This window comes from Dama dama, chromosome 5 (genome assembly GCF_033118175.1).
Source record: "Dama dama isolate Ldn47 chromosome 5, ASM3311817v1, whole genome shotgun sequence".
Classification (NCBI taxonomy): Eukaryota; Metazoa; Chordata; class Mammalia; order Artiodactyla; family Cervidae; genus Dama; species Dama dama.
Genome location: NC_083685.1, coordinates 70,898,599 through 71,025,277, shown reverse-complemented (window position 1 = coordinate 71,025,277; position 126,679 = coordinate 70,898,599). Strand labels below are relative to the sequence as shown.

At 37.3% G+C, this 126,679-nt stretch overlaps 4 protein-coding genes, 1 non-coding gene and 5 pseudogenes across 5 annotated transcripts; 2 read left to right on the top strand and 8 right to left on the bottom strand.

Annotated features, from left to right (window-relative positions):
* The first annotated feature begins 8,683 nt into the window (after positions 1-8,683).
* Positions 8,684-9,661, top strand: LOC133055558 (olfactory receptor-like protein OLF2). The gene has a single exon (XM_061140721.1). It carries the CDS (start codon positions 8,684-8,686, stop codon positions 9,659-9,661), a length of 978 nt encoding a protein of 325 aa, XP_060996704.1.
* A 26,399-nt stretch (positions 9,662-36,060) lies between these two features.
* On the top strand, positions 36,061-36,993 carry LOC133055835 (olfactory receptor 5I1-like). Its single transcript, XM_061140928.1, has one exon. The coding sequence runs from the start codon at positions 36,061-36,063 to the stop codon at positions 36,991-36,993; it is 933 nt and encodes a 310-aa protein (XP_060996911.1).
* A 7,292-nt stretch (positions 36,994-44,285) lies between these two features.
* On the bottom strand, positions 44,286-45,220 carry LOC133055834 (olfactory receptor 5I1-like; annotated as a pseudogene).
* An 11,206-nt stretch (positions 45,221-56,426) lies between these two features.
* On the bottom strand, positions 56,427-57,356 carry LOC133055832 (olfactory receptor 5D16-like). The gene has a single exon (XM_061140927.1). It carries the CDS (start codon positions 57,354-57,356, stop codon positions 56,427-56,429), a length of 930 nt encoding a protein of 309 aa, XP_060996910.1.
* Positions 57,357-59,803: 2,447 nt separating this feature from the next.
* Positions 59,804-59,875, bottom strand: TRNAC-ACA (transfer RNA cysteine (anticodon ACA)). Its single transcript has one exon. It is a non-coding gene; the product is annotated as a tRNA-Cys (tRNA).
* A 7,695-nt stretch (positions 59,876-67,570) lies between these two features.
* On the bottom strand, positions 67,571-68,505 carry LOC133055831 (olfactory receptor 5L1-like). Its single transcript, XM_061140926.1, is given in 3 exon segments — positions 67,571-67,682; positions 67,684-68,249; positions 68,251-68,505. Coding segments are annotated over 3 exon segments (933 nt in total).
* Positions 68,506-76,047: 7,542 nt separating this feature from the next.
* Positions 76,048-77,005, bottom strand: LOC133055557 (olfactory receptor 5D18-like; annotated as a pseudogene).
* A 15,085-nt stretch (positions 77,006-92,090) lies between these two features.
* LOC133055830 (olfactory receptor 5L2-like) lies at positions 92,091-93,039 on the bottom strand (annotated as a pseudogene).
* An 11,652-nt stretch (positions 93,040-104,691) lies between these two features.
* LOC133055556 (olfactory receptor 5D18-like) lies at positions 104,692-105,623 on the bottom strand (annotated as a pseudogene).
* Positions 105,624-113,596: 7,973 nt separating this feature from the next.
* LOC133055555 (olfactory receptor 5D14-like) lies at positions 113,597-116,240 on the bottom strand (annotated as a pseudogene).
* Between the last annotated feature and the right edge of the window lie 10,439 nt (positions 116,241-126,679).

The window sequence follows — 126,679 nt, the reverse complement described above, 5'->3', positions numbered from 1 at the left end:
ATTGTTGATTTATACTAAATTAAATAAATTTACAGGAAGTCAGTTTGTGTCACATAGTCCTAGCATTATCTCTTTTCTTAATCACTGAAATACAGAAAAGATCAGCAACTAAAATACTAAGGTTGTAAGATGATACTATCTTCCTCTTTCATCTCCTCTTTCTTAACCAGGGATTCCCAGATGTGAGTGATGACTGCTGAGAACTGCACTGTTTCCTGAGTTCGTACTGCCAGGGCTTTCTGGCAGATGGGATGTGCAGCACATGCTCTTCATTCTTCTCCTGGTAGTTCACAGCATAACTGTGATTGTCAATGTAGGGATGGTCCTGCTGCTCAAGGTGGACCCCAGACCCCACACACCCGTGTGTTAGTTCCTGAGCAATGTGTCCTGTGATGCTCGCTACTCCTCCCCTGTCTCTCCCAGTATGCTGGCTGATTTCTCATCTGAGCTAGAGAAGATTTCATTTAATTTGTGTGCCGTTCAGATGTATTGTTTTGGGACCTTTGAAGATGTGGAATGTCTCTTGTTGACTATCGTGGCTTATGAGATTTATGTAGCCATTTGTAATCCACTTCTTTATACAGTTGTCATGTCCAGGAGATTCTGTACTCAGCTTGTAGTTTTTGTGTACTTAGAAGCTTTGATCTATCCCATTGTTTTTACCTATTGCACAATTCAGCTGTCATTCTGCAATTCCAGTGTCATCAATCACTTTTTCTGTAACTTCCTACCCATATTAGCCTTCTTTCCCTCAGATACAACCATCAATGAGGTTGTGATGTTCCCTTATAGCAGCTGTGTTCCGGGTTGCAGTATCATCATTGTCTTCCTCTCCTACAGCCACATCATAACAACCATCCTTAGAATGAACTCAGCCAAGGGGAGACGCAAAGCCTTCTCTACATGTGCCTCCCAGTTAGCCACTGTGGCTACATTGTTTGGCACACTCCTGCTCATATATCTCAGATCCAGCTTGTTACTTTATGGACACAGACAAAGTGGCCCATGTCTTCCACACAGTTTTAATCCCAGTGTTAAATTCACTGATCTACAGTTTAAGAAACAGGATGTGCAAACTGCACTGAAAAGAGCAATTGGCACTAAATTACGTTTTTACCCAAAATGATTTATTTAAAGATTCTGATAGCTTATGTTCAGGTACTTTGACTAAGTCTGGTAATCTCACCAATACAATTTCTAGATATTTTCCATTGCTTATCTTTATGCCTAAATTGAATGTAGGGGTCAGAAATTATTTATCTTCATTGTATCTCTAAACTAAGGAAGAATAGTAATGGGTTCACTTTGCTATTTTTTAGAAAATATATATTATATCTCTTCTCTGTTCATGTGTATGCTTCAGAGAGATATCATGGGCAGAACAATCCTTCCCACACCAATTCAACTTATGGTTCAAATATTCCAACTTTTTTTTAAACAATGGGATTAATAAACTTTCTCCCTCAAAAGTGAGAGTTAGTGGGTTAAAAGGTTTGTTTTTGCCTTTCCTGTGTAATAGTAACACCCTACACATATTCCATCACGACACTTAGTAGGACTTAGGTAATAAAAATAAATAAATAAATAAAAGAAAAACCTCCTACCTTAACTCAAAGTTTCATAAGTACAAGACCCTAGCCTGTCTTGTTCACAAAGCTTCTACTTTGCTACTTAAAATGCTTGGTTTCATGATGCCATTCAGAAACATTTAGTGAATAAGTAAACAAGTGTCCCTTGAAAAACTGATGCAAAAATGAGCTTTGTCAATTTTTGACATTTAAAAAAATTCTATTTTTAATAGTTTATTCCAGAATATCTATTTTAGGCAAAATTCACTTGTGTTTCTATCTTTTGGCATAGGTTAAATATGTATCAGAAGCAGGGATCATCAGATGTAGAGAATTTCTCAATCTTCTATTCTTCATAATTCTGCCCTGATTTACATCAGTGGGAACAACTCTATAGTAATTACATGAATGGGAGTTGGGGGTAATGTACCAGGACCTTCTCTAAAACTCACTAGAAAAGAAGACTCCAGCTCTTTTCATGTGCTCATAGCATTATTCTTCTTAAAATTAGGGAATTAAAACCTGGCTAATACAGTTGCAGTTGTAAAGGAATGGTTATTAACAAATTTGTGTTCAATGGAGAAAAAGTAGTATTTGTATTAGTATCCCATTTGTAAGTACTTATATTCTTTCTCTGTGTATTTGTGAAATAAACAGGAACTGTATTCTTAACAATTTAAATAGTGGTGATTGCCAAGTAGAGGGATATTAAGTAATCCTCACTTCGTAACACTAAATTAAGTACTTATGTTGTTCTCATAGCAATAAATTATCAGTTAATCCATATGAAAAACATAACATTATATCAGGCTGTCATGACCACTCATTTTACTTTACATCATCAAAAATGAACATGGAGTCACTCTTCTCTGATTCCAGGAGGGTGGGATAATGAGTTATACAAGGTTTTCAATTTAACTTCTTTTCTAATTCTATATATCTCATTAGGCATAAAAAGTGCTGAACATCATGTACTTTAAAATATCATAAGAATATAGGGTTATCATTTATAATAGCCAGGACATGGAAGTAACCTAGATGCCCATCAGCAGATGATAAGGAAGCTGTGATAAGGAAGACAATAAGGATAAGGAAGCTGTGATACATGTACACTATGGAATATTACTCAGTCATTAAAAAGTATTCATTTGAATCAGTTCTAGTGAGATGGATGAAACTGGAGCCCTATATACAGAGTGAAGTAAGCCAGAAAGATAAAGACAATACAGTATACTAATGCATACATATGGAATTTAAAAAGATGGTAACAATAACTCTATATGCAAAACAGAAAAGGAGACACAGATGTACAGAACAGACTTTGGGACTCTGTGGGAGAAGGCGAGGGTGGGATGTTCTCAGAGAATAGCATTGAAACAAGTATGCTATCAAGGGTGAAAGAGATCACCAGCCCAGGTTGGATGCATGAGACAAGTGCTCAGGGCTGGTGCACTGGGAAGACCCAGAGGGATGGGATGGAGAGGGAGGCGGGAGGGGGGATCGAGATGGGAAACACATGTAAATCCATGGCTGATTCATGTCAATGTATGGCAAAAACCACGACAATATTGTAAATAATTAGCCTCCAAATAATAAAAATAAATGGAAAAAAATAAAAATAAATTCCATATATATGTGTTAGTATACTGTATTGGTGTTTCTCTTTCTGGCTTATTTCATAAAGCAACACATTAAAACATAATTATCAGCAGGTTATTTGCTTTCAATTACTGATTGAATTGAGTTTTAACACAAACATATACATTACTCTAAAATATTTTATTTTATATTACAGATAATATATTTGCTGTTCATAGAATATTTCACATATCAGGAAACTAATTACAGTCCAACTCCTTCCACACTCAATTTACTAATAAAAACATACTAAACATATTCATGTCTATAAAAATTAAATCTTTTGTGTTGCATAAAATTAGATTCAATGACTATCTTTCACATAAGTGTTTAAGATAAAGAGACATCCCTTAATCTCTTTATCCTTTTTTTTTAAACTCTTTTCTTTAAAGACTGTTTTAATAGGATTTGCTGGTTCTGTTTGTGTTTAATTTTAAGAAAATTATCAAGCAGTAAACACTCAATGTAAACAGACATTTCTCCAAAGAAGACATACAGATGGCTAACAAACACATGAAAAGATGCTCAACATCACTCATTATTAGAGAAATGCAAATCAAAACCACAATGAGGTACCATTACACGCCAGTCAGGATGGCTGCTATCCAAAAGTCTACAAGCAATAAATGCTGGAGAGGGTGTGGAGAAAAGGGAACCCTCTTACACTGTTGGTGGGAATGCAACAGCGGCTAGTACAGCCGCTATGGAAAACAGTGTGGAGATTTCTTAAAAAACTGGAAATAGAACTGCCATATGACCCAGCAATCCCACTTCTGGGCATACACACTGAGGAAACCAGATCTGAAAGAGACACGTGCACCCCAATGTTCATCGCAGCACTGTTTATAATAGCCAAGACATGGAAGCAAGCTAGATGCCCACCAGCAGATGAATGGATAAGGAAGCTGTGGTACATATACACCATGGAATATTACTCAGCCATTAAAAAGAATTCATTTGAACCAGTCCTAATGAGATGGATGAAGCTGGAGCCCCTTATACAGAGTGAAGTAAGCCAGAAAGATAAAGAACATTACAGCATACTGACACATGTATATGGAATTTAGAAAAGTGATAACGATAACCCTATATGCAGAACAGATCAAATATAATGTAATTTTCTAAAGAATATTTGGATGACATCTTTAAAGTATGAAAATACAGTGTGTATGAAAGTATAAAGTATGAAAATATATCTGTGCCTGTGTATATATGATGATTCTGTTGTGTGTATTAATACTCACTACATCAATAAGTGTGTGGCTTGTCTTAAGTGGCAGCAAATTTAACCTAGTTTGAAGTCATTTTCTTCATCATTCTATGAACTGAAGAATCAGTAATGGAATTGGGTCTGAATTTGTATTTCAGCTCACCAGCAATGTGACCTCCAGCAAATCACTTTTTCTCTTTGGGACATAGTGTCTACTCTGCTAAAAGATGGGCTTAGTCTGAATAATCTTTCTTGTCTATTCCTGCTACCACATTCTGTAACTACATTGGCATGAACCCCTCAATGCAATAGCCAATTCTATTGGTGTGCATGCTTTTTTCTTTTTAAGCATATTCATAACAATAGAATATGTGATATCCCTAGGCCAGTTAGACCTTGGATAAAGTGGCAATCATAAGATAGTTAGCATGTATTTCAGGAGTCCTAATGCCATCAAGCTGGACCCATTAAACCATTATTTCATCCTGCATTTTTTAAAATGGGTAATCAAGTGTATTAGCCATGAGGAAAAAAAAAATACATAGTAGCTAAAATTAAAATGAAAGACATCACTGGTATTGATGTTTAATAACCAGAGGATTAAAAAAATAAAAAAATAAAAAAAAATAACCAGAGGATTCACAATGATAGAATGTTAGAGGAGGTGTGGATTGACATATGTCATAGAAAATTATATGATGATATAAATATCAAGCACTGTTGATAGTTATTTACAGAAAAACTATTTATGATAACACCTGAAGACTAGAAGAAAAGATTTCCACACCTAAGGATACAAAGAAGGACTACTGTGAAATGGGTAGGAGGGATAGAGATATGGTATGGTCAAAACCCACACCCCTAGGTGGGCAACTCACAAATGGAAGGATAAAGACAATTGCAGAGTTTCTCCCCAGGGGAGTGAAGGGTCTGAGCTCCCACTGGACTCCCTAGCCCAGGACTCCTCCTTTGGAAAATAAGCCCGGAAGGTCTGGCTTTGAAAGCTGGAAAGGTTTGCCTATGAGAGAGCTGGATGGCTGCAGGAAACAGACTCAGCTCTTAAAGGGTACATGCATAATCTCATGCACTCTGAGTCTGACCTTAATTTTAAGGGAGCCCAGATCAAATCCATTTGCTGGTCTTGGAGAGCCTCTTGTAGAAGCAGGAACCAAGTGGAACTCCTTTGGTAACACAGATGCTGGCAGCAGCCACTTCTGAGACTCATTTGGGCACTAGGACACTCATGGCAACCAGCATTGCCCAGTCCTCACGCTGGTCTGTTAGTGCGAAGGGCTTACTCATCCGCTAGATAGTTGCCATCAGACCCAGGAGCCCCAGGTGTTGCAGCTGGATGCCCAGGGACCAGAGCTCTCCCAGCAATGGGCTGAAATGAGCTCCAGCCTCTCCAAGCCCCTGACCAGACACAGGGACCCCAGTCCTGTCCACTAGCAGGCCTGGAACAGTCCTAGCCCCTCCACGCCTGTAGCCAGTCACCTCAGGACCTAAGCCTGCCCAACAGTGGGCCAGCAGCCACTGTATCAGGCAGAACTTTTTAGCCAAGCTGGCCAGAGGGCAATTCACCTAGGACTGCTCCTGTAGTAGCTGGCCTCATCACAACAGAAAGGCTCACACTGCTCATATACAGGGAACCCTACGTGGTAGAGAGATAGGAAACATAACTGACTTACCTAATACATATAAATAGCTCAGCAGGTAAAGAAGCTGCCTGCAATTTAGGAGTCCCCTGTTCAATTCCTGGGTCGGAAAGATAGCCTGGATAAGGGATAGGCTATCCACTCCAGTATTCTTGGGCTTCCCTGGTAGCTCAGCTGGTAAAGAATCCACCTGCAGTGTGGGATACCTGGGTTCAATCCCTGGGTTGGGAAGATCCTCTGGAGAACGGAATGGCTATCCACTCCAGTATTCTGGCCTGGAGAATCCCATGACTGTATATCCATCAGGTCGCAAAGAGTCAGACATGATTGAGTGACTTTCACTTCACTTCACTCCATATAAAGTGAGGAAGCAGAGAAATAAATTCCAAACAAATGGACAAAATAAAACCTCAGAAGAATAACTAACCTAAGTGGTGATAAGCAAGTATCTGACAAAATTTCAAAGCAACCATCATAAGGATGCAAATTAGTGTGATACATCACATTAACAAGTTAAAAAATGAAAACCATCTCATATGATCAATTTGCTTCAAGTGTGAATAATTAAAGTTCGGCCTTTTCTAAAGTTGTTACAGCATTCATGGGGGAAAATACAAAACTAGAAATCTAATTAATCACAGGATTGCATAACACAGAAGAGTGAGGGCAAATGCCTCAGAGATTTAATTCCCAACTGTCACTAAGTAAAACTTAAGTGTGATCTGTCTATATTGTTCACCTTCCAGAGGCAAACACAGGAGAACTTGCTCATCACAGGTAAGTTTCTGAGTTGCCAAATTTGAAGAATGAAGAATAAGAACCTTAAATTTCAAAAACTAAGGAAGCAAATATTTAGAGACTTGTAAATGAACACTTTATTTACTTATTTCCTTTGGTTAATAATCTGTAATCTAATGGAAAAAACATTGCATTTCTATTTTTTTTAATTACTTTACAATATTGTGGTGGTTTTGCCATATGCTGACATGAATCAACCATGGATGTATATCTGTCCCCCATTGTATTTCTTATTAAAGCAGGACAAGTCAGATTTACTTTGATTAGCAAACAATTTTACATATGTATATTTTAAACAAAATTAAGGGTGAAATTTGGATTTTTTTTTAAAGCACTGTGAAAAGCTATAACCGAGATTTAAGATTTTTTTGGAATACTTTAACAGTAAAAGTGTCATGTTGTTTGTGCTGTGTGGGCTCAATTACTCAGTCATGTCTGACTCTTTGCGACTGCAAGGACTGTAGCCCAACAGGCTCCTCTGTCCATGGGATTTTTCCCAGCAAGAATACTAGAGTGAGTTGCTATTTCCTTCTCCAAGGGATCTTTCTGAGCCCCAAATTGAACCCGTGTCTCCTGCATTGCAGGCAAATTCTTTGCTGCAGTGCATAATGACTTATTACAATACTAATGCTATTAATAATTTGTGCAAATTCAATCCATAAAAACACATACCATATTTACTCATCTAAAGCGAAATCAGTTGATCATTCATACTCCAATTCTCATATATCAACAGAGTGCATGCACACACAAGCACACACATGCACATACATATAAACATACACAAAAATAGAAGCTTATATCAAATACATGTTTGTTACTTTTGTCCCATCTATTTTTAATGAACAAACCAGGTTAAAATCTAAAGGGATGAAAATGCATTAGCTAAAGTTTCTTGTTTCTGCTTGTTTCTAAAATTTTTCTTTATCTCATCAAGAGACATGTCCTTTGGCACCAGACTTCTCCTGCACGTAAGTAATAATAATGTGGCAAAGCAGTAAAATATTTCTAGAGAAAATTTTGCTAAAATATATCTAATGCTCAACATCTACATTAAAAAGTAGAGCATAATTTCATTCTGTCATTATTTAATAAACAACAAATAATTTGTTAATAAATAACAAATAAACAATTATTATTATTTAATAATAAGCAAACTGGGCTCCCCAGGTGGGTCAGTGGTAAGGAATTCACCTGTAGTTCAGGAGATGGGGATTCTATCCCTGATTTGGGAAGATGCCCTGGAGAAGGGAATGGCAACCCACTCCAGTGTCCTTGCCTGGTAAATCCCACAGACAGAGGAGCCTGGTAAGCTTCAACATTGAGTTGAAAGAGCCACACATGTCTTAGTGATTGAACAAGATAATGGACAAATAAACACATCATGATTCTTAAGTACTCAAGAAGTGTAATCACTTGTATTCTTAGTCGGATAAGTATCTTTAAAATATAAGGTTGAATACTCCAAACTTGTCTTTAATTAAAGTGTTACTTTCATATTATGTTTGACATGCAATGAGCTTTCAGTAAAGAACTGATTGCTGAGATAAAGCAGTGAAGGTTCCAACTAGTCACATACATCATAGATGACATCCAAATTTAGAGTCAGACTTTCTCAAAACTTCTATCCCACACTTAACCTTTTAAAATCAAATAGTGAGGAAATGTGTATGGGTTATTTTCTCAGAATAAAATGTACTGGAATGAATTATATCTGATTTACAGATAATATTTTGTCTCAAAAAGAGTGAAAACATTGATCTGTCATTGTCTCAGTCATTTCTGGAGCATTTTTACAAGGAGAATAAAGAAGAATGGATGGGGAAAATTGCACTTCCTTGAAAGAATTCCTTCTCTTGGGAATTAGTAGTAGCCCGGTAATCAAAGTGCCTCTATTTACCATGGTTTTGGTTGTTTATATCATTGTTCTCGTTGCAAATCTTGGGATGATCGTTTTAGTTAGAACAGACTCCCAGCTGCACATACCCATGTACTTTTTCCTCAGCCACCTCTCCTTCAGTGACCTCTGCTGTTCCACAGCCATTGGACCCAGGATGCTGGTAGGCTTCCTCATCAAGAACAAATCAATCTCCTTCTATGGCTGTGCTCTGCAATTCCTGATCTTCTGTACCTTTGCAGATTCTGAGTGTCTACTGTTGGCAGTCATGGCCTATGATCGGTACATGGCTATTAGCAACCCCTTGTTTTATACAGTCAAGATGTCTGGCAAGTTGTGCTCGCTGCTGATGGCTGGGGTTTATATGGTGGGAATTACGGATGCTTTGACAATTACAATATTAACTTTCCACTTATGTTTCTGTGGGTCAAATGAAATTAACCATTTCTTCTGTGATGTTCCTCCTCTCCTCTTGCTATCTTGCTCAGATACACAGGTCAATGAGTTAGTGATATTTATCATTTTTGGCTTCACTGAACTGATTACACTTTCAGGTCTTTTTGTGTCTTACTGTTACATCATCCTAGCAGTGATAAAGATTCACTCTGCTGAAGGGAGGTTCAAGGCTTTCTCCATCTGCACCTCCCACCTAACTGCTGTGGCAATTTTCCAGGGAACTCTTCTCTTCATGTATTTCAGGCCAAGTACTTCCTACTCTCTAGAAGAAGATAAAATGAACTCCTTGTTTTATACCCTTGTGATTCCCATGTTAAATCCTCTGATTTACAGCCTATGGAACAAAGACATGAAAGAGGCTCTGATGAAATGTAAAAATAAAAAATGGTTCCATTGCAAATTTGTTCGTATACATTTTCCTCCCAATATTACACAATAATTTATGAAAATCAAAATTGGTGTGATTAATGTTGTATGATTCTGTTTGTATTTATACTATCTTCCATTCCTAGCAATATGTATGATTTCCTAAATGCCACAGGTTTCATTTTATATCTTAAACTTCTGTTTAATACTCCTTATTTGTGGAAAGTTTTCGGACTCTTCATTTGTCAAATTTGTGTTTCTTCAGTATTTATATGTGTTAATTTTGTTTTTTAAATTTTCTGAAAGTTAGTGTTTTCTAAGTTGCTGTTGCCCTCTATGTGGGCTTTATTTCATGGTGAACCCATCTGCTTATTTACTAATGAATCTTGCCATATAATGGAAGTGACCAATGTCAATTAAATAATTATTTAAATTATTTCTAAGAGACTATAATTATGACATAATATAAAAAGCCTTGCTGTTGTTTAGTCAAGGTGTCCAACTCTTTGCGACCCCATGAATTTAAGCAAGTCAGGCTTCCCTGTACACACACACAATCCTAATATCATTTTTATTTAAAAACTAAAAGTCATATTGTATAGAAAACATCTAGCTATCCCTATGGAATATAAATATGTTGAGGTTTTTGCTGTTTTTTACAAAATCTTTGTTTCATGAGTATGTTTAATGGAGAGTGTGTTTGTGTGTCTGTGTAAGTGTGTGAGGGTGAATAGGTATGCATTTGTTTTCTAATGTATTGAATGAAAACAAAGTGGCCACATAAGGATTGGTGAACTGGGAATTAGGAATGCTTGCAGATGAGAGGCATTCACTGTTCTGAATAAGTGTAACATTGGGCATTAAGGTAGAGGGGGATCAATGGCAAACTATTCTAAAGGTCTATATTCATTTGCAATCAGCTTACTTGTATGAATATCAGATGATAAATTACATCATATCTGTTACTTATTCCTGAGAGACCAAGTGTCCATCACCCAGGGACCAGACTCAGAGATAATTATATAATCTGGGTCAGGCAAGGGGCAATGCTGAATGTTCCTGCAGACAGAACTGCATGCAACAAACAAGTCAGGAGTTCTGGGACAGTATTGATATCTTTGTTGTTTCTTTGATTTATATTTGAGATTTCCTTATTTTTTAATGCTTTTTTGAAAGAAGGTATTATATATAAACAAAGGAACATATGAAGTAATACACACATTTTTATTTTAGTTATTTATACAACTTGTTTATTTTAAATATATACAAATAGGGAACATAAAAGGAGCAAACATGCATTATGGAAATGGTCAGATGTTTTTACTATTTTAAAAATGTATCTGTTATATTATGCATTATGTATAACATACATATTATATTTCTATAAATGCTTTAAGTTTTAAAGGAAATTAATTTTGCTTAATTATGTCTAAGTAGATATACAAGTTAAGTCCTAGGGTTGAAAACCTGCACAGTGATCACTAGACCACTGTTCCACTGCTCTTCTCTATCCCTCATCTACATTCAACTCCTGTTTTTTAAATTCCCCTAGAACATAAGAGGATAAGTGGAGGAGAAGGGAATGACAGAGGATGAGATGGTTAGATGACATCTTCGACTCAATGGACATGAGTTTGAGCAAACTCTGGGAGTTGGTGATGGACAGGGAAGCCTGGAATGCTGCAGTCCATGAGGTCACAAAGAGTCAGACCCAACTGAGTGACTGAATTGACTAACTGATGACGTTATATATCACATAATTGGTTTGGGTAAAACATAACAGTGGGACATAGAATTCCATTGTCCTTCCAAAGACAAGTAATTCTTAAACCAAAGAAAGGCAGAACTCACAGATACTGAAGAGAAATCTGGCTCAAATAAAATAATCAAACAATATTAAAATTTTTAGGAAATTGGAGTGGGGCCTCAGCTCAGATGTGAATGTCTCTGAGGTTACAGAAGTGTGATCATGAGAATATTTATGTTATGTGTCTTACGAAACCATTATGGCAGAATACAAAGTGTGGAAGGAGTAGGTTAGGGCAGAAAAGACTCACGCAGCAAACCAAGCCTTCTTTCTTGCCTCTATGACCCTTGCTACCAGCATCTCTGCAACTGGATCTCAAACGCTCATCATCTTCCCAGTGTAACTGCAACTTCCAAACAGGAGAATGGTCTGCACTGGCATGTTACTCTATGTGCATTTCATCATTTAGTTCATAGAGACCCTTCCACCCTCTTATCCAAAAATCACCACCCTCTCTATCCCAGCAGGTCCTGAGTCATGAATCATCTATCCCTCCTATGCTGAGGTTTGACGGACTTGAGAGGTTAATGGGGAAGTGAGGACTTTTTATATTCAAAAACTGGCTATAGTTCTGCCCTCTCCAGAGGGGGAATAAGAAAGCAATATATTCATCACCTGTGCTTCTTACTTACCATTCTTCTCTAACATAAGGTATAACAACATTTCTACATCATTGAGAAACAAAACAAACCAAAAAACCCAGCAATCTTGTCAAAAGACAAGTTATGTGAACCACCCAATTGTCAGACCCTTGCTTTACTCAGAGCACATCCTTTCATTAGTATTAGACAGAATAGCAAAGTGTTAGTCACTCAGTCGTGTCTGACTCTGCGACCCCATGGACTGTAGAGCCCACCAGAACAGGATTCCTCTGCTCATGGAATTCTCCAGGCAAGAATACTGGAGTGGATAGTCATTCCCTTCTCCAGGGTATCTTCCCGACCCAGGGATCAAACCCAGGTCTCCTGCATTGCAGGCAAATTCCTTACCATCTCAGACATCAGGAAAGCCACAAACATGGCCATAAATACTACACAAGTTGGATTGGAAACAGTCTGATTTAGTTCAAATGAAACGGTGCTGCAAAAATATACTGCTGCTGCTAAGTCACTTCAGTCGTGTCTGACTCTGTGCGACCCCAAAGATGGCAGCCCACCAGGCTCCCCCGACCCTGGGATTCTCCAAGCAAGAACACTTGAGTGGGTTGCCATTTACTTCTCCAGCGCATGAAAGTGGAAAGTGAAAGTGAAGTCGCTCAGTCATGTCCTACTCTTAGCGACCTCATGGACTGAAGCCTACCAGGCTCCTCTGTCCATGGGATTTTCCAGGTAAGAGTATTGAAGTGGGTTGCTATTGCCTTCTCCGGCAAAACTATACAGTGCTTTGCAAATGTATTGTTGTCAACATTTTTTTTTTCTTTTATATAAAATTGGAGAATATTTCTGAGTCTGTTGGCCTCATGTAGTCCTAGGAAGGTCTCTTTCTTTTCCTGATTACTGAAATCTTAAAAAGGACCAGGGGTTTAACTATAAAGATAGTAAATTGATATATTTACCCTCCATTTCCAATTCCTCTTTCACAACGAGGAATATCCCAACAGATCTGAAAGATGACTGCTGATAACTGCAGTGTGGCTACTGACTTCACATTCCTAGGACGTTCAGGCAGAAGGCACGTGCAACAGAGGCTTTTCCTGCTCTTCCTGCTGGTCTATGGCATAACTGTGGTTGCCAATGTAAGGATAAGCCTGCTGATCAAGGTGGACCCAAGACTGAATACACCCATGTATCATTTCCTGAGCAGTCTTTCCTTCTGTGATGTTTGTTACTCCTCTGCTGTCTCTCCCAAGATTCTGGCTGATTTCCTACCTGAGCATAAAATGATTCCATTTGACTTGTGTGCTATACAAATGTATTTCTGGGGGACCTTTGCAGATGTGGAATGTCTCATGTTGGCTGTCATGGCTTATGATCATTATGTAGCCATTTGCAATCGACTTCTTTTTTTTTTTTCCTTTATTTTTATTAGTTGGAGGCTAATTACTTTACAATATTGTAGTGGTTTTTGCCATACATTGACATGAATCAACCATGGAGTTACATGTATTCCCCATCCTGATCTCCCATCCCACCTCCCTCTTCACCTGATTCCTCTGGGTCTTCCCAGTGCACCAGGCCCGAGCACTTGTCTCATGCATCCAGCCTGGGCTGGTGATCTGTTTCACCCTGGATAATATACATGTTTCGATGCTGTTCTCTCGAAACATCCCACCCTCGCCTTCTCCCACAGAGTCCAAAAGTCTGTTCTGTACATCTGTGTCTCTTTTTCTGTTTTGCATATAGGGTTATCGTTACCATCTTTCTAAATTCCATACATATGTGTTAGTATACTGTATTGGTCTTTATCTTTCTGGCTTACTTCACTCTGTATAATGGGCTCCAGTTTCATCCATCTCATTAGAACTGGTTCAAATTTATTCTTTTTAATGGTTGAGTAATATTCCATGGTGTATATGTACCACAGCTTCCTTATCCATTCATCTGCTGATGGGCATCTAGGTTGCTTCCATGTCCTGGCTATTATAAACAGTGCTGTGATGAACATTGGGGTGCACGTGTCTCTTTCAGATCTGGTTTCCTCAGTGTGTATGCCCAGAAGTGGGATTGCTGGGTCATATGGCAGTTCTATTTCCAGTTTTTTAAGAAATCTCCACACTGTTCTCCATAGCAGCTGTACTAGTTTGCATTCCCACCAACAGTGTAAGAGGGTTCCCTTTTCTCCACACCCTCTCCAGCATTTATTGCTTGTAGACTTTTGGATAGCAGCCATTCTGACTGGCGTGTAATGGTACCTCATTGTGGTTTTGATTTGCATTTCTCTGATAATGAGTGATGTTGAGCATCTTTTCATGTGTTTGTTAGCCATCTGTATGTCTTCTTTGGAGAAATGTCTGTTTAGTTCTTTGGCCCATTTTTTTTGATTGGGTCATTTATTTTTCTGGAATTGAGCTGCAGGAGTTGCTTGTATATTTTTGAGATTAATCCTTTGTCTGTTTCTTCATTTGCTATTATTTTCTCCCATTCTGAGGGCTGTCTTTTCACCTTGCTTATAGTTTCCTTTATTGTGCAAAAGCTTTTAAGTTTCATTAGGTCCTATTTGTTTATTTGTGCTTTTATTTCCAATATTCTGGGAGGTGGGTCATAGAGGATCCTGCTGTGATTCATGTCGGAGAGTGTTTTGCCTATGCTCTCCTCTAAGAGTTTTATAGTTTCTGGTCTTACATTTAGATCTTTAATCCATTTTGAGTTTATTTTTGTGTATGGTGTTAGAAAGTGTTCTAGTTTCATTCTTTTACAAGTGGTTGACCAGTTTTCCCAGCACCGCTTGTTAAAGAGGTTGTCTTTTTTCCATTTTATATTCTTGCAATCCACTTTATACAGTCTCCATTTCCAGAAGACTCTACCCAGCTAATATCTGTTATCTACGTGGAAGGTTTGGTAAATTCAGCAATCCACACCTGTTGTACATTTTGATTATCATTTTGCAGTTCTAATGTCATCAATCACTTTATCTGTGACATCCCAGCCTTGCTAGCCCATCTCGTCCTCAGATACATCCATCCATGAGATAATGCTGTTCATATCCAGTAGCTGTGTTGTGGGGACCAGCATTATCACTGTCCTCTTCTCCTAGAGCTACATCATAGCAACCATCCTTAGGATGAACTCAGCTGAGGGGAGACACAAAGCTTTCTCTATGTGTGTCTCCCATTTAACCACTGTGGCTATAATTCACGGCACACTCTTGTTCATGTATTTCAGACCCAGCTCAAGTTACTCCATGGACACAGACAAAATAGCCTCTGTCTTCTACATAGTTGTCATCCCCATGTTAAACCCACTCATCTACAGCTTAAGGAATAAGGATGTAAAAGTTACCATAAAAAAAGCAGTCAGTACTAAATTGTGTTCTGTGTGATACAGTGTTTTCAACCAAAACTACATATGTAAAGATTCTGAGAGCTGAAGTTCAGGTACTGATAGATTCCTGTAGTCTCTTCATTACAGTCTTCTGGATATGACCCATTACTTACCTTTGTGCCTAAATTGAGTGCTGAAAGTAGTCATTGGTGACCTTAATTTGTCTCCAGACTAAGAAAAGGGGAGCAATATGCTGTTTTGCAGAGAGGGTCTTTTTTATACTTCCTTCCTTGGGTAAGCCTCCTGTGAGATAATATTCACCAAGCTATCCCTCCACCTATGTCAATTCAACTTACCATCCTATGATTCCAGTACATTATTTAAACAATAGGTTTAGTAAAATTGCTCAGCAATAAGGGAATATTAGTGAGTCAAATAGTTTTTTTTTTGTACACTTTTTATGCACTTGTATGATCCTATGACTGTGTCATCATAGCATGTAAAATTGTAGAGGCAGTGAATAAATACTTTAATATACAAATAAATTCATAAATAAATAAGAATAAACATAAAACCATTTGTTGTAATTCAAACCTCGATATATGCAAGTTCCTCTCTTTTCTTTTTCATCTGTTATCTACTTTGATATTTGTATTGCTGGGCTTCAGAATGCCATTAAAAAACACTTATTGAATAAATGAATGAGGACTCCTTGCATTGTTAAGCAAAGAAGTCCTTGTAAATTTACCAAATACACTAGCAAGAACCCCTCCCTTTATTTCACTTTATTCTAGTATATTTACTGTGCCTTCTAGATGGTAAAGAACCTACCTGCCAGTGCAGGAGAAATAAGAGATGTGGGCTTGATCCCTTAGTGGAGAAGATTCCCTGGAGGAGGACATGGCAACCCACTCTAGTATTCTTGCCTGGAGAATCTGATAGACAGTCAAGTCCGGTGGGCTTTAGTCCATGGGGTCATTAAGAGTCAGACACAACTAAAGAGACTTAGCACACACGTGTATTCACTGTAAAAGAAATATGTCTCTGTTTCATGCCTCCAGACACAGTTGAATGAGTAACAGATACAGGGATCACAGGGATTGACAGAACTTCTTGAATAGCCTATTCCTTGTCATTCTGCCCCAATTATATCACTAAGTAACCCTAGAATCATATGTACTAGATCACTATTGCACTCCAGAGACTGGTTATCATCCTCTGCCTGTTCTCTCTTGCCAATATTGCAGAGAACAGATACTGTATTCTTCACAGAGGTACAGAAACTCATGATTGGAAGTTGGGGGATGAAGAACCTGGGTCTTCTTTAAATGTCACTGGAAAAGACAACTCCACTTCTTAAGGTATTCCTAGCATTAGCCTTTTGCTGTCATTGCTTTTAGTCACAAAGTCATGTCTGACTCTATTATAGACTACCAGGCTCCTCTGTCCATGGGATTTCCCAAGCAAGAGTATCAGAGTGGGTTGCCATTTCCTAATCCAGGGGATCTTCCTGACCGAGGGATTAAACCCTCATCATTTGCATTATTAGGCTGATTCTTTACCAGTGAGCCATTATCTCAGTTAATATTTTTTAAAAAATGCTATCTTTTAAATGAAAGAGAAAGTTATCATCTTAAGTATTGGTATATGGGAAAATAAGAAACAAACACAAGGTAATGTTTAGAATTGTATTACATTTGCAATGATTGATATTGGCTCTCTGTGTATCTGTGACATGTACTGGAACACTGAGTGACATGTTGTTCAGTGGCTAAGTTGTGTCTGACTCCTTGGAACCCCAAGAACTACAGCACGCCAGGCTCCTCTGTTCTCTACTATCTCTCAGAGTTTGCTGAAATCCATGTCCGTTTAGTGAATGACACTGTCTAACCACCTCATCCTCTGTCGTCCTCTTCTCCCCCTGCTTACAGTCTTTCCCAGCACCAACGTTTTTGTTTTGTTTTGTTTTTTTTACAATGAGTCAGTTCTTTGTGTCAAGTTGGCAAAGTTTTGGAGCTTCAGCATCAGTCCTTCCAATGAATATTCAGAGTTGATTTCCTTTAGTATTGACTGTTTTGATCCCCTTGCTATCCAAGGAACTCTCAAGAGTCTTCTCCAGCACCACAGTTGAAAAGCATCAATTCTTCATCACTCAGCCTCCTTTATGGTCCAACTCTTACATCCATACATGACAACTGGAAAATCCAGAGCTTTGGCTACACAGGTCTCTGTCAACAAAGTGATGTATCTGCTTTTTAATACTCTGTCCAGGTTTGTCATCACTTGCCTTCCAAAGAAAAAGCATCTCTTGATTTCATGGCTTCAGTCACTGTCCCCAGTGATTTTGGAGCCCTGAAAAATAAAATCTGCCATTGCTTCCACTTTATCCTCTACTATTTGTCATGAAAGTCAGTTTATATTTCAATCCCAAGGAAGGGCAATCCAAATAATGTTCAAATTGCCACACAACTGCACTCATTTCACATGCTAGCAAGGTGATGTTAAAAATGTTTCACCTAGGTCTCAACAGTACATGAACAGAGTGTCCAGATGTACAAGCTGCATTTAGAAAATGCAAAGGAACCAGAAATTAAATTCCCAACATCTGTTTCATCACAGGAAAAACAAGAGAATTTCAAAAAACAAACAAACAAACAAACAAAAAACATCTGCTTAAATGACTACACTAAAGCCTTTGACTGTGTGGATCACAACAAACTGTGGAAAATTCTTAAAGAGATGGAAATAGCAGATCACCTTACTTGCCTCCTAAGAAGTTTGTATGCAGGTCAAGCAGCAACAGTTAGAGCCAGACATAGAAAAATGGATTGGTTCAAAATTGGGCAAGGAGTATGTCAAGGCTGTATATTGTCACCCCGCTTATTTAACTTATATGCAGAGTACATCATGTTAAATGATGGGCTGGATAAATCATAAGCTGAAATCAAGATTGCTGGCAGAAATATCAACAACCTGGAAGATGCAGATAATATCCCCCTAATGGCAGAAAGTGACAAGGAGCTAAATAGCCTTTTGATGAAGGTGAAAGAAGAGAGTGAAACAAATAGCTGAAAACTCAACATTCAAAAAACTAAGATCATGGCATCTGGTCCCATTACTTCATGGCAAATAGGTGGGGAAACAGTGGAAACAGTAGCTGGCTTTATTTTTCTAGGCTCCAAAATTACTGCAGATAGTGATTGCAGCCATGAAATTAAAAGACATTTATTCCTTGGAAGGAAAGTTATGACCAACCTAGACAGCTTATTAAAAAGCAGAAACATTACTTTGCCAACAAAGGTCTGTCTAGTCAAAGCTATGGTTTTTCCAGCGGTAATGTATGGATGTGATAGTTGGACTATAAAGAAAGCTGAGTGCTGAAAAATTGATGTTTTTGAACTGTGGGGTTGGAAAAGACTCTTGAGAGTCCCTTGGACTGCAAGGAGATCCAACCAGTCTATCCTAAAGGAGATCAGTCCTGGGTGTTCATTGGAAGGAATGATGTTGAAGCTGAAACTCCAATACTTTGGCCACATCATGCGAAGAACTGACTCATTGGAAAAGACGCTTAGGTCTTTTTGATTGAGGGCAGGAGGAGAAGGGGACGACAGAGGATGAGATGGTTGGATGGCATCACTGACTCAATGGACAGAGGTTTGGGTGGACTCTGGGAGTTGGTGATGGACAGGGAGGCCTGGTGTGCTGCGGTTCATGGGGTCGCAGAGCCAGACACGACTGAGCGACTGAACTGAACTGAACTGAGGATTCAGAATAAATATGAAACTTACTGAATTACTGGAATGCATAAACTGGTACATGCCTTGCACATCTTTTCTTGTTTGTTCACATTTTGCATTTACACATCTGTGGCAATTAAATTAACTGCATTAAGACTGAAATTGTAGAGGGAATGCACATGATTATAGTACATTTGGGGAGAATATTTATCAACTATAGGTGTCTAAAGAACAAATAGCAACCTGTGCTCAAAAGTATACAGCAATGACTCACACGTGTGATAGAATATTGTAATAGATGGATAAGCAGAGATCACCTCCTCAAAACTGTCAGGTTGTACAAGTCAAGGGACACCACTTTCTTTACTTCCCATTCCTTCCTGAAACTGCAACGAAGTGGCCCCCCACATCACTTTCTCTTTACCCCAACATTGATTATGTTCGAGTCCATGTGATATAACTAAAACAGATGCCCTCGCAGTGTGACAGCGCTTCCTAGTTGCCCTCCTCTGCTCTCGGTCATGGCTAGATCTCTCCTTGGTTTAGAAATGGGACTTGTATGATCCATCTGTCCTCTCAGAAATCTAGGAGCCATATGTCATTGTTTTTTGAGTTTTCAAGTGCCACTTTAACATAAAAAAGCCATAATATCTGTGAGACTACTTGGAGTTACGTGTGTGTGTGTGTGTGTGTGTGTGTGTATAATTTTCAGCATAAAACAATACCCAGTGTGTGTGTGTGTGTGTGTGTGTGTGTGTGTGTAATTTTCAGCATAAAACAATACCCAGTTATTATCTAACAGTTTCTATGGTTGAGAGTTCAGGCACAGCTTAACTGGGTTTTCTGCTCAGGATTTCACAACTCTGTGGTCAGGGCTATGTTTTTGTTTTTGTTTTCTGTCGTGTCTAAATTTTTTTTTTTTTTTTTTTTAGTTTTATTTATTTATTTTCTTTACAATATTGTATTGGTTTTGCCATACATTGACATGAATCAGCCATGGGTGTACATGTGTTCCCCATCCTGAACCCTCCTCCCACCTCCCTCCCCATCCCATCCCTCTGGGTCATCCCAGTGCACCAGCCCCGAGCACCCTGTCTCATGCATTGAAGACAAATTTGTTTCATTATGCTGTATTCAGGAATCTATTTTTGAGGTATTTCTATGGAATTAAAGAAACAATGTCTACAGAATTTCAGAATATTATTCCCTCTGAGCTTCAATTTCTGTTTCATATTATGAGACTATTAGGTCATGACATATGTAGTAATATGTCAAATCTATAATAGCATGCAGTGAAAATTAGATAATATAAAATGAGTATGGGTTAAAAAGCAAAAATTGCAAGTTTTAAGTAATTTTAATATTCTTTGCACTAAACATCATTTATAGAATTTATTTATTCATTTATTTTTAGAATTTTAATTTAATTTATTTATTTATTAGCCTGTCATGTGGTATGTGGGATCTTAACCCACACTCAGGGTGCCAATTGGAACCCTCACCCTCTGTGTTGGAACTGCAGAGTCTTAACTACTGGACCCCCAGGGAAGTTCCCACATAGAATTTGTTTTAAAAAATATCTGACTTTGAATGGCTGCTATCCAAAAGTCTACAAGCAATAAATGCTGGAGAGGGTGTGGAGAAAAGGGAACCCTCTTACACTGTTGGTGGGAATGCAAACTAGTACAGCCACTATGGAGAACAGTGTGGAGATTCCTTACAAAAACTGGAAATAGAACTGCCATTTGACCCAGCAATTCCACTCCTGGGCATACACACTGAGGAAACCAGATCTGAAAGAAACACATGCACCCCAGTGTTCATCGCAGCACTGTTTATAATAGCCAGGACATGGAAGCAACCTAGATGCCCATCAGCAGATGAATGGATAAGGAAGCTGTGGTACATATACACAATGGAATATTACTCAACCATTAAAAAGAATAAATTTGAATCAGTTCTGATGAGATGGATGAAACTGGAGCCCATTATACAGAGTGAAGTAAGCCAGAAAGACAAACACCAATACAGTATATTAATGCACATATATGGAATTTAGAAAGATGGTAACAATAACCCTATATGCAAAACAGAAAAAGAGACACAGATGTATAGAACAGACTTTTGGACTCTATGGGAGAAGGCGAGGGTGGGATGATCTGAGAGAACAGCATCAAAACATGTATATTATCAAGTGTGAAACAGATTGCCAGTACAGGTTGGATGCATGAGACAAGTTCTCGGGGCTGGTGCACTGGGATGACCCAGAGCGATGGGATGGGGAGGGAGGAGGGAGGGGGATTCAAGATGGGGAACACATGTAAGCCCATGGCTGATTCATGTCAATGTATGGCAAAAACCACTACAATATTGTAAAGTAATTAGCCTCCAACTAATAAAAATAATTGGGAAAAATAAATAAATAAAAAATAAAATAAAAAATATCTGACTTTGATAAACCTTGTTGTTGTTGTTCAGTTGCTAAGTCATGTCCAACTTTTTGCAACCCCACGGACTGCAGCATGCCAGGTTTCCCTGTCCTTCACCATCTCCTGGGGTTTACTCAAACTCATGTCCATCGAATCAGTGATGCCGTCAAATCATCTCATCCTCTGTCATCCCCTTCTCCTCCTGCTTTCAATCTTTCTCAGCATCAGGGTCATTTCTAGCGAGTCATCTCTTCCCATCAGGTGGCCAAAATATTGGAGCTTCAGGCTCAGCATCAATCCTTTCAATGAATATTCAGGACTGATTTCCTTTAGGATGGACTGGTTGATTTCCTTGCTGTCCAAAGGACTCTCAAGAGTCTTCAACATCACAGTTCAAAAGCATCAATTCTTTGATGCTCAGCTTTCTTTATGGTCCAACTTTCACATCCATATGTAGCTATTGGAAAAACTATAGCTTTGTCTATACTGACCGTTGCCAGCAAAGTGACATCTCTGCTTTTTAATATTTTGCCTAGGTTGGTCATATTTTTTCCCCCAAGGAGAAAGCATCTTTTGATTTCATGGTTGCAGTCACCACCTGCAGTGATTTTGGAGCCCAAGAAAATAAAGTCTGTCACTTTTTCCATTGTTTCCCCATCTATTTGCCATGAAATTATGGGATTGTATGCCATGATCTTAGTGTTTTGAATGTTAAGTTGAAAACCAGCTTTTTACCTTTGCTCTTTCACCTTCATGAAAAGGCCCTTTAGTTCCTCTTCACTTTCTGCCATAAGGATGGGGTCATCTGCATATCTAAGGTTGTTTACATTTCTACCAGAAATCTTGATTCCAGCTTGTGCTTCATCCAGCCTAGCATTTCACATGAGGTACTCTGTATATAAGTTTAACAAGCAGAGTGATAATATATAGCCTTGACATAACTCCTTTCCCAATTTTGAACTAGTCTGTTGTTCCATGTTTGGTTCTAGCTGTTGCTTCTTGACATGCACACAGTTTCCTTTGAGGCAGGTAATGCGGTCTGGTATTCCCGTTTCTTTAAGAATTTTCCACAGTTTGCTGTGATCCACACAGTATGAAAATGTAGAAAGATGATAAACTATATATATTTAATTGTCTCACATCACAGGTTTTATGGTATTAATGATTGAATATACACTAAGTGATGCTATATATATATATATATATGTATATGTATAATTCATTATATAATTCATTGTAACATCATTTTTATTTAAAAATTAAAAGCCAAGTAGTGTAGAAAACAAAATCTAGTTATCTATAGGTAGTGTAAATATGTTCCGATTTTTGCTGTTTTTACAAAATCTTTACTTTGTGGATGTATTTAATGGGATGCTTGTGTGTCTGTGTAATTATGTAAGGGTGAGTGGTTGTGCATTTGTTTTGTAATTTATCAAATGAAAATAAAGTGCTTGAATAGGGATTTGTGAACTGGAAATAAGGAATGCTTGTTGATTGTTATCATTTAACTTTAATCGTTATTCCATTCACAATCAACTTACTTGTATGAACTGCCAGATGATAAACTACATCTTGATGTCTGTTAATTATTCCTGAGAGGCCAAGGGTTCATCACCCAGGGACAAGATATAGAGATGGTTATATGATCTAGGTCAGGCAGGAGACAATCCTGAATCCTCCAGCAGATAGAACTGCATGCAACAAGCAAGTCAGGAGTTCTGGGACAGGTACTGACATCTTTCTTGTTTCTCTGATATGTGTTTGAGATTTCTTTAGGTTTTTAAGCCTTTTTTGAAAGAAAGCATGTCATATAAACAAAGGGAAATATGAAATATACACAAAATTTTATTTTACTTACTTTTCCCAGTCTGTTTATTTCAAATCAATGTATTTATTATTGCTGTTTAGTTGATAAGTCATATCTGACTCTGCAAACCCATGGATTGCACCACACCAGCCTTCCCAGCCCTTCATTCTCTCCTTGAGTTTGCTCAAATTTATTTGCACCAACTTGTGTTGGTGATGCTAACCACTTCATCCTCTGCTGAACCTTTCTCCTTTTTCCTAACTTATTTTTCCCAGTATCAGGGTCTTTTCCAATGAGTCGGGTTTTTTCCCAATGAGTTGGTTCTTTGCACCAAGTGGCCAAAGTATTGTAGCTTCAGCTTCGGTCCTTCCAGCAAATATTGAGGGTTGATTTCCTTTAGGATTAACTGGTTTGATCTCATTTCAGTCCAAGGGACTTTCAAGAGTCTTCTCCAGCACCACAATTTGGAAGTATCAATTTTTCAGATATACACAGATAAATATACATAGTCCAACTCTTTTGCTATACCGTGGACTCTAGACTGCCAGGTTCCTCTGTTCATCGGATTTCCCAGGCAAGAATACTGGAGTGAGTTGCCATTTCCTACTCCAGGGGATCTGCCTGACCCAGGGATCAAACTCATGTCTTCTGCATCTCCTGCACTGGCAGGCAGATTCTATGTCACTGAGCCACCTGGGAAGTGCTACGTTCAACTCCACTTTTCTTACATTCTCACGGGATGTAAGAGGATGGGTATGACATGGTGTATCACACAGTTGGTTTGGGTAAAGTATTACAAGAGGATATAAAATTCAATTGCCCTCCCCCCAAGACAAGTGACTTCTAAATCGAGGATGACTGGCCTCAGAGATATTCAAGAGAAACATGGATCAATTAAAAGAATGAAACTATCAAAGTTTTTAGAGACTGGGTTGGGGACACAGTTCATGCATGGTTGTCTCTGGGACTCTGGGACTGTGAACATATGAGTATTCATATCATTTGTCTTACATAACTGATCTTGTGTTGAATATATCATGTTAAGTAGAATAGACTAGGGCAGAAGGATCCACACAGTAAACCACACTGCCTTTCTGTCACCTGTGCTATCAGCATCTCTACAAGTGGGTCCCAGACGTTCTTCATCATCCCCTCTATGTAACAGCAGCTCTCAGAGGTGAGAATATCAGTCCTGGAATATGACTGCCTCTCCACTCTAACATTTAATACATAGGCACCCTTCCACCCTCTTATCCAAAAGTTATCACCTTTCTGCTCCAGTGGGTCTTCACAAACTATCTATCTCTCATATACTAAAGTTGAACAGACCTGAGAGTTTAATGGGGAAATTAGTTCTTGTTATGTTCAGAAACTTGCCACAGCTCTTCCTGCTCCACACTCATGGCAGATGAGGAAATTGCAACGCAATATATTCATTAGCTACATCACTCATTAACTATATTTTTCTATTACAGGATATGAAAACATTCATACATCATTGAAACAAAGTAAAGCAGAGATCTTGTCAGAAGACTTGGGTTACCTGGACCAACTAATTGTGAGAATCTTGCCTTCAATCTGAGGACATAAAGTTCTTAACATTAGATTGAAGTAGCAAAAATGGTCATAAATGCTATACAAATTGATGTGGAAATAGCCTGATTTAGCTTAGATGAATTTGTGCTGCAAACACTACAAATGTATCGTTATTATTATCATTTTATCAGTTATATCAAATTGGAAATATTTCCCAAAGGGTCAATTTAACTTCAAGGCATCTTAGCATTATTTATCTCTTCTTCAAATTACTGAAATATATAAACAAATAGCAATTTAGCAATTAAGACAGTAAGATGATATTAACCCTCCACTTCCATTTCCTTTTTCATAACCAGGAATTTTCATGTGTGAGGGATGACTGGTGAGAACTGCACTGTGTTTACTGACTTCATATTCTTAGGACTTTCCAGTAGACAAGATGTGCACCAGGGGCTCTTCCTGCTGGCTTATGGTGTGACTGCGGTTGCCAATGTTGGGATGATCCTGCTGATCAAGGTGGACCCCAGACTGCACACATCCATGTATTATTTCCTGAGCAATCTGTCCTTCTGTGACATCTGCTATTCTTCTACTATCTCTCCCAAGATTCTGGCTGATTTCTTATCTGAGCAAAAAAGGATTCCATATGATATATGTGCCATCCAAATGTACTTTTTTGGAGCCTTTGCAGATGTGGAATGTCTCATGTTGGCTGTCATGGCTTATGACTGTTATATAGCCATTTGCAATCCACTTCTTTATACAATTGCCATGTCCAGGGGAATCTGTACCCAGCTTGCGATTACTGCCTACATCATAGGCTTGGTTGATTTGGCAGTCCACACCTGTTGTACATTTCGGTCATCATTCTGCAATTCCAATATCATCAATCACTTTTTCTGTGTCATCCCACCATTACTAGCCCTCTCCTCCTCAGATACATCCATCAATGAGATTGTGATGTTCACTTTTATTGGCTGTATTGTGGGGACCAGCATTATCACTTTCCTCCTCTTCTACAGTTACATAGCAACCATCTTTAGGATGAACTCAACAGAGGCGAGACACAAAGCCTTCTCTACATGTGCCTCCCACTTAACCGTTGTGGCTATATTTCATGGCATACTCCTGTTCATGTATTTCAGACCCAGCTCCAGTTACTCCATGGACACAGACAAAATGGCCTCTGTCTTTTACACAGTTGTCATCCCCATGTTGAACCCACTGATCTACAGCTTAAGGAATAAGGACGTAAAAGGTGCCCTAAAAAAAGCAATAAGCACTAAATTATGTTCTGGGTGATACAGTACTTTCATCTGAAAGTATTTAAAGATTCTAAGAGAAGAAGCACAGGAACTTAGACATAGATTCTTATAGTCTTTCTAGTACAGCTTCTGAATATTTTCCACTACTTACATTGTCACCTAAATCAGTTTAGGGAACAGTCATTACACTAAACTCTCCAAACTAAGGAAGAGTAGTAATAGGATCACTTTTCTGTTTTGCAGAGAGGATTTTTTTACACCTCCTTTTTCTTTTCTTGGAGAAGTCTCAGTGAGATGTCATGCACAGAGTAACCCCTCACCCATGTTAATTTGACTTACCTTCCTAAAGGCTCCTATTTATTTATTTACTTTTAAAAATAGGCTTAATAATCTTGCTGAGCTGAATAGGAGTGTTAGTGGGTCAAATTAGGTTTACTTTTATCCTTTTCATGTATTTGTATCACCCTAACAAAGCTCCATCATAACACTTAAAAGCAAACGATTTGTAAGTAAGATGGAATGAGAAATCTCTCTTCCTTGACTAAATATTCCATAAAAATTTGGCCCTTCCTGTCTAATTCACTGTTGTCTACTCATTTACAATGCTCAGCCTCAGGATGCAATTCACAAATATTCATTGAATAGATGAATGAATTAGCCTGAAAAACTAATAGAAAATTGAACCTTTGTAAATTTATTAAAAAAATAATCCTTTCCTTAATTTCATTCTAGTGTGTTCACTTTAGGTGAAATCCATCTGCATTTGTTTTCTTTTGCCTTAAGCAAAAATGAGAATTTGGGATAGGAATTATTTGATGTAGAAATCTACTCAGTTTCTCTTCATTCTGTTTCAGTTATTATCATCAAACATACCCTGATTTTCTAGAAGTCACTGGAGAGGACTTTGTTAATGAAAACTATTGCCTGCCACATCAGTAAACAAAGGAGGTTGCAATCATGAAGCTGCCATAACACAGCTGCCTGGTCAGTGAGCCCTGAGGACACTCAGGATGAGAAAGCACAGAATAGGCTTTCTCAAGATAGGCTGGCCCCAGATAGCTAAGATCAGTTCAGTTCAGTTCAGTTCAGTTCAGTTCAGTCGCTCAGTCGTGTCCAACTCTTTTCAATCGACTGCAGCATGCCAGGCCTCCCTGTCCATCACCAACTCCTGTAGCTTACTGAAACTCATGTCCATTTGAGTCGGTGATGCCATCTAACCATCTCATCTTCTGTTGTCCCATTCTCCTCCCGCCTTCAATCTTTCCCAGCATCAGGGTCTTTTCCAATGAGTCCTTCGCATCCGGTGGCCAAAGTATGGGAGTTTCAGCTTCAACATCAGTCCTTCCAATGAATATTCAGGACTGATTTCCTTTGGAATGGACTGGTTGGATCTCCTTGCAGTCCAAGGGACTCTCAAGATATCTAATGTGCATGTCAAATGAATAATGTCAGTGAGTCCAAACTGTTGCACCTTCCCATAAACAGAAAAAGTGCTAAATTCTTTAGTTTATCTGGTTTTCTTTTATTAACACTAATATTTTGGTGTTCTGATTATCTGATCTTTTGTTGCAAAATCTTCTATCTCTCCTGGCTCCCCCTTGCCTCTTCAGAACTTGCCTCTGCAGAACAGTTTCTTAGCAGTATCTGAGATGCTGTGTCCCAGACTTGAAGCCCTCAGAATGTCTGCCAAATACAATTTAACTCTCAACTTTTAGTTTGTGCCTTTTTTCAGTGGACAACTTTATCTCCCCAGTGGGTTCATAGCATTACACTAGTTAAATAAAATAAAAATAATAAATAATAAATATATAAAAATATGTATGAATATACATTTATATATATAAATATATAAAAATAAAAAAATAATAAAAGAAAGAAACTGAATGTTCTGTTGATGTAATTTAAATTGTAAAGGAAGAGTTGTTAAAATGTATGTCCCTTGTGGTGTGGGGGAGATGCAGGCAGGGGAGAACAAAGTCGTAGGTATATTAACATCCATGTGTCATGATTTATACAGTCTCTCTATATCACCATGAAATAAATAAATTGGAATAATATTCTGAATAAAATTGTAATGTTCTGTTTTCCTGGTATCCAATTAGCAATTAATCCAGCTGTAAAAATAAACCATTTTTTTTTTTTTTTGTAATTAGCCTCCAACTAATAAAGATAAATGAAAAAAAAAAACACAATTTTAGGTTCTTGGAAATCTTTTTATTTTTTATTGAAATATAGCTATAATGCTTTATTAGTTTCAGGTGTACAGAAAAGTGATTCATATCACTTTTCTTGTATATGTTTGCTGTTATTTAATCATTAAATCATGTGTGACTCTTTTGTGACCTTATGGACTATAGCCATGTGTCTCTGTCCATGGGATTTCCCAGGCAAGGATACTGGAATGGGCTGCCATTTCCTTCTTCTGGAGATCTTTCTGACCCAGGGATTAAACCAGTGTTTCCTGCTAAGCCATGTATATATATATATACATATACTGGTGTGACTAAAGAGGTAAAGAATCTCTACCTGCCAGTGCAGGAAAAAACAATTAATTAAGCACACACTTGCATTCCTAACACCATTGTCCGCTGTTTAAGACAAAGCGTTTGGTTCTCATCACCCTCAGGCTGTCGTTTCCTTCTTTCCCACTGGAAGCCTGCACTTGCCAAGCCTATGTCACCACTGATCTGTGTGGACAGAACCCTCTCTGTAAGTGTAGTTCCCACTGCCATGGGTGAGCTGAGGTTTGGTTTTATAGACAGGGCACTGTCCACTGTACAAGGCTCCCCTCTACCCCACCTGGAGTAATGGGGGCACACTGACTGCTCCTCCAACTCGTCTGAAAAGCAAACACAAAAAGGTTCTTCTGCATTTCTTTAAGTGGCTTTACATAGATAATCTGGCCACTCTCTTACCTGCAAATTGTAGGAATTCATGTGAATTTCTCATTCCCTTATAATTTTATTGTGCTTCATTTTACTGTATGTGTGTGCCCACTCAGTTGTGTCTGATTCTTTGTGATCCTATGGGCTGCAGCCCACCAGGCTCCTCTGTCCATTGGATTCCCCAAGCAAGAATACTGGAGTGGTTTGCCATTTCCTCCTCCAGAGGATCTTCCCAACCCAAGGATTGAACCCCTGTCTCCTGTGGCTCCTGTATTGGCAAGCAGATTCTTTACCATTAAACCATCAAGGAGCCACCACCCCCCAGCCCCCCAATACACACACAGGCATTATTGCTCTAAATCACATTTAAATCCTTCGATATCAATCCATGAACTTTTCAATCTCCACACAATTTCTTATTTATTTATTTATTTTCCTGTGTTGTCTCTCATTCACTATTTTCTGCTTACCAAATTCTTCATATGGATTCAATTAATCCTTTCTTTCTCTGTTTTGTACCCAGAGTACCAGCTAGCACGCCTACATAGAGTAAGTGTTTTTACTGAGTTAAAATTTTCGGTCCTTCCTGGCCTTGGACTGCCAAAATTCCACTTGAACGTGATCCACAGATAACACATGTTGGAGTCAATGTCATTCATCATTGACTTTCTACCTACATACAGTGAAATGAAATGCCTGCTGTCATATTGATAAACAAGAAATGTCACAGCCATCTGTGATTTCTGGCCTTCAAATGTGACTGAGGGCTCCCAAACAAAGAGCCAGCTGATGCTGCCACCCCCACAGGTGTTCACTAAGGAGCTCAGGGAATGCAAGCAGCAGCCATCTGCCACATCGGCCATTTCTTAAGGTGAATGGGGAATTAAGGATGCAGATAATCAGGAGAGAGAATTTGGCCCCAGATAGCAAGCTCTGGGAGTTGGTGATGGGCAAGGAAGCCTGGCATGCTGCAATCCATGGGGTCTGGACAGGACTGAGCTACTGAACTGAACTGAGCTGAAGTGTATATAGAAGGAATGAATTCAGTGAACCCAGAGGCTTGCATCTTTCTGTATGCAGAAGAATGATAAATTCCTTAACTTGATATCTGATTTTCTCTACCTCACAATAATCCCTGATGTTCAGATTCCCTGTCCCCTTTGTTGCAAACTTATATAAAGCCTGACTCCCCCTCCTGCCACCTTGAAGTGGTTTTCTCCTGACTACTGAGATGCTGCCTCCTGGTCTTAGAGTCCTTAACATTCCCATCAATTTTATGTATATTAATCTACCATTTTGAAAGTCATAATATATTTTTGCTTGAGATGTTCTTAAGAAATAGAAAAACACATTACATCATTTCCTTTGTGTTTACCTGACTCCTCGGTACAACTCTAATTGCTCAGGTAAGTGTTCCCATTTGGATTTGGATATCAGAGTGTGTGATCCTGATATCTGAGATTAGAAAGCTAATCTCAAAAACTCTACCTTCAGGTTGTGACTATGTTATTTTCTAGTTGACAATGTTTGCTTAAAAATCTTCTAATTCTCAATGCCTGTATAGGTACATTTGGCTTCATTTCAGTTTGTCCCACTGTTCTGTCACATAGAACTTCTATTAACTGATAAATTGCTTTGAACAGGTTAAATGAAATAGTAAGTATCTTCCTCCAGTTTTATGTATAATAATCTACCATTTTGAAAGTCATAATATATTTTTGTGTGAGATATTCTTAAGATATAGAAAAACACACTACATCATTTCCTTTGTGTTTACTCAACTCCTCAGTAGAAATCTAATTGCTCAGGTAAGTTTTCTCATTGGGATTTGTATATCAGAGTGTGTGATCCTGAGATTTGAGATTACAAAGCTAATGTCAAAAGCTTCAAAGAAACATATAAAAGGTCTTGCATCACCCTAAGGAACTTCAGCCTTCCCAAGGAAGGCACAGATTTCTTCTATGAATACAGAAGACCTGCCCAAATGTGTTGTAAAAATTAGACAATGGATCAATTTTCTTTTTAAATATTTAAGTGCTAAAATTGATTTTTCCAGTGAAAAATGAACTAATACTGACAACAGTGTAGAAAGAAGGTGAATGAAATAGATAATAATCTGCTAGGCTATTAGAACTTTATGGGAGTTTAAGTGCTTATCTTACTTTTTTTTTTTTTTTTGCTAACAGCTCAGTTATGTCTGACTCTTTGAGGTCCCATGGACTATAATCTGCCAGACTCCTTGGTCCATGGGTTTGGCCAGGCAAGAATACTGCTATTTCCTTCTCCAGGGAATCTTCCCAACCTAGAGATCGAACCTAGGTCTCCTGTATTGCAGGCAGACTTTTCTTCTCTGAGCCACTAGGGAAGCTCACTTATTTTACACATAGAAACTGATGTTTTGAGGATAAACATAATTAGGGTAATACAGGTTTTAAATTCTGAAAATATATCTAACAGAAACAACAGCAGAAACAAAAACCTACTGTTTGACACATGATAGTGTTAAAGAATCTGCCTGACAATGCAGATTTGATTGCATTTGATCTCTGGGTCAGGAAGATCCCCTGGAGAAGGAAATGGCAACCCAATGCAGCATTCTTGCCTGGGAAACTGCAAAGACAGAGAAGCCTGGTGGACTACAATCCCCTGGGTCACAAAAGAGTAGGACAAAACTTGGCAACTAAACAACAACAGCAATCCTTAAAACAAAGCTCACCATTACTGGACTATGATTAGGAATCAGAATTAAATATTGTGCAATTATATATTATTTATTTTTTAAGAATGGATGAATTAAATTAAATCAATTAAACCTGAACTGATTTTTATATTATAGTGTTTGTCCTATCTTATGGTAATGCATTGATATCAACAACTATCAATACACAGTGAAAAGACTCAGGCAGATAAGAGGGCTGACTTTAAGGGAGAAGAAAAAATAATGTTTAAAATATAATGACCTGATCCATGCCAGCCCCTTGCTCTTGGACCAGAGTCCCAAGCTCTGGTTATGCTATAATCTTTTTTTTTTTTTTTATTAGTTGGAGGCTAATTACTTCACAACATTTCAGTGGGTTTTGTCATACATTGATATGAATCAGCCATGGATTTACACATATTCCCCATCCCGATCCCTGCTCCCACCTCCCTCTCCACCCGATTCCTCTGGGTCTTCCCATTTTTGTATTTCCTAACAATTTTGGGGATTTGATCCACAGTCCTTCCTACTGCTTAGAGTTCTAAGCATTTGTCTGGCTTCATACTGGGCTCTTCTTACAGTCTCTGAAGGATCTCAAAGGGTGTCCTGGGCCACCTGCATCAGAATCATTTAGATTACTTGTGAAAAAAAAAAAAAAAAAAGATTTTCAGGCTCTTACCTAGATATCCTGATGTCTAGAAAAATTATTAAAATTAAAAGATGCTTGCTCCTTGCAAGGAAAGCTATGACAAACCTAGACAGCATATTAAAAAGTAAAATGATTACTTTGCTGACAAAAATCCATAGTCAAAGTTATAGTTTTTCCAGTACTCATGTAAAGATGTGAGAGTTGCACCATAAAGCATGCTGAGTGCTAAAGAATTGATGCTTTCAAATTGTGGTGCTAAAGAAAACTCTTGAGGGCCCCTTGGACAGCAAAGAGACCAAACCAGTCAATCTTAAAGGAAATCAATCCTGAATATTCATTGAAGGACTGATGCTGAAGCTGAAGCTCCAGTACTCTGGCCACCTGATGAGAAGAGCTGACTCATTGGAAAAGACTAAGACACTGGAAAAGACTGAAGGCAAAAGGAGAAGAGGGCGGCAGAGGATTAGATGACTCACCGACTCAATGGACATGAATCAGAGCAAGCTCAGGGAGATAGTGAGGGACAGGGAAACCTGGCTGCCACAGTCCATGGGCTTGCAGAGACATGACTCAGTGACAAAAAAACAGCAAAAAAGAAATATTATAGAAATGGGAAAGGATGCTGGAACTGAATTTCTGAAGATATCTACCAATAATTCTCATGTGTTCTAAAGTTTGAAGACCACAGCTATATATTATTTCCATCAAAATATTCATATGTTTGATGACTTCAAGACTTACTTTGCTATAGTATCTCCCCATGTCCTCTCACCTGAATTAAGTTCTATACCTCCTTCTACGTGGTACTTCCTCTGCGGTATTTGTCAATTTGACATCAGTTGAAACATGTATCATTCAGTTAAAACTAAAGAATTGTACATGAGTTATCCTGTTTCATTAATAGATCAAATTAATCACCATCTCTAAAAAAATAAATAAAAGGTAATGATATTACTCAACCATTAAAAGTAATGAAATAATGACATTTGCAGAAGCATGGACCTAGACAGTGTCATGCTGAGTGAAGTAATTCAGACAGAGAAGGAGAAATATCATATGGCATCCTTTTTATGCAGAACTGAAAAAGAATTAATACAAATGAACTTATAAAAAACAGAAAGAGATGCACAGACTTAGAGAATGAACTTATGGTTACCAGTTGAAAAGAGTAGGGGGAAGGAGAATGGGATTTGGGGATGAACATGTACACACTGCTGTATTTAAAATGGATTATCAGCAAGGACCTACTGTATAGCACTGGGAACTCTGTGTAATGTTATGTGGTTGCCTGGATGAGAGGAGAGTTTGAGGGGGAATGGATACTTGCATGTATATGGCTGAGTCCTTCTCTGTTCACCTAAAACTACCACTACATTGTTTGTCAATCAGATATACCTCAATAAAAAACAAAAAGTTTAAAGAAATTAAAATAAAAGGAAAAAAGAAAAAGTGACTAAGGACTTCCCTGGCAGGTGAGCACATTGAGTTTTGGGGAAATAACTATATTATTTACAGTAACCTTCCAAGCTCCACCTTTTCTAACATTTCAGTTTCTGGAAAGGTAGTGTTTATTGAAGAATGTCCAGTGTACAGAATGTCCAAACTCAGGACCTGTTCTTTGATTGCAAAGCTATGCCGTCCTGGACTGTTCATTGGGCTGAAATCATCAGTTCCTTCTCAATAAAACTGAGAGATGATCAGCCCTGTTTAAAGAACTGTGAGACTTAAATTAGATGAGAAAGTTTACTTTGAAAATTATAAGATGTAGATGTATTAATGTCAGATACACACATTTACCCAGAATTTACCTAATCCACCTAGAAAAGAACAGATGCAGAAAAATAGGTGCTGAGCAATGCAGAATCTACAATTATTATTGTGTCTGTAGTTCATTTTCTGTACCCAAAAAGATAGCTTCACAGATAGTTGTATTGTGCTTATTAACTCTAAATGTATACACGGTTTTAATATGACATTTACTTTTGTTAAGAACTTGGAACAAATTAAGGATAGGATGGGAGGTTACGATTTTGGTAATGTGCTTAGATTATGTTCTGAGACAGAACATATGAGATGAAAATGAAACTGTATTCAAATCTGAAGTTATTTAAATACTGAGTTTGTAGGAACCATGAATAATGTGAATTGTTAAAGAAAAAATATATTTGTGTATATAACATATATGCACGCACATTTAACTTATCTTTAACTTTTGTAGGCAGGAGACAGTGAGGTACAGGGAAGCCTGGCATGCTACAGTCCATGGAGTCCTAAAGAATCAGACACTACTTAGTGACTAAACAACAATAACAGTGCATATAGCATGCATAGGCATCAAAGATTTTACTTACTTTACTCAATATGTAACATCTTATAAAATGCACACAACATAATTCAAAGAACCACAATATTATAAATCAGGAATTCACAAATAAACTGACAAATAGATGTAAAGCTGGATTTTTGCCATCAGCAGAGAGAGAAATCAATTATCTCTATCCTAGGCAAAATGTGCCTGTCTATAGACAAGTGTCACTTGAACTGCTATGGGTTATCTACAATTTACAGAACTGTGGACTAAAGCAATGGAAAGGAAATGCAGAGATAATATAGAGAGGTGGGTAGGTGAGCATTTGTAACATCTTTTATAATTTTAATCAAAGGGGCCATCCAATATTCCTGAATATTATTATTGTATTGCCTAGATGAATTTAATAAATATGCAAGCATTTGGATTTCTCTAGTTGTATTTCATAGCTTGGATTTCAGATAACATAAAGTAGATATATGGAATTCCTCTGAATTACTATATTGCCCACTTTAGAACTGTGAATGAACAAGATGGTGAAGATATTGAGCCTAAAAGGAAATTTAACACAATTTGATGAGGAAGGCACTGTCCTTTTCATTTTATAGGTGATGAAGCTGAAATATTGTGATTACTTGGCCTGCAGAAGACTTTATAACTGCTAAGTGACAGAGTTAGGATTTAGTTATTTACAGAACTAATTCTGAATCTTACCTCTTTCTGTTTCGTCAGTGGATTTCAAGAAACTTTAACTAGTTTCTTTAGTCCTCAGAGGTAAATTCTCAGCTCAAGGTTAGAAATAAAGAACTTCTACTCCTCTACATGTATAAGGCTTCAGCTGAAACAGAAATGCTATCTATTTGCTGTGTAAATAAAAACACCACAAAGAGAAAGAGAGACTAGTTACTCAGTTTGCTATGTAGCAATGAAACTAACCTCAATCACTTGACCTTGGTGACAGATGAGAGAGTTGATGACATTAAAGAATTCAGAGTTCACCCACTGGTTTGATGGTGTCTCATTTAATACACTTTTATGAAATAAAAGTGTAAATGACCAATTCAATTAAATAAACTATCTCAGGGAATTCCCTGGTCATCCAGTGGTTAGGACTCTGTGCTTTCAGTATAAAGTAGATGGGTTTCATTGCTCATAGGGAACTAAGGTCTTGCAAGCTACATATCTCTGCCAAACATTAAAAACTAAAGTAATTAACTAATTAAAAAAAAAAAGGTATTTCAGTTGAAAAACTATGCTTATACTAAACTTACTTTACTTATGTCTAAGTGTTATGAGGGTGCCCAGGTGTATTTAGAATTACTATTCTAACTACTTTAATTATTTTCATTTGTAGCTACTCTTCAGGTTATTATCAACATCCCCATCTGTACCCTCCTGAAATTCCAACTTCCAGGAACCCTGTCAAGAATGGAGTTGGAGAACAGCACTGTGAAGACACACTTCTTTCTCTTGGGATTCAGTGACCACCCAGAACTGCAGAGCTTTCTTTTTGCTGTGTTTTTGTCTATCTACTCTGTTACTCTGATGGGCAACCTTGGGATGATTTTATTAATCACAGCCAGTCCCCCTTTGCACACCCCTATGTACTTTTTTCTCTGCATCTTGTCTTTCATAGACACCTGCTACTCTTCAGTCATTGCCCCCAAGTTACTTGTGGACTTAATTTCTGATAAGAAGACCATTTCTTACAATGGCTGTGCTGCACAGTTATATTTCTTCTGCTGGTTGGTGGACACAGAATCTTTTATCTTGACTGTTATGGCTTATGACCGGTACATAGCCATCTGTAACCCCCTGCTTTACACCGTTATTATGTCCAAGAGGATTTGCTGCCAGCTTGCAGTTGGAGCATTTTTAGGGGGCACCATGAGCTCAGTGATTCACACCACTAATACCTTTCACCTGTCTTTCTGCTCCAGTGAAATTAACCATTTCTTTTGTGACATCTCCCCTCTCTTCTCTCTGTCCTGCACTGACACCTACATCCATGACGTTGTACTGGTGGTCTTCGCTAGTTTAGTGGAAGCCCTCTGCCTTCTAACAGTTCTCCTCTCTTATATCCTCATCATAGCAGCCATTCTTAAAACAGGGTCTGCTGACGGAAGACAAAAAGGATTCTCCACTTGTGCTTCCCATCTGACCGTGGTCTCTATTTACCATGGTACCCTGATCTTCATTTATTTGCGTCCCAGTGCTGGCCATTCACAGGATATTGATAAAATGACCTCTGTGTTCTATACATTGATTATACCTATGCTGAACCCCCTGATTTACAGTCTAAGGAACAAAGATGTGAAAAATGCTTTTAGAAAAATGATTAGCAGGAAATTTCTTTCTTAAGAAAGGATGAAACTGAGACTGACAACTTTTCTACCTTGTTTATTGATCTTTAATTTTAACTAATGGACAAGTCAGTTTAATATGGGTGTTCCCTAATTCTACAGGCAATGAAGCCTCAACCACAAAATTGGGCCAGAGGCTAATGTTAGAGCTAGGTCCTGTTACATATGTCTAATTCTTTGTCATTTCAAGGTTGACTTTTTTTTTCCACACTCATTCATTGTTGGTATAAAGTTAAATTAGTATCCTTTATGGAAGATAATTTGCTAATATTTGAATGAAATATAATATTCATCTGGGATTTGAAAATTAAATATGCAAGTATCATTTAAACCAGTAATTCTACATCTAGCAATTGAACCTGAAAATGTTTACCACTTTCAAAGTATTCATTGCATCAGAGCTTATAATCAGTCCAGTTCAGTTGTGTATAATCATTTGTTCAGCTGTGTACTACTCTTTGGAACCCCATGCACTGCAGCACGTCAGGCTTCCCTGTCCATCACCAACTCCCGGAGCTTACTCAGACTCGTGTCCATTGAGCCAGTGATGCCATCCAACCATCTCATCCTCTGACATCCCCTTCTTCTTCCACCTACAATCTTTCCCAGCATGAGGGGCAAGCTATTGAAAATAATCTAAATATCTACGAATAGGAAATAGGCTAAATGAAATAAATTTGAACTTTTATATTTTTTCCTCAGGAGTAGGTTTACCCTTCATATAATATTCTATATTTCATATTCTTACACTTTGTCTCTCATTTTGTTATTACAATTATACTCAGTATTGGATAAGCTTTTGATTATATATTGCAGCACTCTTTTGTGAAAATTTATAAATGAAATTCACTGAGCATCTTTGTTAATTAATTTGATTTCCATGGCAGTATGTGTAGATGGTAGAGACTTCTCTGAGGCTCAATGATAAAGAACCCACTTGCCAAGTGCAAGAGACACAGGTTTGATCTCTGGGTCAGAAAGAGACCTTCGAGGAGGAAATGGCCACCTATTCTTGTATTCTTACCTGTGAAATTGCATGGACAGAGGAGCATGGCTACAGCCTATGAGGTCAAAGAGTCATAGAAGACTTAGTGACTAAACAACAGCAACCATATGCAGATTCAAGCTTAACTGTCAAAATCGTTCTCATGGTAAAAAGGCTTTCTCAAAAAAAAAAAAAAAAAAAAAATAGAAAAAAAAGAAAGAAAAGAAAAGAAAGAAAAAGCCTCCCTCAAATATTAAGTCCTACATGATTTTTTTTTTCCTGCCATCCCCTTCAATTATGATGGTAACTCATATTCTAAACCTCACTAAATTTTATAATAATGTCATTTGTGTCTGTAGTTATACCCCTGTATTGAATTTCACTTCAGTTCAGTCGCTCAGTCCTGTCCAACTCTTTGTGACCCCATGAACTGCAACACACCAGTCCTCCCTGTCCATCACCAACTTGTGGAGTTTACTCAACCTCATGCCCATTCAGTCGGTGATGCCATCCAACCATCTCATCCTCTGTCTCCTCCTGCCATCAATCTTTTTCAGCCTCAGGGTCTTCTCCAATGAGTCACTTCTTCACATCAGGTGTCCAAAGTATTGGAGTTTCAGCTTTAACATCAGTCCTTTCAAAGAATATTAAGGAGTGATTTCCTTTAGTATTGACTGGTTGGGTCTCCTTGTAGTCCAAGGGACTCTCAAGAGTGTTCTCCAACACCACAGCTCAAAAGCATCAACTCTTCAGCGCTCAGCTTTCTTTACAGTCCAACTTTCACACCCATACCTGACTACTTTAAAAATCATAGCTTTGACTAGATGGATCTTTGTTGGCAAAGTAATGTCCCTGCTCTTTAATATGCCATCTAGTTTGGTCATAGCTTTTCTTCCAAGTAGCAAGCATCTTTTAGTTTCATGGCTGCAGTCATCATCTGCAGTGATTTTGGAGCCCACAAAAATAAAGTCAGCCACTGTTTCCCCATCTATTTCCCATGAAGTGATGAGACCTGATGTCATGATCTTAGTTTTCTGAATGTTGAGTTTTACGCCAACTTTTTCACTCTCCTCTTTCACTTTCATCAAGAGGCTCTGTAGTTCTTCTTAATTTTCTGCCATAAGGATTGTATCATCTGAGTATCTGAGGTTATTAATATCTCTCCTGGCAATCTTGATTCTGGCTTGTGCTTCATTCAGCTCAACATTTCTCATGATGTACTCTGCATATAAGTTAAATAAGCAGGGTGTCAATATACAGCTTTGATGTACTCCTTTCCTTATTTGGAACCAGTCTGTTGTTCCATGTCTGGTTGTAACTGTTGTTTCTTGACCTGTATACAGGTTTCTCAGGAGGCAGGTAAGGTGGTCTGCTATTGAATTTATTCATTATTTTTTTTATTATTATTTGGACTCTTGCCTCTTTATCATATTATATTCTCTAGTGCATATAATGAGCAAAATTTTATGAAATAAAATTAATTTTACTAGTAAGACTTTCCCAGCTGTCCAGTGGTTAAGACTCTGCATTTTCACTGCAGGAGGTTAAGGTTCAATCCCTGGTTGGGAATTAAGATCCCAAAAGCCATGAGACACAGTAATAAAAAAAAAATTATTTTTAATAGTGACCATTTTTAATTCAGATTATATGCACATAGTAGGCAGCAACTCTTTCTTTCTCTTGCACTTTTTGGCTCATTCTTCAGAAGGGCACCATACTACCCACATGCCTATTTAAAGATATTGTCAAATATGGTGAATTAAAAAAAAAAAGAATAATGCAGGCTGCAAATATCAACTTCATCAAAGTCTGGCTTGTGAAATATTTTCTCAAAAATATATACAGTCTGAAATCCCTTGACTGATAAGCAGTTAACATTTCTAAGGAAGGACATCTTCTGAGGGCCAGAGATGAGAACTAAAGCAGATGGATGGTGAGATGATAGTCTGAGTGACTGCTGAGGCATGGCCAATAAAGAGATTGTGGATGGAGAGTCTAAAATCAGTGATAAACCCTAAGACAGTTGAGCAGTGTGAGAGAGGATGAATTAGAGAGGAACATCTTCTGACAATAAAAACGTGTACTGGGTTATAAATCCAATTCCACTCATGACAGTGGAGAAACTAACTTTACAAGAAGAGTTTTGTCTGCAGAAATCAGCAGTGAGGTAGGACTTGTGACATCTGAAAATTAGACCATTAAGGTATTTTTCAGACATTTGGCCAAGATTAAAAATGGTGTGGCCAGTATGGGTCACTGTGAAGAAATCTCTGCTCAGCTCTAGCAGGAAGGAAGGCAGGGTCAGGAGAAGCTGGTCCTTAGGGTTCTGGGCAGAGAACTCCAGACATGAGCTGTGGCTGAGATGTGCAACTAGAATCGCTAAGACTGGCATGCATGCATGCTATATCACTTAAGTCGTGTCTGGCTCTTTGCGACCCCCATGGGCTGTAGCTGCCAGGGTCCTCTGTCCATGAGATTTTCCAGGCAAGAATACTGGTGAGGGTTGACATTCACTTCTCCAGTGTATCATCCGAGCCCAGTGAGCTGGCTCTAACGTGAAAGATGAATCCTGCAGACTCCATCTTGTGACCTTATGTGATAAACTACATCATCTTTTCTTTCAGTACCAGAATTTAGCCCCTGATGAGGAGTTAGTTGGCTAACGTCACAGAGCTAGCAAGTAAAAGGTAGTATACAGATTTGAACTCAGGGCTACTCACTTAAAATCTTGTTATTACCTTAAACTCTATTCCATCTTCATCATTTTCTTGAAATGAACATAAATCAAAAACAAACAAACAAAAACAACCCAGGTTTCCTGATCATCTATAAACACTATTAAATCAAAACTTTGAAAAGATAAAGATACAAAAGGGATTTTTATTTTTAAATTACATATATATTTGAAAAATGGTCAGTGAAGCTAATTTTACATGATATGAATGGACTTCGTTTTTATAATGATCAGACATGTCCAACTGGTTGCAACTCCATAGGCTCTTCTGTCCATGGAATTTTCCAGGCAAGACTACTAGGGTGGGGTGCCATTCCACATTCCAGGGAACCTTCCCAACCCAGGGATTGAACTCACACTTCTTTCGTCTCCTGCACTGGCAGGCTGATTCTTTACCACTGGCACTGAAACAGGAAACCAGGTTCTGTTCGTGGAGCCGAGGAAGGGACTCCACAAACTGGCAAACACTCACACAGGCAAAGTTTATTTCAAAAGCTAGAGATCCAAAGCCCTTAGCATAGACACCGACGGGGGGTGGGGGGGTGGGGTGAAGAGCCCCAAAAATGTGGGGATTACAACAGTTTTATATATTTACTAGTATTGATCTATATATTTTTGGTTGACTTGTAACTTTAATATGTATCATTTTTGACCAGTTAAACTTCACAACATCCACTTTGTCATTGTTAAGGCTTTCCCAGATCCCCAAGTTTCTCAGTTTTCCCAGACATTGTGACACTGTTCCTTGACACTTTCTTAAGACCCCAGGCCGTTATTTAGGGGCTAGACATATATGTTTAGGAGCTAATTGTTTACCTGGAGCTTTTCTCCTTGATAGACTAGTTAGCAGTTCATGATTGTATTGTCTTGGATCTGAATGTTTTATGACTTACCAGACCAGGGAGGCATTCCTCTGAATGCCTGGAAACTGGAAAAAGGACTTAGATGCTTACTTGAGAAGAAAAAAAAAAAAAGTTGAAATCCTATAAACCCTATATGCAAAACAGAAAAAGAGGCACAGAAATACAGAACAGACTTTTGAACTCTGTGGGAGAATGTGAGGGTGGGATATTTCCAAAGAACAGCATGTATACTATCTATGGTGAAACAGATCACCAGCCCAGGTGGGATGCATGAGACAAGTGCTCCAGCCTGGTGCACTGGGAGGACCCGGGGGAATCGGGTGCAGAGGGAGGTGGGAGCGGGGATCGGGATGGGGCATATGTGTAAATCCATGGCTGATTCATATCAATGTATGACAAAACCCACTGAAATGTTGTGAAGTGATTGGCCTCCAACTAATAAAAAAATAAAAAAAAAAAAAGGAATTGAGGTTTCAAAGTCTTACACCATCTAGAAATTTCTGCCTCAGCACCACCTGAGAAGCCTAATTTTTGCAGATATAAGTATTTTCACATGTTCTTAATAAATTTCATTGGGTTGTGAAGAGGTTTAGACAGTGATTGAGAGTTCCTGATATGTGCTATATTCTATGAACTATAAATAATTTGAAATCATGAGAGAATATATTGAAGAAACAATAAAATATTTTTGTCTAACATTCCTATTCATATTAGAATTCTAATTCAAATAATCTACTGAAAATCCCAAGTTTTTAAATATGTTGTTTCCTTCAAATGATGTCTTGATTATAAAATCATCAGGACCACAGGGATATTGGACATACGTGAGCAGGACCTGTGACCTGAATACGAATCTGCATGAGCAATTGCTCTCTCCTCCTAGAATTATAAAAAGCGGCTTCATGTTCCTTTCATGGCCACAACCTAAGATAAAATGAATGCTTCTGAGAACTTTAAATTGTGTTATGTTTTCACAACTGGATTAATTGCTAATTGAATACAGGCAGAATAGAATACACAATTAATTAAGCTTTTGGAAAATATTTCAGGGATTAACTAGCATAAAATAATTTAGCACTACACAATTGTGATAACCACTCTTAAAATTTTGTTTAGAATATTATTCCAATTTATTTCATACTTTCATAGATAACATAATCACTATATATAGCATGCTAATATAACTAATACTTTGTTCCTCCCCTGCAAAGGTAACTATATTTGTGTTAATATGATTTAACATGTATGATTTATGATTTAAACTATATTATGGGGCCTTTCAGTTTATTTATTTATTTTCATTTTTAACTAGTGTAATGCTATGAACCCAGTGGGGAGATGGAGTCCTCTTTGGTAATCTTTGGAGGATCAGGTGATGTTTGCTGACATAATTAAGGCAGAATGAAGAGTAATTAAGGCAGAATGAAGAGTTTTACAACAAATAATTCCTGTCTCTGACTCTCATTTCTGTATAGGGCAAAAGAAAACATATTCAAATAGATTTCACCTAAAGTGAACATGGTAGGGTAAAATCAAAGAAAAGAGCAATTTGTTTGATCAAATTGCAAAGGTTCAATTTTATATTGATTGTCCTGGCTACACTCATTCATTTGTTGTTCAAGAAGTATTTTTGAATTGAATTTTCAGGTCAAACACTGTAAGTGGCATAGTAGAAAAAATGGTGAACACGATAGTAAGTGCCATGCTTTTATGGAATATTTAGACCTGGAGGGAGGTTTCTCATATATTCTTATTGATTTATTTACTACTTACTTCTATGTGTTATGATAGAATATTTACAGGGTGATGCAAGTACATAAAAAGGGTACAAACAAAACTAATCTGACACAGTAAAAGTCTCTCCTGACTGAGCAAGTCTATTAAGCTTATTGTTGTTGTTGTTGTTGTTTTGTTTGTTTGTTTGTTTGTTTGTTTTAATGGAGCCTTTAGGGAGGTAAGTTTAACTGATGTGGATAGAGCAGTTGCTCTTCTCATGATACCTCAGTAGGGCCTCCCAGGAACAAAGAAAAGAGATGTAAAAAAAAAAAAAAAAAGATCTTTTGTGCAAAACAGCAGAGACCCTATTGCTACTCTTTCTTAGTTTGGAGAGAAGATTGAGATCATTAAGGCCTGCTCCCTATACTCAATTTAGGCACAATTGAAAATAATGGGAAGCATTCAGAAGGTTGTACTGGTGAGTTATAGGAACTTATCTCAAAGTACTAGAGCTTCAACTCTCAGAATCTTTAAAGATTAAAGAACAAAGGTTAAGAAACAGGGTAGAAAACTTGTCAGCATCAGTTTCATCCTTTCTTAAGAAAGAAATTCTTTGGCCCATTTTTTGATTGGGTCATTTATTTTTCTGGAATTGAGCTGCAGGAGTTGCTTGTATATTTTTGAGATTAATCCTTTGTCTGTTGCTTCCTTTGCTATTATTTTCTCCCATTCTGAAGGCTGTATTTTCACCTTGCTTATAGTTTCCTTTGTTGTGCAAAAGCTTTTAAGTTTAATTATGTCCCATTTGTTTATCTTTGCTTTTATTTCCAATATTCTGGGAGATGGGTCATGGAGGATCCTGCTTTGATTTATGTCAGAGAGTGTTTTGCCTATGTTCTCCTCTAGGAGTTTTATAGTTCAAAAACCACTACAATATTGTAAAGTAATTAGCCTCCAACTAATAAAAATAAATGGAAAAAAATAAAAGAAAGAAATTTTCTGCTAATCATTTTCCTGAAGGCATTTTTTACATCTTTGTTCCTAAGGTTGTAAATTAAGGGATTTAACATAGGTACAATCAATGTATAGAACACAGAGGTCACTTTATCAATAGCCATTGAATAGCCAGTGCCAGTGCACAAATAAGTGAAGAACAGCGTACCATGGTAGATAGAGACAATGGTCAGATGGGATGCACAAGTGTAGAATTCTTTTCTTCTTCCCTCCGCAGGACCTGTTTTAAGAATGGCTACTATGATGAGGACATAAGTGAGAAGAACTGTCAGAAGGCAGAGAGCTTCCACTAAACTAGTGAAGACCACCAGTACAACGTCATGGATGTATGTGTCAGTGCAGGACAGAGAGAAGAGAGGGGAGTATCACAAAAGAAATGGTTAATTTCATTGGAGCAGAAAGACAGGTGAAATATATTTGTGGTGTGGACGATTGAACTCATGGTGCCTCCCAGAAATGCTCCAATTGCAAGCTGGCAGCAAATCCTCTTGGACATAATAGCAGTGTAAAGCAGGGTGTTGCAGATGGCTATGTACCAGTCATAAGCCATAACAGTCAGGAGAAAAACTTCTGTGTCCACCAAACAGCAGAAAAGATATAACTGTGCAGCACAGCCATTGTAAGAAAAGGTCTTCTTATCAGAAACTAAGTCCACAAGTAATTTGGGGGCAATGACTGAAGAGCAGCAGACATCTACGAAAGAAAAGATGTGGAGTAAAAAGTACATAGGGGTGTGCAAAGGGGGACTGGCTGTGATTAATAAAATCACCCCAAGGTTCCCCATGAGGGTAACAGAGTAGATGGACAGAAAAACAGCACAAAGAACACTCTGCAGTTCTGGGTGGTCACTGAATCCCAAGAGAAAGAAATGTGTCTTCACAGCACTGTTGTCCACCTCCATTCTCTGCAGTGTTTCTGGAGGTCGGAATTTTGACAGGGTACTGATGGGGATGTTGATAATAACCTGAAGAGTCACAAAGAAATAAATATGAAAATTGCTAAAGTAATTAGAACATTAGTTCTAAATTCACTTGGGCATCCTGGTAACCCCTAGGCATATGAACAGTAAGCACAGAAAATGTACATATTTCCAGTTGAACTGATAAGTTACCACTTCTATTCCTTAAAGCTATCATTTTCCACGTTAAATGACACAGCATCAAACCAGTGGGTGAGCTCTAACCTCTGAAACTCTTTCATTTACTCGCTCATCTTTCACCAATGTGAATGATCATGGTTAACCACATTGCATATAGCAAACTCTGAGTAACTCACATCTGTTCCACTTTGCAGTGTTATTTCACTTGCACAACAAATTAAAGTATTTCTGTTTCAGTTGAAACCTTGACTAGGTAGAGGAGTCAAAGTGCTTAATCTCTCATACATTGAGATGTGACTTTGCTTCTGAGGAACAAAGGGACTTCTAAGAGTTGTTTGTAAAACAGAAAGAGAAAATATTCAGAATTAATTATATAAGTAACTGAATCCTAACTCTACCACTCAGCAGTTGCAATTCTTTAGGCCAGCCAGGTAATCACTAAGTTTAAGTTTCATCATCATTAGTGAAATATTAGTGTGCCTGTCTCACCAAATTTTATGTTACATGAGTTTTCTTCTACAGTTAAATATCTTTAGCATCTCATTGATTCACTGTTCTAAAGTTGGCAACATATTAATAGTAATTAGTACACTCATTTTTTTATTTTTTTAAATTATAAGCCAAGCTATGGAATCCAGTTAGAGAAATCTTCATACTTGGACAATTATTGAATTCATCCATGCAATATAATGATAGTATTCAGGAATGTTTCCATGCGTAATGAAAAATTGTAACAGATGTTTAAAAAGGGTCACCTTCCCATTTCTCTTAATGATGCATTCTCTTGTTGTTGCACTAGTCTATAGGTCTGTAAACTGTAAATAACCCAGAGAAATGCACATGATATTTGTCTATAGACAGGTACATATTTATTTTTTTTCCAGCATACAGAAACTGATTTGCTCTGCAATGGAAAAGGCAGTTTTGCATCATTTATCGGTTTATGTGTGAATTCCTGATTTATAATATTGTGATTCTTTGAATTATCTTTTGTAGCATTTATAGCATTTTGATGAATAAAATAAGCAAAATCGTTTACATGTGCCCATTTTATTTAAGTATAAAGTTTGTATGTATGTCATATATATATATATATATATATATATATATATATATATATATAGTGAAAGTGAAAGTCACTCAGTCATGTCCAACTCTTTGCAACCCCATGGACTGTACAGTTCATGAAATTCTCCAGGTCAGAATACTGGAATGGGTAGCCATTCCCTTCTCCAGGAGATCTTTCCAATCCAGGGATTGAGCCCAGATCTCCTGCATTACAGGTGGATTCTTTATTAGCTGAGCCACCACATAAGCCCATATATATATATGTATGTATGTCATAGATAATTTATATATATATATATATATATATATATGATACTTATATAATTCTTTGTTAACAAACTATGTAACACACAGCTGCTACAAGTTCAACATTTGCATAACTTCAGATTTGAAAATATTTTCATTTTATATACTCTATCTCAGATTATGATCTAACCACACTACCAAAATCTTATCTTCCAATTTTGTCTCAATTTGTTCCAAAGTTTTTGATAAAACTGAGTGTTTTTAAAATTTTGCATACATTTAGAATTAATAGGCATAATGCAACTATTTGCCAAGCTATTCTTTGGGTATAGAACATGAACTATGGATACAATAATGACTGGATTCTGGATTACTTAACGTATATTTTTCTACATTTGTTCTGTTCGTAGCTAAATTAGCGACTTCCGAGGTCCAGTGAGTGGTAAAGAATCTGCCTGCCGATGCAAGAGATAAAGGAGATAAATTAGAGTAAGTGTGAAAGTCTGGCATAGATACATTGCCATCTTATAATTTTCAAAGTACTTTCTCATCAACTTAATTCTCACAGTTCTTTAAATTATGCTGATCACCTCTATTGAAAAGGAACTGATGATTTCAACCCAGTTAAGGATCCAGGATTGCATAACTTTGCAATCAAAGAGCCAGGGCCAGAGTTTGTACCTTCTGGATCACTAGGCACTCTTCAATAAATACTACCTACAGAAATGGAAATGTTAGAGACAGCGGTGTTTAAAAGATTAGCATAACCAAGATAGTCATTGCCCAGAACTCAATGAGCTGAATTGGATAGAGGGATATTTAGAGTTTGTGCTCAAATAGGAAGATTTACATCCTTTGACGCAGTAGCACAGAAGATATTTTGTGGTGGTTGAAACATGGATTCCTTTTTCTACTATGCAAAAGTTTAAGCAAAGAAGGAAAGCATCACTGATCTACTAGTTAATTCATTACAATTCTCCTTTCCTGAAATATAGAAAAGGCTTCCTTCTTAGAAAATACTAACTATCCTTGAATGATACCCCATCTGTTTTGTTCTGCAAACATAGAGAAGAGACTGTTTATTAACTAAGGAGTAGAGCAATTGCCACTCTCTGAAGGCAAGTAAAAGATACAATTATATCTTTTCTGAGCCATTCTTTCTTTTACAATAATGGAAAATGACTATTCACAAAAGTAGACATCAAATAAAGAGACTCATCTTTAGGGACAATGCTTAAATAAGCTTGAGGCCTTGGCCATGAGAAACAAACACTTCTTTGCTGAAGTTGTTTTTCTACCAAATCTTGTATTTCTATTCACAAATGTACAGGACCTGAAGAAAAAATTTATACAAAGAATATTAATTGTAATAATATGTCAAGTTTATTGCACATTTCAAGACTGAAAGAAAATTTCAGTTCAGTTCAGTTCAGTTGCTCAGTCATGTCCAACTCTTTGTGACCCCATGAATCGCAGCACACCAGGCCTCCCTGGCCATTACCAACTCTCGGAGTTTACTCAAACTCATGTCCATTGAATACATGATGTAATCCAGCCATCTCATCCTCTGCCGTCCCCTTCTCCTCCTGCCCTCAATCTTTTCCAGCATCATGGTCTTTTCCAATGAGTCAACTCTTCGCATGAGGTGGCCAAAGTATTGGAATTTCAGCTTCAGCATCAGTCCTTCCAATGAACACCCAGGATTGATCTCCTTTAGGATGGACTGGTTGGATGTCCTTGCAGTCCAAGGGACTTTCAGGAGTCTTCTCCAACACCACATCTCAAAAGCCTCAACTCTTCGATGCTTAGCTGTCTTCACACTCCAACTCTTACATCCATACATGACCTCTGGAAAAACCACAGCCTTGAGTAGATGGACATTTGTTGGCAAAGTAATGTCTCTGTTTTTTAATATGCTATCTAGGTTGGTCATAACTTTCCTTCCAAGGAGTAAGTGTCTTTTAATTTCATGGCTGCAATCACCACCTGCAGTGATTTTGGATCCCAGTAAAATAAAGTCAGCCACTGTTTCCACTGTTTCCCCATCTATTTCCCATAAAGTGATGGGACCAGATGCCATGATCTTAGTTTTCTGAATGTTGAGTTTTAAGCCAACTTTTTCACTCTCCTCTTTCACTTTCATCAAGAAGCTTTTCAGTTCCTCTTCACTTTCTGCTATAAGGGTGGTGTCATCTGCATATCTGATATTATTGGTATTTCTCCCAGCAATCTTGATTCCAGCTTGTGTTTCTTCCAGCCTAGCGTTTCTCATGATGTACTCTGCATATAAGTTAAATAAGCAGGGTGACAATATACAGCCTTGATATACTCCTTTTCCTATTTGGAACCAGTCTGTTGTTCCATGTCCAGTTCTAATTCTTGCTTCCTGACCTACATACAGGTTTCTCAAGAGGCAGGTCAGGTGGTCTGGTATTCCCATCTCTTTCAGAATTTTCCGCAGTTTATTGTGATCCACACAGTCAAAGGCGTTGGCATAGTCTTAATAAAGCAGAAATAGATGTTTTTCTGGAACTCTCTTGCTTTTTCAATGATCCAGAGGAAGTTGGCAATTTGATCTCTGGTTCCTCCGCCTTTTCTAAAACCAGCTTGAACATCTGGAAGTTCACTGAAAAGAAAACGCCAAGATTCCAAAAAGAAATATTAAAGCTAAATAGAACAAATGGAAAAGGAAAACTATACAGGAAACAAAAGACAGACTCCATTGAGGTGCCAACTACTATCTTTCTATGTATTTGGCAGGTGAGCATGAAAAGAGAGGATTTTGGAAGAGTTTAGCAAAATCATCTATTCCTGCAGGAATTTCTCTTTATTGATACTAGTCACTACTTATTTTTATTTTTCTGTTCCCTTAAAGCCATTATTCTAATCCCTCCCCAGTACTGTCACTTGTGTGTTGGTATTAATGCAATACTGTAAGAGAAGATTAGTAATATAATAAACAGATTGAGTCAGCCTTAATTGATATGTAAATCTATACACGATTTAAAAAGAAATAATAGGTGATTAGAATAGTGTTATCATTTAGATTCTTAATCAGAGTCCAATATAGTGAGAATTGTCTTAATATCATGTGTCAAATGTTTGGGTTTTCTTGCTGCTATTGTTTTTGTTAGACATATCTTGAGAATTTAAAACTTGTGTTACTCTGGGAATGTTTATTCTCAAAAATTTATTTTTCAGTTTCTACATGTAGAATAAGTGACTATGGAAAGATAAGAATTTAAAATCCCATCAAGTTCTAACATCCTGGGATTAAGATAAGAATACTTACCAGATCACTATCTTTTTCAATCACCTTCTTTATATACTCAGTCAGCAGTGATTCATTTTTCACTGGAAAAGGCAATTTTGATACTTAAAGATAGAAAAAATGGACCTATTGCAATATTTTTTTATAATTCATTTTGCCTGGCCTTCTGTGTTCATAGAAGAAATTTGTGTCTCCCTTCTTTGTTCATAGAAGAAATGTGTGCTTCCCTCAGGAAGACTATTGTTCCTTAGGATAATTCAAGACCTTTTATATTTCTCTGAGGCTTTTGAGACTAATTTTCTGATCTCACATCTGATTCCAGGAACACACACTGATACCCCAATCCCAGTGGGAATATTTACCAGCATAATTACAGTTCTACTGAGGAATTGTTTAAACACGAAATGAGATTTTGTAATATGTTTTTCTACAGGTTAAGAATGTCTCAGGGAAACATATTATTATATTGTGGCTTGCGAAATGGTATGCTACTATATGCAAAATTGTATTATGTATGTCCTATCTAATTTTATTTAACCTGCTCAAAGCAATGTATCAAACAATTAACAGCCTATACTAGGAAGGTGGAATAAACTGGCATAGTCTGGAATTGGTGCAGTGATGTGCCTTCTGGCCAAAGCTGTGACCTCATCTATGAGGAGGAAGAACAGGGAGAGAAAGACTCTCAGTTCAGGAGCTTCTGATAATTCAGTGATAATGAACTTTCCCACAGGAGCACTTTATACCACATGTCAGATTTTGGAAACTAAATGATAAATTTTGTGTTTCTCCTGAAAAAAAAAATAAGGGAGAAAGCACATTTATATTAAATTCAGAAAACTATAATATTGGCATCAAACACTGTCTTTATTTATTTGGCTTTCTTTATTTTTTTATTTTTAACAAACAGTCTAAAATACAATCATCAAATAATTCATAATGTTCAGTGTCTCAGATGATCTGATTAAAACTCAAGTATCAGCAGAAATTGATATAATTCCAAACTTTAATCTTTCAAAATAAATTTGAGTTGATTAATTCAATTAGGTATTTTGCTGGATCTTGAAACAGAGTCAGTGATATATTTTAGAGCCTGATGAAGACCAACTCTTTCCTTGAAAAATGTAGTCAGTCCACCAAAGTAGGATGGCAGCTCTTATGATACTATATCAGCTCATTTCTGTTCAGTCACTCAGTCGTGATTCTATATAATACAAGCTATTTGTTTTAATTCAGTTATCAGTCACACAGATTTGTAGTAGGTGAGGCTTTGTACAACAATTCCCTTGTGGGGAGCATGACCCTTCTCTTTGAAATTAGTGGCTCATAAGGACGTTTACATTTGGATTTGTGTAGAATAAAAAAGAGAATTTCAATATATGCTGATGGCTATCATAATTTTTACCTATCAAATTAACAAAGGGATTTAATTAATTACAATAGTAGTGGTAAGTGTCAATAAGGACACAGAAAGATGTAACTCTGGTATACATTTTTCTGGAAAGCCATTGATAACATATTTCCCAAGTCTTAGCATTGAAAGCCATAAAATTATATGATTTTTTAATGAGATGTTTTATTCTTGAAAGTGAAAGTGAGTCACTCCACCTCGTCCAACTCTTTGTTACCCCATGGACTGTAGCCCACCAGGCTTCTCTATCCATGGGATTCTCCAGGCAAGAATACTGGAGTGGGTAGCCATTCCCTTTTCCAGGGAATCTTCCCAACCCAGTGATTGAACTCAGGTCTCCCACATTGCAGGTGGACTTATTCTTAGCTATTAAAAGAAATAATTTAAGTACATATTGATAAAATTGAGGGGAAAAAAGCTATCTTCAAAGCTACATTGTACCATTGTTTAGAATTCTAACAATATGGAAAGTTAACAGTGAAAAATAGAGGGTTTTTTTTTTTTTGTTTTTTTAACTCTGGTGCATCATATCTTGGGTAGAAAATTATCACTTTATTTAAAATTATGGTTTTGCATTTTAAAAGATTATGGTTAATTTAAAAACTAAAGATACCTAAGTATACACTTAGGGTATATATGCAGATGTAAATGAAGGTGTATATGTAGAGATATGAGTGCACAGAGATATTATATGTTATCACTCTTATTTGCCTACAGTCCTAAAAAGATAGCTCCTTTATCCATATTAAGAAAGAGGCAAGTAAAAATTTCTCCAAGGTCTCTCAAGTTCTACATTATGGATTCTATGTGAGTAGGATCTACCGTTCAGACATTTTCCTGAGGAAAAAAAAAACAAGTGGAAATTGACCAGTTTTACATTCTGCTCTCCTTCCTAACAGCAGGATTATACATGCTTTCTTATACATAGTAACAAGATAGAGTCAAGTACATGCATGGCAAGTCGCTTCAGTCATGTCTGACTCTGTGTGACCCCATGGACTGTAGCCCCCCAGTTTCCTCTGTCCGTGGGATTCTCCAGGCAAGAATACCGGAGTGGGTTGCCATGCCCTCCTCCAGGGGATCTTCCAGACCAAGGGATCGAACACAAGTCTCTTACTTCTACTCTGGCAGGTGGGTTCTTTACCAGTAGTGCCACCAGAAGTGCATCTTCTCCATAACTTGATTGTTTGTTTGTTTGTTTTTAATTTATTTTTATTAGTGGAGGCTAATTACTTTAATAATTTCCTTAAAATAAAAAATTCTCCAATTCTTTAAATGGAAAATATATCACTTTCCTAAAATCATATTTTCATTGCCTGACCAACCAACAAATCACATCAAAACAAAAGAAAAACAAATTATAGCAACAACAACAACAAAAATTGAGTGATTTGCTTACTTCAGAGTTAAAATAGAAACATCAACTTGGAAAATTGCCTTCCTTAAGTTCTAGACTAATAATAATAAGCTAATTTATGATAAACTCATAGCTTCATCATTTTATGCCCTATTTATTCTTAGTAATATTTCTCTGGTAAAGTCTACTTTGTTTTATATTAATGCATGAGATACTTTCTGCCCTTTTATATTTAACTCTTCATAATTTATATTTAACTCTTTATAATTGAGATTCCTTTAGAAAGCACTTTAATTCATTCATTTTAGAGGCATATGAGCTAAAAAATGAGTAACACAGTGTAACTTATACTCTGCAGCAGCTATAGGAGTTACCAAAGACTAATTGAAATCTAAAGGTAAATAATAGAAGAGTATGGAATTTTGCATCAGTATTTATTGAAAAGTGTCAGTGCCTGTAGTGTTGCCATATTAAATCATCCTCTTGATTATGCCACGCACTAATTTTTAAACCACAGAGGACTTAAGTAATATGTATTTCCATTTGTTCAGAATGAGAGTAAAGGAATCGTGTTTATGACTACACCAAAAAAAAAAAAAAAAAATTAGTCATCCTTTGTCAAGATAGAGAGGAAGCTTGACAATTTATGCTCTGAAAATAGATTATTGTTTACTGATTCCAGTCAACATTAATATAACATTTCTGCTACTTTCCACTTTTGTTCTATTTAATGTAAAAATCAAGTGAGCAAGGATGTGTTGAAGAAGATAGTTTATTTGTGAATATATATAAAATAATGCTGGTTTTCACTACACATAAAAATTTTAGCCATGAAAAAAGTGATATTACATAATTCATCATTGTAAGTTTGAAATCATATAAGCATTTCAAGTTACCTCATTAAACTAACATAAAATTGTTTTTCAGTTTTTACTTCATCCTCACAAAAATGGAATTATTATAATATTTAATATTTATTTAATATTTTTTCTCAAAAGATTAGGAATTTTGTTCAGACATGAAGATTATAGAACACAAAACAGATGTGTAAATGATTCTGGCAAAACTGATGAGACTGCAGATGAAATAAAACATAAATATGATTTTTATTTTCAAATTAAATATATGTGTCTATGACAGTGAAAGTGAAAGTTGTTCAGTCACTTCTGATTCTTTGTGACCCCATGGACTGTAGTCCATGGAATTCTCCAGACCACAATACTGGAGTGGCTAGCCTTTCCCTTCTCCAGGGGATCTTCCCAATCCAGGGATGGAACCTAGGTCTCCCGCATTGCAGGCAGATTCTTTACCAGCTGAGCCACAAGGGAAGCCCAGGAGTACTGGAGTGGGTAGCCTATCCCTTCTCCAGTGGATTTACTGACATGGGAAATGAACTGGGGTCTCCTGCATTGCAGTAGATTCTTCACCAACTGAGCTATCAGGAAGCCCCTAAATATTACATTGCTTAGAGGAGAATGTAATCCTCCCTGATATACACAACCATGTTGATAAGATTATTTCTATGTTTCAGTTCAGTTCAGTTCAGTCGCTCAGTCGTGTCCAACTCTTTGCAACCCCATGAATCTCAGCACGCCAGGCCTCCCTGTCCATCATCAACTCCCGGAGTTTACTCAAACCCATGTCCATTGAGTCGGTGATGCCATCCAACCATCTCATCCTCTGTTGTCCCCTTCTCCTCCTGCCCTCAATCAAAAAAACCTCAGGGTCTTTTCAACTCTTTGCATGAGGTGGCCAAAGTACTGGAGTTTCAGCTTCAGCATCAGTCTTCCAATGAACACCCAGGACTTATCTCCTTTAGGATGGACTGATTGGATCTTCTTGTAGTCCAACGGACTCTCAAGAGTCTTCCCCAACACCATAGTTCACAAGCATCAATTCTTCAGCGCTCAGCTGTCTTCACAGTCCAACTCTCACATCCATACATGGCCACTGGAAAAGCCATAGCCTTGACTGGACAGACTTTTGTTGGCAAAGTAATGTCTCTGTTTTTTAATATGCTATCTAGGTTGGTCATCACTTTCATTCTAAGGAGTAAGTGTCTTTTAATTTCATGGCTGCAATCACCATCTGCAGTGATTTTGAAGCCCAAAAATTTAAAGTCTGTCACTGTTTCCACTGTTTCCCCATCTATTTCCCATGAAGTGATGGGACCAGATGTCATGATCTTAGTTTTCTGAATGTTAAGCTTTAAGCCAACTTTTGCACTCTCTTCTTTCACTTTCATCAAGAGGCTTTTTAGTTCATCTTCACTTTCTGCCATAAGGGTGGTGTTATCTGCATATCTGATATTATTGATATTTCTCCTGGCAATCTTGATCCCAACTTGTGCTTCTTCCAGCCCAGCGTTTCTCATGATGTACTCTGCATATAAGTTAAATAAGCAGGGTGACAATATACAGCCTTGATGTATTCCTTTTCCTATTTGGAACCAGTCTGTTGTTCCATGTCCAGTTCTAATTCTTGCTTCCTGACCTGCATACAGGTTTCTCAAGAGGCAGGTCAGGTGGCCTGGTATTCCCATCTCTTTCAGAATTTTCCACAGTTTTTTTTGTGATCCACAGTCAAAGGCTTTGGCGTAGTCAATAAAGCAGAAATAGATGTTTAGATTGTACTTAGAGTTATTTATTAAGCAACGTTCAAGTCCCAGGAAAGCTATTAGCTCTCAATTTTTACAACTAATCTACTCAATTGTATGAAGACCTTCTAGAGAGTCCTGATAAGGAGAACTGAGATATAGGCTTGATCAAGCTTCTATGTGAAGTAATAATATATGTATAATGATTAGTAAGTTATAGAAAGGGGACACAAAACATACAACAAGTATAAAGTACCTTTGTTTTTGTTCTCAGTATTTTAAGAAGCAAGCTAATTTTCCTAAGCCTCGTGTAAATTCTTTCATCCTCTCTACTGAAACTTTTTTCCAAAGTAAATTAGAATTGTATCTACAATGTATGCAAAATTTCATTTCTTCAAGCACCTAACAAGATATTTTGTATGCATATGACATAAAAGAATAGCTTAATATATGTTTAAATCATTGGCTCTTGACCATTATGTTCTTTACTCCCAAGTAAAACTTATGGCATTCTCTTTTGTTTCTCTTAAAAAATTTGCCTGTACTTCAAGGCCAGGTAAAAGAAGTATGATAACCGCAAATGATTTTGTACAATCTCTCCCCACCAACTGTATTATGATATTAACTAACACCACTGGGTCCGGAGCTTCCTGAAAGTGAAACTATATATTTCCCTGTCATCTATTTCACCAAATTTAAAGTATAAAATTGGTCACTTATTTAATGACCTGTTAGTCATCTGGGAAAAAAAGGAATAACAGAACTAGAGTTTACTGCACATATACAATATACTTGATCTATTATTTTGTTCTATATACAAATTTATGAACAAAATCATATTGAATTGGTTTTATAGATAAAGACTGAGTCAGGTTAATCCATCTTCTCTGACTTATTTAGTCAGAACCAGGTACAGTCTCTTGATCTAAAACTCATACTCTTTCCATTGCAAACAGGTTTTGTTTTACAAATCTAAAGTGATTTTTTAAATGAATTTTTGACACATAATTCATTCAAAATCAGAAAAGTGTTGTCTAATAACCAAAGCAAATTTTTAGTAGTTACATGCCCTCAATGTGAATACAATTTTGCTTTCATTAGTTTGCTCACTGTGTCTTTGACATCCTTATTTCTCAGACTGTAGATCAAGGAATTCAACATGGGGATGACCACTGTGTAAAACACAGAGGCCACTTTGACTGTGTGCCTGGAGGTTGTGGAGTTGGGCACACAGTAAAGGAAGAGGATGGTGCCATGGAAGATGCTAATGGTGGTCAGGTGGGAGGCTTTGCGATGCCCACCGGCTGACTGCATCTTCAAGGTGGTGACAACAATGAACACGTAAGACGTGAGAATGACAAGTAATGTGATCACCTCATTAAAGGTGGCAACAGTGAAAAGAAGCAACTGGCTAAGATAAGAATAAGAATAAGAGAGGGAAATCAAGGAAGAAAGCTCACAAAAGAAGTGATTGATTATGTTGAAACCGCGGAAAGATAATTTGACAGCAGAACAGGTGAGAGTCAAGGAGCAAGCTACTCCCCATGCATATGACACGACCACCAGCATGGCACAGAGTCTCTGGGACATGACGACTGTGTAGAGCAGAGGGTTGCAAATAGCCACGGAGTGGTCATAGGCCATCACAGCAAACAGAATTAATTCAGTCACCACAAAGGTGCAAAAGAGAAAGAATTGCACCATACATCCTGAAAATGAAATGGTTCTGTCTTCTACAAGCAGGTTCACCAGCATCTTGGGAGCAATGATGGAAGAATAGCAAAAATCCACAAATGAGAGGTGGCTGAGAAAAAAGTACATGGGGGTGTGCAGTTTGGGGTTAACTTTGATGATGACCATCATCCCAAGGTTCCCTGCTATGCTGAAGCTGTAGATGGCCAGAAACACCAGGAAGAGGGGGGCTTGCAGTTCTCGGTAGTCTGAAAAACCCAGGAGGGCAAATGTGGCCCCAATGGTTATATTTCTCTTGGTCAGAGACATGCTTCCTGATGGACGGATCTGAAAATCTGTCTTGGAAATAAAATATTAGGAGAGTGATTGACAGATAAAGCATACTTACCTGTGCCCTGTTCAGAGGGGATATGAAATGAGCCAAAATAAATCTGTATTATAATCCTGATAGGGGTTCATCATCTAAAGCAAAAATAGCTACAGCTTCAGAAAAGAATTACTAGTTAATTTTTTTCCTCAAACATTATAACACTTTATTCTGTTCAAGTTCTGAAATATAATTTTAATGACATACAAATGTAATAATTATAAATCAAGCAATTTTGTTTGTAACATGTAATCAAATCCTCGTGTGAGACATTTTAATACTGAACTCCATGAATTCTGCAAAATGAAATAATTTTAGCTGGTATAGTTATTAATAAAAAGTGAAAACACTTGAAATAACTTCTATAACCAGAAATAAGTTTTATATAAAATATGTGCATATTTGTGATATAAACAAAGATAGGTCTGTGTGGTAAGTAATAACAACTTACTTTTTGTTGTTTAGTTGGTAAGTCCTGTCTGACTCTGCGGCCCCATGGACTGCAGCCCACTAGACTCCTCTATCCATGGAATTTTCAGGCAAGAATACTAGAGTGGGTTGCCATTTCCTTCTTCAGGGGATCTTCCCAACCCAGGGATTGAACCTATGTCTTCTGCATTGGGGGCTGGGTCCTTTACCACTAAATCACCAGGAAACTTGTACTTACTTATGCTCATATTTTAAATATCTGATTAGCACTTTAATCATCATCCCTCTTTTTTTGACCAAAAAGGTCAGCTAGCAAATTAAATAATGATTTACAGCTTTCAGGAAATAATACCTATTGAAGGGCCTTCCTTTACATGTGAGAAAACAGACTATGACTTGCCTAGTGACATACAGGTATTGATGCTTAACTACAGCTAGAGCCCATATTCCTTAATTCCCAGTGACATACACAGCAGGCTGTGATTCCCATTACAGATTGAGATATGAGCATTTCTACTTTGCAAAGATTACATTTCACCCCTCATTTTGCTAATACTTTTGGCCACTTTAAAGACAAATTTTATGATATAAAGCTATAAAAGTTAGTTCAATATTTATGTGTGGGCCACAGAGATCTTCTGAAGATCTGTGTAAAGATGGAACATAAAGAATGGATGTTAGGGGAAGCCCTTTTTAGAAATAAATATAATTAAAAGTCCTAAATATTGACACTTGTCTAGATGATTCTCTCTTCCTTGAAAGTGAAAGTGAAGTCACTCAGTCATGTCCGACTCTGTGATCCCGTGGACTTCAGACCCACCATGTTCCTCTGTCCATGGAAATCTCTAGGCAAGAATACTGGAGTGGGTTGTCATTTCCTTCCCAGGGGATCTTCCAGACCCAGGGATCAAACCCAGATCTCCCACATTGCAGGCAGATGCTTTAACCTCTGAGCCACCAGGGAAGGTTTTCTAGATGATTCTCTCTTCCTTAGGCACCTATAATACTCAAATTGTCGGAAGCATGGATGGAAATTGAGATTCTCCACACTCTGATGACACTTAAAATAAAAGAGTTCTTAATATAGGAAAAAACAAAAAGATGGGATTTCTTAAACTGGCACACAGATAGGAAGTCCAGTTACCTTTGAATCTCAGATAGATAATGGATTATTGATATAAATGCATCCCAAGTATTCTATGGAGGTTTCCATACTAAACATTCATTGTTTATCAGAAGCTCAAATTAAATTTACCATGCTGTATTTTTGCTTGCTAAATCTGTCAACCTTATATCTAGAAGAATTTAGAATGTTATAGTGAACAATACATTCCACTTGGGACTTCCTTGTTTTAGAACAATAGGGTCTTGCCTGCCAGAAATTCCCTCCATCAAATAATGAAGACTTCTTGCTCAGACTAATATATCTGGTAAGGTTATCTCTGTTTCCACATCCCTAGAAGCAACTGGCTCTAGGTGTTTTAGCATTAAAGGTTAGAGGTCCCATGTAGCAGGACTCTTGAAGGTCCTGTATGTTCAGATATCCAAGGATTTAAGGATCAGTCAGAAGGTGATGTTTCCAAATCAGTTCTCACTATTATAAAATTCTTTACCAGTGAGCTTTCTCAGAGTTTCTCAAGCTCAGCACTATTGATATTTTGTGCTGATTTATTCTTTTTTATGGGTACCTACACTGTTCAAGGTACCACATATAGCAGTATCTCTGGCCTCTATGACAGCATCACCCTCCCCCTGGTCTCTCCATTATGGCAATAAAAAAGGTCTCTAGATATTGTCACGTGTACACTTGGGAGGGGAGAGAAAGTGCATAAAGTGAAATTGCTCACTTGTGTCCGACTCTTTGTGACCTCATGGACTGTAGCCTAACAGGATCCTCCATCCATGGGATTCTGCAGGCAAGAGTACTGGAGTGGGTTGCCACTTCCTTCCCCAGGGGATCTTCCCGACCCAGGGATTGAACCTGGGTCTCCTGCATTGTAGGCAGACACTTTACCGTCTGAGCCACCAGGGAAGTCAAGAAAGTGCATAATTGCCTGTAATTGAGAACTACTGCCTTGTTTCTTTTATTCTGGTAGCTTTTCATTTTTCCTCTGTCTGACTTAAAGCTATTTCTTAGCTCCCAAATGATGCTATAGTATAGATTAAACAATTTAGCCTATCTTTGGATTGGAGAAGAATGGTCTAAAATCTTCTTTCTTATGACTGCTTCCCATTTTTTTTTTTTCATTTTGCATTTATGAGCCGACATATTTTTCCCCCTGCTCTAAAGTATTATTTAGAGCTAGTCCTATTGATTCTATTTCTCCAAAAGATTCATTTCATTCTTTCAGTTCAGTTTTATGTAAATACCTCCCTATTGTCTGAAAAATCACAGAAGCGCAGAGTCACATACCTGAAAACTCTCACGCCCCTCTGTCCCTCCACTCCCAGGAAACATTTGTCCAGGACACTATGAAGAAGTTCAGTTACACCAAGGCCCCTCTACAGAGCTCTCTAGAAAGTATGGCCTTCCTGTTCTAAAAATGTAATGTTTGCAGTGGCTCAAACTTTCCCTAAAATAATTTTTCTCATAAAGCACTGGCAAGCCTAAGATATGTTCTAGATCACCTTACACAGTAAAGAAGATCCTATTTTCTCAAACCTACAAGCAAAGCCGCATGTGGAAAGAACAGCCTCCCTCCAGGCTCTGGAGAGTCACTGGTTTGGGGGAGAGGACTCTCATGTCTCTTTTACTCCTGGTGCCAACAAGACCCTAGAGAAAACTCCGTGCGTTGTTCTTTGTTCTTTGGAGGCCTCAGAACAAGCAATTAGAGCTAATGATTGTTTTCTGATGAAATTCTGATTTCTTGAAAAACAAACAGCAGCTTTAGAAACATTTTTTTTCATTTATTTTTAATAGTTGGAGGCTAATCACTTTATAATACCGCAGTGGGTCTTGTCATACATTGAGATGAATCAGCCATGGATTTACATGCATTCCCCATCCTGATCCCCCCTCCCACCTCCCTCTCTACCCAATCCCTCTGGGTCTTCCCAGTGCACCATTTTATACAAAAGTTGATCAAAGTGTCAATGTCAAAAAGAAAAAAAAACAAAAGTGTCAATGTCTTCTCCCCATGCTCCATGATCACTGAGGTAGAATCCAAAACATTTTGTATAGTAACAAGAGACAGCAAAAGTTATGTTTACTAATTAGTAAACATACTTTTAGTATATTGTTTTATTCTTTTAAATTTTTTCTAGATTTACTGAAGTACAATTGACAAGCAAAAATTGTATATATTTCACGTATACACCTTAATGTTCTGATAAATAAATATATATATGTATATATATATTTAATCTGGCATGAGGAAATGCACATACAATTGAGTTAATTTACTTTTTGTAGTTTTAATATTGAATATAATCAACACTGATGGCAAAACATTTACAAGGAACTCTGCAACTTATTCCCATTAATTGTAATATTTAATTTTGTGTGTGGTTTATAAATGTTATCTCCTCACCCTCATTGAGGATTATTGTATCCAGCTAGAGAAATAATATAGTTCTGTTCATGTATTAATATGACAGTTGCTGATAGAAAATAGTATATATTATAACCTTGTACAACACCACTGGGTGTTTCAGAAAAAAACTTTATACTTTGAATGTTAAATAATATTACTCAAGTCTCCTGCATTGCAGGCAGATTCTTTAGCATCTGAGCCACCGTGGAAGTCAATTGTTAAAGAATATATCCTTCATTCTTTAGTAAAGAAAAAGAAAAGAAGATGGAATAGGGACTGTTGGATATTACCCAGGGTCGGATAGAAGTATCAATACTAAGATCATAATTTAATAAATGTTACTGGATATGTTACATACCAACAGGGAAAGAAATCATTCTCAGTAAATGATGTTGTGAACATTTCTATATAGTTTGGGGATGAGAGCTGCATGATTTGTTTACAAGTACTGTTTCACTTAACAAAGTATAAAATAACAACAAAAGATCAGTAAGCTTAATACTTATCAAAATTTGAGTTCAAATATCATCCAAATTTGAGATAAAATATAGAATGGAGTTGGATTTATTTTCACTGCATTTATTCTTTAAATCACTAAAAGTAAATGTAAGTACATAAAAATCTAGACTGCATATTGAAAACAAAACAAAAACCAATTAAAAAGTAAACTACATATTGAAAAGCATGCCTGAAACATAAAATTAAGTGTTACTAAATTATGATATTTTGTAAATATTCTCCATAGAGGTTGGTGATTTTAATGTGTAAAATGTTTTATAAATTATTTTGAAAAACTTGAACACCCAGTGGAAATGTAAGCAAAGTGAACAGAAAAGAAAGGAAATCATTGAACATTAAAATGCTTCCATCTTTTAAATTTCTCTTGCTGTTGTTTTTCTCCTTTGCTTCTAATTTTTAGGTTCACATAGGAAATAACCTATAAATCCATTTGAGGATGTTTTCTGGAATTTTATTTTATCTAAAATATATTATTAGTGAGAAATGTTTCTTATACACTTTTTATTGCTAATCTGTCTACTTTGAACATATCATTTTATTTGACAAAAGGTATAAATATAGAAATAAAGTTGAGTGCTTTATCTATATTTCCATGGTCCAGTGATTTATATATTTCTTTCGCCCCTTCCACAATTCTGAATCACTCTTTCCATTCTATCTGATCAACAAAGTCACCAGCGTCAAAGACTATTTATTTTTGATGGCTAAAATTCCTTTTGGAACAAGTTGCCCAAGAAAGCTTCATTTAGTTACTAAGTCTAAAATCAACCAAGGAGACTCTGAGCTTCCATTGCAGGGGGCACAGTTTCCAACCCTGGTCCAGGAACTGAGATCCGGTATGCCTTGTAGCATGGCCTAAAAAATAAAAGCAATAACAACAACAATAACAACAAAGCAAAGCAACCAAAGAAAATGTAATAATAATAATAATTATTATTATTATTATAAGGAAATTATGACATTTATTGTACAATATGGAACCATGGAATTTTACTTAGGTCTTAGAAGATGACCACCACACTCTATCATCTTTGGTTTACAAATATTACAAAGAATAAAGTGTAATGTATCTATACTTAAAATAATAAAATGAAGATAAGAGGCTTGAGAAGTACTTGAATATTCAGTTACAGAGAGATTTATACAGTAAGTGGAGCTTACCAGCTGGCACAGTGGTAAAGAATCTGCCTGCCAATGCAAGAAATGTGAGTTCGGTCCCTGGGTTGGGAACATCCTCTGGAGGAGGAAATGGCAGCCCACTGCAGAACTGTTACCTGAAAAGGTCCATGGACAGAGGAGCATGGCAGGCTACAGTCCATGGGGTCACAAAGAGTGGGACACATATGAGCGACTGAACACACACACACACACACACACACACACACACACACACTCTTAGTGAAATGAAAACAGATTAGAAACTCTGCATTGTGCACCACAATCCCTAAAAAGTCATGTTTGTAGTCTTTTGTCATATTTTCATGTCCACTCTTTGATTCTTTGGGCCATGATATTGCTGCTGCGACTTGCGACCTAAATCCCCAGATGCACTTATTAACTGACTTACCTTTCAGTTCAGTTCAGTTCAGTCACTCAGTCATGTCCAACTCTTTGCAACCCCATGAACCACAGCACATCAGGCCTCCCTGTCCATCTCCAACTGCTGAATTCCACCCAAACTCATGTCCATTGAGTCGGTGATGCCATCCAACCATTTCATCCTCTGTCATCCCCTTCTTTTCCTGCTTTCAATCTTTACCAGCATCAGGGTCTTTTCCAATGAGTCAGCTCTTCACATCAGGTGGCCAAAGTATTGGAGTTTCAGCTTCAGCATCAGTCCTTCCAATGAACACCCAGGGCTGGTCTCCTTTGGGGTGGACTGGTTGGATCTCCTTGCAGTCCAAGGTACTCTCAAGAGTCTTCTCCAACACCACAGCTTAAAAGCATCAATTCTTGGGAGCTCAGCTTTCTTTATAGTCCAACTCTCACATCCATATATGACTACTTGAAAAACCATAGCCTTGACTAGATAGACCTTTGTTGACAAAGTAATGTCTATGCTTTTTAATATGCTGTCTAGGTTGATCATAACTTTCCTTCCAAGGAGTAAGTGTCTTTTAATTTCATGGCTGCAATCACCATCTGCAGTGATCTTGTAACACCCCTCCCAAAAAGCTTACCTTTAGATTCAGCCAAAGCCAGAGAAAAAAGAGAAAGGGGAGGGGGAGGAAAAGGAGGAAACGTTCAAAGGAAATGGGAAGGAGAAAAGAAAGAAATGTCTTCTTGCTTTCCAGTGTCTTTTCCAGTCTTTCACCATACTCTACTCAGAAGCAAAAGCAGCAGGCCGGTTTGTCCCAGGGACCAAAGACCAACGGGGCCTGTGCCTAGAGGCTGAAATATATAGACACCCCTTAGAGCTCTGTCTTTTCCTTATGAGCTTCGTATCAGATGAGCAGAGCACATCCTCCAACCTCTGAGATTCTGGCAAGGATACTTCTTCCCTGTTGTCCACACACATAAAGAATAATATAGTTTCTTCCTGAAGTTAATAATCATTAAATCAGAGACTTCCCTGGTGATCCAGTGGATAAGAACACACCCTCAATGCAGGGGCCACAGTTTAAATCCCTGGGCAGGGAGCTAAGATCTCATATGCCACGGGGCAACTAAGCCTGCACACTATAACAAGACAGCCTATGTGCTGCAACAAGAGAAGTCCACGGACTGCAACTAGAGAGGCCTGCATGAAGCAACGAAGACCCAACACAACCAAAATAATTAAATAAATAAAATACCATTAAATGAATGCATTCTTCATCTCTCCAGGCTTCCAAAATCTAACATTCCATGTATTCAACCTCACTAGGGATTTCTTTCCCTAAGTGGACCTGCCTCATATAACACACCATGTACAATATATTCAACATGGAACAATTTTGAACTAATTTACAATCTTAAAAGTCAACATAGTACTTTAAGTTCTGATATTAAGCTCAATATACATACAACTTGTATAACAGTTTTTATTCATCTAACTATCTAATAAAATTAAAGATAACTTATAATATGTAAGTGATAGTGAGAGAGAAAAGAATAAATAGTTCCAGGCCTCAAAGATTTCACTGAAACACACATAAAGTATCTTCCTAGTGCCAGTGAGTACCTACATGTTGTCAAAGTGTAATCTCGGTATAGTGCTGAGAGGTTAACAGTAATAACCATTGTTCAAACTTGAGGAAACTGAGAAATTAAGAAGTTTGTATTACTTGTCAAATTAAAAAAATGAGAGTCAAATTGCCTGTCCTGGTTTTCATAAACTCCAGTGTCCAGTTTCATAAACTCCAGTTGCATGAACTTTCTAACACTAGGATAGACAAACAGAGATATGCTTCATTGAGCAAGTGAATGCAATGTATAAATTTACATACAACATAATGGAAGCACAAATAAAGTATCAGTGGCACATATGAACCACGGTTGAAGGAAGAAATGAAGTTTAAACACATAAAGGAAGGATGAACAAAGGTCATTTTATCGACACAGAAAAGAAATATACACAGAAGTTAGAAGTCCACCTATGAGTCACAGTAAGCATTTAATGCATATTTTTAAGTATATTATCAGGTGTAAAAGAGATCGCCAGCCCAGGTTGGATGCATGAGACAAGTGCTCAGGGCTGGTGCACTGGGAAGACACAGAGGGATGGGATGGGGAGGGAAGGGGGAGGGGGGTTCAGGATGGGGAACACATGTAAATCCATGACTGATTCATGTCAATGTATGGCAAAAACCACTACAATATTGTAAAGTAACTAGCCTCCAACTAATAAAAAATAAATGAAAAAAAAAAAATAAAGTAAGCCTGAAGAAAATAATTAAAAGTGAGAAAAGTGGCAAAAGTCAGAAATGCTGCTATTCATAACAATGATTATTAAATAATTGCATACATAGACCTGATGGTCTATAGCCCATGGGGTTGCAAAAGATCTGAACCTGACCTAGAGACTAAACAACATCCAACCAATACATACACATATATAATATATCAATATATCTACATAACATGTAGGTATATACATTTATAAGCATACAGGCATAACTGGGAAATATTATAGGTTTGGTATATTCACTTTATTGTGATAAGGCAAATTAAGCTTCTCTGGTGGCTCAGATGGTAAAGAGTCTGCCTGCAGTGCAGGAGACCCCAGTTCGATCCCTGGGTCAGGAAGATCCCCTGCAGAAGGAAATAGCTACCCACTCCAGTATTCTTGCCTGGAAAACCCCATGGATGGAGGAGCCTGGCAGGCTACAGTCCATGGGGTTGCAAAGAGTTGGACACAACTGAGTGACTTCACTTTCTCTTTCCAATAAGGCAAATATCATTAATAAAGCAGGTCAAAAGCATTTTCAGTGTGCATATGTCTAAGTATGCACTCTGAAATATTATGTCTAAGGAATGTGCATATATTGGGACTTCCTTAGGGGTCCAGTGGTTGAGAATCCACTTACTTTTTCAGGGGACCTGTGCTTGATCCCTTACGGGGCACCTAAGATACCACATGCCACAGGGAACTAAATCCAAGCACCACAACTGGAGAAGTCCACATGCCACATAGAAGACCCAACACAGCCAAAATAAAATAAAATAATTTAAAATTTTAGGCAAATCAATAAAAACTAAAAAAACACATATCCTAGTTGAAAAATACTTTAAAATGCTAACCACCATCTAAACCTTCAGTGAGCTGTAATCTTTTTCAATAGTAAAATCAGATCACCAGAACTTATATAATAATGAAAAAGTTTAGAATATTGCAAGAATTACCAAAATGTGACATGTGACAGAGACATGAGCAATCAAACGTTGCTGGAAAAACTGTGCAAATAGACTTGCCTGATGCAGGGTTTCCTCAAATCTTCAATCTGTAAAAATGCAGTATCTGCAAAGTACAGTACTGTCAAGTGCAATAGACAACATATGTCTATGCACACACACACACACACACACACACATATACACATACATAGAGACAGCCAATTATGTGTTAGGGATATTCCTAAGTCATTTGCACTTGACATGTAATTTGATTTCCCTAAAATTTTTGTAACATAATTATTATCAATGTCTCTATTATTTAGATGTGATAATATATGAAACCCCAAAACCACTGGACACTGCAATGACAAAAACAAATAATAATAAAGGAAGTAAGAACAAAACAATAAAGAGAACATATAAATTTATATTTGTATACACATATGGAATCTTATTCTATGTAAAAACTGACAAAGGTGTGTTCCTTATTGTAAAATAACAGGTGTTCAATTTTGAAATGAACCCCATAATGGATGTTAAAATAAAATGTGATACTTAGTCCATTAAACTCATGAAAGTCTAAGAGAAAATTAAATTTGTGTGTTTTAACAGTCCAGTGCATGGTCCAATTTAAAACATTTTAGATAGCATCAAAGCAAAGAAGTACGCTGCACATTTTGAAATATTCTCAATCAATCCTAAACTTGTAAATTGAAAAGGCACAAAGATAAGAAAATTAAAAAGATTCACTCATAGCTATTCACATCTTGACTGTTCTTTTCACTCCAACACTGAAATGCATCATTACCCTTTCATCAGTCTCCAATTTCTAACCCTGAGTCCTGCTAGGAAAATATTCTCTAGGATAATATTTTGGAGCTTACTACTTTTCTGAGAGCTTTTTTCACATCCTTGTTCCTCAGACTATAGATCAGGGGGTTCAGCATGGGGATCACTATAGTGTAGAAAACTGGCCACTTTGTCAGTATCCATGCTGTTGCCAGAGTGGGGCTGGCAATAAATGAAACGGATTGTTCCATGAAAGACAATGATGGCAGCAAGGTGGGAAGCACAGGTGGAAAGAGCTTTGCACCTTTTGTCTGCAGAGCGCATCCTCAGGATGGTGATGAGAATAAACAAGTAGGACGTGAGGATGACCACAATGGTGATAACCTCATTGAAAGTGGCCACACTGTATAGCACCAATTGAGTCACAGTGACATCAGAGCAAGCAAGAGACAAGAGAGGGGGAAGATCACAAAAGAAATGGTTGATCACATTTGATCTGTAGGATGGGATCTGAAGAGCTAAACACAAGTGAATCAGAGAACATACAGCACCATTGAAGTAGCAACAAAACACCAACTCCATGCAGAGATTCCGGGACATGGTGACCATGTAGAACAGTGGGTCACAGTTGGCCACAAAGTGGTCATAGGCCATTACTGCCAGCAGAATGACCTCAGTTACCACAAATGTGCAAAACAGGTAGAATTGCACAGCATATTCCAAGAAGGAAATGGCTTTGTCATCATTTAAGGATGTTAGCTAGCATCTTCGGCATGATGGTCATGGAGTAACAGAAATCCACAAAGGACAAGTGGCTGAGGAAAAAGTACATGGGGGTGTGGAGTCGAGAGCTGACCTGAATCAGGGCAATCATGCCCAGGTTTCCCAAAACTGTGGCTCCATAGATGGAAAGAAACAGCAGGAAGAGGAAGACTCTGAGCTCAGGGGCATCTGAGAATCCGAGGAGGGTGGAGTCTGTCACAGCAGTGCAGTTTTCCTTTTCCATGTTCCTAATTTACTGGGTATGGAGTAAAATACTAATAGTTATTCTTCATTGGATCACTCCCAATTAGCTGCTAAAAAGGACATGAGAATAAATAAGACAGTCAACTTTTTCAGCAAAGAAATAAAACATTGACATTTTGAAGCTTAGGAAAAGTTCGGATATTATAGCCCACAAATGCACAGAGCTCACATTTAAATTCACAGATCACATGAAATAATTTACATCCATGAAAATCTGTGTGTTTATTTAAACTAGCTCTACACAATTTGCAGCTTGGAAATGGCTCATTAGAAAGACATCAAACGTTATTTAGTTAGCCATATTTGAAATTTAAATATCTTTTTTTATTCATAGACTTTTTAATCAGTTATTGAAATACTGGAATCACAGGGGATTTTTTTCTTAACACTACACAGGGAATTTCTTTCTTTCTTTTGATGAAATGATGAGAAGTATGCTTATTTAAGATTATTAACACACAAGCGTCATGTTTTTATTATTACCCTTTAAATGGAGAAGTTAATTTTATACTCTATTTTAGCATGTTTTTTCTATACAATTAGCCTAGTGATTTTTAAATTATGATATACAATGTTAGTCATTGTTCAGGGAATTATTACTTAGGTCTAAACTTTCTGAACTGTGACTCTGAAGCCTTCTAAAACCTATTTGACAAATGAATTCACTACTTTATTCAAGAAATCAAATTTGTGAATATTAAATTAACACAAGTTCTTGTTGCCACATTGCACTATTATTAATGATAGAAACTTAGAAACAAAATGTCAAACAGCAGGGTAAAATTTGAGCTACATGTATATTATTGGAAAATATGCAGCTTTCAGAAGAGCTCTCAAAGACCTGAAAAATGACTAAGAAAATGGCAAGTTAAAAATAGAAAGCCAGATCACAAAGATAGAATATGGTATATCTGTACATAAGTCATAGTGCATATTTAATTCTCAAACCATCCAAGAAACATAAATATTTTTACCAATATTTTATTCCAATTGCTTTAAAAGTGCATTCAGAAATTTGCCTACTTTTTTTAAGTAAAGGATAGATACATTCAAAGCCTTTGATATGTAGAAAATGCCAACAAAGTGTAAAACCATGCTTATTTATTTGCTCTCCTGATCCTAACTAACAATAAAATGACTTAGTAGCACCTACTGCTTATTCCTGGAGGAAAGGGAATTTGGACTAAAAGTCAACACAGCCAGATTTTTCCTCATTCTTCAAACAACTTGAAAGAGGTAAATGATATGTGAATTAAGGAATCCTAGTTTGAATACAAATAATCATTCTGATGACATGCATTGCTCTCTTCAATGGCCAGTAATATGTGAGTTGTCTTTTCTGATTTCAAAGTAGTAAATAATTTTGAAGACCTTTTCCTGTTTTTAAGCTCTAAAGATGAAAAGTTGGCTGCTGATTACTTACAGAGCAGGAGTGATATTGATCCGTGTTGGACATTTGTCAATGTCTGGAGATAGAGCTGGCTGTCACAACAGGAAGGGGTGCTCCTGACATCTAGAAGGCAGACTACAGATGCTGCTAAGCAGTGTGCAGGCACAGGACGACATCTCCTTCCCCATTCCGATCCTCCACACACACCCACAACATAAGCAAAACCCAAAATATAATCTGGCCCCAAATGTTAATAGCATCACATTTGAGAAAACTGTTGTGGAGATAAATGGCTTTGGCACAAGGTCACACTACTGGCTCTCCTGTCTGCTTCGGAAGTGGTTCACAGGCCTCTGCCCCTCTGTCCGCAGTCCTAAGGACCCCTCACCACCATTCTCAGCATCAGGGTGACTCTCAGGAGAACCTCCCTGTTGTCTTTCCTTAGTTCTGTGGATGGAGTTAATGTGAAAGGAGAAGAAGAGGGAAAGCGGGGAGGAATCAAATATTCTTCCCAATTGGCTCACACTCTTTCTCCTGTTGCACTAATAACCATTACAAGATATTTCATTCTACAGATTGAATCGCTCCCATTTCCTGTTAAGATCATTTTTCAGTAGGTAAAAGGAAAACACTTTCATAGAGTTCTCCAAACTTGACATTTGTTACAACACTTTCCAAATACAGACTTTTAAAAATCATTTCTAATGTCATTTCCCTCTTTTACAATTCCTCCTTCTCTGACACATGGCTAATAATGAATCACTCTCATTAGAAAAGAAACAAATAAGTTTACAGGCATCAGGAAATATCATTCAGTCCATTCCTCCCCAAAATATAGTCCGACCAACCTGTTGATCGGTATTGCTCCCTGTGTTTCTGAGGATGAGATGAGGGAAAATGTCACAGGCTTTATGTTTTCATGTGTGTGTATCCAGGAGGCCCACATCCTTTGAGATGCCAGAACCAATCACTGATCTCTGTGGGATCTCAATCAGATATCAAGAAAACAACATCGTCTTGGGACTCAAACAATTAATGGCTTTCATAAGACGTAAAAAGAGGGGAGAAACTCTCCTGAGTTGGTAAATGTTATTGTAAGACAACATGATTCCTTTCAGAATTTATGATAAATGACAGAGTATTGTATGCTCCATCCAGACATTGCACTATGAACAAGATAATGTTGCCATTATGACATATGTGAATGAGTCTTATAAACTCTGCCCATTTTACACTCAAAGCTCCTTTCTGGAGGACGTAGGGTCTGAAGTCACAGCAGCATCCTACCAAATACCAAAAAGGGGTGGGAACAATGGGCCTCCTTTTCTGAGAATAATAGCAACTGCTCATACTTACTCACCACTTTCTATGTGTTAGGTACTGTTCTGAATACAACAATTAGCACATTTCATTTTAAGTACAGTTATATAGCTTTGTTAACACAGTGCCTGAGGCATAGGCAGTTGCCACTTGCACAAAGTCACTGATAGAATGAGTGCATATGTTGCATTTGGGTTTCAGCACCCACATGGCTCTGTGATGAAGAGCAAAGCTAATGGACGGTGCTGGATGCAGACCCTACTCATTGCAGAGACCATTTATGGGTCTGCCTGAAGGGTCTCCCCCAGGACCGCTGCTTCTCTGCCTGTGTAATCTTTTCCTAAACCAATAGATAGGGTTCGAACAATATGATGTGGTTTGTGCTCCTGGATATACCAAACATTTAAGAACTCCATGACTCTAAATAGTAGCAAGTAAATTGGTTTCCAAATTCTCAACAGCTTTCATGTGTTTCCCTAAACTTGATTCATCTGACAATTTCCTGAGATTGTGGAGTGTTTCTGCCTCTACATTCCACCCAGTACTTTCCCTATTCCTTTTGCTTCATTCTTTAACAGCAAAGCTTCCTGTTAGCCATTCACATTTTACTGTGGGAATTACCCCATTTAGAAAAGTAATAGCAAACTTCCAAAACATAAGAACACTGTGAAATATTTTTTTTTCCATGAAACCTGAAATTTGTTTGAATTAACATTTCAAGCCCATGGTATGACTTCCTGTTTCCCTCTAGATTATATAACTTTATTTTCTCAGAAAATAAGGGCATTGGGCATGTATTTTAGTCAATACAGTGATGTTTTGGTATTATATATAGTAAATTCATGATGATATCTCATTAGCATCATTTTGTGGTTGTTGTTGTTCTTAGTATACCCTGAAAGTGTTGCCACAAAATGCATCTCTCTGGAGAGAGTCTCATGGCAGAAAGACTAAAAAGACAGTATCATTTGCAGTGATATTTATATTATTTATCCAACCCACTCATAGAAAACTGTTTTGCATATCTATCTTAAAGACAAAGCAGAAACTTTTCTTAAAATTGATTTAAATATAAATATTTAATTGAAATTTAGTTCATAGGCATTGCCCATAAATTAAGTACTACAAATACTAAGATCTAAGTTTTTGATAAACTGTATTTATATCACATAAGATCATATTGTTTGAGCGACTCATTTCATCAAAAGATTCAATGACATCAACATTATGTTAAATTTTCTAAACTTTTTAATTGTACATTTTAACTGAGAAGCCTCCAAGCAGAAGGAAAGCAGAAATGCTTCATTGCTGTATGATAAGACTTGGGAAGGTGATTGTGGTAGCATCAGAAATTAAGAAAATCAGTTGTATTTGAAGATAGCACAACAAACTACTCCAAAACATATGAGTTAAAACAGCTGTTTATTGTATGGATCACTACTACGTAAGTCACTCAGGTAGTTCTGATGATCTGATCCAGAGGTGACTGATCTTCGCTGGTATGTTTGTGAAAGTCGCTCAGTCATGTCTGACTCTGCGATCCCATGAACTTCCCCATGTTTGCGATCCCATGGAATTATCCAGGCCAGAATACTGGAGAGGGTAGCCTTTCCCTCCAGGGGATCTTCCCAACCCAGGGATCAAACCCAGGTTTCCTGCACTGCAGTGGATTCTTTACGAGCTTAGCCAACAAGGGAAATCCAAGAATACTGGAGTGGGTAGCCTATCCCTTCTCCAGCGAATCTTCACGACCCAGGAATCAAACTGGAGTCCCCTGCATTGCAAGAAGATTCTTTATCAACTGAGCTATCAGGGAAGCTGGTATGTTTATGTGTGCTATTAGCTTGTCAGGCTTGGTGATCTAAGAGAGCTCATACTGACATTGCTACAGGGCCTTTCTTGTAACTGACACAATATGTCACTTCAAGAGCATTATATTAGCCAAAATCACTCACAAAAATAGCCTAAATTTAAAAAAAAATGGAGTAATTGATTTGACCATTTGATCAGAAGAAAAGAAAAACGTAGGCATGCCTAGTTAAGTGGAGAATTGGGATCATGCTTGCAATATATCATACAGGGTAAAAAAAAAAAAAAAAGAAAGAAAGAAAAGAAAAAGAAATCATTTTCAAAGACAGAATCTCCAAAAATTAACCTTAAGCAAACTGGAAGATAATCTAATTTTGTTTAAAGTATTACTTTAAAAAATTTGATGAAAGATCATTTAAAAAAATTAAATGAAAGATCGGCATGTCAGTACTATTCCAGCACAATTTCTGACAGAGTTTCTATTCTCATTTACCATTATTACTCCCAAATATGCTCAGCATTTTCATCTATTAAAAAGTTGGCATTGAGAAATTTGTTTAGACATATTGAGTAGAGAAGGAGAAGGGTGTTTTAAGTTATTCAAGAAAAAATGAGCTATTGATGTTAGAGAAATCTGATAGTTCTAATTTGCCTTATTGAATAGACCCTAATACTAATGATCAGGCTTCCCTGGGGGCTCAGCAGTGAAGAATCTGACTGCCATTGCAGGAGACATGGGTTCAACCCCTGTGTCTGGAAGGTCTCCTAGAGAAGGAAATGGCTATTTCCACTCCAGTATTCTTATCTGGAAGATCCTGTGGACAGAGGAGCCTGGTGGGCTACAGTCCAGGGGGTCACAAAAAGTCTGACATGACTTGGTCAGTAAACCACAACAACCACAACAACACTGATGGCTATCTGGTTTACATTTTATTTTGAATATAGTTACACAGGTTGTTAGTTTTCAAATCTTTGGGCAACTGCAAGCAACTTTTTTTTTTTTTTTTAAGCTGCAAGTTCAGTTGAGAAGGATAAACACATTATATTTAGGAGAAAAAAATAGCATGAAGAATTGATAATATTTTTGATGACTTCATAGGCAAAATAATAGAAAGTGAAAGTGGCTCCATTGTGTTTGACTCTTTGTGACCTCACGGACTATATAGTCCATGAAATTCTCCAGGCCAGAATGCTGGAGTTGGTAGCATTTCCCTTCTCCAGGGGATCTTCCCAATTCAGGGATCAAACCTAGGTCTTCTGCACTGCAGGCAGATTTTTTTTTTACCAGCTGAGCCACAAGTGAAGCCCAGAATAATAGAATGAAATGCCAATTTGGTAGTCATTTGTCATGCTTCCCTTTTGCATGTAAGATGTTCTGAGAATGAGTTCTCCATTTTTAAACCTCTGGTGGAGTTTATCATAGTTGTTCATGCTGCCATATTGGAGTTCTTTTGAAAACATATTCAGAATATAGACAGTGTCTTATCAGCTTTCCTTCATGCCAAGTAACCTGTATATACAATACAACCCAAATACTCCAACACACAGGCAAATATACACATGAGTTATACAGCATTCACTCAATATAAAAATTGTTGTGTCATTAGCACATTATTAATTCTGATCTCCTTGTTTGTCACGATTTAGTCTCCTGGATGAGACTCCTGCATTGAAATATGTCTCCTAAAACTCTGTCTCTTCAGTTATCCAAGAGAAGTCAACACAATACCTTCATAAAATTTATGAAGGACTTGAACATTTTTTCCCTTCTCAAATCCATTGTTATACTGTTTATCTAACTTATACAGTTGTCACTTTCTTAAGTATCCTCCTGTCACCACTGGATTTTCATTCCTTGAAGGATGAACACCATGTCTTATTTTAACTGTTTTTTGTGTTTTTATAAGACAAATGCATGTGCTAATTGAGAGCTTAGCTTTTTTCGGTATCAAAAAAAGAAGATGAAATTAAATTTATTAAGATTACACAAAGTTTGCCAAATGATATCTATATTGTATTTTAATCTATGTAATACAGTGATTTTGCCTAAGTTTCAGATAAAACTTTTAAAATTGAGAGATTGTTATTTTTTTCCCAGTAAGAGACAGAGTCGAGTTTAGTGTCTTTGAGTCAAAATTCACGTTCTTCAATTTTACAGCATTTATTTAACACTTTTTAAAAAACTTTTTATTTTGTATTCATATACAGCCTTTTTTTTTTCATTTATTTTTATTAGTTGGAGGCTAATTACTTTACAATATTGTAGTGGTTTTTGCCATACATTGACATGAATTAGTCATGGATTTACATGTGTTCCCCATCCTGAACCCCTCTTCCACATCCCTCCCCATCCCATCCCTCTGGGTCATCTCAGTGTACCAGCCCTGAGCACTTGTCCCATGCATCTAACAATGGAATATTACTCAGCCATTAAAAAGAATACATTTGAATCAGTTCTAATGAGATGGATGAATCTGGAACCCATTATACAGAGTGAAGTAAGCCAGAAAGATAAACACCAATGCAGTATACTAACACATATATATGGAATTTATAAAGATAGTAATGATAACCCTATATGTAATATGGAAAAAGAGACACAGATGTATAGAACAGATTTTTGGACTCTATGGGAGGAGGCGAGGATGGGATGATCTGAGAGAATAGCATTGAAACAGATATAGCCTTTTAACAATGTTGTGATAATTTCAGGTGAAAAGTAAAGACTCAGACATATATATACATGTATCCTTTCACCCACAGACACTCCTCCCATCCAGGCTGCCTCATAACATTGAGAAGAGTTTGATGTGCTATACAGTAAATCCTTGTTGGCTATCCATTTTAAATATAAGATTGCTCATATCCATCCCAAACACCCTAACTATCCCTTCCCCCCATCCTTCCCCAAGCCTACCATTCACAAATTTTACAGCATTCACTCTTCATTAACCTAAATGTATCTTTAAAAACCAACCTCTGTAGAAACACCATATTTACATATCAAGGAAAAACTCTACTATTATAATAATGCTCAATAAGAAACAATTTAGAGCCCATGATCTATGAGAATGTGTCCTTGGCATTCTTATTTCTCAGACTGTAGATCAGGGGATTCAACATGGGGATGACCACCGTGTAAAATGCAGACACCACTTTGACTGTGTGCCTGGAGTTTGTGGAGCTGGACACACAGCAGAGGAAGAGGATGATGCCGTGGAAGATGCTGATGGCGGTCAGGTGCAAGGTGCAGGTGGAGAAGGCTTTGCGGTGACCACAGGCTGAAGGCATTTTGAGGATGGTGACAATAATAAACACATAAGACAGGAGAATGATGAAGAGTGTGCTTAGCTCACTAAAGGTGGATAAGATAAAAAGCAGCAACTGGTTGAGATAAGTATCAGAGCAAGAGAGGGAAAGCAGGGAGGAGGACTCACAGAAGAAGTGATTGATTGTGTTGATAATTTGCTAACAGAACATGTGAATGTCAAGGAGTAGGTTGCTCCCCAGGCATAAGATCCAACCACTAACTTCACACAGAGTCTTGGGGACATGGACACCATGTAGAGCAGAGGGTTGCAGATGGCCACGAAGCAGTCATAGGCCATCACAGCAAATAAAAAGGACTCAATCACCACAATGGTACAAAAGAAAAAGTATTGCATTATACATGCTGCAAATGAAACAGTTCTGTCTTCTACCATGAGATCCATCATGGTCTTGGGAGCAATGATGGAGGAATAACAAAAGTCTGCAAAGGAGAGGTGGCTGAGGAAAAAGTACATTCGAGTGTGCAGTTTGGGGTTAATTTTGATGATTACAATCATCCAAGATTCCCTACCACAGTGACACTGTCGATGGCCAAGTATGTCAAGAAGAGGGGGACTTGCAACTCTGGGTAATTGGAGAAGCCCAGAAGAGTGAACACGGCCCCACTTTTATTTCTCTCTGCTAGAAACATGGTTTCTGTTTGTCAGAGTCTGAATCAGTCCTAGCAACAAAAATATTAGAGAAAATGAGGATGTAAGACCCTTGGTTAACTACTTCTTACCAAGACTTGTAGATGAAACAAAATATCTCTTTTAGAATCTCTCCCTTTGTTTTTTCTCATGCAAGATATGCTAAATGTCTAAAATTTTAAGCAAGATAACCATTTAAAATTTTCTTTAAGTAACACAATTATTGAACTTGTTTTGTTCTCAGTTATAAATTTTAATACTAAGAAATATTGATATGAGATTTAAAGAATTATTTTAAATGATTAAAAGGTTATTTTTTTAAAGAAGACATACAGATGGCTAACAAACACATGAAAAGATGCTCAACATCACTCATTATTAGAGAAATGCAAATCAAAACCACAATGAGGTACCATTACACGCCAGTCAGGATGGCTGCTATCCAAAAGTCTACAAGCAATAAATGCTGGAGAGGGTGTGGAGAAAAGGGAACCCTCTTACACTGTTGGTGGGAATGCAAACTAGTACAGCCGCTATGGAAAACAGTGTGGAGATTTCTTAAAAAACTGGAAATAGAACTGCCATATGACCCAGCAATCCCACTTCTGGGCATACACACTGAGGAAACCAGATCTGAAAGAGACACGTGCACCCCAATGTTCATCGCAGCACTGTTTATAATAGCCAGGACATGGAAGCAACCTAGATGCCCATCAGCAGATGAATGGATAAGGAAGCTGTGGTAATATACACCATGGAATATTACTCAGCCATTAAAAAGAATTCATTTGAACCAGTCCTAATAAGATGGATGAAGCTGGAGCCCATTATACAGAGTGAAGTAAGCCAGAAAGATAAAGAACATTACAGCATACTAACACATATATATGGAATTTAGAAAGGTGATAACGATAACCCTATATGCAAAACAGAAAAAGAGACACAGAAATACAGAACAGACTTTTGAACTCTGTGGGAGAATGTGAGGGTGGGATATTTCAAAAGAACAGCATGTATAATATCTATGGTGAAACAGATCACCAGCCCAGGTGGGATGCATGAGACAAGTGCTCCAGCCTGGTGCACTGGGAAGACCCAGAGGAATCGGGTGGAGAGGGAGGTGGGAGGGGGGATCGGGATTGGGAATACATGTAAATCCATGGCTGATTCATATCAATGTATGACAAAACCCACTGGAAAAAAAAATAATAAAATAATAATAAAAAAAATAAAGTCTAGAAATGATTAAAAAAAAAAGTTGTAGTGGATTTTATTAATATGTAAAAATGAAGGTTCAAGGAAACCAAAGAGTACTCAGAATACACAGGTAAAGGATGAGGTTTATTTTAGAAAATTCAGTTAGCTTGTTACTGAGCAAAGAATAAGGAAGCGACAATCACATGTATATAGACAGTTATGTTCCTCCAACTAATATAAATAAACGGAAAAAAAGGTCATTTTAAATGAAATCCTCCCACAATGCTTTTAGGTCTCCTTGAATATTATAAATTCATAAAAGATTAACCTAGCCTAGAACTATACCTGATTATTTCAGTCCTGCAACTAATAGCAAAAGTGAGAAATTTCTAAATTAATTTACCATCACAAGTTTACAATGTGACTTTAAGAATGACACCTCTTATCATTTAAGTCAGTGTCTTTATTGTTAATTCCACATAACACTGTAACATTTATTTTTGTTTCTGACTTAGTAAATCTATTGTTAAAATAAACCTTAATTATTATTATTTTTTTTCAGACAGTGTTCTTCTCAACTCAAGGAAGCCTGATTATCAATCCCACCTTGCCACTTGAGGAATAATAACAGTGAACAAATAAAGTTAATCCAGTCTACGTCTTTATTCAAGACTTGACAAAACAGAAGGCAGAGATTCTTGACTTTCCTTATAATATGGAAATAAGGGCAATATACACCTTAATGTCTGGAATCCTGATTCTGACTCCCACAAATTTTCTATTCCTCTACAATAGGCTCTGGTCTATGTTCAAAGTGTCAAAATTAAGATATTCACTTTATTTATGATCATACTTCCAATTAAACACCAACTACAAGTGGCTCAGATGGTAAAGACTCTACATGCAATGTAGGAGAACCAGGTTTAATTTCTGGGGTTGTCAGGTCCCCTGGAGAAGGAAATGGCAACCCACTCCAGTATTCATGCCTGGAGAAATCCCAAGGACAGAGAAGCCTGACAGACTACAGTACATGGGGTCGCAAAGAGTCGGACATGACTGAATGACTAAGACTCATGTCCGATTTAATGACACTAGAGGGCTTCCCTGGTGTTTCAGATGGTAAAGTGTCTGCCTGCAGTGCAAGAGATTCGGGTTCGATCCCTGGGTTGGGAAGACCCCCTGGAGAAGGAAATGGCAACCCACTCCAGTATTCTTGCCTGGAAAATTGCATGGACTGAGGAGCCTGGTAGGCTACAGTCCATGGGATCACAGAGTAGGACACGACTGAGCGACTTCACTTTCACTTTCAGAGATTTTAAATCTATGGAAAAGTGTCCAGTGAAAGTGTACATAAGACAAAGCCTTACCAGAAAGCAGCAACAAGATGTGATGAGAAAGAATTTAAGAAAGTTTTCTTTCCCAGGAAGAATAAGTTACTTTACTAAAGTTTATAACTTAGAAACATAGGATATTTAGTATGTTCCTATAAAGGACAAAGATAAAACACTTGAGGTGGTAGTACACTGTGAAGACATTTCATGAGGAAACAGTAAGAGCAAATAATTATATTTCTCTAATTGGTGACGATTAGGAACCAGGAACTTTCTCTATCATTTCTGGCAAGGTTCTCTCTAGTCCCATAGCTCAAGAAACAGATTTCAGATGATTCAGCATGAAGATGTCAGATCATATGCAAAACTGAAATACTTAAGACTCCTATCTCTTCTTAAATTCATAAATTTGAATGTTGAAGACAAACTTGGAAGACAATCTATCACAAATCCAGATATTCTAACTATAGCTAATTTGTTTAAGCCACTACAAAATTAGTTTTAAACTAAAATTATATTCCATGCAATGGTTCTTGTGACCCAAATATTATTTTTAAGTTATTGGTGAGTTTTCTTTCTTTTCTTTTCTTTTTTTTAATTTAGGAAATAGGACAGCTAATATTGCCTGAATAATTTTTCTTCTCTGTTTTGTTATCAATTTTGCTCTTAAGTCTGCTTTGTAACCTTAATCAAAAATAGAGCCATTTACTCTTTCTTCACTGGTGTTTGTTTAACCTCTGCTTATTTTTTGTTGTTGTTTGTTTGTTTAAATAATTGTCTTTTTTTTTTTCCACTTTGACTACTCCTTTAAAAAACTGTAGAAGCAAGACAATGCACCTTCCTCAAATGCTCAGAGCTCTTCTAGCCCCCCATTCCAGGCACTTGCTTGTGTTCAGTCACTCAGTTGTGTCTGACTCTGTTGTGACCCCCATGTCCTGCTGGCAGGGCTCTTTTGTTCATTTATTCCAGGATAGAATACTGGAGCTGATGGCATTTCCTACACCAGAGGACCATCCTGACCCAGGGATCAACCCAGTCTCCTGCATCTCCTGGATTGGCAGGCAGATTCTTTACCACTACTACCCCTGGGAAGCCCTATTGTTTCATTCAGTTCAGTTCAGGCCCTCAGTCATGTCTGACTCTTTGCAACTCCATGGACTTCAGCACAGTGTGCCAGGCTTCTGTATCCATCACCAACTCTGGGAGCTTCCTCAAAGTCAAGTCCATCTAATTGGTGATGCTGTCCAACCACCTCATCCCCTGTCATCCCCTTCTCCTCCTGCCTTAAATCTTTCCAAACATCAGGGTCTTTTCCAGTGAGTCAGTTCTTTGCATCAGGTGGCCAGAACATTGGATCTTCAGCTTCAGCATCAGTTATCCAATGACTATTCAGGACTGATTTCCTTTAGGATTGACTGGTTGGATCTCTTTGCAGTCCAAAGGACTCTCAAGAGTATTCTCCAACACCACAGTTCAAAAGCATCAATTCTTCTGTGCTCAGCCTTCTTTATGGTCCAACTCTCATTTCCATACACAGCTGTGGAGAAAACAATAGCTTCTGTTTTTCTAAACAGCCTCTTGACTAAACTGAAAGAGGACAGTGAAAAAAGTTGGTTTAAAACTCAACATTCAGAAAACTGTGATCATGACATTCAGTCCCATCACTTCATAGCAAATAGATAGGGAAACAAAGGAAACCATGACGGGCTTTATTTTCTTGGGCTCCAAAATCACTGCAGATGGTGACCACAGCCATGAAATTAAAAGACGCTTGCTTCTTGGAAGAAAAGCTCTGACCAACCAACAGCATATTGAAAAGCAGAGGCATTACTTTGCCCTGTTGTTTGTGGGGCTATAATTCAGGGGCTCAGTTGGTCCAGCTCTAATACAAAGCTCTGGAGACTGAGTGCATGCCCTCTTCCTTTACAGTTCTTATTGGTAGCTTTTACGTTAACTCAGTATTACACAAAGACTCTCTATGTCTAAAGGGTAAATTTCCCCACACGCTTTTTTTTCCTATATACCCTACATGGAGAATAATATTAATCTTTCTTTAGAATATTTTCAAATTTTATTTTTAATTGCAGGGGATATATAATATAACCCCTCCCCCTTGAACCTCCCCCCCTCCCTTCCATGGCACCTCCTAGGTCGTCACATAGTGTCAGGCTGAGCTCCTGAGTTACACAGCATCTTCCCACGAGCTGTCTATTGTACATACTTGCTGATGGGTGAAAGTAGGATCTCTCTTGTTTGGGAGTGGTGGATATATTATTATATCTAGAGTCACAACCCATGGGGCATAAACCCTAGAGACTGTTGCCTCATTCTCTTAGAGCCTTGAAATAATTAAAATTAATCACAATTCCCTGATGCAATTATTTCTTGCATTCTAGAAATATTTTCTTGTGTTCTGGAGCAATGTTAGGGGCATTTCACATGAACATTTGTAGGTTAAAGTCACTTCTCTCAGATGCTTCATCACTCTGATATGGTTTTACAGTTAACAAAATTATGTAACTACAGAAGTCATCATTATCAAATATTAATTGAATGATATAGTATACCAGTCATAATCCTGTTTCTCCATACTTTTAGTCTAACATATGGGAGAAGTATGAAGATCCACCTTTAGTATCACCATGATTCATTGAGAGTTAAAGCAGAGATATTTACAAAGTTAAATATTAAGTTTGGAAAATGATCTGATCCCTTTAAAATAAATGTTCTGTTCGATTGCACCATCACATCCATTCCATTAATTACTTTTGTTTATTGAATTATTGAAATAACACATATTCATTGAAGAAAGCATGGACTATAGAATGTAAATAAGAAACATGAACACACTAGAGATAATTGATATCAACTGCATTTCGAATCTCACATTCAAGTTTAGTAAACATGAGTAACACTACCTGAAGTAAAAGATAAAGGTGAGCATCTCCAGTGGTGCAGTGTGGGCATCACTTATCCCCTGACATTATGTGATGAGAAACTTCACCTCTGTAATATTCTTTCCCCAAAATCTCTACTCCAGTCTTAACATGAGAAAATTATTAGGCAAAGCCATATTTGCAAGCATTCTACAGGATACCTCAGCACTCTTTAAAATTATTGAAGCCAAAAAGTAAAAATAAAATAAAATAATATTCAAAACCTGTCACAGTTTCACCATAGATAGTATACATGCTGTTCTTTTGAAATATCCCACCCTCACAGATCACCAGCCCAGGTGGGATGCATGAGACAAGTGCTCCAGCCTGGTGCACTGGGAGGACTCGGGGGAATCGGGTGGAGAGGGAGGTGGGAGCGGGGATCGGGATGGGGAATATGTGTAAATCCATGGCTGATTCATATCAATGTATGACAAAACCCACTGAAATGTTGCGAAGTGATTGGCCTCCAACTAATAAAAAAAAAGAAAAGATTAAAAAAAATAATAATAAAAAAAAGAAATTGAACAAAAAAAAAAAAAGAAAAAAAAAAACCTGTCACAGGACAGGTCGGACATTTGGGAGACATGATGACAATACAGTGTGGTACCTGGATTGGGTCCAAGAAAATAGAGAGAGAATTAATGGGAAAAAACTGATGGAATCCAAGTAAAATTTAGATTTTAGTGATCATATTGTACTAATATTTCTTTTTTATTTTTATTTTATTGTGAAAGAACATTTCACATAAGACCTACCCAATTAAGATAGTTTAGGTGTAAAATACAGTTTTGTTGACTACAGATGTGATTTTTGTACAGTGCATATTTAGAACTCATTCATCTAGCTTAAATGACATTTTATGCCCTTTGATTGGTAATGTCCCATTGTTCTCTCCTCTTGCCTGTGACATCTATCACTCCACTTTATGACTCCATGAACATATAAGTGGAGTCATACATTATTTGTCTTTCTGTGACTGATATATTTCACTAAGCATACTGTCATCCATGTGGTAAACATTGCAAAATTTCCATCTTTTTAAAAGGGTGAATTGTATTCCATTTTATCTGCATGCCACTTTTTCTTTATTCACTTTTTGGTCCATTTAGGTTATTTCTACTTCTTGGCTATTGTGAATAGCTCTGCAATGAACACAAGAATGCTTCAGAATCATGATTTTAATTCTTTTGGATAAAATTCAGAAGCAGGATTACTGGGTCATATATTTAATTTTAATATTGTGAAAAACTACCATACTATTTCACAGCATCTGCATGATTTTACATAACAGAAACAGTGTAAAAGGGTTTCAGTTTTCCATATGTTTACCAACACTCACTTATTTTTAGTTTTGTTTTCTGATGATTGTCATCCTGACAAGTGTGACTTGATCTCATTGTGGTTTTGATTTTCCTCTTCCTGATGCTTAGTGGCACTGAATATGTTTTCTCATTTTAATATACTTACTGGCCATTTGCATATCAGAAAAAATCTAAATCTTGTGTTTAGATAACTTTTTTTCCATTTATTTTTATTAGTTGGAGGCTAATTTCTTTACAATATTGTAGTGGTTGTTGTCATATATTGACATGAATCAGCCACGGATTTACATGTATTCCCCATCCCAATCCCCCCTCCCACCTCCCTCTCTACCCGATCCCTCTGGGTCTTCCCAGTGCACCAGGCCCGAGCACTTGTCTCATGCACCCAACCTGGGCTGGTGATCTGTTTCACTATAGATAATATACATGTTTCGATGCTGTTCTCTCGAAACATCCCACCCTCGCCTTCTCCCACAGAGTCCAAAAGTCTGTTCTGTACATCTGTGTCTCTTTTTCTGTTTTGCATATAGGGTTATCATTACCATCTTTCTAAATTCCATATATATGTGTTAGTATACTGTGTTGGTGTTTATCTTTCTGGCTTACTTCACTCTGTATGATGGGCTCTAGTTTCATCCATCTCATTAGAACTGATTCAAATGAATTCTTTTTAATGGCTGAGTAATATACCATGGTGTATATGTACCACAGCTTCCTTATATATAGATAACTTTTTAACTGGGCTATTAGTTTTTATTTTTGTTGTGTTTGTTTTTGCTATTGAGTTGTAGGAGTTCTTTAGATGTATATTAGAGATAAACATTTTAACATATAGATTGCAAATATTTTTTTAATTCTGTTGCTTCTTCATTCTGTTTGTTTCCTTTCCTGTGCAGAAGGTTTTAATGAATGACTGATAGCAACCAGCAATTGCACTGGATATTAACAGTGCAAGTAATTCAGAAAGCTCTCATGATCAACACATCCCAGTTCACTTGTAGCTGTCCTTGTTTTAGTAAAGTCATGCATATCAGGTATTCTCTTAATCATATTTCTTTATAATGGATATTTCTTTCTCAGATTAACATTTCTGATAAGGTCAGTTTTGTTTCTACAGGCCTAGAATCAGATGTGCTAAATTGTTTGTATCATGTCTGGCTCTTGTGACCCCAATGGGCTGTATCCCACCAGACTCCTCTGTCCATGGGATTTTTCAAACAAATTATTGGAGTGGGTTGCCATTTCTTTCTCCATAGAGACAGATAGTTTTAGATATATCAGCACTAAAGGCTTGGGATCCCATATAACAGATACAATCTTTGATGGTTTTATGTGTTCAGATATCTAAGGATGTTTCAGGATCAGTCAGAAGGCAATCTTTGCAAGTCAATTCTCACTATTATATAACTCTTTTTTACTGATCTTTTTCAGAGCATTTCAAACATGGTACTATTGATGTTTTGGGCTGGATTATTCTTTTTATTGGGAGGTATCCTGTGCATGGTACCATGTAGAGCAGCTTCTCTGGCCTCTATCCACTGGATGATAGTACCTTCACCCCTGGTCTCTGCATTGTGACACCAAAAATGTCTCCAGATATTGTCTTCTGTCCCCTTGGGAGGTGAGGGGGAGTGAATAAACAACTGACCATCCTTTACTCAATTCTGGTAGATTTCTATGTTTTGCTGTCTAACTTACATGCAATGAAATATCTAATTCCTTATCTCCCAAATACTTCTATATAAGCAATATGTATTATCATTGATCCTGGGAAGCATGGTGTCTAAAATCTTTATCCTTACAATTTCTTCGCATTGTTTTTGTTTGTGGTCTTGTTAGTCAGCACTTGTTTTTTCCATGCTTTAAAATCTTATTTAGAGGTGACCTTACCTGAAGGAGATCAGTCTTGGGTGTTCATTGGAAGGACTAATGTTGAAGCTGAAACTCCAATACTTTGACCACCTGATGCCAAGAGCTGACTTGTTTGAAAAGACCCTGATGCTGTGAAAGATTAAGGGCAGGAGGAGAAGAGGACAACAGAGGATGAGATGGTTGGATGGCATCACCAACTCAATGGACATGCATTTGGGTAATTTCTGGGTGTTGGTAATGGACAGGGAGGCCAGGCATGCTGTAGTCCGTGGGGTCACAAACAGTCAGACATGACTGAACAAGAGAACTGAACTTATTGATTCTATTTCTCCAGAAGTTTAGTTTTAGTTCCTTTAAATTCAGTTTGGGTTAAATACCTGTCAATCCTCCCTCGTACAGTTCTACCCTGAATTGGCAGAAGCAGAAAGACATGCACGAAAGAGTCTCAGGGCTCCTGTGTCCTCACATTCCCAGAAAATACTTGTTCAGTACACTGCTATGAAGGAGTTCAGTAAGCCAGGCCCTTCTACCTACCTTTCAGGAAAGTATGCACTTCCGGTTCCTGATATGTAATGTTTTCCATGATTCAAAATTCCCCCAAGTGATTTGTCTCATGAAGAAATAACTGAAGCTAAGGTATCTATTAAATACTCTACATGGGACTGTGGGAAAGGCAGCCCCCCTCTGCCCTCTAGAGGACTTGTTGATTTACCGGGAAGGCTGAGACCCTTATGTTTCCTGCACTCCCTGTGGCGCAAGGCCCTAGAGAGAATCCCTTGCATTCTTCTTCAGAGGCTCAGAACAAGCAATTAAAGCTAATTATTGTTTTCTGATGCAATTTATATTTCTTGGAAAACATGAAGAAAAACCAACAGCAGATTTAGAAACATTTTATATGAAAATTAATCAAAGGTCTGTCTTCTCACCATGCCCCAACCAACTCTTTGTGACCCCATGGACTGTAGCCTGCCAGGCTCCTCTGTCCATGGAATTCTCCAGGCAAAAATACTGGAGTGGGTTGTCATGACCTTCTCCAGGGGATCTTCTGACCCAGGGATCAAACTCAGGTCTTCTGCATTGCAGGCAGATTCTTTACCATCTGAACTACCTGGGAAGCCCAATAGACTTCAACAATGTTGGACAATGACAAGTCATAGCAAAAGTTATCTATATTGCACAGAAAATAACTCTCTTTTTTAAGCACACTGTTTTATGCTTTTAATTTTTGTTTAGATTTACTGAGGTATAATTGACAAAAAATTCTATATATTTAAGGTGAAAATTTGATGTTCTGATATATATGTATACACACACACACACACACACACACACACACACACACACACACACATATATAGTGAAATAATCACCACCATCAAGCTAGCATGTCCACTGATTTATGTTACCATTTTCTTTTTCTTGGACTTCCCTGGTGGCTCAGACGGTAAGGCGTCTGCCTACAATGTGGGAGACCCGGGTTCAATCCCTGGGTCGGGAAGATCTCCTGGGGAAGGAAATGACAACCCACTCCAGTATTCTTGCTTGGAAAATCCCATGGATGGAGGAGCCTGGTAGGCTACAGAGTTGGACACAACTGAGCAACTTCACTTTCTTTTCTTTTTCTTTATCTTTTTAAAGTAAGTAGAATACAAATTCTACCCTCTTAGCAAGTTTCAAGAGTACAGTACAGTATTGTTAACTATAGTCACATTGTTGTACATTGAAACTTCAGGGTTTGTTCATCTTGCATGGGGACTTTGTATCTCTTGACCCTCATCTCTCCTTGCCCTGATCCCCCAGCCCTGAATCATCAGTCATCACTCTACATTCTACTTCTATGAGGCTAACTGCTGTAGTTTATGTGCAAGTGAGATCATGGAGTAGTTGTCTTCCAACAAATATTAAGTTTCTACCATGCTTGTGACCTCTGTAAGGCAGAACTGCCCCTCTTATACTAACCACAAGCAACAGTGGGGAAATCTTGCCTTCAAATCTCTCAGCTACATTGTTACCAACCTGTAAATGGCATTACTACTTATGGACACACAATTCTTAGCTTTATTTTCTTCAGTTGAAATACTTGGCATAAAAGATGCTCTTCACATCAGGAGTAATGTGTTTCCGGTCACATTCATGTATTGTTTGTTTTGGTTTACTCTCTGAGTTATGTCTGACTCTTTGCCACCCGGCCTACTGTAGCCTGCCAGGCTCCTCTAGCCATGGGGTTCTCCAGGCAAGAATATTGGAGTGGGGTGTCATTTCTTTTTCTAGGGGATGCTCATGACTGAGGGATGGAACTCTCCTCTCTTGCTTGACAGGCAGATTCTTTACTGTTAAGTCACCTGGCAGGCTCTCATGTATTAACTGCTGCAACCAAACCTAGATCTCAAGTCTTATCTTCCATTCTTCAGCTCTTTCTCCTGTAGCAAGCTGACTGTTGGCCTTTGGTGTAAGAAATAAACAGATTATGGATTGTAAAGCCTTGATTGAACTGTGCAAATGATACTTAAAATGTATGATACAAAATTTTTAAAAGTAAAAAAAAAGAAAAGAATTATAAAATATTAATAAAGATTATTTAATTTTCCAAAAATAAAAATAAATGAATAAATAAAATGGGTGATGCAGTTGGGAATCTGCTGGCAGTCCAGAAGATAGTACTCTGTGCTTTCACTGCCAAAAGCAGGGGTTCAGTCACTGTTGTGGAAATTAATATCCCAAAAGCTGCATAGCACAGTCAAAAGAAAAAAAAAATGCATGATACAATAAAGGCCTAATTGATTTTTATTGTATTTTTGCTTCTGAAAAAAAAGTTAATAATAGAAATGTCATTGAATTCATACATTATTTAAACTATTTTAATGTATTTTTTTCTATTAAAACATCATTGAATCTTGTAATTAAGGTAAAGAAATTGCTGCCTCATATTGGAATGTATAAAGATTGTTCCCTTTGGGTACATTTAATGATGGTGTATATTGTCATCTGCTTCTTGAACTTATATACAGAGTACATCACGAGAAACGCTGGGCTGGAGGAAGCACAAGCTGGAATCAAGATTGCCAGGAGAAATATCAATAACCTCAGAGAGGCAGATGACACTACCCTTATGGAAGAAAACAAAGAACTACAGAGTTTCTTGATGACAGTGAAAGAGAAGAGTGAAAAAGTTGGCTTAAAACTCACCATTCATAAAATTAAGATCATGGCATCCAGTCCCATCACTTCATGTCAAATAGATGGGGAAACAGTGGAAACAGTAGCTGATTTTATTTTTGGGCGCTCCAAAATCACTGCAGATGGTGATTGCAGCCATGAAATTAAAAGACACTTGCTCCTTAGAAGAAAAGCTCTGACCAACCTAGACAGTGTATTAAAAAGCAGAGACATTATTTTGCCAACAAAGGTCTGCCTAATCAAAGCTATGGTTTTCCCAGTAGTCATGTACGGATGTGAGAGTTGGACTATAAAGAAAGCTGAGTGCCCAAGAATTGATGCTTTTGAACTGTGGTGTTGGAGAAGACTCTTAAGAGTCCCTTGGACTACAAGGATATCTAACCAGTCCATCCTAAAGGAAATCAGTCCTGAATATTCATTGGAAGGACTGATGTTGAAGCTGAAACTCCAATACTTTGGCTAATCTGATGCGAAGAACCATCTCATTAAAAAAGCCCCTGATTCTGGGAAAGATTGAAGGCAGGAGAAGGGGCCGACAGAGGATGAGATGGTTGGATGGCTTTATTGACTCAATGGACAGGAGTTGGAGTTGGTGATGGACAGGAAAGCCTGGCGTGATGAAGTCCATGGGGTTGCAAAGAGTCGGACACAACTGAGTGACTGAACTGAACTGAGAGACTGCTCCCTTTGGGTACATTTAGTGATGGTGAATCTTATAATACTAAACTAGGAAATGGTCATGGTCATACCAAGGAAGGCTGCATGGTGACAAACATTCAGAGACAGCACTCCTGAGGCTCGGTAATAGCATGCTCTTTTATTCTATTAGCATAATCATGGATATTTGAAAGTGAAATTCGTTCAGTCGTGTCCAACTCTTTGTGACCCCATGGACTTTGCAGTCCATGGAATTCTCCAGGCCAGAATATTGGAATGAGTAGCCTTTTTCTTCTCCAGGAGATCTTCCCAACCAAGGCCTCCTGCGTTGTAGGCGGAATTTTTACCAACTAAGCTATTAGGGAAGTCCTGGATATTGGAAGCCTAACAGGAAAAAAAATTTTAAAAAAGCAACTCTATTGCTGTCCAAGTCCTGGTCTTTTAAAATAAATATTATGGATGAAATTAAAGCCACAGAGTTTAGATGGATTTGTTTAAAATCACATACACACAGACAAAATTGCAATAAAATTAGTGTTTTCCTTGTCTACTTGCTTTTTAATTCATATGTTTCTCAGCTAAATATTATTTAATGACCTACCTAAAAAAAAAAAAAAAAAAGAAAGAAAGAAAAACTAACATAGAAACACTGAATTAGATGCTATTGATGTTACCATTAAAATTATGATTTTTTTTCTATATGCCAAAAATATCCTGAGCAAGGCCTAATTACAGTATTTTGAAAGATGGTTTTGCATAAAATGCATATTCCATGAAAGTGACTCTAAAGTAATTAAACAAGTTAGTTGATTGGAACAAATTTTCAAAATATGGGTGATTTTAGCTCTGAAAATGGTTTTCCCAATTCTGAAGTACAGTATTTTTTGAAATGTTTATTTCTTTTTTAAAAAATTCTGAGCAATATTTCTTGCTAGATACTGGTTTTTCTTTTTGAAAGCTGTTTTTAATCCAATATGAGATATTGTTCAAATATTTGATTTAATGTACTTCTTGTAGTGTGATAATTAACTTGAAATCAAGTATATTTCCATAGATCTTAAGGGTGACAACTATCCTGTGTCACATTTGCTTTATAACTCTTATGATGAATCAAGTACATCTAAACTAACAATGACCTGAAGAGTGAAGAGTCTTGAGGTGCACTTGCGTGTCCAGTTACAGAGAGATTTACACATTCTAAGTGAGGATATAAGAGAAATGAATCTCTCTTTTTGCATCCTAACCTGCAAGTCCTTTGTTGCCTTTTGTCATGTGTCTATGGCTGCCCTTCTATTCCTGAGTTGTGGTGTTGTTGCTGGGACTTGCAAACTGAATCCCCAGATGCCCTTGCTAGCTGGTTTCCATTTAGGTTTTGCTAAAGGGATATACCAAGGGAAATGGGGGAAAGAAAAAAATATTGCAGAGAAATGGAGAGAAGAGAAGAAAAGGATTTCTTTTCTTCTTGTTCTCCAGTTCTGGCTCCAGTTTCTCATCCTACTCTCTTCAGAGGTCAGAGCGGTAGTCTGGCATTCCTCTGGGACCAAACACCACTAGGGCCCATCACCAGCTTCTGAAAACTGTTGAGTCATAAGCCAGACTTAGGCCTCAGACACCCTTACAACCATGGCCCTTCCTCAAGGGCTTACCACTGATGAGCAGAGTACTTCCTCCAAGTTCTGAGACTCTGGTAAAATGACTTTTCTCTATTTCTCCCAACCTCAAGAATGATGGCTGCTTCTTGAAATTATAATCATTAAATTAACAGACTTTTTTTTACTTTTCTGAAAAACTTTAAATATTATAAGAATTACAAAATATTCACAGAGACATGAAGTGAGAGATGTTCTTGGAAAAAGGCCCATATATACTTGCTCAAGGGAGAGTTGCCACATACCTTTAATCTGTAGAAAAACTACCTACGAATTTCAATAAAGAGAGGTATGCCTGTATACACACACACATACACACACACCTCCACCCCCATGCACACAGGGAGAACTACTGACATACCAGGGATTACTCTAAGATATTTCCATATGATCTTTAATTTAATTTTGTTAAGATTTCTTTGAAATAATTATTATTAATGTGCCTATTATTCAGAAATAATGATATATGAAACTCCCCAAACACTGGACACTGCAATGAAAGCAAAAACAATAAAGGAAGCTAGAAATAAATATATATATTTAAATATAATTATATATATATATAAAATTTGTGCATAAACTCAAACGTGTGTTCTTCACTGTAAAATAACAGCCATTCAATTTTGAAATAAATCATAGTTTCCACAATAGATAGTGAAATAAAATGTGAGTTCTTTAGTAAACTTATGAAAGTTATACAGCAAACTAAATATGTATTTAAACAGTCCATTACCAGGAACCATTTAAAGCATGTTAGACTGAATAAGTGTAAATAAGTAGGCTACTCTTGTAAATTGACAGGATATAAGGTACAAAAATAAGTGAGCCAGAAAGATTCACTTGAATCTACCCACTTAAATTCTGCACTTCCAACACTGCAATCATTATTACCTTTTCACCAGCCTCCAATTTCTAACATTGAGTCCTGCTAGGAAAATATTCTCTAGGATAATATTTTGGAGCTCACCACTTTTCTGAGAGCTTCTTTCACAGGCTTGTTCCTCAGACTATAGATCAGGGGGTTCAGCATGGGAATCACTGCAGTGTAGAACACCATGCCCACTTTGTCAATGCCCATGCTGTTGCCAGATTGGGGCTGGCAATAAATGAAAAGGATCGTTCCCTGTAAGACTGTGATGGCTATAAGGTGGGAGGCACAGGTGGAAGAGGTTTTGCACCTTCCCTCCGCAGAGTGTATCCTCAGGATGGTGATGAGAATAAACAAGTAGGAGGTGAGGATTACCATGATGGTGATGATCTCATAGAGAGTGGCCACAGAGTATAGCACCAACTGATTCACAGTGACATCAGAGCAAGCAAGAGACAAGAGAGGGGGAATATGACAAAAGAAGTGGTTGATCAGATTCGATCTGTAGGATAGGATCTGAAGAGCTAAACATAAGTGAATCAGAGAACATACAGCACCATTGAGATAGCAACAAGATACCAACTCCATGCAGAGATTCCGGGACATGTTGACCATGTAGAACAGTGGGTCACAGATAGCCACAAAGTGGTCACAGGCCATCACTGTCAGCAGAATGACCTCAGAATGACATCATTGTTACCACAAATGTGCAAAACAGGTAGAATTGCACAGCACATTCCAGGAAGGAAATGGCTTTTTCATCATTTAAGATGTTAGCTAGCATATTTGGAGTGAAGATCGTGGGGTAACAGAAATCCACAAAATACAAGTGGCTGAGGAATAAGTACATAGGGATGTGGAGTCGAGAGCTGACCTGAATCGGGGCAATCATGCCCAGGTTTCCCAAAACTGTGGCTCCATAGATGGAAAGAAACAGCAGGAAGAGGAAGACTCTGAGCTCAGTGACGTCTGAGAATCCGAGGAGGGTGGAGTCTGTCACAGCGGTGCAGTTTTCCTTTTCCATGTTCCTAATTTACTGGGTATGGAGTAAAATATTAATAGTTATTCTTCATTGGATCATTCCCAATTAGCTGCTAAAAAGGACATGAGAATAAATAAGACAGTCAACTTTTTCAGCAAAGAAATAAAACATTGACATTTTGAAGCTTAAGAAAAGTTCAAACATCATAACCCACAAATGCACAGAGCTCACATTTAAATTCACAGATCACATGAAATAATTCACATCCATGACCACCGTCAGCCTAATAACAAAACCAGACAAAGATGCTGCAAAAAAAGAAAACCACAGGCCAATTACACTGATGAACATAGATGCAAAAATCCTTAACAAAATTCTAGCAAACAGAATCCAACAACATATTAAAAAGATCATACATCATGACCAAGTGGACGTTATCCCAGGAATGCAAGGATTCTTTAATATTCTCAAATCAATGTAATAAACCACATTAACAAATTGAAAGATAAAAATCATATGATTATCTCAATAGATGCAGAAAAAGCCTTTGACAAAATTCAGCATCTATTTATGATAAAAACTCTCCAGAAAGCAGGAAGAGAAGGAACATATCTCAACATAATAAAAACTATATTTGACAAGCCCACAGCAAACATTATCCTCAATGGTAAAAAATTGAAAGCATTTCCCTTAAAGTCAGGAACAAGACAAGAGTGCCCACTTTCACCACTACTATTCAACATAGTTTTGGAAGCGTTGGCCATAACAATCAGAGCAGAAAAAGAAATAAAAGGAATCCAGATAGGGAAAGAAGTAAAACTCTCACTCATTGCAGACGACATGATCCTCTACATAGAAAACCCTAAAGACTCTTCCAGAAAATTACTAGAGCTAATCAATGAATATAGTAAAGTTGCAGGATATAAAATTAACACACAGAAATCCCTTGCATTCCTATACACTAACAATGAGAAAACAGAGAGAAATTAAGGAAACAATACCATTCACCATTGCAACAAAAAGAATAAAATACTTAGGAGTATATCTACCTAAAGAAATGAAAGACCTATATATAGAAAACTATAAAATACTGACGAAGGAAATCAAATAGGACACAAATAGATGGAGAAATATACAGTGTTCATGGATTGGAAAAATCAATATTGTGAAAATGACTATACTACCCAATGCAATATATAGATTCAATGCAGTCCCTATCAAGTTACCAACAGTATTTTTCACAGAACTAGAACAAATAATTTCACAATTTGTATGGAAAAACACAGAAACCTCGAATAGCCAAAGTAATCTTGAGGAAGAAGAATGGAACTGGAGGAATCAACCTGCCTGACTTCAGACTATACTACAAAACCACAGTCATCAAGACAGTATGGTATTGGCACAAAGACAGAAATATAGATCAATGGAACAGAATAGAAAGCCCAGAGATAAATCCACATACCTATGGACACCTTATCTTCGACAAAGGAGGCAAGGATATACAGTGGAAAAAAGACAACCTCTTTAACAAGGGGAGCTGGGAAAACTAGTCAACCGCTTGTAAAAGAATGAAACTAGAACACTTTCTAACACCATACACAAAAATAAACTCAAAATGGATTAAAGATCTAAATGTAAGACCAGAAACTACAAAACTCCTAGAGGAGAACATAGGCAAAACACTCTCTGACATAAATCACAGAAGGATCCTCTATGACCCACCTCCCAAAATATTGGAAATAAAAGCAAAGATAAACAAATGGAACCTAATGAAACTTAAAAGCTTTTGTACAACAAAGGAAACTATAAGCAAGGTGAAAAGACAGCCTTCAGAATGGGAGAAAATAATAGCAAAGGAAGCAACAGGCAAAGGATTGATCTCAAAAATATACAAGCAACTCCTGCAGCTCAATTCCAGAAAAATAAATGACCCAATCAAAAAAATGGGCCAAAGAACTAAATAGACATTTCTCCAAAGAAGACATACAAATGGCTAACAAACACATGAAAAATGCTCAACATCACTCATTATCAGAGAAATGCAAATCAAAACCACAATGAGGTACCAATACACGCCAGTCAGGATGGCTGCTATCCAAAAGTCTGCAAACAATAAATGCTGGAGAGGGTGTGGAGAAAAGGGAACCCTCTTACACTGCTGGTGGGAATGCAAATTAGTACAGCCACTATGGAGAACAGTGTGGAGATTCCTTAAGAAACTGGAAATAGAACTGCCATATGACCCAGGAATACCACTCCTGGGCATACACACCGAGGAAACCAGATCTGAAAGAGGAACGTGCACCCTAATGTTCATCATGACACTGTTTATAATAGCCAGGACATGGAAGCAACCTAGATACCCATCAGCAGACAAATGGATAAGGAAGCCATGGTACATATACACCATGGAATATTTCTCAGCCATTAAAAAGAATTCATTTGAATCAGTTCTAATGAGATGGATGAAACTGGAGCCTGTTGTACAGAGTGAAGTAAGCCAGAAATATAAAGACCAATATAGTATACTAATGCATATATATGTAATTTAGAAAGATGGTAATGATAATCCTATATGCAAAACAGAAAAAGAGACACAGAAATACAGAACAGAATTTTGGACTCTGTAGGAAAAGGTGAGGGTGGGATGTTCTGAGAGAATAGCATTGAAACAAGTATACTATCAAGGGTGAAACAGATCACCATCACCAGTCCAGCTTGGATGCATGAGACAAGTGCTCAGGGCTGGTGCACTGGGAAGACCCAGAGGGATGAGATGGGGAGGGAGGTGGGAGGGGGGATTGGGATGAGGAACACATGTAAATCCATGGCTGATTTATGTCAATGTATGGCAAATACCACTACAATACTGTAATTTAAATAGCCACCGACTAATAAAAATAAATTTTAAAAAGAGAGAGAGAGAGAGATAATAGAGAAAAACATTAAAAAAAAAAAAAAAAAAAAGGAAGACCCAGAGTGATCGGGTAGAGATGGAAGTAGGAGGGTGTATCAGGATGGGGAATACATGTAAATCCAAGGCTGATTCATGTCAATGTATGACAAAAACCACTACAATATTGTAAAGTAATTAGCCTCCAACTAATAAATTACACGAAAAAAATAATTAAAAAAAAAAAAAGAATTCACATCCATGAAAACCCGTATGATTATTTAAACTAGTTCTACACAATTTACAGCTTTGGAACTGAACCCTTGAAAAGACATCAAATATTAACTAATTAGCGATGTTTGAAATAATACCTTTTTACTGCTAGACTGTTACATCAATTTTGGGAACACTAGGATCCTTGGGAATTTTTTTTAATACTATAAAGGAAATTTATCTTTTTTGATGAAATGATGAGAAGTATGCTTATTTAAGATTATTAACACACAAGCATCATTTTTACTCTTACCCTTTAAACGGAAATGTGAATTTTATAGTCTATTTCAGCAGTGTTTTTCTATAAAATTAGCTTAGTGATTTTTAAACTATGTTATATAATGTTAGTCATTGTATAGAGAATTATTACTTAGGTCTAAACTTTCTGTATGGAGAAGGAAATGGCAACCCACTCCAATATCTTTGCCTGGAGAATCCCATGGACAGAGGAGCCTGGCAGGCTACAATATATGGGGATGCGAAGAGTCGGACCTGACTGAAGCAACTAAGCATGCAGCACAAACTTTTTGTAACTGTGGCCCTGAAGCCTTCTAAGACCTATTTGACAAATGAATTCATTACTTGAAATCTATTCAATAAATCAAAATTGTGAATATTAAATTAACACAAATTCTTGTTGCTGCATTGCACTATTATTTATTATATGTGCTTAGAAACAGAATGTCAAAGAGGAGGGTCAAAGTTATGCTATGTGCATATCATAGGAAACTATGCAGAAAGTGTTGAGTTAAAAATAGAAAGTCAGATCACAATGATAGAATATGGCATACCTATCCAAAAGTCTCCATGCATATTTAATTCTCAAAACATCCAAGAAGCATAAATATTTTTTACCAATTAATTTAAAAAGTGCATGCAGAAACTTTTTTTTTTTTTTAAATACAGGAGAGATACATTCTAAGACCTGGACATGCCGAAGATGCCAAAAAGTATATGAACATGCTCATTTATTCACTCTCCTGACCCTAACTAAAAATAAAATGACTTAGTATCACTGACTGCTTATTCCAGGAGGAAAGTGAATCTGTACTAAAAGCAAACACAGCCAGTTTTGTCCTCATTCTTCAAATAACTTCAAGAGGTAAAGGCTATGTGAATTAAGGACTCCTGGTTTGAACACAAATGATCACTGTGATGGAAGGCTTTTCTCTCTTCAAATGGCCAGTAATAAGTGAGCTGTATTTTCTGATTTCAATGTGGTGCATAATTTTGAAAGCTTTTTCCTGCTTTTAAGTTCTAAAGATGAAAAGTCAGGCTGTTGATTACTTGTAGAGCAGGAGTGATGTTTATCCCTGTTGGACCTTTGTCAATGTCTGGAGATATTGTTGACTGTCACAATAGGAAGGGGTGCTACAGACATCCAGAAGGCAGACTACAGATGCTGCTAAGTGTATAAGGTGCAGGACGGCATCTCTTTCCCCACCTCCTTTCTCCCACATATCCTCAACATAAGCAAAGACCAAATATATATCTTGACCGAATGTTAATAGCATCACATTTGAGAAACCTGCTATAGAGATGCATGGCCTTTTCACAAGGTCAAAGTTCTTGCTCTCCTGTCTGCTTCAGAGGTGGTTCACATGTCTGTGCTTCTCCATCCACAGTCCTGAGGACCCCTCACCACCACTCTCAGCAACAGAGTGACTCTCAGGAGAATCTCCCTGCTGTCTTTCCCATGTTCCTTGTATGGAGTTAATGTGAGAGTGGAGGCAGATGGAAGGGGAGAGGAATCAAGCATTCTTCCCACTGCCTCACACTCTTACCCTGTTACACTAACGGCTGTTACAAGATATTTCATTCTATAGATTGAAGTGCCCCCATTTCCTCTCATATTGTTTCTCAGTACGTAAAGGGAACACATTTCATAGAGTTCTACAAACTTGGCATTTCTTAAAACACTCTCCAAATATAGACTTGCAAAAGTTATTTCTAATGTCACTGCCCTCTTTACCATTCCTCTTTCTCTTATACAGGGTTAGTAATACATTAATCCCCTAAAAAAAGAAGCACACAACTTTCCAGACATCAGGAAATAGCATTCATCCCATTCCTCTCCAAAATAGAATGTAGTCTATCAACCTTTTGACAGGTATTGCTTCCTTTGTTTCTGAGGATGCTATGAGGGAAAATTTCACAGGATTTATGTTTTTATGTGTGTGTATCACTTCATGGGAAATATATGGGGAAACAGTGCCAGACTTTATTTTTGGGGGCTCCAAAATCACTGCAGATGGTGATTGCAGCCATGAAATTAAAAGATGCTTACTCTTTGGAAAGATCGTTATCACCAACCTAGATAGCATATTAGAAAGCAGAGACATTACTTTGCCAACAAAGGTCCAAGGCTATGGATTTTCCAGTGGTCATGTATGGATGTGAGAGTTGGACTATGAAGAAAGCTGAGTGCTGAAGAATTGATGCTTTTGAACTGTGTTGTTGGAGAAGACTCTTGAGAGTCCCTTGGACTGCAAGGAGATCCAACCAGTCCATCCTAAAGGAGATCAGTCCTGGGTGTTCATTGGAAGGACTGATGCTGAAGTAGAAACTCCAGTACTTTGGCCACCTCATGCGAAGAGTTGACTCATTGGAAAAATCCCTGATGCTGGGAGGGATTGGGGGCAGGAGGAGAAGGGGACGACAGAAGATGAGATGGCTGGATGACATCTCCGACTCAATGGACATGGGTTTGGGTAGACTCCAAGACACCAACTCCGGGAGTTGGTGATGGACAGGGAGGCCTGGTGTGCTGTGATTCATGGGGTTGCAAACAGTCAGACATGACTGAGTGACTGAACTGAACCGAACTGATCCCCGAGGCCCATATCCTTTAATTTTCCAGAACCAATCATTGGTCTCTATGGGATCTCAACAAGATGTCAAGAGAAAAACATCATCTTGGGACACAAACAGTTAATGACTTTCATAAGATATAAAGAGAGGGGGGAGGAAACTCTCCCAAGTGTGTACAGTTCAGTTCACTCAGTCGTGTCCGGTTCTTTGTGACCCTGACTCTTTGCAAAGCCAGAAGCACACCAGGCCTCCCTGTCCATCACCAACACCCAGAGCTTGCTCAAACTCATGTCCATAGAGTTGGTGATGCCATCCAGCCATCTCATCCTCTGTCGTCCCCTTCTCCTCCTGCCCCCAATCCCTGCCTGCATCAGGGTCTTGTCCAATGAGTCAGTTCTTCACATCAGGTGCCCAATGTATTGGATCTTCAGCATCAGTCCTTCCAATGAATATTCAGGACTATATATAAAGGAATATTTCCTTTAGGATTGACTGGTTTGATCCCCTTCCAGTCCAAGGGACTCTCTAGAGTCTTCTCCAACACTGCAGTTGAAAAGCATCAATTCTTTAGCACTCAGTTTTCTCTAAAGTCCAACTCTCACATCCATACAGAGCTACTGGAAACCCATCGCTTTGAGTAGACAGACCTTTGCCAGCAAAGTAATGTCTCTGTTTTGTAATATGCTGTCTAGTTTGGTCACCACTTTTCTTCCAAGAATCATGTGTTTTGTTGTTCCTGTTGTTGTTGTTTGTTTTTTTGTTTTATTTTTTTATTTTATATTTTTTAAAATTAATTAATTTATTATTTTACTTTACAATATTGTATTGGTTTTGCCATACATTGACTTGAATCCTCCATGGGTGTACATGTGTTCCCCATCCTGAACCCCCCTCCCACCTCCCTCCCTATCCCATCTCTCTGGGTCATCCCAGTGCACCAGCCCTGACCACCCTGTCTCTTGCATCGAACCTGGACTGGCGATTCATTTCACATATGATAATTTACATGTTTCAATGTCATTCTCCCATATTATCCCACCCTCACCTTCTCCCACAGAGTCCAAAAGACTATTCAATACATCTGTGTCTCTTTTGCTGTCTCACATACAGGGTATCATTACCATTTTCTAAATTCCATAAATATGTGTTAGTATACTATATTGATGTTTTTCTTTCTGGCTTACTTCACTCTGTATAATAGGCTCCAGTTTCATCCGCCTCATTAGAACAGATTCAAATGTATTCTTTTTAATGGCTGAGCAATATTCCATTGTGTATATGTACCACAGCTTTACTATCCATTCATCTGTTGATGGACATCTAGGTTGCTTCCATGTCCTGGCTATTATAAACAGTGCCATGATGAACATTGTGGTACACGTGTCTCTTTCAATTCTGGTTTCCTCACTGTGTATGCCCAGCAGTGGTATTGCTGGGTCATATAACAGTTCTATTTCCAGTTTTTTAAGGAATCTCCACACTGTTCTCCATAGTGGCTGTACTAGTTTGCATTCCCACCAACAGTGTAAGAGGGTTTCCTTTTCTCCACACCCTCTCCAGCATTTATTGCTTGTAGACTTTTGGATGGCAGCCATTCTGACTGGTGTGAAGTGGTAGTTCATTGTGGTTTTGAATTACACATCTCTGATAATGAGTAATGTTGAGGATTTTTTCATGTGTTTGTTAGCCATCTGTATGTCTTCTTTGGAGAAATGTCTGTTTAGTTCTTTGGCTCACTTTTTGATTAGGTCTTTTATTTTTCTGGAATTTAGCTTTAGGTGTTTATTGTATATTTTATAGATAAATGGAATAAAATACAAAGCCCAGGGATAAATCCACATACCTATGGACACCTTGTCTTTGACAAAGGAGGCAAGAATATACAATGGAGAAAAGACAATCTCTTTAACAGGCGGTGCTAGGAAAACTGGCCAACCACTTGTAAAAGAATGAAACTAGAACACTTTCTAATACCATACACAAAAATAAACTTAAAATAGATTAAAGATCTAAGTGTAAGACCAGAAACTATTAAACTCCTAGAGGAAAACATAGGCAAAACACTCTCCAACATAAACCATAGCAGGATCCCCTATGAGTCACCTCCCAGAATATTGGATGGGGAATACATGTAAATCCATGACTGATTCATGTCAATGTATGGCAAAAACCACTACAATATTGTAAAGTAATTAGCCTCCAACTTATAAAAATAAATGGAAAAAATAAGGAAAAAAAAAAGCAAAAATAAACAAATGGGACCTAATTAAGATTAAAAGCTTCTTCACAACAAAGGAAACTATAAGCAAGGTGAAAAGACAACCTTCAGAATGGGAGAAAATAATAGCAAATGAAGCAAAGGACAATGAATTAATCTCAAAAATATACAATTTTTTAAAAAATTTGATGGTTGCAGTCACCATTAGCAGTGATTAGCATTAGCACTCCAGAGCCCAAGAAAATAAAGTCCACCACTGTTTCCATCATTTTTCCATCTATTTGCATGAAGTGATGGGACTGGATGCTATGATCTTAGTTTTCTGAATGTTGAGTTTAAGCCAAATTTTTCACTCTCCTCTTTCACCTTCATCAAAAGCCTCTTTAGTTCCTCTTCACTTTCTGCCATGCCATGGTGTCATCTGCATACGTGAGATTATTGATATTTCTCCCAGCAATCTTGATTCCAGCTTATATTTCATCCAGCTTGGCATTTTGAATGATATACTCTGGGTATAAGTTAAATTCGCAGGGTGACAATATACAGCCTTGACGCACTCCTTTCCCTATTTGGAACCAGTGCATCACTCCATGTCTGGTTTTAACTCTTGTTTCTTGACCTGCATACAGATTTTTCAGGAGAGCATGCAAGATGGTCTAGTATTCCCATCTCTTCAGTGATTTTCCACAGTTTGTTTTGATCCACACAATCAAAGGTTTTAGTGTAGTCAATGAAGCAGAAATAGATGCTTTTCTGGAATTATTACTTTTTCTGTGGTCCAGCAGATGTTGAAAGTCTGATCTATGGTTCCTCTGCCTTTTCTAAATCCAGCTTCAACATGTGGATGTGTAGAGACCATTTAATAGATCTACCTGAGGAACATCTCCCAGGTCTGCTCCTTCTCTGCCTGTATAATATTTTCCTAAAGCAAGAGTTTATGAATGATACTATGTGGTTTGTGCCCCCGGATATACCAATCATTTATGAATTTCATGACTATAAATAGTTAGAAGTAAACTGGTTTCCATATTCTCAACAACATTCATGTATTTCCCTAAAATTGATTCACCTGATAATTCCCTGAGATTGTGGAATGTTTCTGCCTCTCCATTCCACTCAGTACTTTCACTATTCCTTATGTTTCATTGTCCAAAAGCAAAAGTTCCTGTTATCCATTCACAGGTTACCTTGGGAATTACCACGATTAGAAAAGTAATAGAAAACTTCCAAAACTAAAATATAAGAACACTGTGAAACAGTGTATTCTATGAAGCCTGAAATTTATTTTTATTAAGACATTTCAAATCAGTGGTATGACTTCTTATTTCCTTTTAGCTCATATATCTTTCTTTTCTCAGAAAATAAGAGATTTGCAATAGACACATATTTTAGCCAATACAGTGATGTTTTGAAATCATATATAGTAGATTGATGATGATATCTAATTAGCACCTATTTTTTTGTTGTTTTGAAAAATTGAATGAAAGGTCTGTGTGTCATTACTATTCCAGCACAATTTCTGACAGAATTTCTAATCCCATTTACTTTTAATAGTCCCAAATATTCTCAGTATTTTCATCTAAAAAAGTGGGGATTTAGGAATTTATTTATGCATATTTAGTAGAGATGGAGAAGGAAATGAAGCCCACTCCATTATTCTCACCTGGAAAATCCCAAGGACAGAGCAATGACAGTCCATGAGGTCGAAAAAAATTGGACATGACTGAGTAACACACACATTGAGTAGAGAAGGAGAAGGGTATGTAAATCATTCAAGCGAGCATGACTTATTGCTGTTAAAGAGATATCTTATTTGTAATTTACATTATTAAACAGACTTTACTAATACTAATGTCCAGGCTTTCCAGGTGGCTGGGTAGTGAAGAATCTGCCTGCCAATGCAGGAGACATAACTTCGACTCTTGGGTCTGGAAGATGTCCTAGAAAAGGTAATGACTACCCACTCCAGTATTCTTGCCTTGGTAATCCAAATGATAGAGGATCCTGGTGGGCTACAGTTCATGGGGTTGTAAAGGGTTAGACATGACTTAGCCACTAAACTACAACAACCACAGCAAACTAATGATACCTAGTTTGCATTTTATTTTGAATATGACTACACAGGCAATTAGTTTTCAACTCTTTGGGCAATTGGAAGCACTTTTTTTTTTAAGATGCAAGATTATTTGAGAAGGATACAGACATTAAGTTTGGTAAAAGAAAAAAAATAATTGATAATACTTTTGATGACTTCATACGTAGAATAATAGAATGAAATGTCAATTGGGCAGGCACTTGTCATGCTTCATTTTTGCATGAAAGATGTTCTGAGAGCTCATCCTGCAGTTTTAAGCCTCTGGTGGAGTCTGCCATAGTTGCTCATGCTGCCATACTGAAGCTCTTTTGAAAACACATTCAGAATATAATCCGTGTCTTATCAACTTTGTGCCAAGTAACCTGTATACACAATACAACACAAATACTCCAAAACAGAGAAAAACATATGCATAACTTATGCACTATTCACTCAATTAAAAACAATGTTTTATCATTAATATATTACTACCTTCTGATGTCCTTGTTTGCTATGCTTTAGTCTCCTGGATAAAACTCCTAAATTGAAATACATTTCCTAAAATTCTGTCTCTTAAGTTATCCAAACCAGGTCAACACAATACCTATTTTATGAAGGACTTGGACTTTTTTTTTCCTCTCAAACCCATTGTGATACTATTTTCCAGCTTGCACAGTTTTCATTTTCTTAACTACCCTACTCTGAACACCAGATTTTCAGCCTTTGAAGGATGAATACCACATCTTTTTTTTTTAACTTCTATTTGTATCTTTGTAAGAGAAATTCATGTGCTAATTGAAAGCCTGGTTATTCTAGGTGTAAAAAAGGAAGATGAAATTCAATTAAGATTACACAAACCATGCCACATATCTATTTGTATTTTAATCTACTTAATATATTTATCTTGTCTGAATTTTTTAGATGAAAACTTAGAAAATGGTAAGATTGCTAATTTTTTTTTCCTGGTAAGTAAGAGAGAATTAAGTTTAGTCTCTTTGAGCCAAAATGCATGTTCTTTCTATTTTAAATAATTTTCTTTTTTAACTTTTTTTTTTAATTGGGGTATACCCTGTTAACAAACAGTGGTCTGATAGTTTCAGGTGAATGGCAAAGGGACTCAGCCATATGTATACATATATTCATTCTCCCACAAACTATCATCCCATCCAGGCTGCCACATAACATTGAGCAGAGTTCCATGTGTTATACAGCAGATCCTTGTTGGCTATCCATTTAAATACAACAGAGTTTACACATTCATCCCAAACTCCCAAACTAACCCTTTACCCCAAACTTCTTTACTCTCCTGGCAACCATAAATTTTATAGCATTAACCCTTCATTAATTTAAACTTATCTTTAAAGACCAACCTTTGTAGCTACACTTTGTTTACATATCAAGAACAAACTATAATTATTATAATGCTCAATAAGAAATCAATTTAGAGCCCAGCAACCTTGGAGATGTGTCCTTGACATCCTTATTTCTCAGACTGTAGATCGGGGATTCAACATGGGGATGACCACCGTGTAAAACGCAGACACCACTCTGACTGTGTGCCTGGAGGTTGTGGAGCTGGGCACACAGGAGAGGAAGAGGATGATGCCGTGGAAGATGCTGATGGTGCTCAGGTGGGAGGCACAGGTGGAGAAGGCTTTGCGGTGACCACAGGGTGAACGCATCTTGAGGATGGTGACAACAATAGACAAATAAGACAGGAGAATGATGAAGAGTGTGCTGACCACATTAAAAGTGGCAAAAATGAAAAGCAGCAACTGGTTGAGATAAATATCAGAGCAAGAGAGGGAAAGCAGGGAGGATAACTCACAGAATAAGTGATTGACTATGCTGAAACCTTGTAATGATAATTTGGTAACAGAACATGTGAATGTCAAGGAGCAAGCTACACCCCTCCCCAAGCATAAGACCCACTACTAACATCACACAGAGTCTTGGGGACATGGCCACCATGTAGAGCAGAGCATTGCAGATGGCCACGAAGCAGTCATAGGCCATCACAACTAATAAAAAGGACTCAGTCACCACAAAGGTACAAAAGAAAAGTATTGCATTATACAACCTAAAAATGAAATGGTTTTGTCTTTTACAATGAGGTTCACCATGGTCTTGGGAACAATTATGGAGGAATAACAGAAATCCACAAAGGAGAGGTGGCTGAGGAAAAAGTACATGGGAGTGTGCAGTTTGGGGTTAATTTTGATGATTAGAATCATCCCAAGATTCCCTACCACAGTGACACTATAGATGGTGAAGAATGTCACTTGAAATTCTGGGTAATCGGAGAAGCCCAGGAGAGTGAACACGGCCCCACTTTTATTTCTCTCTGATAGAATCATGACTTCTGTTTGTCAGAATCTGAATCAGCCCTGGAAACAAACATATTAGAGAAAATGAGGATGTAAGACCCTCAGTTAATGACTCCTTTCTAAACCTGGAAGATGAAGCAAAGTGTCTCTTTTAGAACCTCTCTCTGTGTTTCTCATGCACAATTGCTAAATGTCTAGAATTTTCAAAAGATAACTGTTTAAATTTTCTTTAAATAGCACAGTACCATTATTGAACTTTTTAGCTCTGAATTATAATTTCAGTATTTAGAGATAATATGAAATCAAAATTCTTGGAAGTTATTTTCAGTGAAATCCTTCTATAACACTTTTAGGTCCTCTTGAACATTATAAAATTTTAAAAGATTAACCTAGCCTAGTACCATACCTGATTATTTCAGTCCTAAAACTAGTAGCAAAAGTGAGAAAATTCTAAATAAATTACATTTTGCATCACATGTTCACAACATGACACTAAGAATGACCCCTCTAACAGTTTGTACCTGTGCCTTTATTGTTAATTCCACATGATACTTTAACATTTACTTTTGTTTCTGACTCAGTAAGTCTATTGTCAAAATAAACCTTAGTTTAATTTTTTTCAGAGTGTTCTTCTCAACACAGGGAGCCCTAATTATCAATCCCACCTCATTACTTGTGGAATAATAACATTGAACAAATAATAAGGATAATACAGTCTAGGTCTTCATCAAAGACATGACAAAACAGAAGACAGAGATCCTTGACTTTCCCTGTAACATGCAAATAAGGATCAATCTACACATCTGTGACTGGAATCTTGATCCAGACTCCCACAAATTTTCCATTTGTCTACAAGAGAATCTATGTTCAACGTCTTAGTATTAAGATACTTCACTTATTCATAATCATGTCCCAACTTGTGACAAACTAGTGATCTTAAATCTATGGGAAATTGCCCAATCAAAGTGTACACATCAGAGAGCTGTACGAGAAGGCAGCGTCAGACGAGATGAGAAAGGAACTTAGGAAAAATTTAACTAACACTACTAAAGATTATAACATAGAAATGTCCATAAATAAAGACATTTGTTTGGTCCCTATATTACCTGTAAAAGAGAAAGATCAAACATTTAAGGTAGTACTGCAGTGTGATATTTCATGAGAAAATGTTAATAGAAAAGAATTGTATTTCTCTAATCGGTGACCAATGACTTCTCAGGGGGATAGTGGCAAAGAATCCACCTGCCAGTGTAGGAGATGCAAGAGATGCAGGTTCAGTCCCTGGGTTGGAAGATCCTCTGGTGGAGGAAATGGCAACTGACTCCAGTATTCTTGACTGGAAAATTACGTGGGCAGAGTCAGGTCGGCTATATAGTACACGGAGTTGCAAAGAATAGGACACAACTGAGAGACTCAGCACACATGCATGCAGAATTGGTGACCTACACCTCTTAGACCCTGCCATACCAGGAATTTTCTCTATTATTTCTGATAAAGTTGTCTCTAGTCCCACAACTCAAGAAATAGATTTTACATGGCTCAGCAGTGATGTCAGATCATAGGCAAAACTGAGGCACTCAAGATACATATATCTTCCTATACTCATAAATTTGAGTATATATTTTAAAAAGACAACCTCAAAAGACAATCTATCACAAAGCTAGACATTCTAACTATAGCTGATTTGTCTAGGTCACTTGAAAATTAATATTAAACTGTTTTATTTCACACAATGGATTTTGTGATGCAAATGTTATTTTTAAATTGCTGGTGATAATACACCTTCTACAGATTCTCAGAGCTCTTCTAACCCTCCATTCCAGGCACTTGTTTGTGTTCAGTCACTCCATTGCTTCAGACTCTTTTGTGAACCCATGGACTGTATGTAGCTCGCCATACTCTGCCCATGGAATTTTTTCCGGGCAAGAATACTGAAGTGGGTTACCATTTCCTACTCCAGGGGACGTCCCTAACCCAGGGATCAAACCCGAGTCTCTTGCATCTCTTGCATTGGCAGCAGATTCTTTACCACGGCCCCACCAGGGAAGCCCTGTTGTTTCAGAGGCTTAGCTGAGCCAGTTCTCAGCCAAAGCTCTGGAGGCTGAGTCATTTCCTCTTCCTTTACAGTTCAGATTGGTGACTTTCACAATGACTCAGTATTACTCAAGGACTGTCTATGTCTAAATGATAAATTTTCCCTCACACTTTTTTTTCTGATACCTTACTCTGAAAATAATATTAACTTTTTTTAGAATCTTATTTTTTAATTTACTTTTGCTTAGAAGGGATATATACAGATATATCCCTGCCCTCTTGAGCCTCCCCCCTCCCTCCCATGCCTCCTCCTAGGTCATCACAGAGCATAAGGCTGAGCTCCTGAGTTACACAGCTGCTGAGGTATTGTACATACCTGCTGATGAGTGAAAGTAGGATCTCTCTTGGTTGGGAGTGACAGATATAGCCTTATATCTAGAGTCACAACCTATGGGGCATAAACCCTAGAGACTGTTGCCTCATTCTCTTAAAGCCTTGACATAATTAAAATTAATCACAATTCTCTGATGTAATTCTTTCTTGTGTTCTATAAAACCTGGAGCAGTGTTAGGGGCATTTCACATGAATATTTGTAGGTTAAAATCACTTCTCTCAGACCCTTCCTCACACTGATACTTTTTTTACAGTTATAAAAATTATGCAATTATAAATTAAATAATTATTAAATATTAATTGAATGGCTACAATATGCCAGGCATAATCTTGTTCCTCCATACTTTTACTCTAACATATGGTAGAAGTATGAAGGTCCAGCATTTAGATCATCATGATTCATTGAGAGTTAAAGCAGTGATATTTACAAAGTTAAATATTAAGTTTGGACAATGAACTGATCCCTTTAAAATAACTGTTCTATTTGATTGCACTACCACTTCCATTCCATTAATTACTTCTGTTTGTTGAATTACTGAAATAGCACATATTCAGTGCAGAAACCAAAGACTATAGAATTTAAATAAGGAAAATGAACACAGTAGAAATAATTTTTATTAACTCAACTCCATTTCAAATCTCACAGTCAAGTTTAGTAAATATGACCAACATTACCTGAAGTAAAAGATAAAGGTGAGCATCTCCAATGGTGCAGTGTGGGCATCATTTACCCCCTGATATGATGTGATGAGAAACTTCACCTCTGTGATATTCTTTTCATAAAATCTATTATCTCATCTTACTATGAGAAAATTATTAGGCAAACCAATATCTGAAAGCATTCTACAGGATACCTCACCCATACTCCTTAAAATCATTGAGGCTGGGAAAAAAGGAAAGAGTCAAAATCTGTCACAGGTCAGACATTAGGGAGACATGATGACAACACAATGTGGTACCTGGATTGGGTCCAAGAAAATAAAGAGAGAATTAAAGGGAAAAAGCTGATGGAATCCAAGTACAATTTAGATTTTAGTAATCATATTGTGCTGATATTTATTTTTATTTTATTGTGGTAAGAACATTTCACATAAGACCTACCAAATTAAGATATTTTAGTGTACAATACAGTATTGTTGACTACTAATATGATTTTTGTACAGTATATCTCTAGAACTCATTTAACTTGCTTAATTGATATTTTATGTCCATTGATTTGTAACTTCCTGTTTTCACCTCCTGCCTCTGACATCTATCACTCCACTTTTTGACTCCATGAACATATAAGTGAATTCATACAGTACTTGTCTTTCTGTGACTGACGTATTTCACTAAGCATACTGTCATCCATGTGGTAATTTACTGCATAATTTCTTTCTTTTTTTATGCCATTTTATGTACATGCCACCTTTTCTTGGCCCACTTTTTGGTCCATAGACATTTAGGTTATTTCTAATCTCTGTTATTGTGAATAGCTATGCAATGAACACGGGAATGTTAATATCTCTTTGAAATCATCATTTTAATTCTTTTGAAATAAATAAATATTTGAATTAAATAATTAAATATTCAGAAGCAGGATTACTGGATTATCAGAGCATATATTTAATTTTTATACTATGAAAAGCCACCATACTATTTTCACAAGTATATTTAAATAACAATCAGAAGGGAATTTTTCCATGTCAATTCTCACTGTTATAAAATTCTTTATCAGTGATCTTTTTGAGTTTTTCAGTCATGGCACTATTGATATTTTGAACTGGATTGTTCTTTTTATGAGGAGCTATCCTTTACAGCTTCTCTGGCCTTTGTCCACTAGATGATAGTAACTTCACCCCTTGTCCCTGCATTGTGACAACCAAAAATGCCTCCAGATATTGTCTATCATTCCCTTTGGAGGTGAAGGGGAGTGAATAAACCACTGACTATCTTTTACTCAATTCTGGTAGATTTACATGTTCTTCTAGTTAACTTATATGCAATTAAATATCTATTTCCTTAACTCCTTAAAATCTTACTTAGAGGCAACCTTGTTGATTCTATTTCTCCAGAAATTACCTTTTAATTCCTTTAAATTCAATTTTGGTTAAATACCTACCTGCCTATTCTCCCTTGCACAATTCTACTCCGAATTGGCAGAAGGAGAGAGCCATACACCAAAGAGTGTCAGGGCCCCTGTGTCCTCACACTCCCAGGAAACACTTGTTCAGGACACTGCTATGAAGGAGTTCAGTAAGCCAGGCCCTTCTACCTATCTTTCATGGAAGTATGCACTTCCTGTTCCTGATATGTAATGTTTTCCATGACTCAAAGTTCCCCGAAGTGATTTGTCTCATGAAGAAATAACTGAAGCTAAGGTATCTATTAAATACTCTATATGAGACTGTGGAAAGGCAGCCCCCCTCTGCCCTCTAGAGGACTTGTTGATTTACCGGGAAGGCTGAGACCCTTATGTCTCCTCCACTCCCTGTGGCACAAGGCCCTAGAGAGAATCCCTTGCATTCTTCTTCAGAGGCTCAGAACAAGCAATTAAAGCTAATTATTGTTTCCTGATTCACTTTATATTTCTTGAAAACATGAGGAAAAATCAATAGCAGATTTAGAAACATTGTATATGAAAGTAAGTCAAAAGTTTAATTGTCACCTTCTCACCAAACCCCATTATCACTCCCAGAGACTGTAAATGATACAGTCTCTATGTTTTTATTTGTGTCTGTCTCTGGGGCCCATACTCCTTAAGCTTCTAAAACCAATCATTGATTTCTGTAGGCCCTCAGCAGAATATCAAGAAAGCAACATCATCTTGGGACTCAAATAATTAATGAGTTTTATGAGGTAAAAGAGGGGTAAAACTATCCCAAGTGGGTACATGTTATTATCAATATAATCAAACATGATTCACTCCAAGGTCATGATGAACTGTAGACCACCATAGGCTGCATTCAAACATTGCTCTGTTCACCAGGACCTACATTGTCATTATGAAATATAGTAGGACTTCTAAACTTTGTCTGTTATATACAAAATCTTCATCCTTGAGGGCTTAGTGTCTGAAGTCACACCAGGGTTTTGCCAAATATTAGAGAAGGATAAGAATATTGAGCCTCCTTTCCTGAAAAAAATAATAGCTGATCACACGTACTTTGCACGTTCTGAATACAACTATTAACACATTTGATTTTTATTAAAATAAGTTAGGTAAGTAATGTACCTTTACTAATAAGGTGACTGAGGCAAAGACAGGTGTCACTTGCACAAAATCCATGATAAGATGAGCCTACATGCTGCATTTGGGTATCTGCCATCCACGTGATTCTGTGTGGAAGAGCAGAGCTACTACACAGTTCTGAATGACATCCCTCCTGCTCAATGCCAAGACCATTTAATGGGTTTGCCTGAAGGATCTCTCCCAGGTCTGCTCCTTCTCTAACTATATGAATAATGTCCCTAAAACAACAGTGTTCAAAGGAAAGGCTGTGGTTTGTGTCTTTGGATATACAAAATGTTTCAAAAATTCCTTGAATATAATTAGTTACAATAATTGGTTTCCAAGTACTTGACAATTTATATGGCCTTCCCTAAATTGATCCATCAGATAAGTTCCTGAGTTTGAGGAATGTTTCTGTATCTTCTTTCTATCTGACACTGTCACTATTCCTTTTCTGTCATTTTTTCAAAAGCAAAGATTCCTCTTTTCCATTCACATAATACCCTGTGAACTACCTCAATTAGGAAAGCAAAATCAATTTTCCAAAACCTAAAACACAAGAACACCGTGGAATATTACTTTCCAAGAAGCCTAAACTGTGCTTCAAACCTATGGTTTGACCTCTTATTTCTCTCTGACACATAAATAAATAAATAAATTTATATATGTTCATGGAAAATTATGACATTAGATGTGTTTCACCCAATACAGTGATGTTATGAAATTGAATATTAATAGATTGTCATTAGTTTGAAATTCTTAATACACCATAAACTTGTTTTCACAAAATGTATCATCTGAAGAAGGCTGTGTATTGTCACCCTGCTTATTTAACTTATATGCAGAGTGCATCATGAGAAACGCTGGGCTGGAGGAAGCACAAGCTGTAATCAAGATTGCTGGGAGAGATATCAATAACATCAGATATGCAGATGACACCACCCTTATGGCAGAAAGTGAAGAAGAACTAAAATGCCTCTTGATGAAATTGAAAGAGGAGAGTGAAAAAGTTGGCTTAAAGCTCAACTTTCAGAAAACTAAGATCGTGGCATCTGTTCCCATCACTTCATGACAAATAGATGGGGAAACAGTAGAAACAGTGGCTGACTTTATTTTCTGGGCTCCAAAATCACTGCATATGGTGATTGCAGCCATGACATTAAAAGACGCTTACCCCTTGGAAGGAAAGTTATGACCAACCTAGACAGCATATTAAAAAGCAGAAACATTACTTTGCCAACAAAGGTCCATCTAGTCAAAGCTGTGGCCTTTCCAGTGGTCATGTATGGATGTGAGAGTTGGACTGTAAAGAAAGCTGAATGCTGAAGAATTGACACTTTTGAACTGTGGTGTTGAAGAAGACTCTTGAGAGTCCCTTGGACTGCAAGGAGATCCAACCAGTCCATCCTAAAGGAGATCAGTCCTGGGTGTTCATTGGTAGGACTGATGCTGAAGCTGAAACTCTAATACTTTGGCCACCTGATGGGAAGAGTTGACTCATTGGAAAAGACCCTGATGCTGGGAAAGATTGAGGGCAGGAGAAGGGGACAGCAGAGGATGAGATGGTTGGATGACATCACCGACTCAATGGACACGCGTTTGGGTAGACTCTGGGAGTTGGTGATAGACAGGGAGGCCTGGCATGCTGCGGTTCATGGGGTCGCAAAGAGTCGGACATAACTGAGTGACTGAACTGAACTGAACTGAAGAAAGGAGTCTCATGACAAAAACACAAAACCAAAATCTATAAAGAGCATCATTGTCAGTGGCCCTTTATATGTCCAGGAAACACATTCACAGGAAATCTGCTCTGCATGGCAGGTGTTTTACATAAATTATTTAAATATAAAAATTTATTGAAATTTATTTCATAGTCATTAGTCATAAATTGAGTAACATAAATATGCAGTTTTGTTTGATGAACTGTATTTAAACCACATAAAACAACATTTTAGAAGAATATGAGAAAGGTGGAATGACATCAATATGTTAAATTTTCTAACTTTCAAATTTCATTGTTTTAGTCAAATTTATTCTATGTGGAAGAATAGCAGTCATGTTTAATTGTTATATAATAAGCAGTACTTAATACTAAGTACATAATGAGGATACATAATTACTCATTCATTTATTCACTCATGTTTAAACATATTTATTATAGGCTTGCCCAGAGATAAGTACTATTTTAGGTACTGCAGGAAGAAAGAAAGAATGTTCCCTTGTCAAAAATTTATATTTAATGGGAACAGTTTAATAGATTAATGTCTTAGTCATCTATAAAAATTTCATGTAAATATATGCTACACATCTTGGAAGGCTCTTTCCCCATTGTTAATGGGAATTGAAGACTTCTTTGGACATTGGTTCAGTGAAATGAGGCTTTTGTGTCTATTAATTTTCAGAAGGCATCATTCACATCTTTATTCCTCAGGCTGTAGATCAGAGGGTTCAGCATGGGGTTGACCACTGTATAGAACACAGAGGCCACCTTGACAGTTTGTCACGAGTTCTTGGAATTGGGCACACAGTAGAGAGAAAGGATGGTCCCATGGAAGATGGTAATGGCAGTCAGGTGAGACGCACAGGTGGAGAAAGCTTTGCGACATCCACTAGCAGAATGGATGTTTAGCACAGTGACAAAAATAAACACATAGGAAGTGAGGATGATCAGAAGTGTACTCACCTCGTTGAAGGTGGTGAAGCCAAAGAGCAGCAGGTTGGGGGTGTGTGTATTGGAGCTTGAGACAGCAATGAGAGCAGTGTATTCACAGAAAAAGTGATTGATTACCTTATGTCCAGAAAAGTTTAGTTGGAGGGCATAGTAAAGGAGTACCAATGGGCCAAACATGCCCCAGAGATATGACCCAGCCACCAGCAGGGCACACAGCCTCTGTGACATGACCACTGTGTAAAGCAGAGGGTTACAGGTGGCCACGAAGCGGTCATAGGCCATCACTGCCAGCAAGAAGGACTCAGTCACCACAGCAATGCAGGACAGGAAGAACTACAGCATGCAGCTACTGTAGAAGATGCTCTTATTGGCCATGACCAAGTTCTCAAGCAGCTTGGGAGTAACAATGGAAGAGTAACAAAAATCAACAAAAGAAAGATGACTAAGGAAAAAGTACATGGGGGTGTGAAACTTAGGGTTAATTTTGATGATTACCATCATGGCCAGATTTCCTACCACAGTGATAATGTACATGATCAGAAACATGAGGAAGAGAGGAATCTGAAGCTCTGGATAATCTGTGAAACCCAAGAGGGCAAACGTTGTCTCCAGACTCAGAATTTTTGTAGTCATCACTATGATGCCTTTGAAAAGAAAGGATGGGTAAAGGGAGTTTTTCTTGACAAAGATGAGATTTACAGAAATAAGTGAAAATCATACTACGACTTTCTATGATGGACTAAATAAAATGAAAGGAGTTATTAGTTCTAACTTTTTCCATTTACAATATTCCTTATATAGATAACTACTGTGGATGGATCTACCAATCCAACTGAGTCTCTGAACTATTTTTGCATACACATTGCAGCTGGTATTTTCCTAGAAATACTTAACACATTGAAGTGAGTACATTCATTCATCAGCTAGTAGCATAGTATGCACATAACTGATAGAAAATATTTGCACATGAATGCATAAGCAAATGAAAGTGTCTAAGAAAAATGTGAGATGTTTGCCTCAAATAACAACATATATTGTTACTATATTTTGCTTGCATACACAAATCAATTAAAGCCTTGAAGAGAATATGTTTGTCTTCTAAGTATCAAGAAAAATAATAGAGTCATCTTATAAGATGTCATTTCAGTCAGTTCAGTTCAGTCGCTCAGTCGTGTCTGACTCTTTGCGACCCCATGAATCGCAGCATGCCAGGCCTCCTGTCCATCACCAACTCCCGGAGTTTACTAAAACTCATGCCCATCAAGTTAGTGATGCCATCCAGCCATCTCATTCTCTGCCATCCCCTTCTCCTCCTGCCCCCAACCCCTCCCAACATCAGGGTCTTTTCCAGTGAGTCAACTCTTCACATGAGGTGGCCAAAGTATTGGAGTTTCAGCTTCAGCATCAGTCCTTCCAATGAACACCCAGGACTTATCTCCTTTAGAATGGATTTGTTGGATCTCTTTGCAGTCCAAGGGACTCTCAAGAGTCTTCTCCAACAACACAGTTCAAAAGCATCAATTTTTCAGTGCTCAGCTTTCTTCACAGTCCAACTCTCACATCCATACATGACCACTGGAAAAACTATAGCCTTGACCAGACGGACCTTTGTTGGCAAAGTAATGTCTCTGCTTTTTAATATGCTATTTAGGTTGGTCATAACTTTCCTTCCAAGGAGTAAGCGTCTTTTAATTTCAAGAAGAGAGCATAGCAATCCCATTTTAGCATGTTTTGTTCAGTAAAGGATACTTCTCTCCTGGGACAGTTTCACTGCTGAGGAGGACAATAACTCGTTTTGAATTCTAAGTGGAGTGTACACTTTATTAGGATTTACAGCTTATAGCTTAACTTCTATTACAGACCTAGACATTGCATACATGTCTCTTAAGGGTCTCAAGATTTATCAGGTAAGAGTTCTGTCAGAATTAACTACTTCTCATTTTTGTAAAAGTTTATATACCAATTTAAAACTACGCGTAAATAAATATGTATAAATGCCCATTTCCCAGTAGCAAGTTTATTCTCTTCTTTGTGAAATAGTTGTCAGTGGCCTTGAAGCATGGTTGCTAATTTGTTTCTTTAATATTGTTGGACTCAGAATTGGCTAGCATTTACAGTGATTTAACATAAAAAGAAAAGTGAAAAGACCTCAGTTACCATTTCAAGAAAATAATATTTTTTACTGTGTCATAAACAACTTCAAAAACTTACCTGCAACAGAGAAGCAGGTCTCCACTGTCCTGTTTTTCTGTGGGCTGCGTATAACTGGGAGACCAAGATGCTTACATCTGACTCTGTAGCCCTGGAGACTCAAACCCAGGAGGACCACTAGCAACATTTTCCTCACAAGCATCAAAACAGATCATTAAGGCAAATGACAGGTCTCATATCATTTTTAATGACTAGAACTTTTTTGGAATTACACAGAAATGTGTGGCTTGAAATTGGCTGCTCTGCTTTGTTTCCATGTAATTAAAATGCCCCCTGGAATGCATGACACTAAAATAAAGCTAAGGGAAAAGATCCTTAACGATGTCTAAAATTGGAAGTTTACTTACATGGTTTTCTTTGCAGTTTGGTTTGTCTGTTTCTTGAGTATATGTTTAATATTTATTCTTTCTTGGATTTACTTACTATTTGCCAAAAAATTTAAAAGATTTAGATATAATTTTCCAACTTTTTTTCACACCTGATATGCCCAGCATTGCAATTATTTTCCTAGAAAGCATCCTGTCAGAAATATATTTCATATTTGAGTTATAATGAACAGGACACAAGTCAATTCACAGTCAGCTACATCAGCAATAAGTGAACAATGAACTTCCAGATGCTCCAGCTGGTTTTAGAAAAAGCAGAGGAACAAGAGATCAATTGCCAACATCTGCTGGATCTTTGAAAAAGCAAGAGTTCAAAAGAAAAAATATTTCTGCTTTATTGACTATGCCAAAACATTTGACTGTGTGGATCACAATAAACTGTGGAAGATTCTGAAAGAGATGGGAATACCAGACCACCTGACCTGCCTCTTGAGAAACCTGTATGCAGGTCAGGAAGCAACAGTTAGAACTGGACATGAAACAACAAACTGGTTCCAAATAGGAAAAGGAGCATATCAAGGCTGTATATTGTCACCCTGTTTATTTAATTTATATGCAGAGTACATCATGAGAAACGCTGGGCTGGAGGAAGCACAAGCTGGAATCAAGATTGCTGGCACAAATATCAATAACCTCAGATATGCAGATGACACCACCCTTATGGCAGAAAGTGAAGAACTAAAATGCCTCTTGATGAAAGTGAAAGAGGAGAGTGAAAAAGTTGGCTTAAAGCTCAACATTCAGAAAACTAAGATCATGGCATCCAGTCTCATCACTTCATGACAAATAGATGGGGAAACAGTGGCTGACTTTATTTTTCTGGACTCCAAAATCACTGTAAATGGTGACTGCAGCCATGAAATTAAAAAGACACTTACCCCTTGGAAGGAAAGTTATGACCAACCTAGACAGCATATTAAAAAACAGAGACATTACTTTGTCAACAAAGGTCCATCTAGTCAAGGCTATGGTTTTTCCAGTGGTCATGTATGGATGTGAGAGTTGGACTGTAAAGAAAGCTTAGTGCCAAAGAATTGATGCTTTTGAACTGTGTTGTTGGAGAAGACTCTTGAGAGTCCCTTGGACTGCAAGGAGATCCAACCAGTCCATCCTAAAGGAGATCAGTCCTGGGTATTCATTGGTAGGACTGATGCTGAAGCTGAAACTCCAATACTTTGGCCACCTCATGCAAGGAGCTGTCTCATTTGAAAAGACCCTGATCCTGGGAAAGATTGAGGGCGGAAGGAGAGGGGGACGACAGAGGATGAGATGGTTGCATGGTATCACCGACTCAATGGACATGGGTTTGGGTAGACTCCGGGAGTTGGTGATGGACAGGGAGGCCTGGCATGCTGTGGTTCATGGGGTCACAAAGAGTCGGACACAACTGAGCAATTGAACTGAACTGAACTGACCCTGTGTGTCATGCCTTCTCCTATGATGTACAGGGAAGGCTGACTTGCTGCAGTCCATCAGTCACACAGTCAGACAAATGAGTGACTGAATTGAACTGATGATGGAATTATTAATATTTGATTTCCACCCAATTGAAATCAGACAAAGACACTACCCTGATCTCTCTGTATTCGTGGATGAACTCACTGTTGACCTCTTCCCTCATCTGTTTGTATAAAATATCTAATACATACATTGCATCTTCCATATAGCTCAGATAACAATTTGCCAGTTCTGTGAAACTGTACCCCTTTTATTTGTAAATCAGTTTGTGAAAAGTGGTCTAGATGATTTTTTTAAATAATATTCAAATAGGCCTTTATCTTACATTTCAATAAAATTTTGTCACTTTTAATTGACAAATGAGAGAGGAATTTAGGTTTACCTCTGTCAATTTTCTGAAACAGTGTAGTTTACCCTCCTCTAGTGTAACTGCATCCAGAATAACTAGATTGCTTTCCTCTAGTATAGTATAACTATGACCTATAACATTACCCTTGTAGGATTAAAAGAAAGCTCCAGAGGCATCCATACCATGACTACTTTTTCCCATGATTTTCCTAGAGTGAGGTCAGTCTAAGTAATACAGAGCTGCTTTGAAAATACTAATGTCCTTGATTTCTGCTTTTCTTGTGATATTCTTGCCCCATATCTTTGGTTAAGAGATTAATCAATGTATTAAGATGTGGTCATATGTTTTAGCCTCTGATCATGCATCTTTAAAAGGTTCAACATTCCTATTGTTATTGTTAAAAATTTGCCACAAACTTAGTGGTCTATAGCAATTCATAATTATTATCTTGCTGGCAAGAAGTCCACTATGAGTCTTATGGGGCTTGAGACAAGGAATGAGCACAGCTCTCTCCTTCAGGGGATTCCAGGAACCATTCATCCTTCTTTTCTTCCTGCTTCTGGAGGCTGCTGGCACTCTTTGACTTGCAGGAGCCTCACTCCAGTCTCTGGTCCACTGTCACATTTTCATCTCCTCTGTAACAACTCTCCCCCACCAGCCTCTTATAAAGACACTTATATTTAGTACTCAGATCATCTTCCTGTCTCAAAGTCCTTATCACAGTCATAAAGTCCCCTTGTAATAGAAGGTCACACTCAGATTCCAGAGTTTAGAGCCTGAGTGACTTTGGGGGATATTATTCAGTCTCTCACAGTTATTTTCTAATTTTGTCCTGAGAAGACTTTTGAAGGATGTATGTATTTGTGTGTATGCATATGTATGTATTTGTGTATGCTCAAACTGTCAGGCATGTATTTATCTATCTTTCTCTTCCCCTAAGCTATTATTGGACAATGATACTCTTTATGAGGAAATAACCAACCCCACCTCTCAGGACTTTGCTGCTGTTATAGTCCTCTACTGTTTCTGCACTTATTTGAAAATTTTGTCTTCTGTTTGTATCATCTTCTCCATTTAAGAGATGAAATTTGCTACTTTCTTCTATTTCCCATCTTTATTGAGGCATACTATTTTCTAGCTTTATTAGCTTAAAACACTACATAATTTTATGTGTACAACGGGATGATTTGATATACACATGTATTGGGAAACATTACAATAAAGTTAGTTAACATATCTGTCATCTCACGTAGTTACAAGTGTGTGTGTGATGAGAGCATTAAGATCAACTCTTTAGAAACTTTCAAGTATACACTACAGTACTTTTTAACTGTAGTCATGATGCTGTATATTAGATCTTCAGAACTTATGGCCTTCTTTTTTTTTCTGAAAAACTTTATTTATTTTAATTGAAGGCTAATTATTTTACAGTATTGTAGTGGCTTTTGCCATACATTGACATGAATCAGCCATGGGTGCACACGCATTCCCCATCCTGAGCCCCCTTCCCACCTCCCTCCCCATCCCATCCCTCAGGGTCTTCCCAGTGCACCAGCCCCGAACACACTGTATCATGCATTGAACCTGGACTGGTGAACTTATTGTCTTATAACTGGAAGTTGCACCCCTAGACCAATATCTCCCTGTTTCCCTCACTCCCTAACCCTTGCAAACCACTATTAAACTTTGCTTCTATGAGCTCACTTTTTCTGATTCCATATATAAGTGAGATGACATGGCATTTGTCTTTCTTTGTCTTACTTTATTTAGCATGTTGCCCTTAAGATTCATCCATGTTGTTGCAAATGGCAGGATTTCCTTCTTTTCTATACCTGAATAATAGTATATATTATTATATATACTCCTAAAACTCTTAATCCTTTCATTTGTCAATGGACACTTATGATACTTGTATGGTTTCCAAGTCTTGGCTATTGTGAATAATGCTGCAATGAGTGTAGGGGTGTAGATATCTCTTCAAGATAAACTGATTTCATTTCCTTTGGATCTGTTCTCAAAAGTGAGATTACCAGATCATATGGTAGTTCTATGTTCGTTATTATGTAACTTTTTCCATACAGTCATCAACAGTGCACCAAGATTCTGTTTTCTCTTCACCAGTGGCAAATTCTTGCTAGCATTTTCTCTCCTCTCTCTCGCTCTTTTTTTTTTTTTTTTTTGTCTTTCTGTTTAGTTTTTGGATAATAGCCATTCTTAAAAAGTTGTTGCTGCTGCTGAGTCGCTTCAGTCATGTCCAACTCTGTGCAACCCCATAGACAGCAGCCTACCAGGCTCCTCAGTCCCTGGGATTCTCCAGGTAAGAACACTGGAGTGGGTTGCCATTTCCTTCTCCAATGCATGAAAGTGAAGTCTCTCAGTCATGTCCAACTCTTTTTTTTTTTTTTTTCCATTTATTTTTATTAGTTGGAGGCTAATTACTTTACAATATTGCAGTGGGTTTTGTCATATATTGACATGAATCAGCCATGGATTTACATGTATTCCCCATCCCGATCCCCCCTCCCACCTCCCTCTCTACCCGATCCCTCTGGGTCTTCCCAGTGCACCAGGTCCTCCGAGCACTTGTCTCATGCACCCAACCTGGACTGATGATCTGTTTCACTATAGATAATGTTTCGATGCTGTTCTCTTGAAACATCCCACCCTCGCATTCTCCCACAGAGTCCAAAAGTCTGTTCTGTACATCTGTGTCTTATTCTGTTTTGCATATAGGGTTATCATTACTGTCTTTCTAAATTCCATATATATGCGTTAGTATACTGTAATGGTCTTTATCTTTCTGGATTACTTCACTCTGTAAAATGGGCTCCAGTTTCATCATTCTCGTTAGAACTGATTCAAATTTATTCTTTTTAATGGCTGAGTAATATTCCATGGTGTATATGTACCACAGCTTCCTTATCCATTCGTCTGCTGATGGGCATCAAGGTTGCTTCCATGTCCTGGCTATTATAAACAGTGCTGCTATGAACATTGGGGTGCACGTGTCTCTTTCAGATCTGGTTTCCTCAGTGTTTATGCCCAGAAGTGGGATTGCTGGGTCATATGGCAGTTCTATTTCCAGTTTTTTAAGAAATCTCCACACTGTTCTCCATAGTGGCTGTACTAGTTTACATTCCCACCAACAGTGTAAGAGGGTTCCCTTTTCTCCACACCCTCTCCAGCATTTATTGCTTGTAGACTTTTGGATAGCAGCCATCCTGACTGGCGTGTAATGGTACCTCATTGTGGTTTTGGTTTGCATTTCTCTGATAATGAGTGATGTTGAGCATTTTTCATGTGTTTGTTAGCCATTTGTATGTCTTCTTTGGAGAAATGTCTGTTTAGCTCTTTGGCCCATTTTTTGATTGGGTCATTTATTTTTCTGGAATTGTGCTGCAGGAGTTGCTTGTATATTTTTGAGATTAATCCTTTGTCTGTTGCTTTGTTTGCTATTATTTTCTCCCAATCTGAGGGCTGTCTTTTCACCTTGCTTATAGTTTCCTTTGTTGTGCAAAAGTTTTTAAGCTTCATTTGTTTATTTTTTTTTATTTGTTTATTTTTGCTTTTATTTCCAATATTCTTGGAGGTGGGTCATAGAGGATCCTGCTGTGATTTATGTCAGAGAGTGTTTTGCCTATGTTCTCCTCTAGGAGTTTTATAGTTTCTGGTCTTACATTTAGATCTTTAATCCATTTTGAGTTTATTTTTGTGTATGGTGCTAGAAAGTGTTCTAGTTTCATTCTTTTACAAGAGGTTGACCAGTTTTCCCAGCACCACTTGTTAAAGAGGTTGTCTTTTTTCCATTCTATATCCTTGCCTCCTTTGTAGAAGATAAGGTGTCCGTAGGTTCGTGGATCTATCTCTGTTTTTCTATTCTGTTCCATTGATCTATATTTCTGTCTTTGTGCCAGTACCATACTCTCTTGATCACTGTGGCTTTGTAGTAGAGTCTGAAGTCAGGCAAGTTGATTCCTCCAGTTCCATTCTTCCTTCTCAAGATTATTTGGCTATTCGAGGGTTTTTGTATTTCCATAGAAATTGTGAAATTCTTTGGTCTAGTTCTGTGAAAAATACCGTTGGTAGCTTAATAGGGATTGCATTGAATCTATAGATTGCTTTGGGTAGAATAGCCATTTTGACAATATTGATTCTTCCAACCCATGAACATGGTATGTTTCTCCATCTGTTTGTGTCCTCTTTGATTTCTTTCATCAGTGTTTTATAGTTTTCTATGTATAGGTCTTTTGTTTCTTTAGGTAGATATACTCCTAAGTATTTTATTCTTTTTGTTGCAATGGTGAATGGTATTGTTTCCTCAATTTCTCTTTCTGTTTTCTCATTGTTAGTGTATAGGAATGCAAGGGTTTCTGTGTGTTAATTTTATATCCTGCAACTTTACTATATTTGTTGATTAGCCCTAGTAATTTTCTGGTAGAGTCTTTAGGGTTTTCTATGTAGAGGATCATGTCATCTGTAACCAGCAAGAGTTCCACTTCTTCTTTTCCTATCTGTATTCCTTTTACTTCTTTTTCTGCTCTGATTGCTGTGGCCAAAACTTCCAAAACTATGTTGAATAGGAGTGGTGAGAGTGGGCACCCTTGTCTTGTTCCTGATTTTAGGGGAAATGCTTCCAATTTTTCACCATTGAGGGTAATGCTTGCTGTGGGTTTCTCACATATAGCTTTTATTATGTTGAGGTATGTTCCTTCTATTCCTGCTTTCTGGAGAGGTTTAATCATAAATGGGTGTTGAATTTTGTCAAAGGCTTTCTCTGCATCTATTGAGATAATCATATGCTTTTTATCTTTCAATTTGTTAATGTGGTGTATTACATTGATTTGTGGATATTAAAGAATCCTTGCATTCCTGGGATAAAGCCCACTTGATCATGGTGTATGATTTTTTTTAATATGTTGTTGGATTCTGTTTGCTAGAATTTTGTTAAGGATTTTTGCATCTATATTCATCAGTGATATTGGCCTGTAGTTTTCTTTTTTTTTTTTTTTTGTGGCATCTTTGTCTGGTTTTGGAATTAGGGTGACGGCGGCCTCATAGAATGAGTTTGGAAGTTTACCTTCTTCTGCAATTTTCTGGAAGAGTTTGAGTAATATAGGTGTTAGCTCTTCTCTAAATTTTTGGTAGAATTCAGCTGTGAAGCCATCTGGTCCTGGGCTTTTGTTTGCTGGAGGATTTCTGATTACAGTTTCGATTTCCTTGCTTGTGATGGGTCTGTTAAGATCTTCTATTTCTTTCTGTTTCAGTTTTGGTAAGTCATACTTTTCTAAGAATTTGTCCATTTCTTCCAAGTTGTCCATTTTATTGACATAGAGCTGCTGGTAGTAGTTTCTTATGATCCTTTGTATTTCAGTGCTGTCTATTGTGATCTCTCCATTTTCATTTCTAATTTTGTTAATTTGGTTCTTCTCCCTTTGTTTCTTGATAAGTGTTGCTAATGGTTTGTCAATTTTGTTTATTTTTTCAAGAAAACCAAACAAACATCTTTTAGCTTTGTTGATTTTTGCTATGGTCTCTTTTGTTTCTTTTGCATTTATTTCTGCCCTAATTTTTAAGATTTCTTTCCTTCTACCAACCCTGGGGTTCTTCATTTATTCCTTCTCTAGTTGCTTTAGGTGTAGACTTAGGTTATTTGTTTGACTTTTTTCTTGTTTCTTGAGGTAAGCCTGTAATGCTATGAACCTTCCCCTTAGCACGTCCAACTCTTAACGACCCCATGGACTACAGCCCACCAGGCTCCTCTGTCCATGGGATTTTCCAGTCAAGAGTACTGGAGTGGGTTGCCACTTTCTTCTCCAAAAATTTTAGGTGATATTTCATTTTGGGTTTAATTTGTATTTCCCTAATTTTCAGTGATTTTGAACATGCCTTCATGTATCTTTTGTCTATGTGTATGTTTTATTTGGAAATAAGCTGTTTCTCTTCTGGAAAAAGTATCATTATAATTATGCTGTAAATCAAGGTGACTCTGCCTTTTCGCTAAGACTTTAATTTCTTCAGTGAGTTAAACATTTCAGACTACTAAATAGTAAGGTCAGTTAAGGAGCAGTTTCATCATTTAGTTTTCTAGAGACTGCTTTTTTTTTTAAACCAATATATTATTGGATAAAAACTGTTTACCATTCACAGCACTTCTAAATCTTCCACATGTGAAATGTCTAAATGGTTTTGGATTTACACCAGAGATTTATGTCACACTGGCTATAAACAAGAAAATGAAGACAGGTTGTTTTATCTACTCCAAACTCCGTGAGCATCAAAAGGTAATTGCTTCCTAGAAAAAGATATTTTAGTACTTTTAACAATCTCCCTTGGGGGAGAAATAAAGAACACCGAAATTTTCTATGTTGACTTTTCTTTCCCTTTGAAACACTGAGAGGCCGATCTAAAATAATAATAATAACAATAACATTTGTTTGTTTATTTTTCCTAGAACACTACATCATAGATCAAAGATCCTTTCATAACTTCCTCGCAGTTCAGTTCAGTTCGGTTCAGTCGCTCAGTGTGTCCGACTCTTTGCAACCCCATGAACCACAGCACGCCAGGCCTCCCTGTCCATTACCAACTCTCGGAGTCCACCCAAACCTATGCCCATTGAGTCTGTGATGCCATCCTACCATCTCATCCTCTGTTGTCCCCTTCTCCTCCTGCCCTCAATCTTTCCCAGCATCAGGGTCTTTTCAAATGAGTCAGCTGTTCACATGAGGTGGACAAAGTATTGGAGTTTCAGCTTCAACATCAGTACTTTCAATGAACACCCAGGAATGATCTCCTTTAGGATGGCATTTCATTCCCCTCTTATGCCTTGGTGATTAACTCCATCTATAATTTGATTATTTTCACTACCATGATATTGTTTATAAATATATACAAATATATATGTAAATAATAATATATAAATATTATATAAATATATTTATATTATATTATATTATATTTATTATATATAATATTTATATTATATAAATATAAATAAATATATAAATATAATATTTATTGTATAAATATTTTGTGAATATTTATAAACAAGATATATAGCATTCACTGTACTTTTGAATATAAGTGAGTTTGAAGGATATTTATGCTAACTAGTACATTTTTCTAATGTAATAATTTTGATTTATACAGTATTTAATTGTGTGACTAAACCATTTTTGTAATGTCCTTTTAGGCTATTTCCATTTTTTGTTATTGCAATCTATATGCAGCTGAATGTTTCTGCACATTTTTTTCATTTATTTTTATTAGTTGGAGGCTAAGTACTTTACAATATTTTAGTGGTTTTTGCCATCTTTTTGTGTATATTTGAGTTTCTCCAGAGCAGTGATTTGCTATGATTTTTCATGTAATGACATACACAGAAAAAAAAAATACCTATTGGATACACAAGGAAAAACTGAAGATGATTTGTTTTACATATTTTCTCAGTTTTATCACCTCTTTATTGTATTTTCCTAATTATTTTGTCATAGATATTATAATATTGATATTTAGTAGATACTGATTGTAGATATTGATCTTCAGCTTCTTAAATATATTTATTTTTTTTCTCTCATTCTGAGGTTTCTTTTCAATGTTTCCATGTGCTTCAATAGAACATACTTTAATTCTAACATGGTGCATTTATTTTGGTTTTTAATATTTACCTACTCTGAATTCATAGTTTGTTCATTACCTTAAGAGTGACCAACTTTTATAAGAATTTTTAATTGAAACATTAGCATAAAAAGTAAGTATAGTTGCTTAAAGAGAGATTTTCACAGCCTTTCTACAGGGTGTTTACATATTTCAGACACTTTTTCTTGTGAATCATACATGGTTTTTCTGGAGCCCAAATATTTTTGAGGTGCTATACTTCAGGAATGCAAGTAGCACTATTTCAATCTTTCCAGTGAGCACAATTATCACTTGGTAGGTACCCCAAAGCAGTTTATCTAGAAATAAGTGGAATGATCCAGTATCATTCTGGCTTTTAATCCAAGTTATAAACAAATTTCTCCAATTGTGGTGGACCAGAATCAACCTAATCAGGGATATTATTTATCAATTATGTCTAGCACTCTACAAGTTTGAATTTCTGCATCCAAGTAATTCAAATGAACTGATATTACATAAACTATTAACTACATTACTGAATAAACTCTTCAGATTTTCTGAAATCTGTATTAGCTTAGAAAGGGCAAGATCCCTAAATTTAACATGATCAGTTTTAATAAATTATATTCGAGACCTAATTATGAGACACTTTTGATAATGGAAGTGTCATTTCTGTGATTCTGAAAACTGCAAGAGTCAAATGTTTATAGACTATGTAACTACAACTAAATATTTAAAATTAGACAAAATTATATT

Excerpts from the sequence above, each read along its gene's own strand:
- LOC133055832 (XM_061140927.1), bottom strand. The coding sequence starts at position 57,356 with ATGTCTCTGACCAAGAGAAATATAACCATTGGGGCCACATTTGCCCTC.
- LOC133055558 (XM_061140721.1), top strand. The coding sequence starts at position 8,684 with ATGGATGGGGAAAATTGCACTTCCTTGAAAGAATTCCTTCTCTTGGGA.
- LOC133055835 (XM_061140928.1), top strand. The coding sequence starts at position 36,061 with ATGGAGTTGGAGAACAGCACTGTGAAGACACACTTCTTTCTCTTGGGA.